Raw genomic sequence first — 144,179 nt, 5'->3', positions numbered from 1 at the left:
CGCACGGGCAGTTAGTTAGCTGTGCAGGGAGAGCTGGGAAATGTCTTCTAGGGAAGCCTATCTCTGCGTCCAAATCAAGTCAGGGTTCTGTTATTAAGGAAGAAAAATCTGAATAGTCCGTAGCCCTAGCAATATGGCCCCCAGCTGTCCATCAATATCATCTCCCAGGGAAAATGGGGAGATCTAGAGATACAACCCGGCTTTGTGTAAGGGAGGGGTTCAGTAAATAATGGGTGAATGAATGATTTGAATTCACGATGATGATTTTTTACATTCTGGTTGAATATAGACTACATCAAGCACTTATTAATAAGCTGCAGGGAAATGGCCAGACCCGAAGTGCCTCCATGTGTACTCAAAAGTTACCTTCTTAACATTTTGATGCTTGCTACTTAGAAAAGCAGAATCTGACTGAGGTCTAATCCAAATCTACTAAATTGGGCCCTACATTGTAAACACACCCAAGTAATTCCTACAGCACACTGAAATTTGGGAAGGCATACTTTACTGTGTTTTTGTTTTGTTTTTTACTTTACTGTGTTTTTAAAAATAATGCCGAACCACAGAAATATTCTTTAAAATGTTTTCTTGTACTGGCTTTGAGGGGGTGGATATGATGTGTGTGTGTGTGTGTGTGTGTGTGTTTTCCTAATACACATTCTTTCCACCAGCTGGTCAGCATAATGATTTCAACCTGTATGGGCCATTAAAAAAAAAAAGTCCATTAATTGCTGGTTCAAATAGTTAGCAGATAGCAGAGCCGAGGAAGGAAACATCAATTTGTGGTTTTTGTCTTAAGGTTTTAGTTATTACAAATGACTAATTATTGTAGGGAGTGGGATGGAAACTTCAGCTGGTCCCTCAAACACACCCTCCTTTCTGTCTCCGCTGCCTTCTGGCTGCCTTCCCTGGGGCCAGCAGTTGGGAGAAGGGGGCTAGCAGGATGAAAGCCAGCTCCTTACTTTGCAGAGTCCCTACCAGGTGACCCCTATGGACGCCTGCCCCAGCCACACCTTAACCCCATTGCAGTGAAAGTCAAGCCATTCATTGCCTAGCAGGAATTGTCACTAAGTGTGATTACTGTTCTCTGGCATCTGGGAGAGGTATTTGCAGGCAGGAGAGCGGGTAGTCCCCTGACCTGGAATTACTGATGCAGGAATAAAAACCGTGGAGAACCTGGTCTCATTTTGTCAAGTTTCTGGATAAATGGCGGGACAGGAGAGTTTTGCAGGTTTTGGCCTAGCTCAACAAAATCATTATTACTGGTACTGGCAAAGGTAAGCTGTTTTCTCCCTACTCTGACAATGAAGGCCATCCGTACTTTCTTACATGATGTTTGGCAATTTACAAACTATCACTTTGGAAATAGGTGTTTCTAAACAGTTAATGCGGAAATCATCCTTACTCTTACCCCTTAGCCCCTGGGAAAGAAGAAAGAGACCTGGGGTTCTGCATGAGTCTGCCTCGGTTGGTGATGTCATTCCTGTTGTTTCTCCTCCACTGTTAGGGGGAAGCCAATGCTCCAGCCCTGCCAGGCTTACCACTCCGGCAACTGGTTTGAGCAACAGCACAGCGGTTACTCCCTTTCTGTCTATGGCTATGGCTGTGCTGCGCAAGGAAATGGAGTTAACCTTTCTGTCCCAGAGACCTCTGGACCCCCAGCTGGAACTCTGATCACGCCTAAGGTATCCCTCCCTGAAATGATTCCTAGATCGTCCACGTACCCAACCTAGAAGCATCTTTTTCCTAACTTCACGCCCCCAGATGCTCTCCTTCTAATTCCCACAGACATGGCTTTTGCTCCCCATTTTAAAACCAGAGAGTAAAAGCTGATGACTAGAGAAATTTGGCAATTTAAGTCATGACTATCTTCCCAAAACAAAAATCCTAGGCTGGTGACATGTGTGCCCAAATTTTTACTACTAAATTTTAGTTTATCGTTCCATTTTACTCAAAATAGGAGTGTAGGTAGTTTTGTTTTGCAAGAGCAGAAAACATTAACATGCTTTTCAAAGATATTCTGATATTTTGGTTACTAAAGTAAGCAATTTCTAAAATCACACAGGAGTGCTAGAGTAAGGAAGGGAAAGCTGCCCTCTGGCTTCTCCCCATGCTTTCTCTCTTCGCCATCTCCTACCCACTTAGAAGAAAGTCTTGTTCAAGTGCATCTGTGTTCTCTATATTTTTCTCTTCTGTTCTTCTTAAATCAGCACAATTGGGCTTTATTTAGGGAGAGAGGGGAGACTTGAGCAAGAACAGACTGAGTAGTACATACTGGTATACTCTTTGCTTGCTTCTGCTTATAGGTTGCCTTAGGAGGGGTTCCCTCCCCATCCCCCAAAGATGGCCTTTTTAATAAAGAGCTTTCTTTAAAAGTTGCCCATTTGGATGTGCTGTGATATTAGCTCATCCCTTATTGACTAACACTTTGAATGTTCTCAGTGCTTTAACTAACTTCCACCTATCTGAGTATTTGAATGTTTTTTGGCTAAGAATAAATTTCTAGAGGGGCACCTGGGTGGTTCAGTTGGTTAAGGGTCCCAACTCTTGATTTTGGCTCAGTCATGATCTCAGGGTTGCGAGACCAAGCCCTGCATTGGGCTCTGGGCTCGGTGAGGAGTCTGCTTGAGGTTCTCTCTCTCTCTCTCTCCTCCCCCTACTTGTACATTTGCACATGTGCGCTCTCTCTCTCTCTCTCCCTCTCCCGAATAGATCTTTAAACAATTTTGTAAGTGGAAGGTCTGGATCAAAGATAGAACATTTCGAATTTCAGACAGCAAATTACACACAAAAAGCTTTCCTAAGTTTACACTTTTCATGGTTGCTGTGGGGATGCATGCCTCTCTGTTTCTGTGTGTGATTAACCAGTGTGACAGGTGCGGAAGCCATTTGCCTATTGAGAGCAAAGACCTTTTAAACTGTTTCTTGGTATCTGTGTTTGGTGACCTCCTCGATGTCTTTTGTGCATCTTTTTTTCCCTCATTGGTGGTGCCCCTTTCTTCTTCTTTTTTTTTTTTTTTTTAAGATTTTTATTATTTGACAGAGAGAGAGACCACAAATAGGCAGAGAGGCAGGCAGAGAGAGAGGAGGAAGCACACTCCCCGCCAAGCAGAGAGCCTGATGTAGAGCTCAATCCCAGGACCCTGAGATCATGACCCAAGCCGAAGACTTAACCCACTCTTAACCCACTGAGCCACCCAGGCGCGCCACCTTTCTTCTCACTGTTTAGATACTTAGATATTATGGAAATTAGCACATAGCAGTCGAGGTGTTAGCTTTGTCTCCAATCTGTTCGGTAATGTCCTCCTTGTGGGATGGCCTGTGCCTTAAACCCAGAGTTAAATTTAATAGTTAAGCCCTCAGTTTTTAACACTTGCATTTGTTTGTGGTTTGTTTTCTTCCAAACTTTTCATTTTCAGTTTTTCAAGCCTGTTTTAGGTGTGCCTTCTTCTATAGAAAATACCTTGTTAGATTTCTTGGCTTTTTTCTTTTTAAACCCAAATCAGGTTTTACCCTTTTAGCAGACATTTGATATTGCATCACTTACAAAACAAAACAAACAACAACAAAAAGAAACTTTTGCTACATTGCCTGAGGTTTTAGCACATTTTTTCTTTCCACGCCTTCAGTTCTTTTGACCTTTTGGCAAATGGTCTATGTGTCTTCTGGTGGTTAACTTTATCTTAAATAGAAAAGTGTAGGTTTGAGTAGATCAGCAACTTCAGAAACAAAAGTATTTCCTGATTTCTGTGAACTCTGAGAAAATGAAGAAATTAACACCAGACAGAGAAATAAAAGAGAGAAACAGCAACAAGAACAATGAAAGAACAAAGAAACATAAGTAACATTTTAAAAAGAAATTAACTCTTCTTTTTCTCTTCTTGTCCACCCCACCCCCCACTTTCTTCTCTCCATTTTTGTTGACACCTTCTGGGATTTTCAGCCCACTCTCCATGCAAATTACTACTATGACATGCAATTTCAAGAATTATAAATATATTCTCTTTGGTGGCTGTGGTGAGCACCCTTGTGCCACCTGCCTGCTTTCCTGGGCGGGTTTTGGTTAGGAGCAGATCGTCAAGATTCCAGGTGGTAAAGCTGTGTGGGTGGGTCTCTTTCAATTACATGCCCTTGCTTTAGTCTTGCCTAAGGAAGCGTGACCTCTGCCAGATGTCACAGTTTATTGCCTATTTCCCCTACTATATAGCACACCTGTGTTCTTAGCTCTTCTTTCTCCAAGAGCTCAGCCTCCCAAGAGCCCCCTGCCTTTTCACAGTGTGTTTTAAGATCAGAGGAAGTGGATGTCTTCAAAATGATTCTCAGGTCTTTGGGCTCCATCGGTGCATCTGTCCCAAACTCCCGCTAGCAGAGGAAGAAGGTTACTAGAAGTGCCCTTCTCCAAGTATACCGGGCAGTGCCCAGGTGCCCCTCACACAGAGAAACTGTCTCTAGAGAGCATCTGTTCCCCGCAGCCTGGTAGTGTAGGATCCACATTTACCAGAACACGTAGTGAAAAAGAGGAAATGTGAAGTTATTTGGAAATATTGTATCATAAGAAAGGCCTCATTCAAACACAGATTCTGGCTGTCTTTGTCCTTTCTACATAGGAAAAATATGCCAATGGTGAGATTAAACTTACAGTAACCATATAATTTATTTCCCAAACCGGGATCTATTTCTGAAGAGAAGGGAAGCATACTTTCGGATAGATTGAAAAGAAGAGCTAGGGGGTCTTTGGCTTTCAATATAATCTCACCAGTGTCAGCAAGGGAGGCTTAATTGAGTTTTTTTGGTGCCAGGAGCTACCAGGGCTCTTACTGGGTGGGCTGGGTTCCTTGAAACAGCTGTACATCCTTGACAAAGACAGTTCTCAACAGGTGCCTGTGGAGAGGAATCATAAAAACTTAACTGTCCCAGGAGGGTCAGTAGAATCTGGGTTAACCAACCAAGACTCATCTGGGGAGTGCTTCTGGAATTTACTTCTCTGATTGACTGGTTTGCTTTTCTATGGTCTCTTTATCTGCTTAAGCACGTACCGTCCTGGTCCTTAGCTGAGCTGTGGGCTTGGGGTGTGATTAGAAGGCTACAGAGAGAATATACCGATGAAGATTTTGTAGATTGTCACCTGGAAGGAAGGGCAGAGCCCCCAGGAGAGAGTTGGGCATTTAGTGCAGGGACTGTGGAGTCTGGATGCCTGGGTCCCTGGTGTCCAGTTCATGTGAGGCCCTGGAAGACCAATTAGTTCCCAGAAGCTTCAGAGATCCCTGAGGTCTTTGTCAGGCATGCTCCTCCTTGATGATTTTTTTTCTTCCTTTGACTTCATTCACCTATTTCATAAGTATAGTCCTTCATAATGTTTTTTGAAGATTTTATTTATTTGACAGAGAGAGAGACAGCAAGAGCAGAAACACAAGCAGAGAGATTAGGGGAGGGAAAGCAGGCTTCGTGCTGAGCAGGGAGCCCGATGCGGGACTGAATCCCAGGACCCTGGGATCATGACCTGAGCGAAAGGCAGATGCTTAATGACCGAGCCACCCAGGCGCCCCTAGTCCTTCATAATTTTGACAGCTAATGTTTTCTTTAAAAGCATATATTGATAGTAAACCTTTAAGAAAAAAATGATTTTTTTTTTTCTCAACATCCTGATTTCCTTGCAGGAAAGCACAGCACTGGCAGAGAAGCAAGATGAAGAGCCACTGGAAGGTAACAGAAACCCTGTGTGCCATGGTTGAAAAGAAAGCTAACCCATTTCCAGGTTACTCATTACTCAGCTGGCTAGGAGCTGAGAGATTCTACTGGAAAATTCCCACGTAGGTCCCGTAAGCTATTTTCTTCAGCATTTTGTCTGGTCTTGGGAAACTGCTTCTGTGGGAAGCTTGAGTAAAGCCACCTGTTTGGGTCTTTCTGAGGGACAAGGAAATGGGGGCATTTCCAAATGGGAAGATAAGAAGTTGTTTTTAAGATCCGTTTCCTCCATAAATGTAAACTTTGGGATTAATTCTGCTTTATTTTAAAAATTAAGTTATTTATTTATTTGTTTGAAACACACACACACAGAGGGCCAACACACAAGCAGGGGGAGCAGCAGACGAAGAGCGAGAAGCAGTCTCCACACTGAGCAGGGAGTCTGATGTGGGGCTCAATCCTAGAACCCTGAGCTGAAGGCAGAGCCTTAACTGACTGGGCCACCAGGTACCCCTTAATTTTTCTTTATTTTGATTGCTAAGGGGAGAGATCTGAGGTGATCACTGTGGCCTGGCTTCCTAGCTTCCCTCGGGGTTATTGGCTCCTGGAGGAGGTCTGTCACAGGCCCTGTCTGTGGTGTCAGGCAGTGCCCCTTGTGGTTCTTGATGTGTATGAACAAAGTGCATCTGTTCAGAGCAGAAGCTGTTTCTGACTGTGTCTTCCAGGAAGGGAAGAAAATGTCTGGCTTATTTTGCTTAAGTTATAGGAAAGGGAAGTGAAAAAGACAGGCAGAGATAAGACCTTTGGCTACTTCTTCACCCTTCTCCCATCCCCAGGACACCCCCACCAGACCAAACCCACCCATGGCCTTGTGACTTTGTAGCCACAGGTGAGCCGTGCTCAGTGTTCAAATGAAATGCAACTGTGTTCCAATCTTTCAATGCTATGGGGCAGTTCTGGTTTTATTAAGATATGTTTGACTGACACGTGAGCATAAGTCAAATCTCCCTGCTTGCATCAGTCCTGCAGACAGTGTAAAGATTAAAGAAAAACCTACAAAGAGTGTGCTTTTGGGGTGCAGACTTCCAGGGTTCAAATCTCTCTTACGAGCGCTGTAATTCCAGACAAACTCCTCTCCAGGGCGTCAGGATCCCCAACTGTAAAATGGGATGTTAAAATCGACCTCCTAGAAAGTGTGAGGACAGTAGCTCTGAAGTGCTTGGAAGTGCTTTAACAATATCTGGCAGGGAATAGCCCCTTCAGCGGTTAGTGTAAGCTCTTGGGAGAGCTGGAGAAGCTCTGTTCAGGGAAAATGACTTGATATACCAATCCACCCATGTAGACAGTTCTAAAATTTCCAATTTAAATAAAAAAACAAAAGCTAAAAAGAGACATACAGATTAAATTAATTTCAATACTTATAACCTAACATACCCCAAATATTTCATTAAACATGTAATGAATATAAAAATGAATGAGATATTTTTTTTAAAATCTTAATAGCAAGTTTTTAAAATGCAGTGTATATTACATCACATCTCCGTGAGGACTAGTCTCATTTCAAGAGCTCAGTAACCACAGGGGACGAGTGTCTGCTGTGGTGGACAGCTTGGTTTTGAGGGCTCCCGGGTTTAGGGAAGCTGTAATGAGCTTGTCTTTTGTATGTTTCTTTATCACTAGGGCCAACGTCACTGGAAGGGCCTAGATCATTCGTCTGGGGTTCTTAGCTGACCACACTACATCTGTTTTCTAGGCCACATAGACCATATAGTCACGAATGACTCCAGTGAAGAAAGTGGGAAGTGGCTCATGAAACGTACAAGATGCATTAGAGTTACTTGATGATCTTGGTTCTAAAATAAGTATAGAAGGACGTTAGTCAGCTGGGGCTGCTCTCACAAAATGCCACAGACTGGGCTTGAATAACAAAGTTATTTCTCATAGTTCTGGATACTAAGAAATCCGAGATTAAGGTGCCAGTTGATTCAGTGCCTGCCTGATGAGAGCTCTCTTCCTGGCTGGCAGATGGCTACCTTCTCATTATATCTCCACCAGGCAGGGGGAAAGAGAGTGCCCCAGCACTGGTGTCCTTTTTTATAAGGTGTCCTTTTTTATAAGGGCACTAATCCCATCAGACTAGGGCCCAACCCTCAGAGCTCAACGAACCCTAAGTATCTCCCAAAGGTCCCATCTCCAAACACCATCACGTTTGTGCGTTGGAAGTGTTTCAACATATGAATGTGAGGGGGACACAAACATTTAGCCCCTAACACATGTAAATACAAATGGGTATCATGATCCCATGTGAGTATTTGGAAGTAGAAGAATTACGGTCCCGAATGAGCTAAGGTTTGCAAAAATTAGAAAGGAATACAAGAGGGCTTCTTTGGTTATGTTCAAGTACAAGGAGAGAAAACAAGAGGTGGTATTAAAAACCTTGGAAACCCGGCAACTTGGGAGGAAGATTTAGGTCTGATGTTTTCACGATAACTTAACACCACCTGATCACAGAGTTCCAGGGTTTTTTTAAAATTTTTATTTATTTATTTTTTAAAAAGATTTTATTTATTTGAAAGACCGAGATCACAAGCAGGCAGAGAGGCAGGCAGAGAGAGAGGGGGGAGAAGCAGGCCTCCTGCCGAGCAGAAAGCCTGACATGGGGCTTGATCCAAGGACCTCGAGATCATGACCTGAGCCAAGGGCAGAGGCCCAACCCACTGAGCCACCCAGGCATCCTGAGTTCCAGGTTTTAAAGAAGGAAGTCCAGGCTTCCCTCTGTTTCTGAATTAATTGCTTTAGATAGTTTGTATCATTCACATCAATCTGTTAGTTAAGCAAATAAAGCAGCATGTTTATTGTTTCAAAGCCCCGTCCTATGGATTTGGTCTGGGCTCCCAGGCTCTGTGTCCCCCTGGGTGCTCATACTAGAAGCTCCGGGCTCATCCTTGACCCTCCTTTTCTCTTTGGCCCCAGTGTGAGTCCATTTCCAAATCCTGTCCACTCCTTTTCCAAACCTCGCTCGATTCCAGCCCTCGCCTCCATCTCTTCCACCACGCAGATCCCCTTTGAGTCTGGTAGTGGTGATTTTCCAGCTTTAATTTCTACTTTCAAATCTTATGGAAAGAAAGCATGCAATTTAAAAATTCTAACACATTGGGGCACCTGGATGGCTCAGTGGGTTAAGCCGCTGCCTTCGGCTCAGGTCATGATCTCAGGGTCCTGCGATGGAGCCCTACATTGGGCTCTCTGCTCAGCAGGGAGCCTACTTCCTCCTCTCTATCTCTGCCTGCCTCTCTGCCTACTTGTAATCTCTCTCTGTCAAATAAATAAATAAAATCTTTAAAAAAAATAAAAAATAAATAAAAATTCTAACACAAAATGTCTGCAATATTTTCCTGCTCCTTTTTTTGGGAAACTCTAATTTTTAAGCCATTGCCAATATGTGTTCTGTAAAACTTTTTTGTATTGCCTTCACAGATCCAAACCTTCATGTGAATATTGAGGAATTAAACAAGGAGTTTATGGTGAAAAGTGAGGAGCTCTACGACTCTCTCATGAGTTGCCACTGGCAGCCTTTGGATACAGTTCACTCCGAAATCCCCCATGAGCCCCCAGAGAAGCATGACGGTCAATAAGCTTACACCACTATTCTATTGATTGCCACCTGTTGTTTTTGGGAAAAAAAAAAAAAAAATTCTTCCGGGAAGGTACTGGATGCTATATGTAAATGCAGATTTCTGGGACTTGAATGTGACTGACTTGATAAAATGTGTTGTAAATAAACTTTACCAGCACATCCATTTCTGGAAGTGTGTTATATTAAGTAAGTGCCCAAAGACATCCCACAGCTATCCTGGTAGACCAAGCTGAACTAGAAGACATTTAAAAATAGGTCTAATAGGAAAATGGGCCTGACCCGAACTGGTTGGGGCATGAATGGATAGACATATAAATAAATAAAGAGTATGGTGTCACATCATCTGGTTTGATGGGAATTAATAGCAGTGATTAATAGTAATTAACTTAATTAAGTTAGCAAGTGAATGATGATGCTTTAAAGTTTGGGGCAGTTTTGTAATTGAAACTCAGTTTGGTGGGGCAGTATATATCCTGCCCCACGCAGAAATTGAGAATATTTGATTAAGGTCTAGATTTAGAATAAAAGAAGAACTAAGTGAAAGAATGAAAGCATCAGCATAAATGTATATGTTGGTAAGAATCCTGCCCTGTTGCTGGAATAGCCTGCGTTGCCTCTGATCTCCTTCTGCTTCTTGTTATTAGTCCTACAAAAGAGTAAACATCAGCTTAAGCATGAGAATGTCTTCACATTGTCTATTACCAGATGGGATGTGGGTAACATGGAGGTAGCAAATGCTGGGTTGTGGAGCACAGAAAGCAAGAATGACCAGCTATTTCTGTTGGAGATCAACGATTCTTCAGAATTTTCAGGTTAGTGATGATAGGGTCAAAGTCAAGTGCGAGCAGAGGACTCCTCTCCTGATAGTAACCAGATTGTGGAGACGCAGTATGAAAAGCAATGATTGCTGCCAACTGGAATGAGTGACAGCTGCAAAAGGGGTAGGAGCTCTCAATTCTAAACAGGGGAAAATGGACAAAAACACAGATGTTTACACTGTTGACATTGTTTATAAATATTAGGGGCTGGTGTGGTTGGATGCCTCTAGGAAAGTTCTGGGTAACAGTGGTCATCGGTCACTGGTTGGTGTGGCCCCAGGAAGGCCTCAGACCTATTCAAGTCCTTCTGTTGAGAGTTAACAGTGACTTAATTCGTTGTGATAACCCTCATTGGGACCCTATGTTGGGTCCTAGATAATCAACTTTGACTTTGCAGTTCTGCTTATGGTTCTTGTGTCCATGCAAATGAGTACCTAAGAGCAAGGACGGGCAGTGCTGCAAGCAGAGAACTAAGAAAACCAAAGATGGAACCTTGTGCTCACCTAGTAATGACCGGAATGCTTGGAAAAATGCTTTAATTTCTGGCGTAGCTATGTTTTACCAAAGAACAAGAAAACCGTTGTGCCAACGGGATGGCTCTCCAGTGTCTGATGAGGCAACTTTAGAATTGTGTGGACCTATGGACTCTTGCTTCTGATCAAGTAGCCATCTTGGAGATGGGGGCTAGGGGAATGGGACTCTTCCTTGTGACGGAAGAGGGAGGAAATGCTGCGAGCTGACCATGGTGTGGACCCGTGGTGTTGTCCATTGATTGTTCTAGGGTGTTTTAAGACCTCATGGTGAGCTTCAGTTTTCCCTGAGTGAAACCCCAGTGGGTTTAAACCCCAATGGAGTTTAAACAGGAGTCTGCATGCCAACAGGAGTCCTAGAGTCACTGAGATGTGACCTGTCAAGAGGGAGAGGGGACGTGGCTGACATCATTGTTTCCTTTACCCGCTGTACCTTTGGTAAGCAGGCCCCTGCCTCAACAGTCTGCATGTTGTATGGCGGACATTTAGTTTTATTTTCTAGGAAATGTTTTTCTGACTCAAATCTTGGGATTCTCCTTCTCCTCTTCCTTCCCCTTCTTCCTCCTCCTTCTCTTCCTCCTCCTCCTTCTTCTTTTAAGGTTTATTTAATTGAAAGAAAGAGAGTCAAAGAGAGAGAGCATGCATGAGTGGGAGGGGAAGAGAGAGAAGGAGAGAGAATCTCAAGCAAACTCCACACTGAGCTCAGAGTCCAATGTAGGGCCATCCCCACAACCCTGAGATCATGGCCTGAGCTGAAACCAAGAGTCAGGTGCTCCTCAATCTTGGATTCTGATGAGGTCTTTCCTATCCTCTTTTTTTAAGTTATTAACATATAATGTATTGTTTCAGGGGTATAGGCCTGTGATTCATCAGTCTCACACAATACACAGCACTTCCTACAACACATACCCTCTCCAAAGTCCATCTCTTAGCCACCCTATCCCTCTCATCCCCTTCCCCTCCAGCACCCCTTAGTTTGTTTCCTGAGATTAAGAGTCTTATGATTTGTCTCCCTCTCTGATTTCATCTTGTTTCATTTTTTTCCTCTCCTCCCCTATGAATCTCTGCCTGGTTTCTTAAATTCTACATATCAGTGAGATCATATGGTGATTGTCTTTCTCTGATTGACTTATTTCGCTTAGCATAATACTCTCTAGTTCTATCCATGTCATTGCAAATGGCAAGATTTCTCTTCTTGATGGCTGCATAATATTCCATTGTATTTATATACCACATCTTCTTTATCCATTCATCTGTCTGTGGACATCTGAGCTCTTTCTATGGTTGGGCTATTGTGGACCCTTCTTGATCACAGCTAAAGACTGTTCTATCCCTGGGCTCCAACACAGCCTAAGCCAGAGTGATCTCATAACCTAGTTGAACCCATCAAATCTTCACTCAAATATTTGAAGACACTCTGTCCTCTGATGGTAAAGCTGGGAGAGATGGGGTCCAGGAGCTACTGTAGCAATGTCTTCAATTCCACGATAAAGCTAATTTACAGAGAGAAGCAGGTAGTCATGCTAATGGGAGAGAGTCAGGTGGTGTGTACTCTCCAGTTTTTTATTTTTGTACCCTTTCCTTTTTAGGAAATCATTCAGTTTCTAATACAATTCCTTTCTTCCTTCACTTTCCCTCATTGCAACCCAAAGTGTCCAAATTTAGTCAGGTTCTTAATTTGGTGATCTCATGTGAGCAGGTTAGAAAGACTTGGATGGTAGTTTCCCTTTTAAGTCTTCTAGTTAACAACCTCCTAGCGCTGCAGGTTCTGTCTCTGCATTTTTCTCAAGGTGAGCTCATCCACTCCCACCCCACTCTATGTATTCTGGGCAAGAAGCCCACATTTATGTTTGCAGCACAGACCTTTCTTTGGAGCTCCACATTACGTGTTTCTTTATCTTACTGCTTACTTGATTATTCACCTTGCATGTCAAATAGGTGTTCCAAAATTACCAAAATTGTAATGGACTCTTCTTAGTCTTACCACTAATAATAAATGCCACATTCAGTCAAGCAACGTTTGAGCCCCACGCACTTCCGCTGGAGGGATTTAGACCTGGGAGAAGGGAAATGGACAACTTTATGAGTCTACTGCTATTACTGGAGGGTAAGTTTTTTGGGTCTTTGACTATAGAGAAAGGTAGAGATTGGGTTTGCAGGAGGGCAAAGCACCCCCACACTCTAGTGAAGCTCTGGCCCAGGTGGGGAGGTGGGAGTTGACCCCCGCTGCAGTGACTGTCCTCACGGATGCTGGAACAGAACACTTTTGCAGCAGGGTTTAAAAATATTATTATTATCTTTGCTGGTGAAATACACATAACATAAAATTGACTATCCATTTTTTTCTTTTTTTAAATTTGTTTATTTGACAGACAGAAATCACAAGTAGGCAGATAGGCAGGCAGATGGAGAGGGGGAAGCAGGCTCCCTGTTGAGCAGAGAGCCCGATGTGGGGCTAGATCCCAGGACCCTGGGATCATGACCTGAGCCGAAAGCAGAGGCTTTAACCCACTGAGCCACCCAGGCGCCCTGACTATCCAATTTAAGTGTACAGTCGAGTGGTACTAGATAATTCATACTGATGTGCCGCCATCACCACCATCTCTCTCCAGAACTCTTTTCGATCTGTAAAACTGACATTCTGTACCCAATGAACAATAGCTCCATATTTCCAACTCCTCCTAGACCCCAGCAACCACCATTCTACTTTCTGTCTCTATTTGCCTCTTCTGGGTATTTCCTAGAAAAGGAATCATATAAGATATGATCTTTTGTGTCTGGCTATTTCCCTTAGCAGAATGCCCTCAAGGTCCATCCCTGTTGTTGCAAATGACAAGATCTCATTCTTCTTTATGGCTGAGAAATAGTCCATTGTTACATATACACCAGAGTTTGCTTATCTCTTCATCCACCAATGGACACTTGGGTTGTTTCCATGTTTTTCCCACTGCAAATAATGCTGATATGAACGCAGCAGGTCCTGGGGGTTACATTCTGTTACTAGGGCATCTTGTACAAAGAGGCCTGAGCTCCAAGTAATAGGGCTTTTGGCCATCAGTGTTCTCAGCTCACTAGCCCATTCCCCAAGGTGCCATCTAGTCATGGAGGACATAGACCACGGCCACCTCAGAAGTCAGTTCCACTATCTTTCTTCTGGTGACCGATGCTTCCACTAAGAAGTAAGACCGATTTTTACAAATTTCTTGAAATTCAAGGGGTTTGGTTGTACCTTTCTCCTAGGATAACAATGCTCTTATTACTTCCATGCATGTTTAATCCTTTAATGATGTTTGGCACAACAAGAGGAATCTGCTTTGCTTTACAGTGACTTTCTATGTATGAAATAGTTGAGCCCTCCTCTCATGAAGATGGGGAAAGGCACCTAGTTTTATCTCCTTCTTTGGGGCAATCCATAAAATCGTAAGGACTTTGATTAAATGGGTTGGATTGGTGGTTAAACACTGGGGAACAGTCATTGATGACGAGGTGCCAAGTGCAGAAGACTGAACTTTCTTCCAATGTCATCTGCCTTCAGAGTGACCTGAGGATACACTTACTGCAAGTTCACGGATAGGCCACAGGTCTGCAATGGGTTCTAGGCAAGATCTATGATGAAAGTAGGGCATGTATTCCAAAATGAGAGTTATTGGTCTTCTTATTACACTATATTCATATATTGTAGTATATTCTTCTTTGTAGGATATTCCTTAAAGTAGCTCATAATTTAGGAGCAAATACTGATCTGGTTCCACTGGGACTTCAATATGATTTAGGGCTTTCTCGTCAATTCTCACTTCTAGGCATTCCTATAGCTATGACTCCAGCTCAAACTTGTTAACAAACATGCTAGAAGATTTATAGACCCTGTAAGTCACCAGGTCCACAGACACTCATATATTAACAATGGCCGTGAATGAATAAGACATCAAGAAACACAGAGGGGGCGCCTGGGTGGCTCAGTGGGTTAAAGCCTCTGCCTTTTGGTCAGGTCATGATCTCAGGGTCCTGGGATCGAGCTCCGCATCAGGCTCTCTGCTCAGCGGGGAGCCTGCTTCCTCCTCTCTCTCTCTCTCTCTGCCTGCCTCTCTGCCTTTGTGATCTCTGTCAAATAAATAAATCTTTTAAAAAAACAAACAAACACAGAGTAAGGGATCCCTGGGTGGCTCAGTTGGTTAAGCATCTGCCTTCAGCTTCCACACCAGGCTCTCAGCAGGGAGCCTGCTTCTCCCTCTACCTGCTGCTCCCCCTCCTTGTGCGATGACTCACTCTCTCTCTCTGACAAATAAATAAAATATTTTTAAAAAGAACAAAACATCTTACATCCTTGAGAAGGAAACCATTTTAGGTTCCTTGGACTCTCTAAAATGAGCACTTATGTAAGATATGCTTTTTCCTTACTTTGCAATGAACAGGTCATTCAAAGGAATCTATCAACTGCCTGTGTTTGCATGAGCAATAGAGGTGAATCTGAAATAGAATTTTGTGGGAAAGTGCAAGTTTCAAACTGAGAAGTTATAGCAGTAATCTCTTCAATAAACAAATATTAGACATCCCACTTCAGATTTGCAAGATGAATCAGGCATCTGGTCACACCTGGAGAGGCTCGTGAGCTTAAAGAAACTTCCCAAACTGCTGAAATACAAGATAAAATAGAACACATGCCCCAGGGATGTAGAGAGTACTGTGGAAGTTATGATGAGATCAGGAGGTAGAAATAATTCTGTATTGGAGGTGGTGGATTTTATTTAATTTTTTATGGTCTCAAATTGGACCTTAGTCTCACTTAATCATCTTTGTATAGTCAGGAAGCAAGGGTTTGGGTGACTCAGTTCACTGTGAGGGGATTTCCTTAAGGTCGTCCGTGGCTTCATAGCCGCCATGACCATGCTTCTTGACCTCACTGCGGTTCTGCTGTGTATGGCTGGAAGTTCTGGAAGGGAAGGATTTCCCTTCTCCTGGTGGATCTGTGGTCACTACATCCTTCCCAAGGAGCTGACTCCTCTTCTCATCCCTTCTTGCTGAGTTCCTCCTCTGTCCAAGCTAGAACTTTAGAAGCTGCACGTTCCCGTCTTCCTCCCCACAACCCTTCACCTTGACAGAAACCTAAGGTACCTTATGGGTCATGCTGCCAGTCCCTTGAGAAGCCTGATCTCACAATGTCCTGTTCTTCTCTAGCCTTTTTTCATCTCTCTTACTCTGTTCACTGCCATCCTACCCTGTGGGGAAACATGCTAGAAGGGCTCCGGTGTTCTGAGCACACGATGGCTGTGGGGCATGGTTCAGGGTTGGGAGGCCCAAGTCTGGGATGCTCTTGTCTCTTGTCACGGGACGCTACTGAGAAGGTAGGGAAGCGCTGTAAGCAGAGCTGTGGCATGCTTGGATTTGAAGCTCTCAAAGAAGGCTCTGGCAACAGCGTAAAGGAGGAATTTAAAGGATAAAGATGGCTTTACCTGACAACCAAGTGGTGAATTCATGGGCACAACAGGAAAGGATGAGGGAAAATGGCTAATGGTGGAACTAATTAGAAAAAGGCGAAAGGTAGCAAGGCTCAGGAGTCTCATTAGAGCAGCAGGTGGAGGGAATAGAAACGAGGTTCAGAAGTGGTATCAGTTGGCACAGGGAGAGGAAAACCCTGGATTGACTGTGCTTCGTAATGAGGTACGGTCATGGGAAGAAGTGTGGGCACACCAGCACAGCCACACATTTCTAGTATGGCTCGTTTCGAAGTTCCAAACAGAGAGTTAGCACGAGGAAGATGACATCAGTGGTTTCCTCCAAGTCACAGGCATATGCTGTGTTTCAGAGCACTGTTTCCCAGACTGTGATCTATAGACACCAGAGTTCAGAGAAGGACATTAAAAAGATAGCTGGGGGGGGGGGGGCACCTGGGTGGCTCAGTGGGTTAAAGCCTCTGCCTTCGGCTCAGGTCATGATCTCAGGGTCCTGGGTTCGAGTCCCGCATCGGGCTCTCTGTTCAGCGGGGAGCCTGCTTCTTCCTCTCTGTCTGCCTGCCTCTCTGCCTACTTGTGATCTCTCTGTCTCTGTCAAGTAAATAAATAAAATCTTTAAAAAAAAAAAAAAAAAAGATAGCTGGGGCACCTCAGTGGCTCAATTGGTTAAAGCTTCTGACTTCAGCTCGGGTGTGATCCCGGGGTCCTGGGATAGGGCCCTGCATCGGGCTCCCTGCTCAGCCAGGAGTCTGCTTCTCCCTCAGCCAGCTGCTCCCCCTGCTTGTGCTGTGAAAACCACTGACAGAGACGTTTGGGCACAGAGAGGAAGAGGGAGGGGGAGGGAGGAAGGGCTTTCCACGAACTGTTCCCTTGAAGCTGACTGAGAACAAAACCAGAGCGAACCTCTCTTGTGGTTCACACTTAGGAGGTCATTTTCATACCTGCACGTACCTTAAAGACGATACATGAGCCAGGAAAACAAAACATGCCCAAGAATTTTGTCAATGGTCCCACATAAAACAAATACATATGTGAGTGGGGAAAGCTGGTCAAATGTTAACACTTAGAGTGCTCTCCTAGAACTTCCAGAAATCTCTGGGTTCTATGTAGTTATTACTACAAAAAAAGATTTAAGGGAAAGCGGATGATAGGGACACAATCCTAGCCTCAAAGTTAGGATGGCTACATTCTGTTCCCACTTCTGCCTCTCGCTAGCTTGTCATTTAGTCTCTGTCTTTTCATATCTATGAAATGAGGGAGATCAGAGGATTTCCAAAGCTTCTTAGAGCCCTAAAACTCTAAATCTCTAAGACAAAATAATTACTGCAGATCTGCTGACATGTTTTCAGAGCATTAACTTTTGGCCACTTGCTCTGTGACCCAGACACAATTCTTTCTAGCTAGACACTCTCTTTCTCAATGCCATTCTATCTCCTCCTTTCATTCTAATGCTGAAAATGTAGTCTCAACGAGGGACCAAAAAAAAAATGAGAGAGAAAGTGTTCCCATGGCAACCCTTAGGAATATTTTCCTGGAAAATCCAACTCATGGCTCTAAGACTCATATCTGAGAATCCTTGGGCTAAGGGTCCAGGGGCCCATTGACCTGGAGAGTCAATGAAGAGAAAGACAGAAGGGTTGAAATAAGTCACTGGGACTTGTGGAGTTTCCCTGAACAAACCATGTTTTGGGGAACCGTTTATGAATTTGCATGTTTTCTTGCTTTGCTGTTTGTCCTTCCATGGGCTCTGTTCCTTAAAAAAAAAAAAAAAAAAAAAGACAAAGCGACCAACCCAGAACCACCCTCTCCTGGATCTACCTCTGTTCATCTTTTACTTAACAAGATACTGAAATTTAGTACATTAGAGAGTTCATTTTGTAGATGTAATATGTTATTAGCATTTTAATAAATATGACTTAACATATACAATATGGATTGAGACACATAAGCTGCTTATTTGAATTTCTCATGAAACAATAAAGGAACATGTTAGCAATGACGGCAGTTCTCAAAGGTCAGCACGCATCAGAATACTACCTGGCCAGCTAGGTAAACACACGTGGCTCTTCTCATACCCCTGGGGTTTCTGACTCTATAAATCTAGGCTGGAACCTGAGTATCTGCATTTCCAGCAAGTTCCCAGGTGGTACTGATGCTTCTCCAGGGACTGTATGTATTCTGAGAATTGCTGGGGTTCCAAAAAACCCTACATCTTGATGAATTCTTATAATGCCCATTGTACACACTTATTTTGTAGAGGAAGAGAGACGATCCCAACAATACCCTTCCCCCACTGGAAACACAGTCTTTCTTAGACAAAGAAAGTCCAAGGAGTTGGGGAGATTGGGTCCTGTCAAGTTCCCTTGTAACTAGGGACTTTCACATACAAATACTAAATCTGCCACTTCCCCATCTTCTTCTGTCCTGGTATTTCTATGGCAACAACTGTGAAGTGATCTGTCCTCAACTCCAACTCCCCCCACCCCATCCTCCTCTTCCTCTTTTAAACTTTTAAACTGAACGTAAACTGCCTCTCACGGATTTGTAATTGCCTTCTTCATATAAAAAGAGAATATTAAATCTTCATCCGTCACATAGGCTAAAATTATTTTTCCCATTTTGCCTTTTATCTTGAACATATCTCATTCAGATTATTATGTGTACTTCATGTTGGTGGGATCTTTCCCCATTATATTTCTTAGAGATACTCCAAGAGAGCAACTGAATTTCCTATGTTTTAGTTTGTCAATTTGGCCAGCTTCGCAAGCTCTTTTTTTTATTTCTGAGGCAGTTAACTTAGCCTGGTAAGATGTACCAATATCCATCTTTATGGGAAGTCACCATAAAGTGACTTCATCCATCCAAGATGAAGTCATCCATCTTGATGGGAAGAAATCAGTTGTCACCAGGGTTCCAGGTAACTCAGAGATCACCCAGCCCTCTGGCCAGTTCTAAGACAACCCTTTGGCCAACCTCTGCTCTCCTAAGAAAATGAGTGTTCAGTGGATGGTGTGCAAAGGGGTCCAAGGCCTTGAAGAAGAAGGAATTTGTGTCATAATATTCTGGTGTGTTGTGATAGCTTACTAATGTTCAGCTAAAAGGAAGGCTGTTGACGGCATATCTACATTTAGTCCCTGTATGTTACCACTATCTGTGAGTGAATTACTGATCTTTCTGAATGCTCCCTAGACTACATAGTCCCCAGGTTGAGGGAAAATGTAATTACTCTGTCTCTTATTGGCTTCTCCATTTGTGGTCACTGTGTCTGACCAACATCACCAGAATGGAAGGGCTCAGATCATTAATCTGGGGTTCATAGCTGACCACACTGTCTGTTTTCTAGGTCACAGGTTACACAAGAAAGAGTGCTTCTCAGCCTGGGGTCCTCACACCTTTCCTGTGACCAGAAACACACAGAGTCTGAGGCCTTTTAGCAAACAGATGCCCTAACAGTGAAGGAAAGGATCCTGGGGCATGATGTTAAGATAGAAAATTTCAAAAAGTGCAGGAAAAAAAAGAAGTCTAATTTTGTCACCAGAAGCTCTCAAAGGAAAGACGATTTAAAAGGGGATGGGGAGTTCTAAAGAACAAGAATTGGGGCACCTGGGTGGCTCAGTGGGTTGAGCCTCTGCCTTTGGCTCAGGTCATGATATCAGGGTCCTTGGATCAAGCCCTGCCTCAGGCTCTCTACTCCGTGGGAAGCCTGCTTCCTGCCCCCTACCCCCACCCCCGCCTGCCTCTCTGACTACTTGTGATCTCTGTCTGTCAAATAAATGGATAAAATCTAAAAAGAAAGAAAGAACAAGAATCAAACCACATGGCCACAAATGACTCCAGTGAAGAAAGGCCGCGAAGCAGCTCATGAAACTTGGATAAAGTCCATTTGACAATCCCGGTTTTAAAACAATAGGTATAGAAGGGCATAGAAGTAAAAATGAATTGTGGGAGCCCATGTAAACATTAGGCAAACAAATTTTGATCCTGAATGAGCTAAGGCTTGTAGAAATTTGAAGAAAAACAGAAAGGGCTTTTTAAATTTTCTTTAGTTCTAGGAGAGAAAGAAAGGACTAGATTAAGCTTACAAAACCGATGATTCCAAAATAGCCAAAACAATCTTTAAAAAGAAGAGCGATAAAATCAGAGGACTTATACTTCCTAATTTCAAAATTTACTGCAAAGTGATGATGTTGTACTGGCACAGAATAGACGTATAGATCAATGGAAAAAAATAACCACTCCAGAAAAACACCCTTATGATTATGGTCAATTAATTCTTAGTAATGTTGCCATGACAATTTGATGGAAGGAATAATCTTTTTTTACAAATGACACTAGAATTGGGGCCCCTGGGTGGCTCAGTTTGTTCAGTGTCAGCTCGGGTCATGGTCTCATGGTCATGAGATCGAACCCCTTGTCCAGGTTCCAATTCTCTCTCTCCCTCTACCCCTCTCCCACCTCTAAAAAAGAAGATACTAAAATAACCTAATAGCTACATGTAAAAGAATGAGTTCAGACTCCTACCTCACATCATTAATACAAATTAAGTCACTTCTCAATTAAATTTTATATCTTCACAGTCAAAGGCAAAATCCTAAGATTCTACATAGAGAGGAGAGAGAATAGATGTCATCGGTAAGAGATGCCTCACTAGTGACACTTGTTGCTAAAAGTTATCAAAATTATCTGTTCAACTAATCTATCATTCAAGAGTGAAATCAGTGCAGTAACTCAAATAGGGTATACCACTTTCAGAACATTTATTAAAAAATTGCCCAGAGGGGCACCTGGGTGGCTCAGTGGGTTAAAGCCTCTGCCTTCGGCTCGGGTTGTGGTCCCTGGGTCCTGGGATTGAGCCCCGCATCGGGTTCTCTGCTTGGAGGGGAGCCTGCTTCCTCCTCTCTCTCTACCTACCTCTCTGCCCACTTGTCTTTCTCTCTCTGTCAAATAAATAAATAAAATCTTTAAAAAAAATTGCCCAGTGATATAATCCAACTCCAATAAAATATTAATCTAAAATAAAATGGGGAGCCCCTGGCTGGCTCAGTTGGAGGAACATGGGACTCTTTTTTTTTTTTTTTAATTAATTTATTTATTTGAGAGAGAGAGAGAGAGAGAGAGAAAGCTCATGGAGGGAAGAGAGGGACAGACTCTGCTAAGAGCTCTATGCGGGACTCCATCTCATGGCCCAACCACCCAGGTGCCCCAGAGTGTGGGACTCTTGATCTCAGGGTTATAAAGTCAAGCCCCATGTTGGGTGTAGAGATTCCTAAAAGTAAATTAATTAATTAACTTTAAAAAAATAAGAGAAATGGCATAGAATAAAAAAGTAGCGGAGACATTAAACTCGTAGTTAAGTCTAAGTTGTTAGTGCATTGCTTTTAGGTTCAGGGCAATTCTGGAGAAAATTTTCCTAGGATGTAGTAGATATTGGGTAAACATTGTGGATCTTTCCCTCCTGCCCTAAAACTTACCCATAACAGCAAAGATTTCTTTCTTTCTTAGGAAAGATATATATATTTTAGATAGAATTAGCTGTTGACAGTACTGGAAAATAGTAAGAGTAACATCAGGATGTCCTTTGGAAGACAGAGAGCAATAAATCAAGTTCAAAGCTTATAGAAGGAGGTGTTCTGGTCGGAGTAAGACGGGCCCAGGGATGGCACCAGGCACAGAAACAGGAGGGCTCAAGAGGAACAAGGTAGGGCCCTGCACAAAAGTCAGAGTAATCGCTTGGAAAAATAAAATTAGGAGGTACGTGATAAGTAAGTCCTCTCTTTCATCTCCACTTATGTTAAGCAACAGGAAAGAAACATTCGTCTCAGGGTAGGAGGACGAGGGTAGAATTGGAGCAAAGGCCAGCAAAAACCAGAGTCCACAGGCCAAATCCACCTGTGGTCCCTTTTGTATTTTGTATATCATCTGCAAGCTAGCTATGGTTTTTCCGTTTTCCATTTTTCCATTTAAAATATTTTTAAAAAGGCAAAGAATACACGACAGAGACCTTGGTGGCCGGCAAAGCCTAAAATCTTTACTACTGGGAATTTTCCAGTTTGCTGGCCCTTGGTGTAGACGTCTGGGAAAAAGAAGTTGTACCATCTCTGAATGACTAGTGAGGCTCAGGAGGAGGAAGAGCCAAGATTTAAGTGAAGGGTACAATGTCGTCTAGCTGCAAGCTCGACCCGCTGGCTCCCCATCATCACAGGCCATGAGGGATATCAACCAATGTGCACAGACAGGAGGAATGAATCCTAAAAAATAAGAAAGGAGATATGCCAACAAATATCAAAACAACCGAAGAAAATGGAAACATAAAGAATCCCCAAGTTCAAAAAACAGAAGCATTAACACCTAAGAAAAACAGTTAATAAAGAAAAGATAGGGCGCCTGGGTGGCTCAGTCGTTAAGTGTCTGCCTTTGGTTAAGGTCATGATCCTGGGTTCTAGGATCAAGCCCAGCATCAGGCTCCCTGCTCAGCAGGGAGCCTGCTTCTCCCTCTCTCACTTACCCTGCTGTGTCTCTCTCTGCCAAATAAATACATAAACTCTTAAAAGGAAAAAAAAAAAAGAAAAGATGACTAAAATAAAACTAGAAAGACATTCAGTTTGGGGCTCTTTTACTTGCAGATTAGTACTAGGAACAGCTTACAAAGGTCTGTTACAAATCCTGCTGTGATTTTTATTGGAACTGCATGGAATTTGGAAATTAATTCGGGGGCATTGCCATCCTTAAAATATTGAGTCTTTCAATCCATGAAAATTGCATATCACTCCTTCTAAAATTTTTAGTAACATTTATAAATTTATCTGTTAAGGTCTAGGACATCTTCTGTTAGATTTCATTCCTTAGTGAGTTAGGGTCTTATCATTGCTCTGGATATTCTTGGCTGGTACCTATGAACACCATTCACCTACAAATAATGATCTTATATGCAGCAAACTACTAACCTTGCTTATGGATTCTAAAAAATTTTTGGAGGTTCTTAGGCTCTATATATTATAATTCTTTATTCGTTCATCAGTGGACAGTTGGGTTGTTTCCATATCTCGGCTATTATGAGTAATGCTACAATGAACATGGGAATGCAGGTATCCTATGATACCCTTTTCATTTCCTCTGAGTCTATGGACAGATGTGGAATTCCTGAGTCATATGGTAGATCTATTCTTAATTGTTTGAAGAACCTCCATTCCCGTGGAGGATGGGAATTTACATTCCCAGCTCCAGTATAAAAGGGTTTCCTTTTCTCCCTGTCCTCACGGGCATTAATCTCCTCTTCTTCCTAATAGTCGTTTTAATAGGTGTGAAGGGACAACCCATTGTGGTTTTGATTTGCATTGCTCTGATGATCAGGGGTGTTGAGTGTCTTTCAGTGTACCTGCTGACCATTAAACCTGGCTGATCTAGGTTATCTCTAGTTTCTCTCTGAATATGACCATGAACTCTGTGGACGTTAGAGTTAATTATACTGTAAGAGCCTGACATAAGCTTTTTGATTGGGAAGTAGGTGCCTGACAGTAAGCTTTTGGTTACTGAGGCATCCATTTCAAAAGGCGTCTGTATGGAATATTGCCAAATAGTGCCAGTTGTGTGACACAGCTGCTGGCAAAACAATCAAGTAAGGAAATTAGGTTGCCCCCATTCATGAAGGCTCTTCTTTCAGAAAGCCCCGGATAACCAAGATAACTGCTCTCTTGAGTGACTCTGCTTCTCCCTTCCTATGCCTTAATTCTTCATTTTATATTTTAAATTAGCTAATAAAGAGTGCACTCACAAAATCCTAGATACCCCACCCTTGGATCCTAATAAAGGCAGTGCCCGACATCCTGTGTGTGTGTGTGTGTGTGTGTGTCTGTGTCTGTGTCTTTTTCTCTCCCCTCGTGACCTTGCTGTGTGCCTCTTGGATATACCACGTACATCTTGTTCTTCACCGTTTGCAATGACATGGGTGGAACTAGACAATATAATGCTTAGAGAAGCACGTTAGTCAGAGTAAGGCACATAACAGAATATTTGACTCATATGTGGAATTTAAGAAACAAAACAGATGAGCATAAGGAAAAAGAGAGGGAGGCAAACCAAGAAAAAGACTCCTAGCTGTAGAGAACACACTGATGGTTACGGGGGGAGGGGATAGGCACTAAGGAGGTGACGGGATTAAGGCACACATTATGAGCCGTGGGTCATGTACAGAAGCGTTGAATGCCTGTACTGTACACCTGAAAATAATACAACCCCATCGCGGGGCTCCCTGATCATCAGGGAGCCTGCTTCTTCCTTTCCCTCTCTCCGTCTGCTGAACCCTGCTTGTATTCCCTCTCTCTCTCTGTCAAGTAAATACATAAAATTTAAAATTAAATTTAAAAGTTAAATTAAAATTTAAAAATTTAAAATTAAAATTAAAAAAAAAAAAAAAAAGGAATCACAAGGAGGGGGTCCAGCCACAACATTGGCCCTGTGAGTAATAGAGTTGGGCGAGTGGTTCAGGCATTGCTAACCCATAGCATCATTATCAGTAGACTGGGACCCACACCACATAAAAAATCCAAATGTGGTCTCACATCTTCCCACATGAGCATCCTTGTTCTAGCCTGTGAAATATTAGGTTGCAGATTTTTCCTACATCATACATCAGATTAAGATTACTCACGCAAAACTGGATTTAATATTTTAAACATTAAAACATAATTTAATAACTAATAAAAAGAACTAGAAAATATATTACTTATTCAAATGCTAGTATTGCCTGGAAGGGAAACATTCATTTAACAGTGAACATTTAATGTAACCAGGTATAAGGAATTTAGGGCATCGAATACAACTTAGTTTTCTCTAAAAGGATTTCCACCCTGGATAGGAAGAGCAATAGACATTAAATATGTAGTGGGATAAATCCAATCACAGAGGAATAACAAAAATAGAGAAAGATGGTGATTATTCTGTCTGGGAGAGTCAGAGGAATGAATCTGTGTCCTTCGTTCTACTTACTTCAAGCTCAAATATCTTCATTCTTACTCAAATATCTTACTCAAATATCTTCATTCTGGAACCTTCTGCGGCTAAGGCAGGGTGCTGTACATAGAGGAGAATCTGGTACAAGAAATGCTCCTTGTTTAGAAGCTAAGCTGGAATGTGGGAACGAGTGGAAAAGGAAGAACGCAGGATGTCTCAGGACATTTGCCTTGAAAATGAGTACAAGAGGAAGAGCATTCTGAGGGAGGGGGTGAATTCTCCCGGGGATATGTTTATGGGTCAGTTAAAGGAAGTGAATCTTCCTGAAGTCACTTGTGAATTTTTGCATCCCTACAAGGGAGACAACCAGACATTATATGTATCCTGATTCCATGCAAGAGGACCCCCTTGCCCTTCTGGCCAATCTAACCATAATCAAACTTTTAGATCTAACTTCTAGTCTGTAAGAAATGCGTGGGATAGAGAAACAAGTGAAAAACGAAAGAAGAAAGCAATCAGTCAAATCTAGAATGTGGGGTGTTCTACATGACTAAAGATCTGTTTTAGAAGAAAAGAAACTTAAAAGAGCTTTGAGAGGTCAGAAACAAATTCAATGGGTGAAACTTGTTCAGATCCTTATTTTGACAAACTAATAGTATGGACATTTTTAGACAATTAGGAAATCTGAATTTGAATTGGGTATTCAGTTACGTTGAAGAATTATTGCTAATTTTCTTCTATGTGTTTATGGCATTATGTTGAATAATAAAATGGTGGGTTTTTTTTTTCTTCTTCTTTTGAGATGCATCCTAAAGTTTTTAGAGACCAAAGGACAAAATGGCCTGGAATTTGTTTTCAAATATTGAAGTTAAGGAAAATATGGAGGACAATAACTGAATCAAGTATAGATATCATTATATGTATTATTTTTTAAGGATTTTATTTATTTGAGAGTGGATGTGCACCAGGGGAGGGGAGATGGAGGGAGGGGGCAAGCAGACTCCTCACTGACTGTAAAGCCATTGTCGGGCTCAATCTAAGGACCCTGAGATAATGACATGAACTGAAATCAAGAGTTAGACACTTGGGGCACCTGGATGGCTCAGTGGGTTAAAGCCTCTGCCTTCGGCTTGGGTCATGATCCCAGGGTCCTGGGATCGAGCCCTGCATTGGGCTCTCTGCTTGGCAGGGAGCCTGCTTTCTCCTCTCTCTCTCTCTCTCTCTGTCTGCCTCTCTGTCTACTTGTGATCTCTGTCAAATAAATAAATTAAAAATCTTAAAAAAAAAAAAAAGAGTTAGACATTTTAACTGACTGAGCCACCCAGGAACCCCTGGATCGTTCTTAAAGCTGATTGATAGGATTATGAGGTTCATCATCCTCTATATTTAAAGTATGTTTGGATACTTTTGTATTAAAACATTAAAAATAAATTGCACCAGAGAAAAAGCTGGACTTGAAGCTGAATAGGGAGGTTGGGCTGTAATAGAAATACAATGCATTGTTTTATCACTTAATATGAACAGCAGCAGGTTCATAGAGCCAGTTGAGGGTGACTCTGAAGGACAGTGCTAATGGGAAATCCTCCAACAGGCAAAACTTTGAGGACATTTGGTAGTTGGCTTTGTTTGGAGGGAGAGGTGACCGGAAATATGGATCTATACTCACTACATGGGCAGTTGCATAGTTGGGCTGGATGTTAGGGACTTGGGAGAAATGGGATTGGAAGACTGGTGACAAAGAAGTTTAGGGAAGAGGTATATGGATGGGTGTCTCACAACGGGAAAAGATTATGAAGATATTTGTGTCTAATGTGAATGCCTACCCAACGGCATATATTGCAGAGAAGGCTCTTAATTACCAGGTGAAGGAAATGACTCATTCTGGGTCTCTTAGCCAGCCACTTTCCCCTATCATCCAATCCTTCTTCTTGGGTCCATGAACAAAGTGGCTGTGGTGGCAGGAATGGGAGCTAAGCATGGGCTCAACAATATGGACTTTCCATTACCAAGGCCGACTTAGCCGGTGCTACTGCTGAATGCCTAATCTACTAACAGCAGAGACCAACACTGAGCCCTGAAATGGTACTTCTCTCTAGAGGGTCAGCCAGCTATCAGGCGTCAGGGTGATTACAGGGACCTCTTTCATCCCTGAAGGAGTAAAAATGTGCCCTCACCGGAACAGACATGGAATACGGATTTGCCTTCCCCATCCGTAATGCTTCTGCTAGCACCACAATCCATGGGCTCATAAGATGACTTATCTATCATCATATCATTTTGCATAAATAATCAAGGAACTCATTTAGAGTGAAGGAAGTTTGGCAATTCACTCACGTCCCTGGAACTAACTGGTCTCACCACATACCTTAACAGGTACAGGAGGTTGTCTTAATTTAAATTTGTAATGGCTTTCTGAAAATTCAGTTGTAGCTCCTGAAAGAATGGAATTCTCTTATACAGGATGCTACAAATATTTCGAACCAGGGACTGTTATATGGCAACCTTCTCCATAGCCAGAATACATGGGTCTGGGAATAAAGGATTAGATTGAATTCTGTGATTTGGTTTTTAAGTTGGAATGCTCCCTCTAAGGGGCACAACAATGGTTCCACTGAATGCAAAGATGAGATTTCCCCTTGGTCATTCTGGATTCCTTGTGCCACTAAACCAACAGAGGGGGAAAAAAAAAAAAACTACCACTCTAAGAGAGAGAAAAAAAGCACATCACTCTTCTGGCTGGAGTGATTACTATTTTCAAAGGTAATTTCATCACACTACCCAGTAGGGGCAAGGTGGACAGTTTGGGGAACCAAGGAAATTCTCTGGGCGTTTCCTCTTAATATTTCTATGCCCAATAGTAAAGGTTAACAGGAAACTAAAGCAACTAAAAAGAAGTAAGATGATAAAGGACTCATAACTTTCAGAATTGAAGATTTGGATCACCCCACCAGGTAAAGAACCCTGACCACCGGGAGTTCTAGCTGAGAACATGAGAAATATAGAATGGGTAGTGGAAGAAGAAAGTCATAGTTACAATATGCAAATTTGTGGCTGATGATAAAAGTGGGGACTATAGTTGGGAATGTAAAATGGTGTAGTCACTATGGAAAATGATATGGAGTTTCCTCAAAAAAATTAAAAATAGAATTATTGTATAATCCATAAACCCCAATTATGGGATCCAAAAGAATTAAAAGTAGGATCCTGAAGAGGTATTTCCATACCTTTTTTTTTTCAGCATTACTATTCTTAATAGCCAAGAGGTGGAAGCAATTCAAATTGTTCATCAAAGGATGAACGGATAAAGAGTATGAGGTCTATACGTACAATGGGATATTGTACAGTCTTTGGAAAGGAGATCCTATCCCGTGCTACAGCATGGAGGGACCTTGAGGACATTATGCTAAGTGAAATAAGCCAGTCACAAAAGGGAAAACACTGTATGACTCTACTTATATGAAGAATGTCTAAAGTAGTTAACTCATGGACACAGGAAATAGGATGTTGGTTGTCAGAGGCTAGCAGGAAGGGAAATACAGAATTATTGTTCAATGGGTATAGACTTTCGGTTTTACAAGATGAAAAATTTCTAGAGCGCTGTTTCACAATAATGTGAATATACTTAACACAGTAGAATTGTGCACTAAAAAAATGGTTATGATGGTAAATTTTATGTCATATAATTTTTTAAGACTCTATTTATTAGAGAGAGGGAGAGAAAGTGTACATATGGACAACCAGGGGTGTGGAGGGGCAAAGGGAGAGAGAGAGAATCTCAGGCGGACTTCATGTTCAATGCAGAACCCAACGTGGGGCTGGATCTCATGACCCTGAGACAATGACCTGAGCCGAAATCAAGAGTCAGTCACTCAATCCACTGAGCCACCCAGGTGCCCCAATGCAATGTAAATAAATGATAAAAACATCGAGGACTACGGTAGCTTTGCATCTTTTCTCATTGATTGTGTTTATTTGTACATACTAACAAGTTTTTCTCATTCTTTCCATTATGTTTTGATGTATACAAGTTATTGAAGGTTATCTTTGCAATGCTTTCCTTAGGTAATTCCCAATATTCAGTGGGACTGTGACTGCACTTGAGTAATTAATGTAGCCAGTGATGGATACAATAACTGTTTAGACTGTATCTTCCTGTTTTGGAGAAGTATGAGATCCTCTTACACAAAGGTTAGCCAGATCTTGTTGGATGGAAGCATAGAGTTATTTCAGTTGTTACAGGGAAGTTCAAATGTGTGTAGAAAAAATTACCTCTATGGTCCAAATGAATCCTTTGTGATACTAGAGCTGGACCCTCATGTTCTCTCATCATTTAGCTAATTTGGCTCTGAGGGAAGACTTGAGTAGCTCACATAAGAATATAAAGGAGAGGCAGGTGTTCCTTCAGAGATGTGTGTGTGTGCCTGTGTCTCTGTGTACATGTGAGCGTGTGTTCCAATTTCTTGACACTGGCTTGTGTAGCCCAAAAGACTAACTACATAGACTCCAGATTAGTGAGATGTTACTCTACATGGGTATTTAGTTTTTGAATAATCTTACCCCCAGGATATAAACACTAAACCTTTTCCTCCCAGCAATCACCGCTCCTAAGTCTACTGCTCTAAATCTCCCTTTCTTCTCATAGCAGATTCCTTAATAAATAGCACCTTGAGTGGATTCCAGAACTTTCAGGTTACCCTCGTGATGGAAAATCCATTCCCAAAAGCTACAACCTCATTCCAATCCAAGGCTTTCCTTCCCCTGCCACTGAAAAAGCTCCCAAATCGAGGGAAGCTGAAGTGTGGAGGAAAGCAAGGTGTGTTCTTTGAGGTCCCCTCACTCCTCCTCACCTCCGCATGTGTAGTTTGGTGGAGAAGAGAGGACATGTGCTCTTGCCCTTTCTCTTCTTGGGAACAGATGAGTGTCTCCTACTGATTCAGCTGCTGGTGTGGCTTTTTGTTGGCTGTGGCTTACTTCTCTTTTTCATGCCCACTGGCTGTGGATACCTACTTCATGGCAGGTCACTAGCCACTCTTTCTTTGTGGCATGGTGTGCATTCTTGGGAAAGCCTAGAAGCCTCCCTATTGAGCATGTTCTCTGACCTGGGAGGTCTGGTCCCGGCTCAAACTCTTTCACAACTGACGGGGGTCATCTTTGGGCCAGGATACAAGTCATGTTAGATAAAATTAGGGCAAAACCAATCACATGCAGTTTCCTTCCCTTGTGACCCCTGGAATTAAGGGAATCTTACACATATTTGTTACAGCATATGGGGTTGCTCCTTCCTCTTCTATAGCCTCTCTCTCTGTCTTGCCAACTCTCTCCAGTCTGTTCCTTTGTTTAGCTAGATGAAGTTCAAAGCTGTAAGTTCACTCCTTGGAAATAGATCTAACTAGAGTAGGAGATGCCAGTCTTCCCTTTGGACTTACTTTGTGTTTTCAAGCAATTCTCTTGTCTTCCTCATTTTGCTTTGAGGTGGGGGTAACCACAACATTTCCACTGGGCTGATAATTCACATTTGTGACTTTCTTTCTCCCTTATCAATCTTAGTTTGATATTAGGGAGGAGGGAATGTTTAGATCAGGAGTTGACAAACTACAGCTCATGGGACAAATCAGTCAGAGAACAAAGTCCTCTGAGTTAGAGAATCATGGTTGATTGTAGTAAGACTGGTTTTGGGGTTGTCTGAGTGGCTCAGTCTGTTAAGCATCTGCCTTCAGCTCGGGTCATAATTTCAGGGTCCTGGAATCTGACTGGCATCAGGCTCTCTGCTGGGGAGGAGTCTGCTTGCTCCTCCCCCTCTTCCTCTGTGATCTCGCTCACTTCCTCTATAATAAAAATAAAAATAAAATAAAAATACTTGTTTTGCCATGTCTTAAGAATCTCTGATAGGGATTTATGAGCCTAGTAATGTGGGACTTAATGCTCTTTTGACCTCCGTTCTGGCTCTTGTCACTAATTCCATGGACAAGAAGCTAAATCCTATTTAATATTTTGTTACAGTTGCTTACACACACACACACACACACACACAAACCCCATTTGAAGTTTGACTCTTTGCTTGATATTTTATCTTTTGGCTCATAGACTAAAGTGACCCATTTAAATATTAGTTGGATTTTTTTTTAAGATTTTATTTTTAAGTAACCACTACACCCAAACTGGGGTTCAAACTCACAACCCTGATGTCAGGGGTCGCATTCTCTAACAATTGAACCAGCCAAGTGCCCCTAGTTGAGTTATTCTTAGCCAAAATTCAATGTGAGTTTCAGAGACAGAGAGAAATATTATTTCTCACTCTATCCCTCTATCCACTGTATCTAAACTTATGTCTGAGATCTCTAAATAACAAAGAATTGGCCCGTGACTTTGTTGACTGTCTTTATTGTACATTGTTTCCTATTTCATTAATTTCAGCTACTTTTATAATTAAAATTTCAGGTACTTATCTTTTCTAATTAATGCATATATTCCTTATAAATTCCCCCTTAGCACACTTCAACTACACTCACATATATTTTATTTATATTCTCAAAATATTAAAAATATTTTCAAATTTTCATTTCGATATTGTCTTTGACCCATAGGTTATTTAAAAATGAATTGTTTAATTTCGGAACATATGAAGATCACCTAGTTACTTTTCAAACATTTCTTGCTTAATTGCTTCTTGGTCAGAATAGGTGCTCTGTATACTTCCAATTCTTTGAAATTTGGTGATTCTTATTATATGAGTGATGAATTATTGTAAATGTTTTATCTTATGTATATGTCACATTTTGCTCATCCACTTATCTGCCAATGGACATGTGAGTTGCTTTCATGTCTTGGCTGTTATGAGTAGTGCTACTGTTAACATGGGTATGTGCAATGTCTCTAATGTTTATTCTCTAATGGCTGAGTTGAATAACTATAACAGTGAACTAGAGACTCTGATCTACAACCCTAAGATATTTAACATCTGCACTTTTTAAGAAAAGATATCAACCTCCATCCCAGGTCAGACTATCAATGGTGCTGTTCAGCCTCCAGACTATTTCTCCCACATCAGAAATCTCTGGATTTCCATTTCTCTGGTCTCTTGACTTAGTCCTGCCTGACCATCTTGCTGCCTCTTTGATGCTGTTAGGAAGGACACATTTATTCCATCCAACTTTCTTGGTTGGTTTCTGCAGAAAGCTGGGTCTGAAGGAGGAGTGCATTAAATCTAAAAGTCAGGAGCGCCTGGGTGGCTCAGTTGGTTAAGTGTCCGATTAAGTGTCTGATTAAGTGTCTTGGTTTCAGCTCAGGTCATGATCTGAGGGTCCTGGGATCGAGCCACACCAGGCTCCAGTGCTCAGGGGATGTCTTCTTCCTCTTTCTCTCTCCCTCTGCCCCTCTCCCCATTCATGGATCTACACGTGAACACACACACACACACACACACACACACACACACACACAGAGTCTCTCACTAAAAGAAATAAATATGTCTTAAAAAAAAAAAAAAAAAGTAAGGGTGCCTGGGTGACTGAGTCAGTGAAGTGGCTGCCTTCAGCTCAGGTCATGGTCCCAGGGTCTTGGGATTGAGCCCACATTGGGCTCCCCGCTCAGCGGAGAGCCTGCTTCCCCCTCTCCCTCTGCTTGTCTCTGCCTACTTGTGATCTCTCTCTCTCTCTCTGTCAAATAAATAAATAAAATCTTTAAAAAAAATTTTTTTTAAAGTGTAAGTCAGCTCTAGTACTTTTTAATAAATTCCTTTTCTAATTAAATCAGCCAGAATCCATTTCTGTTGATTTCTGGTAAAAACCTTGTGTGATAAACATTTTTTCTGTTGGAGATATAAAAACAATTCCACGAGAAAAATACCCATCTATTTTGGATTTCTTTTCCCTAGGGGTTGTTTTTTAATTTAATGAATTTATTTATTTAAGTTTATTTTGTATTTTTAGTTTAAATTCAGTTAAGGAACATATAATGTATTATTGGTATCAGAGGTCGAGGTCAGTGATTCATCAGTCTTCTATAACACTCAGTGCTCATTATATCACATGCCCTCCCTAACCCATCACCCAGTTACCCCATTCCCCCAGCCTCTCCCTCCAGCAACCCTCAGTTTCCTGTGATTAATTGTCTCTTATGGTTGGTCTCCCTCTCTGGTTTTGTCTTGTTTTATGTTTTCCTCTCTTCCCCTATGATCCTCTGTTTCGCTTCTGAAATTCCACATATCAGCGAAATATATGATCATTGTCTTTCTCTGATTGACTTATTTCACTTATAATCCCCTCTAGTTCCATCTGTGTCATTGCAAATGGCAATACTTCTTTCTTTCTTTCTTTCTTTCTCTCTTTCTCTCTTTCTTTTTGATGGCTAATATTTTGGATGTTTTATACCCATGGGAAACCAGGCCAAAAAAAGAAAAAATTGTGGTTTTGGCTAGATTGATACACACTGATCACGAAGGATCAATAAGGTTTCTGGTGCATGTGAAAGACCGAAAAGATTATGCTCGGAACTTGGCTTCTGGTACTACCGTATGTATGTAGGGTAATGAGTCAATGGGTGTTCACTTCCACCTTACGGGGCTGTGCAGTTAAGGTCAGAATTCCTGCCAGAATGATAACTTCAATCCTACCACCAGATGAAGCAGGTTAAACAATTGAGGTTTAGGGTGTGTTTGGTTGGTTAGTTGGTTGGTTGGATTTTTGGCAACATTTCATAAGGATATATGTTCGTACTTAGAGGAAAACTGAAATAATGGTACAAGGAACTCCCTTACACCATTTACCAGACCCGCTCCGTGTTTTTGCATCCATCTCATTTATGGTTCTGTGTGTATACATTTTTTTGAAGCTTCAGAGACTACGTTGGAGACATTATGCTACCTTATACTCTAGACACTTTGGTACAAAGTTACAAAGAAAAACTTTTATAGAATCAGAACATTTAATACTGATACAATAACGTTATCTAACCCATAATCCACATACTATTTTTTCTCTATGGTCCCAGGAATGCCCTTCATTGCTTTTCTTTATACCTCCGGCTGACAATCAAATCCAGGATCGTACATTGCATTGATTTTCATTTCTCCTTAATTTCCTTTAGTCTAGAACAGTTCACCTGTTTTTCTTTACATCTTTGAAGAGTACAGGCAGTTATTTTGTACAGTGTTGATCGATTATGACTACAACCTCAGCTTATGCACTTGGGATAGGCGTCCCGTCACAGGGATATTATGCCCAAATCTGCTTTCTTTCAGTTTCAGTCGATTTGTCCCAGTGTTAGTGATGTAACTTCACTCCCCTATTACATGATATCTCCAGGTTTTTTTCGCTGCAAAGTTACAACTGTACCTTTACAGTTAATAAGTAATCTGGGGGAAGATATTTTGAAACCGTAAACATTCTGTTCCTTATCAAACATTTGCCCACCAGTTTGCAGCAACCATAAATGATGTCCTAACTCCATCATTCCTTCTGTGTTTGCTAGTTGGCCTTTTACTGTAAAAGCTTTCCCTTCTCCTTTGTTTATGTACATGTATATATACATGTATGGGTTCATGAACTCATTTTGTTTATTGCGTTACAATCTATTCCTTTCTAAATATTTATTTTGATGCTCAGAATGTCCCATGTTAGCCTGTAGGAGACCCTTCAGGGTGACACTGGTGCTTTTGATTTGTTCTCATCATTCTTTGCGTACTTTCTACTTACTGGTGCCACGTTATGGTGCAAACTCATACTTTCCCTGCTCAAGCTCCGGAACCAGACTTTTCTCCAAGGAGAACTTGACTGGCTGAAATTTTAGCAAAGCCAAGGAGTACATGGGTAAAAAGCAAGTCCCTAGCGTCCGGCCACTGCCTTGGTGAGCAACTGCAGATAGCAAATCTTTAATCTAAAAATGACCCCTCTGAGAAGAGGATTTGCCGGACAACCTAATATTGTTGTTGTTGTTTTATTAAAGGTTTTTTTTTTTTTTTTAAAGATTTTATTTATTTATTTGACAGAGCGAGATCACAGTACGCAGAGAGGCAGGCAGAGAGAGAGGGGGAAGCAGGCTCCCCACTGCGCAGAGAGCCCAGTGCGGGACTCGATCCCAGGATCCTGAGATCATGACCTGAGCTGAAGGCAGCGGCTTAGCCCACTGAGCCACCCAGGCGCCCAATTGTTGTTGTTGTTTTAAACAGGGTCTTTTTCTTACCAGAAATACACATTATGTACGATAGTATGTTAATTTCAGGTGTACAACAGAGTAATTCCACATTTCTATGCATGACGAAGTGACTACCATAATAAGTCTAGCTAGTCAGCATGCAAATTTATTACAATATTTTGACTATATTCCCTATGTTATACTTTATGTCCCTGTCATTTATTTATTTTATGACTGGAAGTTTGCACCTCTTAAACCCCCTTACCTGTTTTACCTATCCTCCTACCCCTCCTCCCTGGCAGCCACCCTCTTATTCTCTGAACTTATGACTTTGTTTCTGTTTTGTTTGTTCATTTATTTTACTTTTTGGACTTTACAGGCAAATGAAATCATACGGTATTTGTCTCTCAGTCTGACCTATTTCACTTATCAAATACTACCTCCTAGGTTCATCCATGTTGTCAAAAATGGGAAGATTTCATTCTTTTTTATTGCTGAGTAATATTTCATTGTATATCTATACATATACACCTTCTATATCCACCCGTCTATCAGTGAACACTTAGGTAGCTTCCATATATTGGCTATTATAAACAATGGTGCAATAAACATGGGGTGCGTGTATCCATTCGAATTAGTGTTTTTGTTTTCTTTGGATAAATACCCAGAGGTGGAATTGCTTGATCCTATGATATTCCTATTTTTAGTGTTTTGAGGAACCTCCATACTTGTTTCCTGTAGATCCTACGTCAATCCCACCAACAGTGCACAAAGTTTTACTTTACTCGCCATCCTCACTAACACTTGTTATTTCTTATCTTTTTTGATGCCAGCTGTTCTGACTGGTATGAGGTAATACTTCATTGTGCTTTAGATTTGCATTTCCCTGATGGATGCTGAGCACCTTTTCACACACATGTTGGCCACCTGTATTTCTTCTTTGAAAAATGTCTGCTCAGGTCCTCTGACCATTTTTGAACTAGATTGTGGTGGGATTTGGGCGGGGGAGGGGGAGGGGGCGGTGTTTAATTTGTTCGGTGTTGAGTTGTATGGGTACTTTATATATTTTGGATATTAACCCCATACCGGATACATCATTTGTAAATATCTTTTCCCCTTCAGTAGGTTGCTTATTTCGTTTTGTTGATGGTTTCCTTAGCTGTGCAAAAGTTTGATGGAGTCCCAACTCTTTGTTACTGCTTTTGTTGCCCTTGCCTGAGGAGATGATCCAAAAAAGAAATATAGCTCAGACTCATGTCCAAGAGTTTACTACATGTTTTCTTTTAGGACCGACAGCCTAATCTAAAGGAGCTCCTCTCCCTCTAGGTCTGTTGATCTCTATCACCTCCCGTTGTTTTGGTTTTTTTTTTCCCACAGAACTTAAACATTGTCTAAAATTATCTTGTTTGTTGATATCTTGTAAGTTTTCTATCTCTTCAACTTGAATATAAAAGCTCTATCAGTCTTAAGACATAGGTATATTACCAGAAAATGAACCTGGCACAATTTCTTTGTCAAATATATGTGAATAAATGGAATCTTCCTACTTGAAAATCCTGTGAAAACACAGCATATTTCTTTACCCTTATTTTACATAATGAAACTTTTTCAAACGACATTTGCCCTGATTCCCACCATCCCTCAGAAAAGTTTCCTGGTTACATACCCAGATAGGAAAATTTCGATGTATGGGAATGACTACCACATTAGTGTTTTAAATTTCCTAAATTTCCACATATTCGCCTGGCAGTCCAGAATGTATTTAAAGTCACTCTGTTGCTTTTTGTAACTGTATCCTCTAAGAATCTCACGCTATTACTGTGGTTACTCTTTAAACCATTCTTCCTCCCCTGGGTCATCTCTGATACACAGCCATGCAGGTGGAAAGTCTAATTTAAATACTTCTTGCTGAGTCCCCTGTAAAGGCCACCATATGAATGCTAATTGTGGAACTTCCATGCCTGGCACACTCAGAGGTATGCAGAAGGGGGTCACCAAAGGTGTTAAGTGTCAGAGTTTAAATGTGTAGACATGGCAGTAATCAGTACTTTTCTTCCTAGTTGTTCATGAGCCATTATATCTATATAGGGAAATCCTGAGAAAATTAACCTACATCAGAATTTTCCAACCAGTAATCTGTAAGATACAAGATACATTTCAACCACACCATTTTTTTCTCCACCATTTTCTTAGTGCGGTGACTATGGATCTGCTCTTCTATCTTCTTCTTTTATCTCACTTCCATATCTCACTTCCACATACTGAATGTACAGACTTTTCTTTTCCATTGTACTTTTCATCAGGAAATATCACTTGAGATCAGTCTAAGTCTCATTTGGTCTAAGATGATGGTACTACATGTTACATACCATCTGGTTTGTTCTGTGCGAAGGTAAAAGTCCATTGGCCACAATTCTCAACACACAGACAGCCCAGAGTTAAAAACCAAACAAACTGGTTTTGATCATTACACTTTGATTATGCAAGATGTTAACACTGGAAGTAGCACTTTGAAGGATATACAAGAACTCTTTGTCATTTTTGTAAGTTTTTCTTTAAGTTTAACATTATTTCCAAAGTAAAAAATTTTAAGGAAGTCTCTAAAAATCTACATTTTTGAGACACCTGGATGGCTCAGCCAGTTAAGCATCTGCCTTCCACTCAGGTCATGATCCCAGCGTCTTGGGATTGAGTCCCATATTGGGCTTCTTGTTCCATGGGGAGCCTGCCTCTCCCTCTGCCTGCCACCCACCTTGCTTGTTGTGCTCTCTCTTTTTCTCTCTCTGACAAATACATAAATAAAAACTTTAACAATAATAATAATAATAAATAAAATAAAATACAACCCTACATTTTTGCGTTGTGTACCTGGCCTCAAGCTCACTAATAATTCACTTTAACTGAAACAAATGGCCTGAAGTTCATAAATAATTCACTTTAATCTTGTAATAACTTCTTAACTGTTTCTCCTAATCTCCTCAGCTTGTGACAACAGGTAGCCCAAGATTCCCCTCTACAGTTCGACCCTCGATGCTGTCCATCATTTTCTGAATTTTGTCCTCTTAAGAACCTTTCTTTCTGGATCATTCAGCCCACTTATCTGGTAGAGCCCCTGGGATCCTTCCCAAGTTGTAGGTTAGGCTTCCTGGGCTCACAATAGGACTTGTCAAGTTAGTCTTCCAGATGGCTACAGTGGGTGCCTTTCTTTCTAAGTCTGTAGGTGTCCCTCATGGAAAAGTGAGCAGGGACAGCTTCACCTCTTACCCTCTTCCTCTCAGAGACATCAGTGTTAGTTCTCTTTTCAAGGTCGGAAGTTGGCTCTGAGAGGTTTGACCTCTGCTCTGTTTCCCATTGCTGCTTAAACCCTAAGCCATCTTGACCAGAAGAGGGAGTCGTGACAATAAGGAATCTTCCAGTCAGCCATTGGTTTTCTCAAACTTCAGTTGTTTGCCCGGTTGTTCAAAGGGATCCCTGCTCCAGATTCCCCTTTGACATCGACAACTATACTAAATTCTTACTGTTTAAAAAGTTTAGGAATAGTGACTTTTCCCTCTCATTTTTTGAAGTAATATATGCAAAGAAAAATTTTAAAAACCAGTCACCCATAATTGTATTACACAACAACAAAAAAAGGGAGAGAGCAACCAGGTTATATACATATTATATTTCAATGTATATTTATTTTCGGGTATTCTTTTCAATAAAGAGTATCTACCAGAAACCTATACCAAACCTCCGACATATCATGCACATGAACTAACATGCCATTTAATGTTGGGAACAACTCAAGGATAACTGCTATCACTGCTACCATTTAAAATTGTACCACAAATTTTTGCCAATGTAAGAAGACCAAAAAAAAAAAAAAAAGAAAGAAAGAAAGAATGAATGAATGAAAGAAAAAGAAACAAGATGACTTAATTTGGGGAAGGAAGAGGCAAAACTAGTATTTATAGATAATTACCAGAAAATGTGAGGTATAGTAGATTGAAACACTATTAGAGAACACACTGAGAGGGGCCTCTGGGTGGCTCATTTTGTTAGGTGTCCAACTCTTGATCTCAGCTCAGGTCTTGATCTCAGGGTGTGAGTTCAAGCCCCATGTTGGGCTCCATGCTGGGTGTGGGGCCTACTTAAAAAAAAAAAAAAAAAAGGAGAAGAAGAAAAAAAGAAAACACATTGAGAAACTATTAGGAATAATGAAAAAATTTAATAAAATCCACATACATGATCAAAATCAGTTGTTCTCCTTTATGCTACCTACAACATTTAAAATCCCATTCCCAGTAAGCACAAAGAACTGTTTAAAATACGGGCGATTAATATAACATGGCATGCACAAGACTTGCATAAGAAAACTATACTAAGGAAATACATAACAGGGGGCCTGAATAGACGTACTACAGATCGATGTTGTCAAGGTATAATTACCTCAAAACTAATCAATATGGATTCTGTGCAAATTCCATTAAAATCCCGATAGGATTTGATACTGTTTCTAACATTTGCCTGAAAGTAAATGAGCATGAAAATGTTGAAATGTTGAAAATGTTGAAAAAGACAACAGGGATTCTTTGTCTTGCCACAGAGCAGAGATCTACAGTTTGGCACACGGATAGACCAAAAAATCAGTGGAACAGAATAGATTCCATAAAAACACCCCCAATACATGAGAATTTAATATATAATCTTATTGACATATCAAAGGAATGGGGGGAAGAAGGGATTGGGATAACTGGTTTTCCTTAGCAGAATAAAAAGTTTAGGTGCCTACCTTAAATTGTAAGGGAAAATAAATTTTAGATGGCTGAAATTCTGAAGAGTTAAACATAGAGGGTGAAAAAAACAACTACGAAAGTTAAAAAAGAAAATATAGGTAAATTTTTTTTTTTAGATTTTATTTATTTATCTGACAGACAGAGATCACAAGTAGGCAGAGAAGCAGGCAGAGAGAGAGGAGGAAGCAGGCTCCCTGCTGAGCAGAGAGCCCGATGTGGGGCTCGATCCCAGAATCCTGAGTTCATGACCTGAGCCAAAGGCAGAGGCTTTAATCCACTGAACCGCCCAGGCGCCCCAAAATATAGGTGAATTTTTGTGTCATCGTTTGTGCAGGGAACATGTTACAAGTGAGGTTCTCCAAAAATCAGACTCTCAATTGATGAGTATGCAAGGGAGCTCTTCACATTCAGTATTTATGGAGGAAGAGAAGGGATCAGGATTACGTAAAGAAGCTGGTCTGTAATACAATCACAGTAAGGCCTTGTTCCCCCCGCAGAGAGCTCATCGGCTGCTATGGGCCCAAGTTAGGGTGAGGGCATTGGGCCTTCATAGCCCCACACCCTCCTGCCGTTGGGTGTAGGCTGACCTCAGATGGGATGTGACATAGGGTGGGGTCACTCCCCGAGGCTGAGAGTCATTTCCAGGGAAGGCTGACAGCTTCAGTCCGGAGAAGATCCCATTTGTCCACTGCACCATCCACACCAGGGCAGCTTGGATCAGTTTCTTCCGATAAACTGAGAGAGTAGCTCCTCCGAATCCCGTGTGTTTTCTTGGGGAAAACTTACAAAGGGAAGATTAGTGGAATGACCTACAGTTTCCACCACTGTAGTTGGTCTTGGAGCCATAACCGATGCCCTGTATCCCCTTCTTCTCTTTCCCATTCCAGATTCCCCATATCCTTCACTAGCCCCTCTGCTAGTCTGTATGCCTAGTTGGGGAGGTGACCCAGACCCTTGTCCGAGAGTCCGAGCCTCTGATCACCATGTACTTCTCATGCCATGGCTATTGTACTTGTCATTTTTCCTCAAAATGGAGTAAGGGACTAGTAAGAGTGGAGCACCTTGCCATGCCAGAAGACAACTAAGTGTTCAAGGAAAAACCCACAGTGATGGGGGTAGGCCAAAGACTTGCGGCCACGTGAAAGAACTACCTATGGCCCCAACTGGAACAATTAGAGAAAAAAAAACAGTGTTGGATTATTTATCTTTTGAATATTTTATTTATTTATTTGAGGGGGAGTGTAAGAGAGAGATCACAAGCAGGGGGGGAAGGGCAGAGTGAGAAGCAGACCCCACACCGAGCAGGGAGCCCAAGGCAGACACCATCCCAGGACCCCAGGACTGCAAGGTAGTCACTTCAACTGACTGAGCCACCCAGGTGCCCAAGGTAATACTGGATTATAACCTGAAGTTTAAAATAAACATCTATGAGCAACCCAATGATGTAAACAAATTTTTTAGTAAATAAGTAAATTGGGGGAAAGAGACAAATCTCCTTTATAGATGAATTCTAAATAATTTATGTAGGTATTTTACGTTAAAGAAGGTGGAACGTAACTCCGTATTCCTTATATACAGGTTGCCAATAGTGACTTCCCTCCAAAGAGTGAGGTATGGAAAGGGGAAAAAACAGTGGCTTTCCAGTGGAGTAAGTTAACAAACACCACTGAAGTCAGGTGATCAAGGCCAGCCTCAACTCCGGTTAGGTCCCGTCGATGGAATGTACCCTGGCACTTCACCTCTGTGGTCTTCCTCTTCCAAACCCAAAAGTCCAGTCTAATCATGAGCAAAACATGGGACAAAACCAGGGGGGCACTTTATGAAATAGCCGATTAGTATCCCTCAAAATCGTCAAGGTCATCGTAGCTAGAGAAGACTGAGAAACAGAGCCCAATGAAGCATGTCGACTGAAAGTCACATGATGAGGCATTCTAGATGGGGTCTTGCAGGTAAAAATTTAGGAAATCTAATTAAAACGCACCATACTACTCTAATATGGCAATAATGGAAAACTGAGTGGGGTGTACGCGTGAATTTTCAGGACTATCTGCATTTTTTTCCTGTAAAGTTTCTGTAAAACTAAAGCTATTCAAAAATTTTAAGTTTAATTATTTTTATTTATGATTTTATTTTTAAAAGAATACCTCCACACCCAACATGGGGCTCGCGCTGACAATCTTGAGACCAAGAGTTGAGTGCTCCACCGACTGAGCCAGCCAGGTGACCTTTTATTTGTGGTTTTTTTGTAAAAATGCTAGAATTACCTGGTTAAACATGACTTTTAGTGGCTATTAGCCAACCATCACATAAAAAGACACAATAGTCCCAAAGGTGAAAACAATATATTAATTTATTTCTAAGACGACAACGCGGAACATCATTGCAATCAAGGATGGATTTAGTAGTTTCAGCCGTCCCTATGGGCTAGCAGAAACCCACTGGCCCAAACACTACAATCTTCCAATATTAAAAAATGCAAGATACAGAGATGACCAGCAACAGACATGTAAACATCATCTACTCCAAAAAAGAGTCTCGTTCTATATGAGAAAGATCCAGTGTTAAACATTCCTTCTTCTCCAGTGGGGTCATTTAAAGTGGAGAAAAAAAAAAGATGGTTCTTAGACTCCATTAGCTCTGGGTGTGTTTCCTATGCTTCAAGCCTTTACCACTGCATAGCTACATTTTTTTCAGTAGCAGGAACAAAAGGCGGCTTTAGTTCAAAGACACTCCCTTAAATACAATTAACACTCAACAGGCACAGTCACAGGAAAAAATAATAAAATTTGTGAATTAAAGATATCATTAGTTGTAGTAACTTTTTTTTGTTAGAATAAATAAATATTAAGGAACTTAATGGATTTAGGAGGACAAGAGTAGACTTCACATTTTTCTGAGGTGACAGCACATTTTCTCACATTAACGCTGAGACCCTTCTTAAAACCTACCGTCTCTGGTATACTAAATATGGCTTTATTTCACCTTCTCTAAATACTCCATCTCAGGAAATCGAACGAAGGAGACCAGTAAGAACACCCCGATCCTCCGAGAATTTGTTTCCTAACGCTTATTAACAACGTCTCTAAGCCTCGCTTACTTCATCTGCAAAATGGTGGCAATCTTGTGAGACTCCCAGGTGTTGTAAGGTTTTAGCACAATGAGCCCTAAGGGAGCTCTCAGGATGCCTACAACGCAACAGGCTTTAGCTTGTCTATTCCTTCCCTTCTCCCTTTGCAATGATCTATGATATCTCTGATTTAGACCTTGATTTCTTTTTTTTTAAAGATTTTATTTATTTATTTGAGAGAGAGAACGAATGGGGGGTGGGGGTGGGGAAGGGCAGAGGGAGAGGGAGAAGCAGATTCCCCGTGGAGCAGGGAGCCCGATGTGGGGCTCGATCCCAGGTCTCTAGGATCATGACCTGAGCTGAGTGCAGACGCTTAACAGACTGAGCCACCCAGGAGCCCCTAGACTTCGATTTCTGATTACTCAGATTCTTGGCCTGATATCCCAAATCTATAACTTTGCACATGAAAATATTAAAATACAAGCAATCCGGGAGATTCTCTACAGCTGCCTTTTCGACCTCAATGCTGTTACCAAGAACTTTAGAGTGAAAAAGCTTCTGTCTCCCTTTTCTCCTGGTGTCCAAGATGGGTGTGGTGTACAACAGGCACTCAACAAGTATTTACGGACTGCAAGTATGTACGGAATGAGACCAGGGATCGGTGACATAGATGCTCACTCACAGCGGAGAGCTCTTAGAAACCTAGTCGCTCTTACTAGCACTAAGCACTGTAAACCTACTCAGAGAATACTCCGGAGTCCTTTGAAGCCTCACGGCGTAGAATCTGGACTCCATTTTGCAGGTAAGATCACTTCGGTGGGGATGGATGGTCGTGACCAAAGAGGAAAGTGACTCATTCTGAGGCTAGAGACTTGGACACGATTCATGCAACAGCACCTCTCTTCTAGAAATATCTTCATTCTTGGGAATGTTTCGGCGTTCTCCATGGAAAGCAACAGCAAGGGGACTAGCGCACATTCTAGACACACCCCAAGAAAAGTCCAGTTTCCCTGGGATCCCTTTGCTGAAGCAGGAAGCAGTGGCCACTGTCCGAAAAGCATATCCTGCCTCCTGTCAATGATTTTACTTTCTACACAGAACTCCAGACACAGTCAACTGGAAATGCTAGTGTTGGAACTTGGGAACAAGACCTAGTTCTCCCTTCCGGTAGCTCAAGTTCTAAAGGAGACAGCTGAGTTGCCCAGAAAGCTGTTTCTATACCTCAGTGCAGCTGAGCAAAGAGGACTTGTGTCCATGTATGCGTGGCTACAGACCTATCAGAGAAGCCTTCAAAGAGACACAATTCCTAGTTCCCTCAACAGTTCTCCTTTTCAGGAGAACGTTTCTCTCCAGTGAGCATCTGGTGCAAATGTCTGACGTCAGTTCAATTTATCACCGATCAGAGCATCAGCCCCACTGGTGAGGCCAAAAGGCTGGCCTCACCCCGGGCAGCCACCCTGATGGTAGAGTTCACAGTGTCCACAGATGTCATCACACAGAATGACACGGCCAGGTTCTGCAGCCCTAACCTCACTCCGGCACCTCCTCCCCTAAACGAGGCAGAGTTCTCCCACGAAGCAAGGCTCTTCTCCCCGGCCGCAGGCGCCCGCTGAGTCCGTGTTACAGGGGATCAGAAATACCAGCTGGGTTGAATTACGGTTTCACTCTGATTTAGGGTTCTTTCTCGAAGCCTCAGCTCCAGGCATTCCACGGTGAGGGGGTAGGTGGTAAGCTCAAACTTGTTAGCGAAGAGGCTGGGCGAATTAATCAACCACTTCAAGTCTCCGTTTCCGTAGATACAGATGCCGTGTACGTAGCGGCCTGCGGAGGGGAGAAGAAGAGACCGTCAGAACGTGCTGGGTTTCCCAAGCTGGGGGCAGTGAGGCTGCCCAGCAGTAGAGTCTTGTCTACCTGCGGAGCGGCTAAAAGGGTGCTGAGCACTATGGGCTTCTAATGAAGCAGGACTGTGGGGGCCCAGCCCACAAGGAAGTTCAGCTCTTTATGGGAAGACAAAGGGCACGCAGAAGTCCTTAAAGAACAGGACAGTGAGCGGTACAGTACAATGGTACACTTCCGTGTATTAGCAAATGAGAGTGATGGAGGAGAGGTTCTAGAAGCGTACAGAAGGGAGAGGTCCCTATGGGTTGTCCTGGTCAGGCCTGTTCTGTGAGCCTATCCAAGTGCTGACTTTTTATCTCCACTTAGATGAGAACGAATCTCCCTGAGAGGACATGTCAGGACTCAACTCCTCACCGGCTCCGAGCTCCCCTGGGTACATCTCCTTCTTTCTCTCACACCCCAGACCCAATCTGTCAGCCATTCTGACACCTCAACCTTCAAAATACTAATGGAATTGGACCCCTTTCCACCACCTCCGCTACCACCACTGGGGTCCACACCACCTCCACCGTCCTGTCCAAATTGTTACAGTAATAACCGGATTCCACTGTGACCACCTTGGTCTGTTAGTATGTTCTCAGCGCAAAAGCCAGAGCGACTGCTTTCAATGTCAGCACATCATGATGTCTCCTCTGCTCAAAACCCTCTAAGGGCTTCTCATCTCATCTGGAGTGTTAGGTCCGGGATCAAAGGAGCGAGACTGATACAAAGTGAAGGTCAAGCAAAGCTTCATTTCCTGCCAAGCATCGAGAATCAGACCGTTCGGGGCCGCCTCTTAAAGAGACAGTGATCCCTCCCAGCCTCACAGACTAACTTTTCTAGAGCAAAGGTCATGTGGTTGAGCCTGGCCACACACAGATGGCCAATGAGATTGCAACACGCAGAGAAAGCTGCACAGTCATGGTAGGTCCCACACGGGTGGCCAACTGAATTACAATTCACCCTATAGTAGCTATTCGAACTAGCCATCACCTTGGTCAGAATTGGTGCCTAAAAGGCGGGGCCCACACTCCTTGGTAGCTAGGGGACAGTATGCGCGCCCCACTGATTGCATGTCTCCACCTGGCCCGACTCATCCTGCATTCGGGCTCTGTTACTTCCACCTGACCTGACCCGCCCTTGCATTAGGGCTCTGTTATCAGGGACTGGTCGACCACATTCTACTAGTTTCCGGGACTTGCTTTTAAGTAAGTTCCCCTGGCGGGGTGGGGACAGGGTCAGGTTAAGTTTTACTGCATAAACAACAAAATCACTGTTTAACCCGATGGAATCGCTCTGGCTAAGTAGGCCCTTACACGGACTCCTCAGGGCCTGGCTTTTACCTCCCACCCCTTGCCCGTCGACTTCCAACCCTTAATAGCCCTTGCTTAGTCCCTTCCGTCACACTGGCCTCCTTGCCGGCCTCGAGCCCGCCACGCACGCTCTACCCGAGAATCCACGTTGCTCCTCTCCCCGCCGCCAGCCCCTTCCCACCACACATCCTGCAGGCTCGCTCTCACACCGCACCCCAGGCACCTGCTCCAAGGCCGTGTTCTCAGTGAGGCCTCCTCTGACCCCTCTTTCCTCCTTCCCTGATTCATTTTCCTCTTGGCTCTCATGAGCAACAGGTAGATATGTGTGTCAGTGCCAGGAAGGCAAAAATTTGTTTACTCTTTCTTTCCAGATGATCGTTTATTGTCTTTCTCCCTAGACTAGAACATAAGGTTCGAAAGGGCTGAACTTGAGACCATTTTGTTCCCCTCTATGTCCTCGGCATCTGGGACAGAACCTTGTAAACATTAGGTGTTACATTAATACTATTGAACAAACAGATAGAGAAGGATGGGTGGCGACTTTGTGGAAGGATAGAATAGGGGAAGCCATGGGGGGCACAGATGGTGGCTTCATTTGGGGACAATGCCTCTGGAAAAATGTGCAGGGGTGGGAATTTTCTACTAGAACTGGGAGTTTGGTTGGGAAGTGGGTCAGAAGAAGAATGGTAGGAAGTTGAACCTCTTTTCTAGAGGTTTCTTGGCATAGAGAGGAACGACTATGGTTGACTGACCTAAAACAAACTAAGGGCCTGGGCCTTTTTTTTTAATCCCATACACAAGGAGAGTCTCTGAAGATTTTTGAATGGAAGATTCAAATGGTGAAAAGAGCTTTAGCAAGATTAATTTTGCACAGCTTGGCAGGGTGCATTAGAAATCAATCATGAGGCCACACTAACAACTTAATGTAAACCAGAGAACCGGTTCAAAGTTAATGGTTGCCATGAGAGGGGAAGGAAAGGTATTAGAAACAGAGCAGAGAAGGGCTGACAGGACTTGTGATTAATTGAATGTGCCTGGGAGGAAGTACAAGAGAGACTGGAAATCACGGGGCACAGAAGCCAGAGTTGTGGGAAGTCCGAGAAGGACCCGGGGGAGGAGGCGGGGGTAAGAACTGAAGTCATAAGCAGCTCGTCCATGCTTAAGAGAGTGAAGTGAACAGAGGCAACTGTTTCAGTGTGGATGGAGTAGAGGCTACACAGACAACTTAGTCTTCAGGCCAGAGGCAATCCCTACACACTGATAGAGAAGAGAATCCCTACCCACCAACACAGAGGGGGCAACCCAGGAAGGCAGGAGAGCAAGGGGATGTCTAGGGAAGCCCACACAAAGCTGAGCCCCCCCCCCCCCCAATGGTGATGCCAGTTGTGAGGATGGGTAGCTTTCCTCTCAGAACAGGAAGGAACGATGAGTGTGTGTCCAAAGTACCCTGACATGGAGAAAAGGGGATGGCATGACAAACGGGTAAGGGGATGTCCATCAAATGTCTTGAAGGTTCTTCCTCAAGTTGAAGCTGTTACCTTCTGAGAGTAGAAAGGCCATTTTAGCCTAAGATGGAGAGTTTAAGGTGAGCAGGAAAGATGAAAAGGACACCAGGAAGATAATGAGGTAAATAAAAGAGTAAGTAGGCAGCCAGGAGGGTCTAGCCTCCTTGTTGCGGGGGGGACAGTCTCCAGCGATGGTCTGCTTAGGCAAATACAAATGGCATAAAGCGGATGGTGGTGACCCTTATGCATAGGAATGGACCTTGTAGGGTCAAACGGCAGGGGAATCTGGAATGTTGAGTGAGAACAGCATGGGACAGCTGACCCCGTTACACAGGCTGGTCAGGGAGTTGTCAGAAGGAAGCTAGTAGGAGGAAGCAGCTGGGACAGTTGAAACCTTGGCAATCCCAATTTTTTAAAAAGCTGCCACGTTTTAAACAACAACAACAACAACAACAACATATTTTAGATGTGGGGATATAGCAATGAACAAATTGGTCAAAAATCCTAGCCTTCTTGGAGCTTCTATTCTGCTCTGGGGAGAAAGACGGGAAGATACAAAGCACGTAAGCTGGTGAAGAAAACTAGCAGAGTGACAAAGAGATTGTAATCAAAGGCAGAAGCTCCAAGTTCAAGACCACGGAGCTAGAGCGGTCGGGTGATTCTAAGTGCTGGCAGGGTCCAGAGTGGGTACACATCCACAGGTTTGGAACGATTCCTATTACTCGCCAGCAAGGGGAAAGGTCCAGATCGTACTCCTGACTTGCTGGTCTGGCATGCACTGTTCTGCCTTCTCTGGGTTCTTTTTCTTTTCCCTCTTGAGTGGTTTGGGGGACAAACTATTTTTATGCTCTGTACCGTACAAGGCTTTCAGATCTTGACTGGTGTAACAGGTGCTAAAAGAAGAAAAATGAGACATTTCTCTGAGAGACTTGGGCTGCCCAAGCTTTGTATGCTAGGTAGGTCCCTGGCGCAGGGCTCCTCTCATGGGCCCACTTGTCATGTGGTAAGTAAAAATCCCTCTAAAATTGTAAACCTGACTAGCCTATACCTTCTCTATGGGGTAGGGCTTGGGCACAGGTGAGGACGAGGAGGTGGAAGGTAAGGCTCTATGGAGGGGTAGAGGTTGTGACGGAGGCACAGGGGGACAGGAGCCTCTGCGGTGGAGGCTAGAGCCACAAAGTCATGACGTCCCATGGGTCCCTGCCATGGAGGCTGAAGTCCTCCCGAGTTACAGCTGGAGAGAAGCAGCAGATCAGAGGATGACCACGGCGGTCCCCGAAGGAGGGTGACAGGGTTACAGGAGGACTTTGGGGAACTTAAATACTGGGCCCCCCAACTGATGGTGATGATGGTGTCTTTTCTAAAGAAGACCCAGGAGACCCAAAAGCAAATGTCTTCTCCACCCTCCTCCTTCCACCAGCAGGATGGGCCGTGATGAAATGCAGGCACGTGGCACGGGCGTCCTCTGGGGACAATATGTTGGCTGATTAAGGTAAAGACATGAATATGCCTGCTGAGGGGCAGACTGTACAGTGACATGAGGATTTGCCATCTGCAGCGGAAGCGGACGCTCAGAGAGACAGGAGAAGGGGGTGGGGAGGAACGGAGAGCTGCCAAGAGGCAGCCATTTGGAGTTTTCCTCTGAAACGTGAGGTGTCGAGATGTCCCCGAGAGGGAAGCCAGAGACTGCATGTAACGGACTGATGGACGAGTAGAGGTGGCAAAGCTTTGTCAGCATAGGGAGCAAAGGCCACCTCCCCTTATGGGCTGAGTTGTCCCCCTCCCCAAATCCATCCATTGAAGTCCTAGCCCCCTGCCTCTGTACCTCAGACTGTGACTGTGTCTGAGACAGAGCTATTCAACCTAAAATGAGGTCGTACAGGATGGGCCCTAGTGCAGTAGGAATGCTGTGGGGTTAAAAAGAGGAGATGAGGACCCAGACGCACACAGAAGAAGAAGAAGGTGGCCACCTGTGAGCCTCTCAGGAGAAACCAAATCTGTCACCACCTCAATCTCCAGCTTCCAGCCTGCAGGAGGGTGAGGAAACAAATTTCTGTTGTTGAAGTCACCCGGTCTCTCATACTTGGTTATGTGAGCCCTAGTTAATGAATACCATGCTCGCTACATACCAGGCAACAGTTTAAATGGAATGTTGACCAGGGCGGATGAAAGCCCTTCTTTATAAAGTCCTACAGAAATGAAAACTACTGGGGCGCCTGGGTGGCTCCGTTGGGTAAGTGTGTGCCTGAGGCTCAGGTCATGAGTCCGGGTCCCGGGATAGAGTCCCTCTCGGTGGGGAGCCTGCTTCTCCCTCTGCCCACTATTCCCCCTACTTGTGCTCTCTCTCTTTGTCAAATGAATGAATAAAATCTTTTAAAAAAAGAAAGAGAGAAATGAAAACTACTTAAACTTTCTCATTCTTGTCCATTTGGAGGAAAGACATCTCTTGTTAGTGCTGCCCGTCATCACGCCTGAGCAGCCTTGAGTACCTCCAAGCCAGCTGGAAGCCCATCTGCATGGGTAGCAGAAGCTGGTGTAAAGGGTAGGGGTGGCGGTCCAGCTTGCTTGGTGGTGAGAACATGACATCACTTCTCATCTTGACCACCGGCCCCTCCTAACTGCTGCACTCCCAAAAGGAACAGAAAGAGGAATAAATAAGAAGAAAGCAGAAACTAGCAAGAAAGTATCCTTAAAGTCGAGGCCACTTCTACCCCCTCTTGATAATCATGAGCTAGAGAACATCGGTGAGATCTATCCACCTTTCTTTCTTTCTTTCTTTCTTTCTTTCTTTCTTTCTTTCTTTCCCTCCTTCTTTCTTTCCTTCCTTCCTTTCTTTTTTAAATGCAGCCTCCACGTCCCGCATGGAACCCAATGTGGGGCTTGAACTCATGACCGTGAGATCAAGACCTGAGCTAGGATCAAGAGTCGGATGCTTAACCAACTGAGCCACTCAGGAAATCACCTAAATTGACCATGTCTTGAAGCCTCTAGCTACTCTAAGAACACATACATTGTTCTCCGTGAGAACCCCTGTATTTCACAACAATATTCACGCCAACACCAACAAACTGCGTGGCCTCAAAGTGTGGAATGAAGAGCTCACCATGGCAGCCTCCGTGTTTATCTTCCATGTCGATCCACTTTATAGCCCTGAGGTTACCGGTCCATGATGCATTTGGCATGGAGCCAGGGACACCTGCAATGTTGATAAAGAAGAAAAGCAGAAATGAGAACCAAGAGAGATGGGTGCCATTTCATCAACGAAGGCTACAAGTTATGCTTATGTTTTCAGTAGATTATCTTTCACATTAAATTTTCCTTCCTGGGTGCAAAAACTTCAAAAGCTTACGGCATTAATAGTTGGTGGTTATGACCTCACCTTGCCACCAGTGAAAAAAAGAAAAAGAAAAAAAATATATATATGAATAATTTTTTTGGTTACAATGTGTGCCCAAGCCTGCAAAATAGAGTTTAAGAAATACCATAGCTTGAAATCGTAATGAAGACGGAAAAGTTGGGAGATTTGGGGGTTATCTCTTAGTGGCCCTCAACTGACTTTACATTCAGTCCTAACATTACAGCTTTTTAAGACTTTTCAGATGACTTGTATCTTAAAATGAAAGCTCAGAAAACAGGCTACTTTATGTGCTAAGCACTAATAAGTGAAAGCCCTTTACATGAGGTTGCAATGTTAGGCATATAGAAGGGAAATATCTTGTTCACTACTTATTTTTTTTTATATTTTTATTTATTTATTTGACAGAGAGAGAGATCACAAGCAGGCAGAAAGACAGGCAGAGAGAGGGGGGGAAGCAGGCTCCCTGCTGAGCAGAGAGCCCGATGTGGGACTCGATCCCAGGACCCTGGGATCATGACCTGAGCCGAAGGCAGCGGCTTAACCCATTGAACCACCCAAGCGTCCTTGTTCACCACTTATAAACTCATACACATCCCTTATCATGCTACCTTTTTAAAATTATTATTTTTATTTTTTTATAAGCAATCTCTATACCCAACATGGGGCTCGAACTTAGGACCTCAAGATCAAGCATCCCACGCTCCACGACTGACTGATCCTGCCAGGCCCCCTGACACATTCTTCTTCTTATTCCTTAGAGTGCTTCTTGAGCATTTGGTGTTGCCAAGCACTGTACAGGGCCCTGGGGAGAAAGAGAGGAAACAAGACCCAGTGAAGATGAATGTTGACCCCAAGCCATAGGTTTGAGCTTTGAGATCCCCCCTATGAGGAAAACTGACGTTCACTGACCCACCCATCTTCTCTATTTCTTTCCCCTGTTCTTTGGCCCAAAGTTTAGTGGCAGACCAATTAACTAATCAGGAATCAATGCACTTTCTTGAAATGTAAAGAGTCTTTAAAAAAGAGAAGAGGGCTTTGGGTCCCCACTAAGCCAGGGCTTTTTCACCTTGGCAATACTGACACTTTTTCTATTTATTTATTTTTGCATATTTTTATATTTATTTATATTTAATTTTATTTTAAAGAAATTTATTTTATTTGCATTCAATGAATGAACACACAGAGCATTACTGACACTTTAGCCAGGATGATTCCCTGTGATCAGGCCTGTCCTGGGTGTTGCAGAATTACTCAGCAGCATGCCTGCCTTCCCCCCCACCGGATGTCAGCAGTACACAACCCTCTGTCGTGACAATCAAAAACATCTTCCAGTGTGGCCACATGTCCCCCAGGAGGGACGGTGGGTACACAAAACTACCCCATTTAAGAAATGCTCTGTTAAACCATTTTTTAAAAGATCTACTTATTTATTTTAGAGAGAGTGAGAGAGAGAGTGCACACACACGAGCAGGAGGGGCAGAGAGAATTTCAAGCAGGCTCCCTGCAGAGTGTAGAGCCCGATGTGGGGCTTGATCCCGGGACCCTGAGATCACGACCTGAGCTGAAATCGAGAGTCAGACGCTCAACCAACTGAGCCACCCAAGACTCCCTGCGCTAAACCATTTCGTATAACCCTGTCCATCTCAATAAATTTTGAACAGTTCACAGAGATTAAAGGGTCCATTTTAATCCTATAGAGTAGTTTTACTCCAAGATTCCCATTACTGGAAAGTGGGTAGATGGGAATCAAAGGTAAATGCAACAAAAGAAGAAATACTTTGTTTTCTAAGAGCTCCAGCAATTTTCACTGGTGAGCAATGCAAATCTGAACGTAATTCTGATGTTAATAGTACCACTGTCATGACATCTGTACCCAGATTCTAACAGTCCTTTCTCAGAAGACCCAGTAGGCAGAATAATGCCCCTCCGCACGACATGCATTCCAAGAAGTCTGGATCCTAATCTCTGGAACCTGAAATTATGCTATGTTACAGGGAAAAATGGAATTTAGTTTGCAAATCAGCTGACCTTAAAATAGGGAAATTATCCTGAATTATCCAGGCTGGACCAATGCAACCACAACGGTCTTTTAACAGTGGAAGAGGCAGGTGAATAGCTGGTACATGGGTGGCCATTAGAAAAGGCTCAGACCTAGCCAACACTTTGGTTTTAGTCTGGTGAGACGTGTGTCAGATTTCTTTCCTAATAAGATAATACATTTGCGTTGGTTCAGCTGCTAAGTCTGCGGTAGTTTGTTACAATGGCAAACAAAAAACTAATATGCATACTAATGAGAAAAAAATGATCCAGGATGATAGATATTTTTTAATAAGAAAAAAAACTAGACAAGACCAATACTTTTCAGAAAGTTTAATTGGATTAGGCACATGAACACGTTTCCTTTTTAAGAACATTAATAAAAATGTGCATGTTCAGAAGAAAAAAAGCTCTGTTCTTTTGCCCTGGTGTCACATGGTAATTATATGATGACCTAAATCAAGAATTGTACCCAGGTCTCCCAACTAAAATTAAATTTTGCACAGCCCTTCCTGTAAATGGCATGATCCCTACTCCTAAGGGCTTGCTATAAGACAGATCCTTTTTTTTCTCTCTGCCAAACTTGAAAAGTTTGCTTATAAATACTGAGTAGTCCCCAAGAAAAATACCATTTATTTAGTAACATTTCTTCCTGTTGCTCTGATTTGCATTTATTACTTTAAAAATTACATTAGCACATGCCTTTCCCAAGAGAAGCTTCTTTATTTTGTTCTTAATACACATTTTAAAAGAATTTAGAATAAAACTTGCCTTGGTTAAGTTGGGGGGTGAGGGGCGGACACCCCAGAAAACATAGAGATAATCTGGTATATTTACTTGTTATCAACAAGATTAGCGGACATGAATGTAATTTCTACAAGTCTATTTTGGTGAAAAGCTACAGCAGAAAAGTGCGAACACATCGCCGTAACAAAAAGTCCCTACCCTCCTTTACGCGATTATGCCTTTTAAAGGATACGATTTTTTTTCCTCTTTCATTCTCATGAATATTGATCATCACAAACTGACTCTTCCTCAGAAACACACTCCCATTATTCTAGAAATAAGATGGTGACATTTATAATTAATGACTGCCGTCTTTACAATAAACACAGAACAGGGGCGCCTGGGTGGCTCAGTCGGTTAAGTTCCTGCCTTGGGCTCAGGTCATGAACCCAGGGCCCTGGGATCGAGCCCGTGTTAGGCTCCCTGCTCAGCGGGGAGTCTGCTGTGTGCCTCCCTCTGTGCCTCCCACCCCCACTCATATACACATGCTCTCTCCCTCTTTCTCTCAAATAAATAAAAATCTTTAAAAAATAAAAAAACTAAAACACAACACATGTGAACTTCCTGCTCATGGAATTACAAACCTCAATTTTTTTTTTTTAAGATTTTATTTATTTATTTGAGAGAGAGCGAGAGAAAGAGAGCAAGCCCAAGCTAGGGGGAGAAGCAAGCGCCCGGCTGAAGTGGGGCTCCATCCCAGGACCCTGGGATCCTGACCTGAGCCGAAGGCAGACTACATTAGTCCGCTAAACTGACGGGGCCACCCAGGTACCCCAGGCCTCAACTTCCATACTTTGTTTACCGACAAGTCTCAAACATGTCTGTTTAAATATTACTCATATGTGTGCAGACAAAAATTACATTTTTCCAAGTGGAATCAGAGAGAGGGACAAAGTCGAACTCTACTCTGTCTTTTCTTGCAAAGAATTCCGAGGCCCAGAAATACCTGGCAGGAGTGGGCAGCGCCCCTGGCTTTGTTGGACTGGGAACTTGGGCGTCCCCTGGGAGCTTGTTAGAGATGCCAAATCAGCCATCCTGCCCGAGAATCTGCACCCTCACAAGATCCCCAGAGCATCCCAGCACGCGACTGAGCCTGAGCAGCCCTGGGCCATAACCAGCTTGCAAAGAGGACGGAGCTTCTGTCTCCTCTCTCCTTGAAGTCTTTCCCTCAGCCTTCACCAAGTTTCTGGTTACCTTTTCTTTCTCCTTTTCCCCATTATTTTGCCCTGGTGAAGAAATCTGGTACTATGTACCTTCCATCCTTTGGTTAAGTTTGCAAACCTGTCTGCACCGCAGGGAACACAGGCAGGCATTTGAGTAGACCACTTAAATCACTTTCCTGAAGACCATCAGCCCCCCTCGTGTGGGGGAGAGCTACGTTGAGCAGAAGACCGGTCCTCAGGGAGCCTTGACCTCACAGCATGGGGCCCACGGGGGATTCTCAGTCAATGTTAAAGGACTGAATGGGTGAGGCACGCAAGGATTGCCCCCAGCAACTCAGTCTCCAGGGCTGCCCATACGGTGTGGCTAAGACAGGCCTCTTGCCACCTTGGTTTCCCAACAGGTCACTGTACAATGAAGGTACAATCATGCTCTACCTCTCGGTATCAAAGAGTATTTATTGTCCTCTCATGGCGGAGGCCAACCTGTTTCGGTTCGCCCTACAGCAACTGCTTAAGAGGCCATCAGTCACCTATTTGCCACGTGGGTACTGCCTGGTACAACTCGCTTGATAACCCTCCACAGGGCTTCTGGCGACAGCTCAAATGTCAACTCAGTGTGAATACTCTGCAGGTGTCGCTTGATTATTTTTGTCAGGGAATGATGGCAAGCGAGAGACTGAGTGGTCTGAATGCACCATGTGCCTACTACCCAGTGACTTAATGCGGCCTGGGTTAAAACATACGTGGAGACCCCAAAGCTGCTGGTCGCATCACTTGCGCTGACATCCGATGCTCCTTCTACTTCCTGAAATTATCTACTAAGCATAATTTTCTCCCAGGGACGACCCACAGCAGATGCTCCAGCACCCGTGGAACACAATTTCCCACTGCGATTGGGGAAATTCATTCTCACCCCAGCTTTGTCAGCTTTGTCGCTAACCGGCTGTGTACCCTGGAACCATCACTTAAGACTGTAGACTCACCTGTCAAATGAAGCCTAGAACAGATCGGAGGATTTTTAAACATTCAGACTGCAATCCACAGAAAAACAATTTATACCACCGCAGGCACACACTCGTACATATGTGTCATGCACCTGTTTATTTGGTGTTATTTTTTCATATTCTGGTCAAAGCCTACTGAAGTGATTTCTGGATCCACTCATGGGGAAAAGTGCTATTTTAAAAATACTGGACTAGGGTGCGCCTAGGTGGCTCAGTGGGTTAAAGCTTCTGCTTTTGGCTCAGGTCATGATCTCAGGGTCCGCGGAGGGCTCTCGGCTCAGCTGGGAGCCTGCGTCCCTTCCTCTCTCTCTGCCTGCCTCTCTGCCTACGTGTGATCTCTGTCTGTCAAACAAATAAATAAAAATCTTAAAAAAAAAAAAATGCTGGACTAGGGGCACCTGGGTGGCTCAGTGGGTTAAGCCTCCGCCTTCAGCTCAGGGTGCTGGGATCGAGCCCCGCATCAGGATCTCTGCTCTTCCGGGAGCCTGCTTCCCCCTCTCTCTCCGCCTACTTGTGATCTCTCTCTCTGTGTCAAATAAATAAATAAAATCTTAAAAAAAAATACTGGACTAGATGACTGTGTTGTTATTATTGCGGATATGATTATGATTATTCTCACTTGTCAGGATTCTAGGAGCGCAGTTTTGGGGTATACGGATAAAGTCTACGTTCAATTCACCCGTGTCCTAGGAAGGGTCTCTTTTGCATTATTTCTAGGTTGGGGCAAAAAGACAACACTAGTATTATCCGAAAAAACCATTCTAAACGATCAACTCCAATTCTCTCATTTGCTCTTCATAGGCTTATTTAAACAAAAGATTTGAGATACGTTTACAGAGTAACCAAGAATGTTTTTCTTGGAGCTCAGCCATTATTAGTCAAATAACTGCATTTGTTGAATAAATGAATACGGTTCTTTGAAATGCAAGCTTTATTTATGTTGACTTGACTTTCTCCTTATTGTTCTTACACAGCGTGGTCCTCATTTTGGGAGACCAACTCCTGCTAACAAATTCCAGCAATTGCTTATTTTTGAAGCTCAGATGTATACTTTTTAACTTACTGAATAAACAAGGGCTTTTGGTTTTAAATGTCAAAAGTCAACCCCAAGTCTCCCAATGCTCACCCATTAAGGTCATGCTGTAAACTGGTCTAACTCTGGAAAATCTGGAAATATGCAAAGAAAGCCACGAGAACGCCCAATTCCCTCTGGCCCTTTAAACCAATAGCTTCAACGTGAGCTAGGAACCTAATTTCTTAAGTGTAAGTATCTTTATGTGAAGATGGTCCTTTAAGCATTATTTATACATAATGATTAACAGCACAGGCTTTAAGGTCAGAGTCCACATCTCAAATCCTTATCTCTGGTACTACTGGTTGTGACCTTGAACAATTACGTAATCTCTTTAAGAGATCACAGACTAACCTTCAAAACCTAACAGGGTTTTGTTCACGTTAAATAAGATAACGTATGTCTTGTGCTTAGCACCGTGCTTGGCATAGTTCCCTAAATTGCAAACAAAATCCATCTATTAAAGTCACCGGGACCATTGTAGCTGTGGAAGAGACTGCTTCTTTACTATAACCAGAAGCAAGTTTACCAGCCTCGGCGCTACTGACATTTGGACTGCAGTGACGTCATTGCTGTGGGGGCTGACCTGCCCACCGGAGAATGTGGAGCCTTTATCCATTAGAAGCTGGTAACAGTCCCCACACCTGTCCCATCCTCTTACCTCCTGCCCCCACCCATGACGACCCAAAATGTTTTCGGATGCAGCCCAATGTCCCCTGAGGAGCAAAACTGCCCCGACTTGAGAACATGAAAGTATGCATTATTAATAACATCATGTGCAAATATTTGCATGTAAAATGAACATTTTTTAGTTTATAAAACCTTTAATGTTATTGCTTTTATATTTTCCATACATTTATTTATGAACCTCTGAGGCTTACTGGCTTTGCTGACTTAGTCATGGTACTTGTGACTGTTCTAAGAATAATTCAACAAAAGACAAATGCACAATGTTCAGTGGTGATTCGCTTTATCAACAACAAAAAAAGGAAAATTACCTAATAAGTGGGAAATGTAGCGTGAAGTAACTTGTAACCCTTTTATCTCATTGTCAATTGGGGTCATGTTTAGCAATAAAACGGTATGTTTATACTTATACCTACAAAGTTGTTCATTAATCACTTAGTATTTTTGACACATGAAATTTCCTAAAAGAGATGCTGTCTGGTTTCTTAATGGATGCTTCTAGAGTTCTGCAGCTTTGAGATCATAGCATAATATCTTTAAAATGACACCCCGGCATTCAACTCCAGTGATCGTAAATGAACTGATTCCTCTTTTGTTGTAAAAAGAAAAGACGAAATGAGTAGAAGGAAGAAAAACCCAGAATTTGAGACTCGAAGCGATTTTAGAAATTTTAAAATGCTTTACTATTTTAATATATTCCTTCTCATTGGCATGCTGTATAAGCCAGAGCCTAGGAGATGTAAATGAATTGCCCAGGAATATGGGCATGCTAGGTGACTTACGGAGTTTGTTTCAAGACAATTTACTCAGTTATTCAATCAGTTTTCTTGAACGTTTCCTATGTTCTAGAGTAGATGTTGAGGATAAAGCTATGAATGAGGCGTTCTTGGAGCTTTTGGCCTAGCGTATCCAGAAGGGTTTATACTTATTAATATTTCTACTAGCAGCCCAGATACCTCTACTCAGGTCTTTCCTGGACAGTCTTCTGGGGAAGAGCAGGGAAGGTCAGGGACAGGTTTAGAAAGATGGAGAATCTTTGACCCAGAGCAGCTCAGATTTCAATACAACCCTAACCTAAAGGCTGACCTTGACCCACTGACCCTCTGTCTACAGTTCTCTTTGGCTGCTTATTACCTTTAACTCTTCTCAAACACTCCTTTTAATCACGGACCATTTTTCTGAGATGGAAAGACCTCCAGGTTCACCAGTGCCAGGCTTGGAGGCTGTCAACTTGGCCTTTCTTTCCTCCCCTAAACCACGACAGCTTTCAAAATCCTTCATCTTCGCAATGAACCCCAATCCACTATTACTCCCTTCCAGCTGAGACTTTGCCATTTTGTGCAGTAGGGGAGCTCCCAACTGATTTCCATCCTGCCCGTGGTTCCTGGTACAAACCCTCCCTGGCTTTATAATGGTGCTGTTGCCCTTTGTGGGCACTGTCCTAACTCAGGGGCTTCCCCTCTCTCACCTAGACTATTTTGAGTGCCTCCAATCTGTCCACTTTACTGACAATACCACTAGATGGCTTTTTCCATAATCACCGTTGACCCTGTTTACCTCCTGTTTTGGGGGGGGGGGTGCAGGATTACTTTGACCTGTCTGCCCATGTCTGTTTCTTCAAGCCACATTGAGATGCTTACCCGCCAACCACTCAGCCCCCAACACATGAAAGCAAAGGCAGACTTGCCGACATCCCCAACCTCTCCCACAGGTGCCCATTCTGCCTCTTACCAGAATTCCCACTCCTCACACCACTGCTCATTTTACACGGCTGCTTCTGCTTCCCCTGGACCCAGTTTAAAACATTTATCTCCTCCCTCCAAAGCTTGACCCTCAACTGCCATTTTTAATATTTGGCCTCAGACTGTCACTAATCAAGCAGCTGGGCCCAGCGAGCCCCTCAGACCCGAAACCCTCATTCACATCTCGAGTTCATATTCTGGCCAGGAAGATACCAAGATACTGACCATGACAACATAAGGATCCTTGTGATCTTGTCCCCAGGTTGTGAACAGCAGACGGGCAGCTCATAAGCCACATCTGATCACAGGCCTATTTGTTTCAACCCTCAGAGAAGTGGGGGCTGAACACTGAAAAGGAACCAGAGATTCCCCATGGAGGTTAGGACTGCCAGCGTCCCTTGACAACAACTTATTGGACTTTAAGAAGCCAGGAACTGTCCAGCTCCTATGACCCCTACATACTTCACTCATTTATCTTGTCTACCTGGCCTGGATCAACGTGTAGCGTGTAGTACTTGGTTTCCAGACCCTTCCTCCATACATCACTGCCCACACACACCGGGCTGTCCTGCCACCCTTTGGGGAATTCTTGAATTGGTTTTCCATTTTCACTACTCAGCAGTGAGGCCCAGATACTGCTGTTTTTCAAAATGCGCGTATATTATATTATTGCATAATCAGGGTTGAGAACACCTGTTCTTACAGAATATTCTATGAAACATCCCTTCCCAGGGATAATACTTTTTAACTTCTCAGACAACAGGCCCTGTGCCTCCTAAGGAGAGATTTTATTTTTTCACCAAATAAAGCAATTTTCAGTTTTAGAGACTTTAAAAGCACAGGAAAAGTACAGAGAGACCAGTTGTTTATTTTCCAACTCCTCAAAATTAAGCATTGTCAAGCAAGGTGGCCCATTTGCCTTGTGACTCTTTCCTTTTTCTCTTCCTAATATATCAGTCTATAATTTGTGAAAAATTGAACTCTGGTTATCGGAATGGATTCAAATAATGCATAGTAGTACAAAGAACAAAAACGAAAGCTGAATGCAAACTGGTGTAGCTACTGTGGAGAACAGTATGGAGGTTCCTCAAAAATTAAAAAAAAATAGAACTACTCTACAATCCAGTAATTGTGTTACTGGGTATTTACCCCAAACGCATCAAAATGCTAATTTATGCACCCTGATGTTTCTAGCAGCATTATTCATGATAGCCAAATTACAGAAGCACCCCAAGTACCCATCAATAGAAGATGGATAAAGAAGATATGGCATACATCTACAATGGAATATTACTCAGCCATAAAAAAGAATAAAATCCTGTCATTGGCAACAATGTGGATGGAGCTAGAGGGTATTATGCTAAGAGAAATATGTCAATCAGAGAAAGACAAATACCGTATTATTTCACTCATATGTGGAATTTAAGAAACCAAAAAAATGGCCAAAAAAAGAGAGAGAGAGAAACCAAGAAACAGACATCTTAACTATAGAGAACAAACTAATGGTTACCAGAGGGGACGTGGGGGGTGGGTGGGTGAAAGAGATGATGGGGACTGAGACGGGCACCTGTCATGATAGGCTGATATACAGAAGTGTTGAGTTACTATACTGGACACCTGAAGTTAAGATAGCACAAATGTTAACTATACCATAAAAATTAGGAAAAAAACACATTATTTCATAAAGCATCTTCTTATACAAATAAATACTTCCATGGCCCCTTAAGACTTCCACATAGCTATTAACTAGGTGACTAACCTATACTGGATATAGATTGCAAATAACCTCTCACAGGTGGCTCTTACCGTTGAGATGTATGGGTTGTTGGGGCACCTAGTGGCTCAGTTCGTTAAGTGTCCGACTCTCTTTCAGCTCAGGCTATGATCTCAAGGTCATGAGGTCAAGCCCTGTGACGGGCTCTGTGCTGCTGAGTGTGGAGCTTGCTTAAGATTCTCTCTCTCTCTGCAACCCCCTCCTCCCCTGCTCATGCGTATGCTTGTTCTCTCTCCAAAAACAGAGAGAGAGAGAGAGATGGGTTGTGTTCTCTAAATGTGTCTGGGCATTCCTTACTTTCAAGTTTACCAACGTTCATAAGTGTATCAATTCAAAAACAGTTTCCTTAGGACTTAAGTTTTTACAGATTCTAGAAATGGGAGATTCTGTTGTTATTTGCAGCATGTGAACATGACATACTCTAATTTCCTGTGATCTATTTGTTTTGATGTGTTTGTTTCCAGCTTCAATGGAGTATTTGCCTTTCAACAGGGCATTTCCTAGATTTTACATGACTGTTTCAAATAAAAGCATGTACCAGACTGATTCCCCTTCTCATTCCATTACACGGTAAAGGATTTCATGTCAGGATCATTCCCTGTTGGAGCAAACAGAACACTGCATGCCCTGTGCTACCTCGTTGGTTGTCTGGGAGAAGGTTCTTACCAAATCCATTAGACAAATTTTCATCTTGCCCAGTACACAGTGCCTTCTTCATCATCAAAACAAGGCACGAGGCTACACCCAGTTGGAAGTAAATCAAGAACTCATCTGCAAGGTTAAAACATTCCCTCCAATTCCATGGAAAAGCAGCCAGACAAAAAACTTAGAGGACTTAGGACTTTTGTCTAATTTTAATCCTATTTTCAATTCAAGACAGGTCCGAAGAGTTAAAGGTCAGTGGTAAGTTCCATTGGTTGCTACATGTACTGGGGTATGTAAAAGGTTGCTAATTCTGGGAACTAAGTACTTATATATAGCAAGCAATCTTTGATATAGAATCGGAGAGAAGGAGTTCTTCTGTTTACAATTTTCTTCTACAAATATGAGAAACATCCAAACTTTCAAAAGAGAAGAAACACGGGAGAAAGAGTCTTGGGATGTGCCCCTGGTATGTGGGCATCCCTCACCCATCATCCTCTATCTACGCACCCCCCAACCCTTAACCCTGTGGAGTTTGTAGCAGTTTTTAAAGAAATACACAAAGCCACGGGGTAGGCCTAGCATTTCTTCTGGAAACATCTCTTGAACCTAAACATTTGGATGAAAAGCACTGGGCTACAATTACAAGTCACACAGCAACACAAAGACACACATAAATAATTTGGGGGATTGGGAATGCTTGTCACTCTTGGAAGCAACTAGAGTGGTTTCCTGGAGTATTAGCAGTAACTATTTTCTTGTGCAGGTCAAGTAAGATCAGTTGAAAATTCAGTGATCGAGTCTAAGATTTATGCTTACGTTTAGGGAGTATTTTCAGTGTACAGTTAATAAAGTTACAGATGTGTAAGAATGTGATATTTTTTATAAATTTGTAAAATAAAACTTGAGACTTCAAAGAAACGTTGTGCCCATCGGTTTTTTGCCCTGGTCCCTCTGCCCCTGCCCTGGGTCATCCTTGGGATCACGGGGCTAGTTCTGAGTCTCCAGCTCTTGGGTTTCGAGGCCCTCACTCTGAAGTACTTGACACTGGTGTTCTAATTTGTATGATAGTTATTTCAGTATGTTAGAAACTCTGAATTATGGACTAAATACAAGACCAATGACTAATGCATTTCATTTGTAGTAAAGGATAAACTCTCAAGGCACCCAAAAATCTAGACAAATCCTCTTCTGTATGAGTTTTGGTTTGTTTGTTTTTTAAGTAGGCTCCACGCCCAATGTGGGGCTTGAACGTCCAACCCTGAGGTTAAGAGTCACGCTGTCTACAGACTGAACTGGCTAGGTGCCCCCCAGATGAGTTCTTTTAATAAGAGATAATACCGGGATGTTGTGAGGTGCTCATTAATGATGCTTTCCTATGACTGACTAAAAAGACTCACAATGGAAGTTTTGTGAATCTGTCACATGTTACTGGAAGAAAAGTGAAATACAGTTTTGTTACTCTTATTCTTCCAATGAAGCCCGTGATGTTCCTATGATTTACAGATCTTCCTTGACTTACAATGGGGTTAAGTCCCAATAAATTCATTGTAAACTGAAAATATCAAACTGAAAATACATTTAAGACACCTGAACTACTGCACATCAATGCTTAAGTCTAGCCCACCTTAAATATGCTCAGAACACCCCTTTTGCCTCTGGCTGGGCAATACCATCTACCACAAAACCTATCTGATAACACAGTGTTGACTATCTCCCGTAATTGATTGAACACTACTGAAAGTGAAAACCAGAACCGTTGTCTGTATACAGAATTTGTCGGTCCATCAGCTGCGGACCCTTGCCATCAGATGGGGACTGACCCAGAGCTGCAGCTTGCCGCTGATGCCCACGAGAGGGGACAGAGTAGCACCAGCCCGGGAAAAGATTAAAATTCAAAATTCAAAGTGCAGTTTCTACCTGATGAGAATTAACATTCACGCCACCCTAACGCTGAAAAAGAGTAAGTAGAACCAGAACCATCCTAAGTCGGGGACTGTCGGTATTCTGAATCACAGATACTGTCAAGTCAAAGCTAACAGAACCTTACCAAATGGAAGCTTAGTAATGATATAACTACATACCGAATTTACTTTTAGTTTATTTACCCCAGGGAATAATATTACTAAAAAATGATCATGCTTTTTTTTAATAATAAGAGATCCAGCTGATTCTATTATTCATGGCAAACAATAAATAAATAATATGGGGAAAGTCTGCCAAATGGAACCAGTTATCAACAGCTGTTATGAGGCCATAACGTCTGTAAGAAACCATTCACCATTGTCGCAGTTTGCACTCCAAACTATTCACCCTGGAACACACAAAATTTATTAAGATTTTTTAAAAGGCTGAATAAGAAGCTTCTTTTCCAGACCCTACAGGTGGCATATTCTAGGATTTCATTTTTATGACATTCTGGAAGAGGCAAAACCACAGGGCAGAGAACAGGTCAGACTCTGCCAATGTGGTAATGGACCCATGACGTGATGTAACTATCAGAACACATGGGACTGGACACCAAAAGGTGCCTAAAATTTAAAATAAATTTAAAAATAAATTTAAATAAATTTAAAAATAAAAAAGGAAGCTTCTTCAAATTCAACAGTATTGTGTAACAGAACGGGTCTCCTTCATGGTAAATGGATACATGGAAAAGTTCCCTTTTGTAGTAGACCAATAGAGATTTTCATTTGACAAATACTATTCATTACCTTTTTTGATAAATTTGGAACACATTTATAGAGTCGCATCATTAAGACTAAACTTTCAGTATTAGATAACATACATAACAAAATGTTACTGCTCTTTTGCTCCAAAATCTAGAGTATTTCAGAAAGAAATGGTGAGAAGTACTAAATATACAGACTACTGTATTATGACTTAGAAGTCCCATCTTTGGGGCGCCTGGGTGGCTCAGTTAGTTAAATGTCTGCCTTCAGCTCAGGTCATGATCTCAGGGTCCTGGGATGGAGCCCTACATTGGGCTCTCTGCTCAGTAGAGAGTCTGCTTCTCCCTCTCCCTCTCCCTTTGTGCTCTCTCTCTCAAACAAATAAATAAAATCTTAAAAAAAAAAAAATAAAAGAAAGAAAGAAGAGCAAGAAAGAAATCCCATCTTCATGTCGCAGACAATCAATTCTCCTTCCTGGGCTTGGTTTCTCTAAACTTAAGTGAAGGGAACATATTGCCAGCTCCAGAAGGAAATTACCCGTTCCGCTTCACAGTCATTTTGTTCTTGAAGTAGCCCGTTCCAAGTTTTCACTGTTTCTAGTATGGTCCACTTAAAACAAAAACAGAATTTACCCCCAAATCCACATTCAGGGAGCACCTTCTGTGCATCAGTGGCATTACGGGCTTCAGAGTTCTGGCTGGAGTTAAGTTACCAGTTACAAAGTCACGGTACAGTTAAGAGTGACCACATGATTCACTTCTCACGACACGTGCCTCCTTTCCCATCACTGCTGTGAGATTGGCCGTACCATTCCTCAGTTGGAAGTTTGAAGAATGGAAGGGATGTTCCCAATCACAAGCTAGAAAAAGACATGATTTGGGCCCCCCTTCCCCTTTGAGGGAAGGGGGCCCCCACTCCTTCTCACACAATTCTTTTTATTTTTCTTTTATTTAAAAAATTTTTTTTTATTTTTTATTTATTTTCAGCATAACAGTATTATTTTTTCACCACACCCAGTGTTCCATGCAATCCGTGCCCTCTATAATACCCACCACCTGGTACCCCAACCTCCCACCCCCTGACCCTTCAAAACCCTCAGATTGTTTAAGATTTTATTTATTTGACAGACAGAAGTCACAAGTAGGCAGATAAGCAGGCAGAGAGAGGGGGGGAAGCAGGCTCCCCGCTGAGCAGAGAGCCCATGCGGGGCTCGATCCCAGGACCCTGGGAACATGACCCAAGCCAAAGGCAGAGGCTTTAACCCACTGAGCCACCCAGGCACCCCAAACTTCTACCACAGTTCTCAATTCCATGTGGCCCACTGGAGGACTCTGAGGGTAAATGAGGCCATGTCTGTCTCATCTGACACACTCCTCACTCCCCATGTCCTTCTTGGGACACAGTGGATGGAAGCGGACAGGGAGATGGACCAGATGCCCCTTCCTGAGGCACCCTGTTTCATCCTGGTGAGGATGCCTGATGCCTCCTCATTCTGCTGGAAACAATACCGCATTTTTTTTTTTTCCCAGCTGGGGCAGAGAGAGGAGATTCAGATGATCTGGAAACTGCAGGTATCCTCAAGAGTCAAGATGTCAACACTGAGGTAGGACTGCTGTTGGTCATCTGTGTTTCCTCATACCTAAGCATGAGCTTGCGCACCCACAAATGATGCCCATGCGATAAATACTCTCACTAACCAGTGCTTTACGATCAGTTACTCTGTTCCTCTCATGTTCCCACACAGGTGAGTAGTACTGGAAGCTGGGGGGAGGGAGAAACTCAAACTGATTTTGTCGGAGTTCTAGAACATCTTCCAGATCCTTTGTGGTAATCTCAGAAGCCTTCGCGTCATGGAAAAATTGTGTTTTTTCAGTACCTGTTGTCTCTTAGTGAGGACAATTGGGTGGAATAAAACAACAAAAACAAAAAGCTAATAGTTATTACTAATAAGCTAATAGTTATTACTACTTACCAGGCACCAGACACCACTTTTGGCATTTGAAAATGACTTGCTACATGTAATTCACTTACAAGGGTTGGTACTATTATCGTCCCCGCTCTACAAGTACTGAAACCAAGATTCAGAGTGATTACATCATTTGCCTCAAATTGTAAACACTAGGAATCTGAAAAACTGCATTTGAAGCCAAGGAGTCTGGCTCCAGAAGGCCTCTTTCCCTCCCCCACGGTGACGTATTACACTGGCCTCCCTCGAGCTCAGTATTTATGGGCGTGCCCAGAAAATACGCTCCCGAACAAGGAGAAATGTGCTATATTAAGACAGCCAGGCAAATGGAGATAACGTGTTAGTACTCAGCAACTAACATCCTCATTTGGTTAGAAATTTTACAGCACAAAAATCACTTCCATCCACTGCCTACGATGACTGGCCCGAATTTTAAGAAGTCATGGCAGGAGTAGCGGTTGGCATCTAAACACAGACATAGTGACCGTAACAAGGAGAGAAGAGAAATTCATTGCCCAGAGGTCGCTGTTCCAGTAATTCTATACTGGGAAAGGGGGCAGAACAGAAATGGTCCCAGAATCAACAAAGGCTGAGCCGGGAGGACCCTCTTGATCATCTTATAAGTTGCTAGTATTGTCTCCATTTTACAGATGAGTCAACAGAAGCCCACACAGGACAAGTTAACTGCACAAGGTCAGCCAGCAGATTTGTAAATGAATGAGTAAAGTTTCTGCCCACTGCATGCGCCAGAGCTAAAGCAAAATAATGCAGGAGAACTTTTTTGAGCTCACCCAGCCCAATTCTTTCCTTTTACTGAGGAGGAACCCAAGGCCCAAAGAAGTTATGTGACTTACCTAGGGTCATACAGCTAATCAAAGACAGAGGCTAGAGTAGAGGTTAGAAGATAATTTTGCAGTGCGTATATCTAGGTCATTGGCCCTTCTTATATGGTCCAGTGGCTAGAGTTTGAAGAACTTATAAAAAGGAAAATAAAACATTCACATCATGCTCGTAGCACTTACGGTCCATTTATTTAGTATTAGATGTGCAGCGTGTAGTGTTTAAAAAACTCCAAGTCCAAGGGGCACCGGGGTGGGTCAGTGGGTTAAGCCTCTGCCTTTGGCTCACTTGCATCCAGCTCCCTGCTCAGTAGGGAGCCTGCTTCCCCTTGTCTCTCAGACAGGCTGAACTGCCTATCTCTCTGCCTGCTTGTGATATCATTCTCTCTCTCTCTCTTTCTCTCTGTCAAATAAATAAATAAAATCTAAAAAAAAAAAAAAAACAACAAAAGACTCAAGTCCAAAAACGTGCTCTAATTTTTTTTTTTTTAAGATTTACTTATTTTTTTTAGAGAGCAAAGGTGAGAGAGAGCAAGGGGCCGAGGGAGAGGGAGAGAGAGAATCTCAAGCTGACTCCCCACCGCGCTGGGAGCCTGACCTAGGGCTCGATCCCACGCCCCCAAGATGATGACCTGAGCCAAAATCAAGAGTGAGGTACTCAATCAACTGATCCAGCCAGGCGTCCCTGCTGTTCTAATTCTGGGGTGTCCTCTGGGGTCATCCAAAACAGTCATCCACAAAGGCATCCCAAGATTCTTCTGGCTCTTTCACAAACATCTTGGAAAAGAAATACTAGCCAGTCAGGGCCACTGCTGTGAAATGCATTACTCTACCTATTTGGTAATTAGGAAGTGAAACTGAACCAGAACCGCCCAATACACAAATCTCACTTTTTAATAAATTCCCAAATACCTTCCACACTTTCTCTAATGTCCCAAAACCAAAGACGAACTGAGGCCCCGGTCGGTAAAAGTAAACTCCCCCAGGGTCAGACCAGCTGCTAACTGGGGAGGCTGGGGTGCCAATGTCGAAACTGGTCCCTCCGCACAGTCCTGCAAGATGACAGGCGCTTCACGCCAAGCTCAGAAGCTTGAAACCCGGGGAATCTCAGATGAAATCACACATGTGAAAAATTAAGTCGACTGAAGCCACCAGAGGCGGCCCTGGGAGAACCAGTGGTCATGGTAAACACATTTACATGTAGCTGATAGCGAAGTATCTTTGTGTCAATTCCACAAACACACAGCGGGCGCCCCCCCCCCCCCCCCCCCCACTAAATCGAGGAAGTGGATATTTGGTAGCAACAAGAGATGAACAAAAGTTATCTCTAAAACATTGCAGGTGTTAAGGGTCTACCTCACTAAATCGGTTTTACCACTCCTAGTAACATACTCTTCCCATTTTCCCAGCATGAAGAGGAAGGCCAAGAGAAGGGAAATCTTAACAAGCATTATTCTGACTCTTGCTTTCTAAGGCCTAAAGAGTTTGTAGACTCGGCTTTGTCCACTGGGGAAAAAAAGGGTGGGTGGGGGGAAACATAGTCTGGTTGATGTAATATATCCTGAAAGTTTAGGTTGGATAAAAAGATTTTCACTTTTCAGCAAATCATTATCATGGAATACACAGAAAGCCCCAGCCTGGACTATTGGAATTTTAGATTTCCTTTGATAAGAGGAAGCAACTCATGTCTGAGAATTGTATCTATTCAATGATTTTTCGTAAATTTTGCTTTCTGGCTTTGAGTGTGTGTAGTATGTTGGTAGCTGCAGAAACTGGCTGGTGGGCACAAGAGGGTTATGATGCTGCCTGCCGGTGAATTTTGCATTAGGGTTTATAAATTATCCTGTGTTAAGTATCTAGGAGGGGCTGCGTTTGTTTTAACTTTGAGGAAGTTGAACACCCAAAATGGGAAGGATGTGGCTACGCCAGCAAAAACCTGTATAGAATGCTTGTGAAAAAGCTCTCGCTTCTTTTGGGTCCTGGCTGTGCTAATTTCCCTTTGTGAGAAATTATATTATGTTCTAAACAAATACCACCGAAGTCCCTTCTGGTACATGGTGGGATTTCAGAAAACAATCTATGAATCCCAATTCCTGTTCCTTTCACCTGAAGTGACCACAAAAATAAAGTCCTGAAGACACTATTGACATCCTTTGGATTTTTAAGGAAACTCTTCTTAAGGATAATACACACTTAGCAATATTCATATGAGGACTGTAAGGACCTACTTAGCAAGAGGCTTTCATTCAAGTTAAACTATCCTGGCTCCCCCTCCCTCAGGGGATTCACTTAAAACAAGTCCTGGAAACCAGCTCCAGGTAACAAAGCCCAGATACAAGGGTGGGTGAGGCCAGGTGGAGAGATCAATGGGGGTGGTGCATACTTTCTCCCTGGTTACCAAGGAGTATGGGCCCCGCCCTTTGGGAGCCTTTTGGGCCCCAATCCCAACCAAGGTGATAAGCTGGTTCAAATGTCTACTAGGGTAAATTGTAACTCAGTTGGTCACCTAGCATCACTGTGGAGTTTCCTCTGTGTGTTACAATCTCACTGGTCACCTGTGCGTGGCCAGGCCCCACCGCAAGGCATTTGCCTTTAAAAGCTAGTCTGTGAAACCGAGAAGGGTCGCCCTCTCTTGTAAGAGGTGCGTCCTCAAACGTTCGGTTAGATTCTTGATGCTAGGAGCGAAATAAGCTTTTGCTTGAACCTTCGCTTTTGTATCAGTCTCGCTCCTTTAATCCACAGACCCATTATTGGGCCATAACAAGGACAATGGGAGCTATTTTAGTGGTTTCAAAAATTCACATTAAGGGAAATTAAAATGACAAAGTGCCCATCCCAACATGTGCACCTGCTTACATTTTCCTATACTTCCTCCCGGTTTTCTTTCTTTCTTTTTAAGATTTTATTTATTTGACAGAGACACAGCTGAGAGAGGGAACACAAGCAGAGGGAGTGGAAGAAGGAAAAGGAGGCTTCCCACCCAGCAGGCAGCCCCATGTGGGGCTCAATCCCAGGACCCTTGGGATCATGACCTGAGCCAAAGGCAGACGCTTAACCACTGAGCCACCCAGGTACCCCTCCTCCTGGTTCTCTTTGGGTATATATCTATATCCAGTTGTACATGGTGGTGGAGTCATAGAGTAGATATTCTTTTGTAAAAAGATACTTAAATTAATTTTATTTAACACCTTGAGGATCTCCTTAGTTTAAGAATTCGAGGTCACATTAAGGTTTTCTTTATGTATATTCGTATTACTAAGTAGATGAACACTTATCCTGTCACTTTACACTCAACGTTTTCCTTTAATTCTCAGAACTTGATTTTTTTTAAAAAATTTGGGTAAGCTTTAAGTAATCTCTACACCCAGCATGGGGCTTGAACCATGACCCTGAGATCAGGAGTCCCATACTCGACCAACCTGGCCAGCCAGGTGCCCTCCTCAGAACAACTTATTAAGTAGCTGTGTTAATCCGGATGGTACAGATGAGGAGTCTGAGGTCAGAGTTACCTACGATCACCAAGCTAAAAGGGACAAAGCTAAAATTCATCAGCAGGTTTGTCTCATTCCTGAGCCCTGGAGGTATTTGCTCAACAGCACTTTCCCATTAGCTCTTTGTACACCACCTCTAAAACATCCTCTACATGTAATCAACACCGTCCAGTTTTTCCTTATACACTCTTACTTCCCTTTGTCCTGGTGGCTGTCTTTTTTCCTCAGTCAAGGAGAGTGTCTGGAGGAAATCAACACAACCAACATTTGCTACAGATCTATAAATGGGCCAGTCTCCATAAAAGAGGGTCTAGAGCAGCGGTACTCAAAAGTGTGCTTCCTAGACAAGAAGCATCAGGATCCCCTGGGAACTTGTTATAAATACAGATTCTAGGGCTTGCTCCAGACCTGCTCCATCAGAAACTCGGGGCGGGGGTGGGGGCAGTATTCTGCTTCACCAGGCCTTCCAGCAGATTTTGGGACTCTGTCCGAGAACAGCATTGCACTATACACATGATCTTCCTTAATACTTTTAGCTTCTGTGGGAACTAAGTGTTATTTATTATTCCCACCATTGCAGATGGGTAAACTGAGGGTCAGCACACACTAAGGCCAATATCACATAATTAGCAAATAATGGGAGTCAGGACTTCAACTTTTTTGGTCTGACTCGCAAGTCCTTTTCGTTAAGTATCATGTGGACTCACTCAAAGGCAGATGGAAGGAGATGCTGTTGTAATGGTTCAGAGAGCTGGTGTAGAGATACTCATGTTACAGAGACAATTTTGACATCAATTATACATCTACTAGGGCTTTGACATGCAAAATAATTTATGGTGTTGCTTAAAGAGTCATTGAAATGCACTATTATGTTTTTGCTTTAAAAAAGGCAACTATGGCTTCTAGAAAATACTTGTCTTATGCAGTCGGTAGACAGTGATGGCAGGTTGAAAGAATGTTGGACAAATGGTCTTGCCAGTTCTGAAATCATAGCTACATTAATCCTTTCCGCCAGAATTCAAGCCATGTTAAGCTCAGTGAATATTTACCAATCATAATGGTATTTATATTTAATTACATCTTCATATATACTTTAATCCAATATCTTCTGTCTTGCATAATGTTGTTCTAGAGATTAGGAATTAAAAGTTAATTAACAGCAGTGTTTCCGGACCATCTCCTTCACAGGGGTGGGGGCAAAGAATGTTTGGGCACAGATTCTCCAGTAAAGATGTTCCAAACATTACAGCACAACCAATGGCTTCCAGCAACATAAATGAGCCCTCAAACTGCCTACGGCTTCAGCAGATCTTAATTATGCAAATAGTAGGCAACCTGCCTAAGGTTTCTCTACCAGGAACTCACCATTTTATGATATAAACTCATCAGTCGGGGTACTTGAGAGCTATGATGAATTGTAAACTATAAATCTTCCCCAAATTCCTGGCCTGAGAAGAGCCTCAAGCCCTTTTGTAATGGAAGAAAAATAGGTCCAAAGGCCCAAACCACTGATATAATATTTTAAAAATCACGTCCAAACTCATTATGTGTATTTTGTATTATCTGGCTATACAAAAGTGGTATCATTTTATTTTTTATTTAATTTTTAAAAAGATTTTATTTATTTATTTGACAGAGATCACAAGTAGGCAGAGAGGGAGGCAGAGAGAGAGGAGGAAGCAGGCTCCCTGCTGAGCAGAGAGCCTGGTGTGGGGCACGATCCCAGGACCCTGAGATCATGACCTGAGCTGAAGGCAGAGGCTTAACCCAGTGAGGCACCCAGGCGCCCCTTTATTTAATTATTTTGAGAGAGAAAGAAAGAGCGCGCATTCATGGTGGGGAGGAGTGGGGTGCAGAGAAGGAGAGGGAGAGAATCGTAAGCAGACTCTATGCCCAGCCTGACATGGGGCTCAATCTCATGACCCTAAGATCATGACCTGAGCCAAAACCAAGAGCTGGATGCTTAGCTACCCAGGTGCCCCCAAAGTGATATCATTTTAAAGTTCTGTTAAATGGATAAACCCATGGAAGTTTCGGTGGGTTGTCCTCTGGCCACACACACACACACACACACACACACACACACACACTCAGCTTTCTGGTAGACCTGACTATTCTATGACATTCATGAAGACAGGACTACTTACACCAGGCCATCAATGTTTCTAATTCCCGGTCACTGGTACAATCAGCATGACTGAATGCATCCTTTGTGGTTCTAGAAACTAACTTCTAAATTAGGCTGATGTACAGAGCACACAATGCATACTTTGAAAAGGACTGGGACCGATCCAGCTCTGCCCAGATTTAAGGGCCCGGTAACCTTTCCTAGAGAACACATACCTCCTCAATGGCTCACTGTTTACATTTGCCGGGAGCTACACCTGGAGAAATGTTTCAAGTTTCTTTCTATTGTTGTCTTTCCTAACCTTTCATTTCCTTATACTCAGGTGTTTTTTTTTTCTTTCTTTCTTTCTTTTTTTTCCCCTCCTAATCCCATTGCTGAGCAGCAGCCTAGATCAAATTAAAGACAGCAGAGTAGGCCAGGAAGAGGTCCTACCAGCAGGACTGGATGGGCAGCAGTGCTCTCTCTTGGAACCAGATGAGACTGCATGAACGGCCCAGGGTGACTACCTGGAAACCAGGGTTTTGCTTTTTGTTCCTTTTTTTTTTTTTTTTTGAGGAACTCTGCCCTACTAACTTTCCAGCCGGAACTCTGGGGCTTGTCAATTCTACAAGGTCTTTCTGATACTGTTATCTTTCCCCTTACTGATACCATTCACAGGACTTGTGGTGGAATGATACCTCCAAGCAGTATCTTTACTTCCTGTTTCTCTAATCCCTCCTATCGAAAATTCACCTCGCCCCACCCCACCCGGAGACAACAGTTGTGTCCTTTGAAGCTTCGGGTAACTATCTAGCCCCTCCCACAATCTGCCCCACAAGCTACAAACCCTCGAGTCAGGCACCGACGGAGGTGGTGGGGTAGTTAGTGATGGGGAAGACACGGATGGTGGTCCTATTTCGAAGACAATCATCCAATTCCGTACCCTTCAGGAACCCAAACACTGAGGGGGTAGGGCAGAGGAGATGTGCGTTTAGCGGGAAATGATAATCCAATGCTTGCAGGAGGGGCCTCCGGGAGAGGAGAACCCAGAGCTTAAGTACCACCCATCTGGGAGGTGAGTGACTGGAGATGGCTTCAAGAGGTGCCATCCCAGGTTGATTAGAGAAGATGAACTGGATTTAGACAGAGATGGTCAGAGGGATATCCAAGAGAGGACATCGCAGAAAGCCCCTCACTTCCCCCAGATTAAGTGAAAATTGCCAAAGCGTAGAGGGTCAAGCAGTTGCTGAAACATCAAGTCTGAGGCATCAAGTAAAAAAAAATCAAAATAGAGAGATAGGTTAGGGATGCGGAAGGGGGAGGAGTCAGGTCATGGAGGTCACGTCCCAGTAAGAACTTCAACCTGATCTCAAGATAATGAAAAGCCAAGGGAAAGCTCCAAGCAAGGAAACAGCAGGTGTTGTACTAACCTACCTGAGAGCTCCGTGCACCTGCCATTGCTGCGTTCTGGGAAGCAAAGATCCCTGCAGACTTTTGTTCCACCGAATTGTTTGCGTCCAGGTTATGAAATGCTTCCAAATTAAGAAAAACTTAAGCATTTAAATGAAAAATTAGCTTCCTAAATATCTGCATATGACCTATGTAAATACGGAACAGAGCCAGGAGTCCTTTGTTTCTCATTTACAGACGACAGGGTGCCTAAAATGAAGATCATTTTTTTCTGTTTATTTTGTGGTAAGCTTAAAAACAGTATATGTGGGGTGCCTGGTGGCTCAGTGGGTTAAAGCCTCTGCCTTTGGCTCAGTTCATGATCCCAGGGTCCTGGGATGGAGCTCCACATCAGGCTCTCTGCTCGGCAGGGAGCCTGCTTCCTCCTCTCTCTCTCTCTGCCTGCCTTTCTGCCTACTTGTGATCTCTGTCAAATAAATAAAAAATAAAAAATCTTAAAAACAAAACAAAACTATAGGTAAAAGGAAAGAGAGGCGACTGGCTGGCTCAGTCGGTAGAGCATGTGACTCTTGATATCAGGGTTGTAAGTTTGAGCCCCACCTTGGGTGTAGAGATTACTAAAAAAAAAAAAAAATCTTGGGGTGCCTGGGCGGCTCAGCCGTTGGGCGTCTGCCTTTGGCTTAGCTCAGGATCTGGCCAAGGTCCTGGGACCGAGCTCAGCCTGGGGCTCCCTGCTTCTCTCTCTCCCACTCCCCCTGCTTGTGTTTCTGCTCTCCCTAGCTCTCTGTCAAATAAATAAATATAATCTTTTTTTAAAAAAATCTTTTAAAAAAGGAAAGAAAACTTCTACTCATTGTAAAGACAAAGTCCTCAAGACACTTCACGGTCATTAGGCTCAAAAGACACTTCACAGTCATTAGGTTCAAAGTCTCAGCGTGTTTGTTTCCTCCCCTCACCGGCCTTTAGTAAGAACACCTCCCATTTCCACCGGCTCACAGAGGGAAGAGCTAGACCAAAGCCCATTCCAGATAGGGACGGAGGAAGCTGGCACAGAAGGGTGTGTGGGGTTGGCAATCCGTTCAGCAACTTCCTGTGACTCCAGCCAGCACAGTGGCCCTGCTAAGCCTCAGCAAGTTCATTGTGCTCACACACACACACACACACACACACACACACACACCCCTAGCACTCCATATTCCTGCTTACCTTATTCCAGCTTAAAGTGGTCTAGTAGAACTTACTTTACACTGTTCTTCCCTGCTCCCCACCCCCCTTACCTTACCCCCATTCTGAGATTCTGCAAGAAATTTGCTTATTTGTTTTTTAAAAGATTTTATTTATTACTCTAGGAGAGCACACCTGAGTGCGTGCGAACAAGCGGCGGGGAGGGAGAGGGGCAGAAAGACGCCACACTGAGCTTGGAACCTGACCCAGGGCTCTGAGATCAGGACCTGGGCTGAAATCGAGAGTTGGACACTTAATTGACCGAACCCTCCGCCCCTCACCCCAGACACCTAGAGAATTTGCTTTAGATACAGGAAAGGAGAAATGATTATTCCCTCCTTTTCTGGTGCAAGCTCAAACTTCAGGTCATACGGATCCAGGATTAGACCCCGGCTTTGCTTGGACAAGCTGAGGAGCAAGTCACTTCCATCTCTCTAAGCCTCTTTTTCTTCCTCTGTGCATGAGGGTAACAGTGATTATTTCTTATAGTTTAACAAAATGATGTAGAACACACATCTGGAGCAAACTCCATCAACCAAAACAGTATTAGAGATGCCACCAACAGCATACTGCCGTGTGTTTAAACTTTGTAAACAGTAAGAATGAATACTCCCTACACTCAGATAAAGTGTTTACTCCCCTCCTAAAAGTCTTTGTGATCTGACAATTTCGTAGCCCACGGGATAGAAAAGGTCTCTGTCCCCAGTCACCTTGCCTGTCCTCTTTCTGCCCTGAGTAGACTTTTGTGGCCACCACTCCAGTGTGGCTCTAAGGAATGCCGGGTCACTGAGGAAAGAGTCACTGCTACGAATCTACTTTCAACTATGAAGCTAGCTTCAAACCGCTCTTAGATGTGTCCAGGATACCAAGACTCCATGTAGAAGCAGGGAGTTTTTTCACATATGGCAGGCATTAGGGTCTCGTTCACACAGGGCTGACAGCCACAGCTCTGCTGTCACAACAATGGAAACTGGTTTATTGGGACATCACCAGGAACAGGTGCTACAGGTCACACAGGTGTTCTCAGACAACAGACAGAAAACAGAATTTTGAGAAGAAACTCAGTCCCGAATCAAAGAGGAAAGCCGGTGCTGTTTTCTGCCTTCAGTGGCCTGGCAGACCTCAGACCCCTTTCCAAGTGATCATAAACAATGGAAAAGACTTCGCAGTCTACGAAATCAAGAGACTGCAAAGTGGAATTTCCAATAATCTGTGACTTTGAAATTGAGAATTAATTTTGGATCAACTCCCACTGTTGATCCCCTCTGTGTTCATTTTACCCATTCTCCTTGACAACAAAAGATCAGATGGTTCTTGTTGAACCAAGTCGGTTGACACCTGGATACTTGGTCAGGTCTTAAGTTAGAGACATTTAATTGAAGAGCTAATTTATCAACTTCTAAAGAAGATTCACAGATTCCAAAAACAGTCCGGGCGGCTTGGAGCGATGCCTTTGAGGATGAATGGGATACAGTGTGACACGGTCTGAAAGGATGCTTATTAAAAATCGATTTCAATACGCTGTAGCTGTGCTTATCAAGGACGATGAAAAGCATCCATTCACGAGATTGAGCTAGTATATGTCAATTATGTCTCAATTTAAAACACACACACACACACACACACACACACACACACGACTGAGCTACAGGATACACGATCAAAGACAGCTCTGCCAGAGCTCCGGCAGCTTCTCATGCTTCTTAGATCACTATACTGCACACAGTTATAAGACAACACAGTGGGCACTAAGCTGGTCACTAAAAACAACCAGACTGAGGCACCTGGGTGGCTCAGTCATTAAGCGTCTGCCTTCAGCTCAGGTTATAATCCCAGAGTCCTGGCATCGAGCCCCTCATTGGGCTCCGGGCTTGGCGGGGAGCCTACTTCTCCCTCTCCTACTTCCGCTTGTGTTCCCTCTCTCGCTGTCTCTGTCAAATAAATAAAAAAAAAAAAAAAAAAAAAAAAAAAAAGCAACCAGACTAATAGTTTTCTACGTTTTAAAGTTCTGGGGTTTTTTTTTGTTTTTTTTTTTTTTTTTTCCAAATAATCTCCAGTGAGTCTGTTCTCTAGAAGCGTTGGTTATTAGTGAACTCAGTCTATGAATACGAAAAAATTGGAATGCACATCGGCACATACCTGGAATCCTATTAAGTGTCACCCAGAAATGTTCATCGGGGCTGTAAGTATCTTTCGACCAGTGTAGAAGATCAATGGCCCTTTTGTCGTGGAAGACAAAGTTGACAAACTCTCTGGTCAGGGCCACATAGGCAGTGCCAAAGTAGATCGTCAGCTGATGCGGAGGTGAGCTTTTCAAAATATTAGTATTTTTCACAAAAGAGCCATCTTTGCCTATGTGCTCCTGGTGCACGAACTTAGTCCGTCCAATGGCGTGATCGGGGGGCAGCACCCCCGGGGTGATGTTTTTCCCTTTAAAGCTTTTCAGATACTGAACGATCTCCTTGTTGGTCTTCAGGGGGAAGTCTTGCCCACACGTGTTGATGGCGTACTTCCAGGGCACCTCGGACGCCGCGAGGTCTTTGAGGCAGTTCAGGTCAGCCTGGAGTCTGGAGATCCCCCCATAGACAACCGGCTCCATCTTGGAGGCCAGGAAAGCATTTGGGAAGCAGCTCAGCAACTGCTCTACTGACTTCTTGAATTCAACGGTGGCCTTTTCATCCACGTGAACGCAGTAGACATTCTGGGGCATGTAAACAGCTCGGAAGAGCCTCTGGAAAGTATCAAAGTCCTTATGGATGACCATGACATAGGCCAACGGGAAAGCAGCTTCCTCTTCCGACAGGGGGCTGGTGATGTAGTGATTCTGGGTCAGGTAGTCCTTGCACGGGACGCTCCCCAAAGGTGAGGGCAAGGTCCTCCCCCACAAAAAAGGAGCCTGATCTCCTAAGGCGTAATCACAGGCATGAATCCCCAAGTACTTGTGACGGGAGCCATTCAGCGACCCGAACCTCCCCGGCAGGTGTAACTCGCTGTTATAAAGTATCACAAACAGAAGGGCACTGAAGACCGCGAAAGCAAAAAGGCAGTACCTCCAAAAGTTCATTATTTTCACTTCCCTGGGGAAGGACGCGCTCTCCAGGGACTGAGAAATGACCAGTCCCCGAAACCGCGAATGGGGAGAGGTTGGACTGACCGCTCTTCCCGGTCTTCCGACCGGCTTCTCCCGAGGGCTGGAGTCCTTCAGTCCTGATGCACGGTCTGCCCCAGCGCGGCGTCCATCCTCCGCGGCGGCGCCGGCGGGAGGAGATGCTGCCGCAGCGCGCCCGGCTCTTCCGACCCGGAGGTGCTGAATCCGGAGCCGCGCTCTGCGCCGCGCTCAGCCGAGCCCCGCGCTCGCCCAGCCCAGCCCAGCCCCGCCTCTGGGAAGCCCTCCTCATTTGCATGCGAAATGCAAGTGGCGGATATAGCAAATTGCGTTCTGGAATGGACTTTCCACGGGGGCTGAGTTTCCCTCGCTGCGCCCCGCCCGCCTTCCGTGCCCGGTACTCCGCTCCCACCTCCCTGCTCTTCGCCCGCTCTCTCCTCGCCTTTTCGAGTGAAGAGCGTCTTTTTCTGCTTCGCCCCGGCAACCTGCTAGCAGCCCTTGCAAAAGCACAACATTTAGGACTTCTGCCCCCTCGGCTTTATTCGTCTTCCCTCTTTTGCATTTCAGTGTTATTTCTACCTCTGGGCACACAGACACAGGTAAGAAAAAACATGCACTTGTACTAGGCATTAGCAGAAGACTGTCAACGGCGACAAGAGCCTGTGGCCAGGTGGGTGTTCCTGGGTTAAATCAGACAGTCCGATCGTGTTACGTAGCATATACAGGTGTGTGTAGGCTATGGGAAGGGGGAAAAAAAGAATTACACTCTTGGAGTATGGGATGAGGGCAGAAGGAAACTAGCAGTGACTTGTAACGTTAAAGGGTCAGTGTGGCTGACATAAATGAAATAAACACACCTTTCAGTTTGCACCACCCAAGGGAAAGGTGATAGTCATTGTTCCCAGAAAGTTGGTTCCCCTTTCACACAGAGCTTCAGATAACGTGAACTCTTGACACAGTGGCTATCTCCAGTGTGTGGAGTCACTCGCCAGTAGTCTTTCAAAAAGTCTGACATCTTCAGATCTGAGGTCATTTCATACAAACCAAAGAAGTCTCCTTCCCACCCAGCCCCCTCTTCTCCTACTTCCTCACTCTGAAGAAAAAACAAAGGCTTCGGGGTTGCTGCAAAATTCCTGGAAGTACCAGTCAGTGTAATTCAGGGGAGGCAGGAAGGGAAGCCCAGCAGGTCTGGTCACATTACAGAGGGCTTGTTTGTCATAGCTCACCTGTGAGGGTGGCTGGAGCACTTGGCAAATGTGGAGGGCGCTGGAGACATAGGAGGGTGGTAAGACGCTCCTGGGGGAAGCAACTCCAGCAGCTACAAAAGAAAATCAATGGTGGCAGCCACAGGGGTAGCTAAAAGTGGCCTGGTCCCTTCTCAGCCCGCAGTCACCTAACCATCCTAACTGTCTGGGCACCAGGTGGCTGTTGGAGCAGGTGTCGGGCAGGTACCCCGCCCGAAAGCGGGGTATAATGCAGCACTCCCTGCCCCCTTCCTATCCCACACCGCTCTTACTCTATGAGCACTTGGAAAGGAGTCCGGCCGGGATTCCTCCCCTGCCCCTGTAACCACCGCACCAGCATTCGCGGTTACCTCTCAGGGCCCAGCTGGGGTGGACACAGAGTTCCTAGAATGTTCATGAGAACTACGGGACTGTAAGCGGGGGGGGGGGGGGGGGGGGGGGGGGGGAGTTTCCACCATGTTCTCAGAAAGCCCCAGAGAGCCCCGCCTTTCTCTTTCACGTAAAAGTGGATTACTCTAATCCACAGAGCTAATGAATGACAACAGCGGCCTGGAGATGATGGATATCGATTTAGAAACAGACTCAAAGATCATCTAACATGACCCTTTCTTTTACAGATGAGGAAATGGGAGCCAAGAAGAATATTTTTTCCCAAGGCCATTCAGCTGGACAGAAGCCAGAAACCTTCACTCTGCAGCGCCCTTGTCTAGATGCTGAAGCCAGTCTATTTGGCTTCTAATCCCTGCTGGTCAGTGACCAGCTGCAAGACCAGGGTAAAGTTACTTAACCTCTCTTAGCTCTGGGTTCTTCATCTGTGAGATGGAAAAAAAAATAAAATAAAATCATAGCGATTCCCGTTTCTCGCGTAACCGAGATGACTTCTGTTTGGGGTTTGGGCGTATGATCCTGTGTGTTCAATACGCATTACTAATTACTATTGTCACTTCTCTTTTGAAAAACAGCCAACATTTCTCACCAGGTGAATGACCTGATATTTTGACTTCCGTTCATAATAATAGAAAAGAGATACATTTATCCTGTTAAGGCTTTCTACCGGGTTGACTTTGTTCCCACTCTTTTCCTTCCCCATCCCTAGCCCCCTTTGGCCCAGACAAAAAGCAGAAATACTGCTTGAGGAAGGGAAGAATGGAATGGTCCATTTGGATGCCTTCACTTCCCCTCATTCTAGTTAGAACTACACCCTTTTCTGCAAAATACATCCTTGGCCAGACTTGTGGAGAGCAGGAGGGGAAGTGCCAAAGGGGAGAGAGGGGAGGCCCAGGGCTCTCTCTCCTCACAGGTTCTGTGGGTTCTTCCCTCTTTGTGCCCCGAGCCTTGGCCCCACAAGCGGGAGCGCCGCTGGAATGCCCACCCAAAACAAACCCAACCAATCTTTAATCAGGATTTAGTCAAAGCAGATTGCACATGGGGTGGGGAGTGGTGCAAGGTGATTTACAGTTCAAAACACCAGTTCCCCCAGAAACCCTTCTGTGGTCTGTCCTGCCTTGCTTACAGTTGTGTAGATGAACAACCAGACATGAAAATGGGATGCCTGCTAAGCGCTTAGCCCAGCGGGTAGGTTTGTTTTGCTTGGTATCTGTGGCAGCCGAACAGGCATTTTCTTCTAGCAGATCGCTGGCTGGCTGAGCTAGTAACTTCCAACCAGTACGTTATATCTGCTCTGTTCATTCTAGCTGGCTTCACATACTGAAAACTGTCACCACGTGTCATCATTTGGTATCCCAATCCCTGCCTCTCCTGGTCCCGGGATCATCTTTAACATCACCAACAAGGGGACAGCACTGGACAGCCACTTGCCACACACCATCAGCTTAGCTCAATGTAAGAGCAAAAGGTGGTGCTCTCTGGGGCTTTCTGAGAACACGGTGGGAACTCCCCCCCCCCCTTACAGTCCTTTAGTTCTCATGAACATTCTAGGAGCTCTGTGTCCACTCCAGCTGGGCCCTGAGAGGTAACTGCAAATGCTGGTGCAGTGGTCACAGGGGCAGGGGAGGAATTTGGGCTGGACTCCTTTCCAAGTGCTCATAGTTCTCCTTGACCACAGATCACTCCTCCTAGCTTAACTTTTGCTACCGAATCAAGGCAATGCTTTCTGATGGATCGATCCCTTCATCTCCGCCAAGGGTACACCTATCGCTGTCAGTCTGGCAACCTGAAACACTTGGGCTGCACGGGAGACCCAGAAAGCAAACAAGATCTCCCAGCAACCAGAACAACGACCACAAGGCTGTGGACTGGACTCACACACTGGAACATGTTGAGGATGGCAAATGTAAGAAGGAAGTGAAACTGGTGGAGGAAGGGAAAGATCGGGCTGGTATGTTCATGAGTGGCAGCAAACACTTGGCCAAGGGGTCATGGACATAGAGGAAGAGTGGCGACCACAGGGAAGAGCCTGGGTCCTACTTAAAGAAAGCAGCTCCCTCTCAGCACCGGCTATTAACACCATGCTGGTCACAGGGCCAGGATGCCAGCTCCTCAGGTATTTTAAGAGAAGTGAGAAAGCTGAGTTTTATATATATAAAAAAATCCCAAACCCTTTAAATGTTACCGAGTCACTATCACATTTGTAAGACACAAGTGTATGCATACATTTACGCCCCCAGAGATTGCATTTGGCCCTAAGAATGCCAGTGTATCATCTTTGCTTTAAGCATTGAAGGTCATGTACTTTGAATCTCTCTTGAGACTTAGCCTATTGGACTCTTAGTTTCCACGACACAATCGTAACATGACTCAGAACTGAACAGATAAGAAGTCACGGATTAAAAGAGGGAGGTGGCCCTGGGGGATTGGGACACCCTATTGTCAGCAAGAGGTGATGGGCAGAGGATGAAGTGGAAGGTTCCAGAAAAACTACGGGAGCAGAGCAGTGCACGATCATTCAATGGAAGGATGGCTGGCTTTCATACAGCTGGGTGACCATTTTATTACTGTCGGTAAGGACCTCCAGCATTTTTAAATTATCAACTAAGTCCATGTCACTGTGAAAGGGCTTGACAACTGTAAAGATCACTGCAAACATTGGGCCAACCAGACCTGGAAAACAAGCAGAGTGCTAACATTTAGGAATAACATAACAAGAATATAAATGTACTTGTCTTATGCATACACGCTTCAGATGCTATTTAAAAAGTCATCTATTGGGGGCGCCTGGGTGGCTCAGTGGGTTAAGTGTCTGCCTTCAGCTCAGGTCATGATCTCAGGGTCCTGGAATCAAGTCCCATGTCGGGCTCCTTGCTCAGTGGGGGTCTGCTTCTCCCTCTCCCTCTGTCTCCCTCTGCTTGAGCTCCCTCTCGCTCTCTCTCAAATAAATAAATAATATCTTTAAAAAAATAAAAAGTCACTTGTGAAATGTTTATTCAGAATCCTTTTCTTTTTTTAAGATTTTATTTATTTACTTGACAGAGATCACAAGTAGGCAGAGAGGCAGGCAGAGAGAGAGAAAGGAGGAAATAGGCTCCCCATGGAGCAGAGAGCCTGATGTGGGGCTGGATCCCAGGACCCTGGGATCATGACCTGAGCCGAAGGCAGAGGCTTTAACCCACTGAGCCACCCAGGCGCCCTCAGAATCTTTTTTTAAATTTACCATTTCCTGTACAAAGTGGGAGGCTTTTGGTTACTTAATAAACTCCCCATTATGACAAAAATGTTTCTCTGAAAGTATTAGACAATTGCGCTGACCACACGATCCTATATCAGGTATCAGCATTTTTTTCTATAAAGCGCCACATAGTAAATACTTTAGGCATGTGGGACTTTTGGTCTCTGATGCAACCACTGAGTGCTGCTTCCCCAGCATGACAACAGCCATAACAATACCGGCCTGTGTCTTTTTTTTTTTTTTTTTTAAGATTTTATTTTTATTTATTTGACAGAGACAGAGATCACAAGTAGGCAGAGGCAGGCGGAGAGAGCAGGGGAAGCAGACTCCCTGCTGAGCAGAGAGCCCGATATGGGGCTCCATCCCAGGATCCCAAGATCAGGACCTGAGCCAAAGGCAGAGGCTTAACCCACTGAGCCACCCAAATGCCCGGGCCTGTGTCTTACTAAATTTTCATCTATGGACACTGATATCTGAAGTTCATATAATTTCCATGTCACCAAGTCGTCTTCTTTTGATTTTTTTTCCCAATCATTTAGAAATGTAAAGTCACTCTTAGTTCGTGGAAGGTAGAGAAATGGGTCAGATTTAGCCCAGGGGTTGTAGGTAGTTTGCTGATCTCTCTTCTAGACGGCAACTGGGATCCTCATTTTGCATTACTGGAGTCTTTGCAATCACCTAGAGTTTCTGTATCTTTGCAGATAAAGAAACGTGAAATGAGGGCAAACAGTGATGTTGGTCATCCTTTTACTTGCATGAAACTGCTTACATACACCATCCGGGTTAGAGCGCGGGGCACTGGATTACATGCCTCAGTATCCCTCTTTCTTCTAGAAAATGGAGATGCTAAGAAAAGACTGACCCCATAGGGTTCTAGACAGATTTATCTATTTATCTATTTTAAGATTTTATTTATTTATTCAACAGAGAGAGAGAGTACCTATGCACAAGCAGGCAGAGCCATAAAGGGGGTAGGAGAAGCAGGTTCCCAGCTCGGCGAGGAGCCTGATGCCCGGCTCCATCCCAGGATCTTGGAATCATGACCTGAGCCAAAGGCAGAGGCTTAACTGACTGAACCATCAAGGTGCCCTAGGTTCTAAAGAGTTTTAAACAGGTCAGGACATAAAAAGAGCTTAGAACAATGCACATTGAATGACTCAACATAAGAATAAGAATGCACGTAAGAATGACTCAACACATCTAAGTCCTCTCTCTGTTGGCAAACTTGTCTCACCTAGGAAACTACCAGTCCCATCCACGGCCCAGGTACGTTTAGTGAAGCAGAACATCTGTGCTTGAGGGGTCATTCTGCCACCTAAAAGAGCCTGAGACAGGCAGGAGCCCTCAAGGCCACTATTACCATGGGCGGCATGGGCCTCTTCTGCCCTGTTCTCCTGACTCAGGGTGGGGCAGCGACCCTTCATTCCCAACTGCAGCCTCTTTAGCCTGTTTTTCCAAACCACATCCAAGTGGTTACCTCTTAGAGTGCCAGCCTGCTGGGGCATCCCACAGAAAGGTTATGATGGAGACAAACACACAGCATGGTGGGGAAGACTAAGGCTCTGGAGCAGGGTTTGAGAAAGGGTGGCACCTGCATGGCCCAGTCCATTAAGCAACAACTCTTGGTTTAGCTCACATCCTGATCTCAGCGTCATGAGATCGAGCCGCACATCTGGCACCACGCTCAGTGTGGCACCTGCTTGTGATTCTCTCTCCCTTTCCCTCTGCCCCTTCCACTTGTGCTCTCTCTCTCTCTCTCTAATACACAAATAAATCTTTTTTTTTTTTAAAGATTATTTATTTATTTATTTGTAAGAGACGGAGAGAGAGCAAGCGAGCACAGGCAGATCAAGAGGCAGGCAGAGGCAGAGGGAGAAGCAGGCTCCCTGCCAAGCAAGGAGCCCGATGTGGGACTCGATCCCAGGACCCTGGGATCATGACCTGAGCCGAAGGCAGCTGCTTAACCAACTGAGCCACCCAGGCGTCCCAATACACAAATAAATCTTAAAAAAAAAAAAAAAAAATCAAGGCTCTGTTGCTTACTACGTGACCCTGAAAAGGTCTCTTGAGATCACTTTGTCTTAGTTTCCCAATTTTTAAAAAAGGAGTAATCTTTTTTTATCCAAGTGGTGGAAAGTAAATCTGGCTAAAAAGACTTCTTCTGCATGTTCTCCCACTATGCCACACACCACCACCACATTCTTCTGGGGTCACAAGCCTTTTCCTACTTCCCTAGAAGTAGTATTCTTCGGAAAGCAAAGTTCTCTCCCTTCTGAGGTGAACTGCCCAGATTTAATTCTAATTGCCCAAACAGAAACAAAAGTGAAAGCCAAATACAAAACAGAAACAGAAATTTTTATCTTTGGTTGTATTCTGTTAAATTTCAAGGAACAGAATAGGTGACTGTTTTTCTGTGCAAGGTCTCCTTTGAGAAGAAAAGATTGAAGATTCATGATGAGAACTTCCATGTCCAAGGTCTATCCAGATCTGAGACAGTCTTCTGACACCCTTCTGACACCAACCACCTCCCAACTCCTCCACCTCCACAGTTTTGAACATGCAACTGACATTGCAAGGGGATGGTACTTCCATCAAGAAACAGTATTTTATCTTTCAGCAGCTGCCACAGAACTCTATCTTGAAGATATTCCTTATCTGTTGAACATTTTCAATAAGTGGAAACAAAACAGTCTTAAAATAGAGATAGGCTAAAATAGAGTGGCTCCCTCCAACTTCTACTTTTAATAGCCCTATTAAATTCTTGACTCTTGTTCAGTTTATTCAATCCACTGTCCTACTAGCTTCTTTCCCACAGAACCTGTCATTAACTTGAGTTTAGACAGTTTATTAGGGCAGAGGGCTTGGATCCATCCCAAAAAGCAGACACTTCTTTGCTAGACATTAAAATGCTGGAACAAGTTTGTCTCCAAGATATGTCCTGTGTTTGCATTTCTTCGAAGATCTTTGCATTTGATTCTCCCACTGGTTAAGGCGGGTTCAGATTCCAATTTTACATGTACCAATGTATCCTTTTAAATGACTTCCTTCAGCTTTATCCTTTCTCCTCAAAAACAATGGAAAAATTGTTATAAATAGAGTAGGCTTGGTCCCAGTCTGCTTTGGTTAGGGCCCTCGTGACCAGTAGTAAGTTTCAATGACTACCCTTCAACAAGTCTTCAGTATGATGGAACCTGCCTTACTAAGTGGTTTGATTGTAACTTGTTTCCAGTTTATTGATCAGTGTTGTTCTACGGAACAGGAATACCTAGGGTGCTCATTCTTGACCCTGAGATGACCCACCTGGGCTTTGGGGAGTGAGCAGGAATGTGTTGGGACAGTGCTTAGGGTAACCATCTGTCCCAGTTTGCCCAGGATGGAGGGATTTCTGGGGATGTGGGATTTTCAGAACCAAAACTGGGGAAGTCCTGAGCACACCAGGATGAACTGGTGACCCCAGACAACAGCAGTCCTGCCCACTCACAGCTGAGAGATATTTGTTGGAAGAGTATTCAGTAACTGATCAGTGTGTGGGGCATCTGGGTGGTCCAGTTGGTTAAGGGTCTGACTTTTGATTTCAGCTCAGGTCATAATCTCAGGGTTGTGAGATCAAGGCCCCCTCCACCCCCCACCCCCCACCCTGCCCTGTGCAGGGCGTGGGGCCTGATGGAGATTCTCTTCCCCTCTGCCCCTCCTCTCTCTTTCTTTCTTTCTCTCGCTCCCTAAAGGTGGGGGTGGGGAAGAGGAAAGCAAGAAAAAAGAAAGGTTAAAGAAAAAATACCAGGGGCACCTGGGTGTCTCAGTTGATTTCAGCTCAGGTCATGATCTCAGGGTGGTGAGACTGAGTCTCGCATTGGGTTCCTCCCTTCAGTGGGGAGTCTGCTGGAGATTCTTTCCCTCTGCCCCTCCCCCTTCTTGTGAGCTTGCATGTGCCCTGTCCCTCAAAAATAACTGATCAGCATGGAAGGGAAAGAAATGTTTAAGCCATTTATCTGTGTAGGAGAGCACGCAGACCATCAAAAATCTCCAAACTGTAATCCATAAAAACTACATAACCCTTCCCAACATATCCCTTAACACTGAGGAATGGTAACAAAACGATTAGTGTCTGTGGGACAGCTTCACAGTGAACCAAAAAGAACACACATAAATTGTTCTGTCTACACGGATGTTCCCCAGTGGATATAAGAATGTCTTAATAACAACCTACATAATGAAGGGAGAACCCAAAAAGAAAATAACTGTTATTATAGTGTTAACGGATTCTGAAGTCCCGCACCCCTCCACATCCCGTGTGACTTGAGAGGTCTTCTGTTACGATGAGACTAACAGAAAAACAGGGGGTCTTAAGAATGGAAACACTTATTTTAACGTTTGCAATAAATGGGCAATAAAGCCAGAAAATGTTCACTTATTTGCAGAGCAGCAGAATCAGCCAGCCATTTGAGCTCTCTGACTCTCAATTTCCAAATTTGTACAAACTTAGGACTGTACAAGTAGAAGCTCCCTCAGGCTTCCTTCGGCTCTAAATGCTGTGATTATTCTAAATTCTGCCCAGAATAAAGAGGAGGCTGTTTTTACAGGAAAACTGCACTGGGAAATTTTGTTTAGATTCAGTAAGTGTCGGGGGAAAGTCCAAAATGTGGTAGGATAACTGACCCGTGATATAATCAAGAAGTCTTGGAGGTGGGTGGAGGGCAGTTAGCTCAGACAGACCAAAGTCCTGGGAGAGGAGGAAACCAGAAGGGGGTGTGCAACCCCTCCAGGAGGCCACCAGAGACCTAACCAGGATTTCAGGGTCTAAGCTAGGCAGTTTTCAGGTCAGATGGGGGAGAGCATTTGGAGACCTGAGCAGGAGGGCCTTCCTTTTGCAGACCCCCAAGGAGCTCTGACTTGAAGACAGAATTAGAGATTTTCATGAAGACGGAATCCTGTGAGGACTGGGCTAAGGAAATGGGTGGGGGGGAAAGGAAGTGTCTAGAAGAGGGGACTTAGGATGGCAGGAAGCTAACTGCATTGGGATGATCTGAGTATCTTTAGCTTACTTAATTTTTTTAAAAAAGGAAGTTTTGGGGTGCCTGTGTGGCTCAGTCCATTGAGTGTCCAACTCTTTGTTTTGGCTCAGGTCATGATCTTGGGATGGTGGGATCAAGCCCTGCACTGGGCTCCATGCTCAGTGAGGAGTCTGTTAGAGATTCTCTCTCTCTCTCCCTCCTGCCCCTCCCCTGCACATGCACACACGTGCGCTCTCTCTCTTAAATAAATAAATAGATCTATATAAAAAATGACAGCTTTATTCTGAAAAATGTTCACAATTATGTTCTTATCTTTCAAATCTGGCTGAAAAGAAAGATTATGGGGGAATAAGTATCATCCATCTGTTCTCTGAAAACATGGCACTGATATAGATACGGGATAAATATATTCTGGGGGACACTAATATAGATATGGGATAAATATGGGGGAAAAGCTGCTACTCATGGCTTTGTCCAAAAGCGTCTCGAGAAAGAATGTCATATACTCTGCAGGTCAGAGCATGAGAGAAAGACAGGCTGGTATGTAGTTCAGGCATTGAGAAATCACATCAAGAAATAGTTAAGTTGGGAAAGTAACTAATACATGTACTGTTTTGGATGTAACTTTCTAAGATTGCAAACAGTCTACTCTGAGTCTCAGAGGAAAAAAAAAAAATCACCCAAAGTCTTAGCAAGATCACTTTCTTGATGAGTTTTTTCCATGAAAGAAGCAGCCTTATGGGGTGCGCGGGTGGCACAGTCCATTGATTGTTCAACCCTTGGTTTTGGCTCAGGTTTTGATCTCAGGGTCTAGGGATTGAGCCCTGCATTGGGCTCCACATTTAGCCAGGACTCTGCTTAAGACTCTCTCTGCCCCTCCCCACTGTGTGCTCTCTCGCTCTCTCTCAAATAAATAAATCTTTTTTTAATTTTTTTAAAGCAGCTTTATGAAAGCCCAGATCTGGTCTTTGAGGCAGGGGCCTCTACTGTTGGGCTGTTCTTTTTACTTCTTTGGTGCAGAATAAGGCACCAGTTTGGTAAACTCAGAGCTGGCAGAGCTAGCTCTGAGTGAAACACAGTCTGGCTTGAGCCCATGCTGTTCCCAAAATAAGCTTGGCATTTCAAAGCATTCCCAAGGTGAGCAAGATGCTTTGGAAAAACTGAAGGAGAGAGAACAGTCCCACTGCTGTTGACCGGGAGCAGAAAGGACTTCAGGAAGTGTCCCAGAGAGGCTGAGCATGGCTAGAAAATGCTATCTTAAGTTGATCTCTCAGAATGTGACAAAGGAATCTAGGGTGTGTGTGTGTGTGTGTGTGTGTGTGTGAGATGATGATGATGATGGGGGTGGAGGGTGAGGCAATGATGATTTGCAGCTGACCGAGTGGCAGGGAGGAGCGGTGTATTAAAAATTATTTCCATTTAGGAAGAACAATACTGGAGGTATCACAATCCTGGATTTTAAGATATACTACAAAGCTGTAGTAAACAACACGGTATGGTACTGGCACAAAACAGACACATAGATCAATGGAACAGAATAGAGAGCCCAGAAATAAGCCCACACTTATATGGTCAATTAATCCATGGCTAAGAAGGCAATAATATACAATGGGGGGAAAGGCAGTCTCTTCAACAAGCAGTGAGGAATACTGGATAGCTGCACGCAAAAGAAAGAAACTGGCTTTCTTACACCAGATACAAAAATAAACTCAAAATGCGTTATCGACCTAAATGTGAGACCTGAAATGGTAACATTCCTAGAATAAAAGATATAGAGTAACTTCTTTGACATCAGCTGTAGAAACATTTTTTTTTTTCCTCTAGCTACATCTCCTCCAACAAGGGAAGCAAGCAAACTTGATCGAATGGGACAGCACCAAAATAATCTGGCACAGCGCAGGAAAGCAGCAAAAGACAGCCTACTGAGTGGGAGAAGATATTTGCAAATGATCTGTTAAGAGTTAATATCCCAAGTAAACAAAGAACATGTAAACTGAACACCAAAAATACCCTAATCCAATTAAAAAATGGGCAGAGGAAATGAATAGACATTTATCCAAAGAAAAAAATACAGATGAACAACAGACACATGAGAAGAAGCCCAACATCACTCATCATCAGGGAAATACAAATCAAAACCACAATGGGATAGCTAGCACCTCACACCTATCACTATGGCTAAAATAAAAAACACCAGAAATAAGTGTTGGCAAGGCTGTGGAGAAAGGGAACCCTCGTGCACTGTTGGTGGGAATGCAAGCTGGTGCAGCCACTGTGGAAAACAGTATGGAGGTTCCTCAAAAGAATTAAATTAGAATTATCATATTATCCAGTAATTCCACACTGGGTATTTACTCAAAGAAAACAAAAACAGTAATTCAAAAAGACAAATGCACCCTTATGTTTATTCCAGCATTATTTACAATAACCAACATACAGATGTAACCCAAGTGTCCATCTATAGATGAATGGATAAAGATGTGGTATATATACACAATGGGATATTCTCAGCCAACTGAATGAATGAAATCTTGCCATTTGTGACAGTATGGGTGGACCTTCAGGGTATAATGCTAAGGGAAATGAGTGAGCTAGAGAAACACAGATACCATAAGCTTTCACACACAAGTGGAAATTAAGAAAAAAAAATACAAAGAAAAAAGAGACAAATAAAAACTCAGACTCTTAATTAAATACAGAGAAAAAACTGGGAATGTTTGGTGGGGGTGTTATTAGATAAAGGGGATTAAGAGTACACTTACCTTGATGAGCACTGAGCAATGGATAGAATTGTTTTTGCTTGTTTATTTGTTTAAAGATTTTATTTATTTGACAGAGATCACAAGTAGGCAGAGAGGCAGGCAGAGAGAGAGGAGGAAGCAGTCTTCCTGCTGAGCAGAGAGTCCGATGTGGGGCTCGATCCCAGGACCCTGAGATCATGACCTGAGCGGAAGGCAGAGGCTTAACCCACTGAGCCACCCAGGTGGTGCCCCTGGATAGAATTGTTAAATTGTTATATTGTACACATGAAACTAATATGACACTGGATGTTAATTATACTTGAATAAAAAAATTATTTCCATTTAAATCAATTCAGTAACTATTCTTTTTTTTTTTTTTTTAAGATTTTATTTATTTGACAGAGAAAGTGAGAGAACACAAGCAGGTAGAGGCGCAGTGGGAGAGGGAGAAGAAGGCTCCCCACTGAGCAGGGAGCCCCATGTGGGGCTCGATCCCAGGACCCTGGGATCATGACTTGAGCTAAAGGCAGTGGCTTAACCGACTGAGCCATCCAGGGGCCCCAATTCAGTAACTATTCTTTTTTTTTCCCAGTAACTATTCTTATCCCTCTGGATGCTCACTATGTCTGGCTGCCCAAAATATAAAAGACCCCAAGAGAGATTATACAGTTCAGTCAGAGTAATATGAGATTCACATTCATGATTATAATGTAGAGAAGATTATAGAATGACATAAAAGAGTTACGAAAAGGTTTACAAAGTGTATGGTTGAAAAAAAAAAATCAGGGAAGGCTTCCTAAATGACAAGTCATTGGATACGGACATATTAAAACCATTATTTAAACGTGAGAGGTGGAGGAGAATGGCCCATGTAGAGAGAATGACCTGAACAAGAAAAGTGCCAAAGGCAGGAACACGAGGCACACTGTTTTTTTTTCTGGGAAAGCATCCGTGGGGATTGACAGTGAGGTGGTATTGTGATAATGAGGTGATATTTACCAGGAATATGCTGATACCCAACATGCCATGTTGAGATGTTTATACAGAGTAATTCAATAAGCTCTCGGAACTCCTTAAAGCATTTGGGATTGAGAAGCTATTCTTAGAGGCATGCCTTCATTAAAAAAATATGTCAAGAGTGTTAGAATGGTCTGAAGAGAGAGACCTGGGCTGGAGAGTGCACTTGGGCGGGTTTAACAATCTGTTAGAGTGGTAGGATGGGCTGGAGTTAGAGCGGTAGTGATGGGAACAGGGAGGGTGATAACTCACTAGAAACCATCCCAGACAGAATGTACAGAATGTGCTGATTAGATAGGGGGGCAGGAAGCCATTGGCTAACTGGAGAGAAAAGTAGTGGCAGTCACGGAGATTCTGAGAAGTGGGTCTGTGGGGAGTAGGGAGGTAGAAGGCGGAGCATGTCCCTGGGAGCCTCAGGAAAAGATATCCAAGAGATAGGGAGAAGTGTGTGAGAGGACCTGGGGAACACGAAGCAGGGTAATGACTCATCAGTACCCAAGCAGTGATGAGCTGTAGACATAAATTAGAATCACCAAGGGAAAGAGAACATTAAGAGCCAAAAAAGCAAGACTCCAGGGGGATGCTGACTGAAAATTCCAAGGTCCCTAATTCTGAATTTCTCTGAGAAGAGTGACTATAAAATCAACCATTAACCAACTCTCAACTCAATAGTCAATAACCAGGAGTAAGACCAGAACAAAATTATCCCTCTAAATATGAGTTTTTTACAGAGGGATTCTAAAAGCAATGACCTTTAACCCATTTGGCAACATGACAGCCTTGACATAATGTTGGAATCATAGCTGAAAAAGTTAAAAATAGAACTGCCCTCTGACCCAGCAATTGCACTGCTAGGTCTTTACCCAAAGAATACAAAAATACTATTTCAGTGTGGGTACATGCACCCTGATATTTATAGCAGCATAATCTACAAGTGCCAGATCATGCAAATAGCCCAAGTGTCCACTGACTGATGCATGGACAGAGAAGATGTAGTACCTATATATGATGGAATATTAGTCAGCCATAAAAAGAATAAAATCTTGCCATTTGCAATGGCATGGATGGAGTTAGAGAGTATTATGTTAGGAGAATAAATCAGAGGAAGACAAATACCATATGATTTCTCTCATAGGTAGAATTTAAGAAACAAAACAAATGAGCAAAGTGGAAAAAGACAGACAGAGAGAGAGAGGGAGAGGCAAAACCAAGAAACAGACTCTTAACTCTAGAGAACAAACAGATGGTTACCAGAGGGAAGTTGGGGGGGGGGGGTGGATGAAACAGGGGAAGGGGATTAAGGAGGGCACTTGTGATGAGAACCGGGTGGTGTACGGAAGTGTTGAATCACTATATTGTACACCTGAAACTAACGTAACACTGTAGGCTAACCCACTAGAATTTAAATAAAACTTAAAAAGATAATGTACCTCCTCAAATATGTAATTTGTAACTGTAATTAAAAATAAATCAATAGATTTGTAATATGGAATTAAAAATAAATCAATAAATAAAACTAGATAGTCCTCAAGAAAAAAAATTTCCACAACAAAGTACTGTTCAAAGACCACCGGCTTTAGTCTTTGATAATGATCTCTTTGTGGCTCTTACTCTATTGCTTTTCTAAGTAAAAATGACTTTTATTATTTACTTATTTTATTTATTTGAGAGAGAGAGAGAGAGAGCATGGTGGGAGAAGCAGGGGGAAGGAGAGAGGGAGTGGGAGAAGCAGACTCCCCACTGAGCAGGGAGCCTGACATTTTACTCCATCCTAGCACCCTGGGATCATGACCTGAGCTGAAGGCAGACGCTAACCGACTGAGCCACCCAGGTGCCCCTAAAAATGACTTCCAGAGAAGAATGATTCTGTACATTCACTCCAGCGGGGAGAGAGAACACTAGCTTAGCCCTGAAACAATCTGAATTCCTGTTCAGAGTTTCCTGATTGCTGGCCAGTCAATAAACTCAAGACACACTGAGAGAAAGATATGCATCCTACAGGGAGTGTAGGTTGCAAAGTCAGTTTATAAAGGGGAAACAACATACAGTCAAAATTCCTCTGGAGAAATCCCTTGGGAATGTGCCACATTAAGATGACAGGGAGTCTCCGCGATTCCAGCATGACCGATTTTCCCTTCAATCTCAGTGCAGATGGCGGTTTCTTCTAACAAGCACCAGATGAGGAAGTTGGCTGGATCTGAGGAGCTCTCTTATGAGATACACATGGTATCTTTAACACTTGGGAGTCATGGGAACCAAGACCCACCATGGGAATAAGCAGAATCCAGCTTAAGCTCACTCTAAACCCCAAACTGGGTGGAACAGAGGGCAGGGTGGCATGGGCAAAATCATTTAAATTTACACACGCATGCATGCGTATAGGTGTGAGTTTGTGCAAGTTAAATGAATAGAAATTGAGACTCCATTGTATTGAGCGCTGCTCAGATACCAGGGGTTGCACTAGGTATTAAAAAACAAAACAAAACAAAAACAAAATTAGCAGGTGCAGGTTCTACGTTTGACGCTCAGTCTAGAAGACCACTGGGAACACAGACACGGCATTCCAAGGCTATTAATAGTACAGTATGGTACAGGAGGAGTGAGTCCATGGGAGTGAGAATCACAAAAGTCTTTTTAGAGTGACTGTAAGCTGAATCTTAAAAGAAAAGCACATGTCAGTCAAATGAGGGAGAGGGAGGAAAAGTCCAGAGGATCCTGGAAATATACATCCTGGAAAATACAGTTCCTGTGCATCCCATTCGCACGAAAATGCCTGAGTTCCAGGAAAATGGGCTAACTATCCAGATGACGTAAGTAATAAGAGAGAACACTCTTACAGTCCGGAGGGTCCAGCCATCTAACCATCCCACAGACTTCACAAGACCTACAATGAGCTAAGTTCCATCTTCGGACCACTTGCAGGTTTTGCAATAGAGTAGGAATGGCACATTTGGGACTCACAAGTCATCTCGAAGAGCTGGGGACTACACCCCTTGGGATGGGGTACATAGCAAGAGAAGGTGCCAGAAAGGCTAAGAGTGCCCTGTGCCCAGTGAAGGGCTGGGATGTTATGTTGGAGGTTATGGGGATCTGCTGAAGGTCCTCAAGGGAGAGAAATGATTGCATGATCAATTTTTGCAAAGGTCATCCTGTCACTATGGAGAATAGGTTGGAGCTGGTGGAAAATGGAGTCAGGGAAAATACAATTGACCCCTGAACAATGCAGGGGTTAAGGGTGCCCACCCCTTGTGCAGGAGAAAATCCACATCTAACTTTAGACTCTCCCAAAACTTAACTCCTTATAACTTGGTGACTGGAAGCCTTACCAATGGCAACCAGTCAACACATATCTTGCATCTGAGATGCATCATACCCTCTATCCCAACACTAAAGTCACCCAGACAAAAGAAAATGTCATCAAGAAAATCATAAGGAAGAGAAAAGATGTTTACAGCACTGGATTGTAAAAAGTCCATGTGTCAGTGGGCCCACATGGTTCAAACCTGTGTCGTTCGTGGGTCAGCTGTAGTTAGAAAGAAACGAGACTGTTGTAGGAGAGAGACGAGGGGACACAGATAGCAGCCCCAGAGGCGGAGAGGGGGCAGGCAGCCAGATTCCATTTACTGACTGTTTAGTCTGTATCCAGCGCCATGCCAAGAACTTGTACTCATCATCTCGCTTTTTCTGCCAGTAACCCTAGGAAGGTGGTGCCAGGTCGTGTCATCCCCGTGGCCGTCACACGAGGGCTTGGCCCATCTCATGCCAACTCCAGCCCTCACCGTGACTCATGTGGCTGCTTTTCTGGCTCACAAACACCCAGATCCCCTGCTCCCCCCAGGACCTTTGCAAGCCCGGGCTGCTCTGCCTGGCACCTTTTTCCCAAGAGCATGGCTGGCTCGTTCTCATTTAGGAGAAGCAGCTCATGGACTCCTTTCCCCAGGAAGGCTTCCCCGCCCTGCCCCATTTTAAGCAGGTCCCTTTCTGGATCAGCTTGTCCTTCCTTCATAGCACTCGCTATAAATCTGTAATGATCTTATCTGTCTGCTTATTCTTGTCTATGTTCCATGAATAGAACATATACTCCACGAGGCTAGGGGGCTTCTCTGTCTCACTCGCTACAATATCCTAATACCCAGCATAGTATCTAGGTGACCAACAAATATTTATTAAGTGAATATAAATTTTATAGGTGAAGACATAACAATAATAAAAAATTAGTACTTAAAATAGATGCTGGGCACTAGTCCAGTTCATTTAAGCCTCATATACTTTCCCCATTTTATAGATGGGAAAACTGAGGCCTCCAAATTCAGTAACTGGCAAAGCGGGGATTCAGATCCAGGCCATTTGGCTACAGGTTGCATGCTTTCAATACTTTGCTCTACTACTCAAAGCTGACCCATTTTTATAAATATCATGCCATGTGGCTGGAGGTGGGGAAGTTAGGATTCCAACCTGGGTCCCTGTATGTCTTGGAACCCAAGCTCCAGGGAAAACTAGATCCACAGGGATGGGACAGTGAGAACTGCCCAGAGAAGGGGAATCCAGCCCATGGGGCGGAGGTAAGAGAGGACAGTGTGGGATTCAAGGGCACAGCAAGGTGAGAGGGTGTGGGCTGAGGTCTGAGTGGGCAGGATTTGAGGTTCTCATTGTAGCCACTCCCTCTTTTGCTGTGCCTTCTACTTGCTCCCAAGACGCCTTACTCAACCTTTCTGATTCCATCTTCTTGTTGGTAAAATGTGGGCTTAAGGGCTGACCAGACAAGATTCTTGAGAAGATTAAACTAAGATAAGGCGATGTTCAGTAAATAGTCCCCTCATTTTTCCTGTGCATCCCACTCACACAAAAAAGCCGAGAAAATGGGCTAACTATCCAGATGACATAAGTAACAAGAGAGAACACTTTTACGGTCTGGCGGGTCCAACCATCTAACCATCCCGCAGACTTCACAAGACCTACAATGAGCTAAGTTCCATCTTCGGACCACTTGCAGGTTTTGCAATAATTAAGGGAAGAATTCATCGAAGTAGGTACAATTTAATCTAAATACATAACAAGTCTACTTCTCCTTCTTTTTATTCTTACTTCTTGCTAGGTATAGGAAATATTTGTCTTTGGACAAGTCACATATTTTAGTCTGCACGTTTCTTATCTGCAAAATGGAAATGGTAGTCCTTTTATAGGGGTCTTATAAGGATTAAAAATCATGCGTAAGTACTTTTGCAAAATAAGTACTCTCTCAACATAACAAAGGAACATTATTAAAAATGTTTTTATGGAAGGTGCCTGGCTGGCTCAAGTCAGTTGAGCATGTGACCCTTTTATTATTTTTTAAACATTTTATTTTATATTAATTTTATATTCATATATAACATATTATTTTATTTTTATTTTTTGGGGGGGAGCACAAGCAGGGTGGGGAGGGGCAGAGGGAGAAGCAGACCCCCTGCTGAGCAAGGGTTGGGGGGCATGCAGGACTCGATCCCAGGAGCCCGAGGTCATGACCTGAGCTGAAGGCAGACACTTAACCGACTGAGCCAGACAGGTGCTTCGAGCATGTGACTCTTGATCTTGGGGTTGTGGGTTCAAGCCCCACGTTCGAGCCCCAAAATAAAATCGTAAAAAAATATGCTTTTATGAGGCAGAAGGGATATGCTTATTGAGCTCACTCCACTCCCACAAAAGTAACTTAATTCATATTCTCCTAATTACAATTGCTCAAGGGCTTAAAGTTTTGTATCTCGGCTAAGTCTTGTCCTTCCGGTACCAGGTGGAGATGCTCATAAACTCTTTGCCCTTAGGACAAGGAGCCATTTTGCTGTGGTCTGACCAGTGTCACCCTAAGGAACCACCTTCCACCGTAGCCTGCCCCTTGGGAAAGAGACCCAAGAAAGGCTGTCAACATTCTTCACCGCCCCCCACCCCCCCACCTCTGCCCCAGTTTGGTTAGGCACAGGGATTTGAACCAAGCAGGACCAATCTGAGGACTCCCTTACACTGCTTCTGGGACTCTCAGCAAAAAGATCTTCTTGTCCCCTAGGGCGGCCAGCTGTCAGAACTGTGTACCTGGCGTCTTCTCTGACGCCCTGTGGGGAGAACCTGTCTGAACGGCGCCAACATAGATAGAGAGAAGGAAAGAGACAAGGTCACCAGCTCCTCCCAGTTCACTGGGACTTTCCTGATGGTAGCACTGAGAGTCCCATACCTAGGACCTCCCTTTAGCTCTGGGCAAACACAAAAAGTTTTTTATCCCCAGAGACCATCTGGCAAGGAGTCCTGAATATATGTTTCCACTCTCAATCCAGCTTTATTTGAAGCCCTTTGAGCATCTCAATTCTGTGACCCAGTGGGTTCTGGTTTCTATTTCAGCAACTGAGTTGTGTTTCTGCCATTTACCACTTCAGGAGTCAGAGCACACTCCCAAAGAATGCGCACATATAAATACAACTCGAAGTTAAAGAAGCAAAATAAATCAAAGTAGGAAACACGCTATTTTTAGATTTGAAAAATGCGGAAATGTGATCATGTGGTCACTTCTGAGGTTGAGATTATTTATTTGAAGAAGGGGCTCTGAGAAAAAAAATGTATACAAAATGGAAAAAAGGAAGAGAGGCAAATGAAAACATTCTTATGGAAGAAAAACCTCATAGCATGAGAAAGGTCAGAGTCATGCAAGAGCAAAAATTCAAAAGAACAAACTTACACAGTCTGTGGGGGATTAAAAAAAAAAAAGCAGCTGGGGGAAAAAAAAGTAACAGCTTTGCCTTTCCATTGGAGATGGACCGCTCCTGAAGCAGGATCAGAATACAATTCAGGGCGCCTGGGTGGCTCAGTGGGTTGGGCCTTTGCCTTCGGCTCTGGTTGTGGTCTCGGGGTCCTGGCATCGAGCCCCTCATTGGGCTCTCTGCTCGGTGGGGAGCCTGCTTCCCTCTCTCTCTCTGCCTACCTCTGCCTACTTGTGATCTCTATCAGATAAATAAATAAAATCTTTAAAAAAAAAAGAAGAAGAAGAAGAAAATTCAGCCACAGGAAGGGACTTGCAAAAAACAAGCACAACAGCTGTTTCTGCAGATCCTAATCAATTTCACTAGATTTAAAGCAAAAATCTAAATGACCTCTGGCTTTCCACCCTGGGGCAGGTAGGCCAAACACAGTGCTATAAGAATGACCAGAACCTGGTGTTTTGTAGTGTCGGTCAGAGAAGTGTTGAAATCTGTGCTCCTGGAGGCTTTCCTTTGGGAATGTGGCCAGAAGGGAGAGGTCTAGACAGTCTCTCTGTAAAAGAGCCGCACAGAGTGGAACGAAAGCCCCTCTGCCGGGCCTCCCCTGAAGGATTCGAGACTGGGGTCTCTTTCCCCAAGGGACTCTTTCAGGCCCGTTTCGATACCATTTCTAATTCTAATGCAGAATGGAAAAGCCGAAGCGTTGAAAACCAAGAGAGAAATCATTTTCTCACTAGAAAGAGAACATGGAAAATAATTAAAAAAGCCATGAAGCTATGTAATTCGGGGACACCTCTATGATACTTTCCATTGAATCTCACCAACTTCAAACAATTTTCACTTAGTTTTCTGATGTCACCTCATTAGAGGGAATTAGTCATTTTCTTGGTCCTATTACTTTGATGGGTGATTTGGGGAAACTGGGGCACCCTTGCATGGTCTTTCTAACAACCACATTAATTTAGGATGGTAGGGGGAAGAAAGGAAGGAACTTCTGAGCGAAGAAAGGAACAACACTATCTGTACTTGCACGTTTTGCAAAATTGATGTCAAAATTGTACTTGCTTAAGGATGATTCCTCTTTGCACGTGACATTGAAAACCAAAAGAGCTGCTATCATTGCAAGTTGTCTGATAACAAAGAACCAGATCCACACACTAAAGCTTAAGTCATAAGGAATGCTCACTCTTAAAACCTGGGAGTTAATTGACTGTGTGACTGGATTTTACATTGCCTTTGAAGACGGAGACATCAAACATCGGCCAGAGTATTTGGTGATTTGGTTTTTTTTAAAAATAACTTGTAATTCAGGAAGACCCCACCTACAAGCAGGATATCCTTCTGCTTTCTCCCTGAACCAGGATGCCATCCAGCATCCAAGAAAGGAAGGAGGCAAAGCCGCAGGAGACGTCATGTTATCCTGAAACGCATCCCTTGCAGAATCAGACCTGAAGGATTACTGATCCTGGGATGCGCTCGACTTTCTCATGAAGGATGCTCGTGGTGGAGCTCTTGCCTCCAAAGGAAATGCAGTGCATTCGCCAAGGCTAATGGGCAACCGAGAATCCAGACTCACCAGCACTTCTACCTTCCTACAAATTCCTCACAGTCACGTGCCAGGTGTTTATGGGGTGCTGGGCATTGTGTTTTCTGCGAGGAAAGGCACAGGTAGAACCAAAGGGGGTCTTCTTATCTGGGCCCTCATTTGGTAGTTGGGGAGATTAGAGGTCCCAAGAGGTTATGTGATTTACATGGAGTGATACAGTGACTCCGAGAGGGCGGAAGCCAGCGAGCCTACCACACTACAAATCTATAGCAAAAATGGTTTCCTCTCCTGGGTTTATCTGCATAACCACCTTGGTCTCCCATCTTGTCTATTTGACTATGGCTGGAAAGGAGAAGAAGGGGACTAAAGGGAAGAAGAAAAAAAGGGTGTGTGTGTGTGTGAAAGATTCTTTTTTCCCTTGGTTTTCTTCTATTGATTTGACATTGAGAAGACTGATTGTACACCTGCCACAGTAACCACGGACATTTAACACCAGCCCAAATGCACGTTTTTCTTCTTTAAAAAGTTATGATTACAGCTTTTGTTAAGCGAATAAAATGCCCTCATCTCAAACCATATGTAGGGAACCCCATATGTAGTACCAACTTTTTATAAATCGAAAGGGAATAGTGAGAAGAGAAAGGGGCTACATATTTATTTGTGAAAATCAGCCTCGACATATCTAATGCTCCCAAATTACATGCCAATGATTGAACAGCAGACAAGAGATGAAAAGATGGGGGCCAGACTGAGAGGGAGGTCAGGAGAGCCTGAGCTCCCAGTACAAGAGCAAACCTTATTCACCAGGCCAGTCGCCCTGGGATTCGGAGACCAAACATGGTATTTTCCAGAGAATGCTGGCATGTTTATCGCCCAGCAGGCCCTGCCCTGCAGCCTGAGTGCACCTACCAGTGTTTCCAAGTTGGCAGTCCCCCAAAACTAGAACAATGATTGCTTTTCTCTTGCTATAATAATGCTGTTGAGTTCATCAGAGATCCATTTTGTATTTTTCATTGAGTCCAAAGCATGCGATTTCCTTCAGAAGAAATTCTATCGTGGTTTATGTAGTTTTTAAAAATAATTGATCTGGTCCATTAGTAAAGGTAGAAATGTTTTGATGAGAGAAGAAGGAGCTGCTCCTAGAATCTCATTACTGATCTGAAGTAAAATGTTAAAAAACAAAACAAAACAAAAAAGCTCTACACATGTGATATAGTCTATGCGTGAGTCCAAATACTGCTCAACTCACTGGGTCTAAGGGAGGCAACTATGGTATAAAGCCTTATGCTGGGTCATTCATTCATTCTTTTCATCACACAATCATTTATCAAATTTATTGACCATTTACTGTGTGTTCTAAGCATTGACGATGTTGCAGTTAACAAGATAGAAAATGACCCCAGCGTCATGGAGCTAATGATACAGAGAAGGCCAAGAACAAACCCATGCAAATAAGTAAATATGATCATTCCAAATTTAAAAAAAAAAAAAAAGAATAAAGATTATTCCAAATTCCTTTGAAAGAAGAACAGGATGGGGAGGTCAACCCAGCCTCTGGGAGCTGTGACTTCCGGTTGACCAGGAGCCTGTGCAGGTCTGGGGGTAGGAAGGAGAACGGCTGAGGCAAAGACTCCAGGTTAAGAATGAGTCTGACAAATCTGGAGGAAAGCAAGAACACCACAGCGGTCCGAGAACAGGAATACCTATCGCGGTAAAAGTTTACTAAAATGACCACAAAAGCACATGACATAGCCCGGAAAGGTCTTACTGGACCATGCTAGGCCATGGTTCTGCACATGGGAAAGATTAGAGGGAGAGCTATGGATTTCACTTTTCATCTTCTACGTGTACAAAAAAGGAGCCGGCTCTTGAGAAGCCTTTCCAAGTACAACACGCTGCCGGCACGAGAAACACACATACCTGGGATCCGATTCAGCGTCACCCAGAAATGCTCATCGGGGCTGAAAGTGTCTTTGGACCAGTGAAGCAAGTCAACAGCCCGCGGGTCACGGAGGACAAAGTCGGTGAATTCTCTTGACAGAGCGACATAGGCAGACCCAAAGTAAATGGTGAGGTTATGGGGAGGAGGGGGCTTGAGCGCTGTGGTTCTGATCACATAGGAAAGTTCTTTGCCCAGGTGCTCCCGGTGGACGAACTTAGTCCGTCCAATGGCGTGAGCTGGGGGCAGCACCCCCGGGGTGATGTTTTTCCCTTTAAAGCCTTTCAGATACTGAACGATCTCCTTGTTGGTCTTCAGGGGGAAGTCTTGCCCACACGTGTTGATGGCGTACTTCCAGGGCACCTTGGACAACGCGAGGTCTTTGAGGCAGTTCAGGTCAGCCTGGAGCCTGGAGATCCCCCCATAGACAACCGGCTCCATCTTGGAGGCCAGGAAAGCATTTGGGAAGCAGCTCAGTAATTGCTCTACTGACTCTTTGAATTCAATGGTCGCCTTTTCATCCACATGAACGCAGTAGACATTCTGGGGCATGTAAATAGCTCTGAAGAGCCTTGCAAAGGTATTGAAATGGTGATGGATGACCATAATATATGCCAAAGGAAATTCAGCTTCTTCCTTGGATAAAGGGGCCGTGATGTAGTGGCTTTGGATCAGGTAGTCCTTGCAAGAAGACATCTCGTACATTATCAGTTTGTTTCTCCACAGGAAGGGCGTTTTGCCTTTGATGAAGGATGTGCAAACCTGAGTCAGGATCAAAGTGTCTGAATTATTCGGTCTCTGGAAGTTTTGCTCTCCCCCAAAACTGAACACGTAGAACACAATAAAAATGATCACGCAAGAAACAGAAACTATAAAGAGGTAACGCATCGGAGGCATGCCTCACAGGGGAGCAAGATTGCAAAGACGGGCAGAATCTGGAAGTCCTTCCCCAAACTTACTTTTTCCTCTGAGTTCTTAGTTTGGTACATACTCCAGTCATTCCCAGCCCAAAGGAGACGCTGGGAATTGAGTCCGTTTCCTGCCGGGAGTCCAGCTGGCTGGCTCCGTCCCGTGCTGATATTAGCAACTGGTCCCGCCTCGTTCTCTGCCTCTCAAACCGCCTTTGTCTAAAGCCCAGCAGCAGGTTCCCGAAGCCCAGCCTTTTCCCCTCCTCTGCCTCCCTGCCTGCATCTGCTCGCCCCCAAAACTCCTGGCAACTCCTTTCCCCCTCAGATTTAGCTTCTCAAATATCTTTTCTTTCCGTTCCCACGTGTTTCTCCCTCCCGCCCCCTTGTTATTGCCATTCAGGGAATTAGCGCCCTGAAAGCCAAAGTTGAAATAATGCGTTCTGGCAGGCGGGCTGTTTCCTGCTAGTCATTGGCGGGCTGCGGCGCGATCCCCTCTGGCTACCCCTGGCTATCACCTGGCTCCTCTGCTCTTCCAGTACAATCCACAGCATGTAATGCGGCCTCCATGCTCAAATACTTTCATGAAAAACATGCTCTAATGACAAAAGGGACTGAAGAGATAAGATCTAAAAGAACAAAACAACAGCATCCATCCAGGCTCCTTTGTAATGCTTTCGGCCCCGCCCTAGCCTTTACAAAAACAAGAGATTACAGGGCACCCAGTCCTAGGGGACCTGACAATGCAGGCTCCCTGTGACTTTGAGATCAGGTGCGAGCTCCTCTCTTCCCTTTATGGCATCTATGAAGGTGCTCGTCACAGAATGCTAGGGTCACATGAGCTAGTCTCAAGCTACATCCCCTGATTTACATAAGGATTTAAAGTTTCCCTGGAAAAAACTTGAATTCTGGCCACAAGCGATGGTCTGATTGAGGGAAGGGGGAGTACACAGGTCTTAAACACCAAGAGAACATCATCAATACTTAGAGAAGTGCGATGAACCTTCGCAGTCAGGCTTATTGACCTTCTAGGAAAGGAACCATGTTTCCCCTCACCGACCTGTAAAGGGTATCAAGCCCTTTGACTTCAGAGCTTCTTATCTTCAACCCCTCACTTTTCTGCCAGCTGCTTTTTTTTTTTAAATATAGATTAATGTATTTTATTTAAGATGACTTTTTTTTTTTTAAAGATTTTATTTATCTATTTGACAGACATAGATCACAAGTAGGCAGAGAGGCAGGCAGAGAGAGAGGAGGAAGCCGGCTCCCCACCAAGCAGAGAGCCCAATGTGGGGCTCCATCTCAGGACCTTCAGATCATGACCTGAGCCGAAAGCAGAGGCTTTAACCCACTGAGCCACCCAGGCACCCCTATTTACAGTGACTTCTAAACTGCCAGGTCAACAATTTTTCCCATTTTCCCTCATGCTCTGAATGTCAACCTCACACCCTCCGCCCTATGGAATCAACTCAAAGCACAGACTGAGCCCCCAACCACCCCATGAAGAAATAATGTCCTTCAACGGGCTTTCTCTCCCTCCTTTTCAAAAGTCTCTACCCTGCTATTAATGGAATTAAGATGACAATATGCTGATTTCCTGCTTTGGCAAGGATAGGAAAATCAATGTGAGTGAGCCTTCCACAGTCTGAGGCACTGTGCTCCAAGTGGTGGACCTTTTGAGCACAGTATATTGTTTAAGCAAACTTTATGCCCAACATGGGGCTCGAACTAGCAAAGATCCCCCCAGCCCCCCAGATCAGCTGTCCCACGCTCCACTGACCTAGCCAGCCAGGCCCTCTGTAGCTTTTCCTTCTGCTAGTTTTCATTGTTCCTACTTTTCACCCTTCCAACTCGTACCTTCTCTTCCTCTCCCCTTCACTAAATCCTCTTCATTCTTTAAGACCTGCCACAAGTACACTCCATGTGGAGCCCATCTTCAGATTTTTAAGCAAAGTAGAAGAAAAAAATGTAGCCATTATGTGGGTAAAAACAGATAAATCTAATTCTTAGCGTCTTCCACGGGATAAAGCAAAGAAAACGACAGCAAAGTGCATGATCATGGAAAAGTCAACCCCAATTTTCTCTTTTTCCAAATAATACCTTTAAGTATTGGGTTATCGTATATTTTATTTCAAAACAGAGTCATTCCAGAATCTAGTTTGGCAAAGCCTTTTGGCTTAGAATATTAATATATTTGCAGCCTGGAAGTGTTCAGGGTTAACCTAATTAGTCCAACAGAAGCTGTTTACATTATTGTTTCCAACCGGCCATTAACACAGGGGTTCAGATCCACACAGGCTTGGGGACAGACATTAAAATGCCCCTATATTGGGCGCCTGGGTGGCTCAGTGGGTTAAGCCGCTGCCTTCAGCTCAGGTCATGATCTCAGGGTCCTGGGATCGAGTCCCGATTCGGGCTCTCTGCTCAGCAGGGAGCCTGCTTCCTCCTCTCTCTCTCTCTCTGCCTACTTGTAATCTCTCTGTGTCAAATAAATAAATAAAATCTTAAAAAAAAAAATGCCCCTATATTAAGACATACACACCAGCCAATCTAGGAGCTATCCTAATGCTTCTGTATTCAATCTATTACTCCCAATGGCATTGTTTGTGTGTTGAAAATACAGCTGTTTTCCCACTGTCCTTGAGCTAGCTAACTTTCCCCATCCCCAGGTTCTGGTCTTAAACAAACCAAAACAACAAACAAACAAACAAACAAACCCACCCACAGGAGAACTTTTTTAAGAAACTGCGTGTGGAAGCAGAGAAAGGCTGTACTTGCTACCTGTCCTTCCTAACAGGCCACAAGACCCGCTAACTCAGAACGGACCCCATGTGTTTTTCTGCTGCCGAGGCTCAACTGCTCAGCCTTCCCTTCCCTCTCCGCCTCTGACAGCAGGCAAGGACCGGGCTGGCACCTGTAGGCCTGGCAACTGAGCCTGGTGCTCACTTTGGAAGCAATTATTCCCCAACTAGCCAATTAATCAGGCGAGACGGGTTTCCCCTCCCCTGCGGCCGCCTTCAACACTTGCCCTTCATTCCCTCGTTTTAATTTTTTGTCCATTGGTAAAGCATTCTTCCAGCTCTGGGGCTATCTTAGAACACACCTCCCACATGAAGAGCGTATCCTCTCTTGGAAATGACAGAAGACTCAGAATCTCCACGAAATTAAGAAATCATCCTGGGGACGAAAGAAGAGGCCCCGACACCTCAGCACCATTAGGCTTTCCGCATGAAGGGACAAGATGGCGGAGGACCCAGAGAGGACAGCGCTGAAGGGGGCTGCGGCACGACAGAAATCGTGGCGCACCAGACTGTCGTAAAAGACTGTGCAGAAAAGACTGGGCCTCCATATTGCCGTAAAGGAGGTCGACCAAGGACATGGTTAGATGGGGGAGCGCTCCCAGGCAACCTGTGCCAGCTGAGGGAGGAACAAGAGCAAGATAAGTCACAGTGAGGAAGGATACGTCAGTATATTGCATCCACTGATAATAATAATAATAAAAATAAATTCATTATTTATGTACTCATTAACCATGTTTTAGAAGCAACCCTGAGGCTTTAATGAGGCTTTCGTCGTGTAAATACTCACAGAACATCAGCTGCTGCACCTTTTGAGTTTTTTCCTTAAAAGAATATAGGTAAGAGAAGGATTTAAAGTTCCGGGTCACTAAGGAATTCATGGGCTGAGAATTATCAGGAAGTCTAGACTTACTTTTCCACTTGCTCAACCTTGTAATGTAGAAATATGTATGTTACCATATTTATACTATTTTTTTTACCTGTTTGTATGGGTTGAATGAATGAATGAATAAATGAGGGGAGTCTACATCCCCCATGTTCCAGTTAAGCATGGTAATTGCCCTCTTAACTGGAATTGAGAACAGAGCAACTGGTATCTTTTATTTTGACAAACAAAAACTCTCATCAGACTGATTTTATTTTTTTTCTCATTTTTAAAATAATTAATTAACATGTATTATATTAATGGTTTCAGAGGTCCAGGCCTGTGATTCATCAGTCTTCTAGAAAACCCAGTGCTCATTACATCACATGCCCTCCTTAATGCCCATCACCCAGATACCCCATCCCCCTGCCCCCTTCCCCTACAACAACCCTCAGTTCTTTCCTATGATTAAGAGTCTGGCCAGAATGATTGATCAGTTAGATTAAATGACATTAAAAAACCCACAACTTTCAATCAAGTTTCTGTGAGAAACCATGCAAAATGTGTTTTCATTTGTGCGTCAAGATGGTTGCCCAGGGGTGCCTGGGTGGCTCAGTTGGCCCAGCGTCAAACTTTGGTTCAGGTCATGATCCCAGGGTACTGGGATCCAGCCCAGAGCCTGGTTCCCTTCTCAGCAGGGAGTCTGCTTCTCCCTCCCTCTCTAACCCTCCCTTCTGCTCATGCTCTCACTCACTCTCTTTCTCTCTCTGTCAAATGAATAAAAGATCTTTAAAAAAAAAGGTGGGGTGTCTATTAACCCTCACAATATTACTAACAGGGCATGGTGCAAAATCAGGACACTGGATCCTAGTCCCTTTTCTAACTTCAACCAAGTATATGGTCTTTGGCTCCCTACTTGCTTCATCTTTAAAAAAGATGTTCTCTGTAGTCTCTTTTAGCTAAAATGAGTGGTAATTCAGTATGTGTATGGTGAATCCGCTAAGCAGCAGTGACGAAATCCAGGAAGTGTGAGGAATGGCCCCTGTCCTTTAGGAAATTCCATCTTCACTAGGATTCGAAATACATACAGCTGAAAATACCCGACCAGCAAAAAACAGAAGACTGTGGATCGGTTCAAAACAAGAGGATATCCAATAAATGCGATGGGAGCTCAGAGGGGAAAAGTTCCCTAGGAACTGGAAGGATGAGAAAGGGCTTCCAGTGGTTGGATTCTGCCCCTCAGAACATGGAGATTGCAAGAGCAAACAAGAACAGAAGAACAAGAAAGCCCAATGTGGAGAAATTTCCCTGGCAGAGTTGTGATTCTGGAGTTTCTCCAGCATAGCAGCAGATTAAAAACCCTCCTATCAGCGAACCATGACCTCAGAGTACCAGTCAAGGTTAGAAGGTGAGCTGCAGGAGAGCCAGGGACATTTTCCCTCTGTTCTTACCATCATCCAGCAACTCAAACAGCCTTCCCTTGTGTTCTGGAAGGTGGGCCATCTGACACACGCTGCATTTAATGCTAGTTGAATGGTTCCAGGATCATCTGGTATTTGAAAAGTACTGTTTTCAGCAATGAAAAAAGGAATGTTAAAATCTATAGTTGCCCTTTGTTCTAATTTGTGTATTAGAATAGCAGAGGCTAGGAGAACCCTCCATGATTTATGACTTTCCTGGTCCAGTATTCCTTTTTTTTTTTTTTTTGCTCTTCTGTTTCAGCACACACCTGCAGAGACCTAACCATGAACATACCATATCAGGCTTGAACTCTCTTGCATTTCCTCACACACCTTTTCTTTGTTTAATTGCATGTACTTATGCAAACTTCATTATGGTTTCATAATTGTTCTGGGACTGGTTTTTCCATTCTCAATTAACCGCTGTCCTTTGGTTGGGAAAGAAATTGAGGGGACACAGGCTTGAGCAGGCATACAACATTTCAAATGTTAAATAGTAGCAGAAAGGGCCCCACAAGAACAGGGTCTGATCAAGTTTATCAAAGTGACATTGAGAGCCTAAGTCCCATGGCAGAAAAATTTGAGTGAATGAGGTGAGATATTATCATTTCTTGGGCTCACTGATGGCTGTTCTTTGGAAGGTCATTTTTGTGTGGTTTTCTTTGTTATTGAAGCAGGCCAAATGACTCAGGGATTTATTCTTAATTATAACACGTAGGAAATTATGTTTTCCCCTTGAGCTAAGGGTAATTCACAGGGAAGTAGAGAATGGTGACAGTCCAATTCACTTCAGACAGCCAACTACATAATTCTGTTCTGGTGGCCAGATAATTTGTAAATGGAGGTTTTTGGTTTTCTCTTTCATGATGATGATCACGATGTTAAAGAAAGAAGACATTTCCAAAACACATCTTCAACTGAAACAACTCTGATAACTGAAGAGTCCTCTGATGGGGCTCTCTGGGGAAAAATCCACCTTCTCCCGAGACCCAATCATTTTGCTTTCTATACCATTCTTCTAATTAGCAATAGAAGAAGTTGTTGTCTAGATCATGGAAGCCAAAGCATTATTTCAAACTCTTCTCTCAGCGGAGGGAAGAAGTTTAATATGTAGAATTTTAAGACCTAGAGAGCAAGTCCAGAGGACGGTCATGCTATACCATATCGTGGTGGTATACACTGAACGGCTCTGCATCTGATTTTGATGGAGCAAAGGTATCATGGAAATGCTTCCTGGATGTTAAGGGAGGCTATGGAAATACTTGCAAAAGATAGCATATACATATTCAAATAGGCAAATGCCCAAGCATGCGCAGATAGGTTGCAACGTTCTGGTAGCATAAATACACCAATTGGAAATAGCAAGAGCCTGAAATTTGTAGGCTTAGAAAATGAAATTTCCCAAATAAATCACAGCAAATTAACTTTCCAAGAGGAAACTTATTACTGAATTTACGTGTGGAAGTGAATTTCTAACCCTGGCAGAACCACAACCTTTGTTTCTAAAAGTATTCAGCCAGACTAGGTGTGTCTGGGGCTTGGGGAGAAGGATGGTTCTGATCAAGAGTATGCAAACCTCTGTGAAGCATCCAGTCCCTGGAAGGGCTGTGAAAATACAGGTTGTAGGGCCCACATCCCAAGTGGTCAATAAGTTTCAGGTGAAACTTAATAATCTGCATTTCTTTTTTTTTTCTTTTTTAAAGATTGATTTATTAATTTGAGAGAGGTGGGGAAGGGTAGAGGGAAGAGAGAAAACTCAAGCAGACCCTGCACTGAGTGTGGAGCCTGATACAGGGCTTGATCTCATGACCCTGAGATCACAACCTGACCTGAAACCAAGAGTTGGATGCTGAACTGACTGAGTCACCCGGGAGCCCCAACAATCTGTGTTTCTTTTTCTTTCTTTTTTTTTTTTTTTTAAATATTTTATTTATTTATTTATTTGACAGAGAGAGAGAGAGATCACAGGTAGGCAGAGAGACAGGCAGACAGAGAGGAGGAAGCAGGTTCCCTGCTGACCAGATAGCCTGATGCAGGGCTCAATCCCAGGACCCTGAGATTGTGACCTGAGCCGAAGACAGAGGCTTAACCCTCTGAGCCACCCAGATGCCCACAGTCTGGGTTTCTAAAAAGCTCTTGGGACCAACTGTCTGAGAACCAATAGAACAGATACCAAAATTCTTTGATTTTGTTTTTCCCCAATGACTCTACCTGACCTATTTTTCTGTGACTAACCATTTTACCATAAAAGAAAAAAAATAATTGTACAATTTGAGAATACTTAATAAACATGAACTCAAATGGTGGATAATCCGATCCCTGTAAAATTTACTATGGAAATCTATCAGCACCCTCAGGAAGAATGGAAGAAAATGGACATACAGAAAAGTGTTAATACAGGTATTTAACTGAGAAAAGTCCAGGGGCACTTGGGCGGCTCAGTCAGTTAAGTGGCTGACTCTTGATTTCAGCTCAGCTCACTGTCTCAGAGTCACGAGATAGGGCCCTGCCTCAGGTTCCTTCTGTCCCTGCTCATCAGGGAGTCTGCTTGAGATTCTCTCTCCTTCTTTGTCCCCACCCTACCTCCCTTTCTAAAAAAGAGAGGAGGGGCGGGGGGGGGGGAGAAGGCCTAGTTGCCAGGGTTTTGCCACAAATGCCTTCTCTAACTTACTGTATACAGCAAGTACACCTCTGCATAATCCCAGTCTCCTGCAAAATATGGAACAGGATTATTTAATGACAAACACTGATGTTTTGGGTATCTGATATGCCATAAATTGACTTAGAGGCAGGGTATAGGAGAGAGATTAAAAAAAAGATAGCCGAAAGTAGCAGGCTGAGACAATACCAGGTAGCAGGAGATCAGCTAGATAGCTTATCTAACCATTGCGAACACCTACAAATCCAATGGGAAATTGAAGAGAAGAGGAGCAACAATTCTATAAACAGAAAATCGATCACTTTCTGAAAGGTAGGACCTGCAGAGAAGTGAATCCAAAGTGACGGGAAGATAGACCGCGGGGGGAGGGGCCGGCTCCCAGCAAGTGGCCAAGCAATGGAGCACAAAATCAGGACTTTTAAAAGTCTGCTCCACGGAGGGACATCGCTCCAGAGGCTAAACCGGGGGGGGGGGGGGTGTGTGTGCCCATGCAGGGTCAGTGTAACCCCAGGTTCCACAGGGTCACAGAAGGACTGGGGGTGTCTGAGTGTCACAGAGCTCACAGGTATTAGAGCGTGGAAGCCGGCTACAGCAACAAAGCCAAGGAGTGAGCTCTCTGCTTGGGGTTACCTTGAACCGGTCGCAGTCTGCCTGAGCTCGGAGCATAGCCAGAGGCCACGGAGATGGAAGCGACCAGGCACTTTTCTCCAAGTGCAAGTGATTGAGCACTTTCCTCCAAACGCTACCAGAGGCCAGAGATATGGGGGCGGTTAGGTGCTTTTCTCTGAGGGCGCACTGAGGAGTGGGACCCCGAGCTCTTGGCTCCTCTGGGCTGGAGACTGGGCAGCCGCCATCTTCATTCCTGCCCTCCAGAGCTCTAGGGAAAGTGCTCAGTGAACAAAAGCTCCCAAAAGCAAACCCGAGTAGATGACTTAGCCCGGTCCCTGGTAAGGGCGGTGCAATTCCACCTGGGGCAAAGACACTTGAGAATCACTACAACAGGCGCCTCCCCCAGAAGATCAACAAGAAACCCAGCCAAGACCAACTTCACTCACCAAGGAGAACAGCGGAATTCCAGAGGAGGAGAAAGGAAATCTTATCTGGACAAAACAACAAGGCAGAAAAACTCATCACAAAAAAAAAGAACAAGAGGCAGTACCGAAGGCTGGGGACCTAATCAATACAGACATTGGTAATATAACAGATCTAGAGTTCAGAATGACGATTCTCAAGGTTCTAGCCGGGCTCGAAAAAGGCATAGAAGATATTAGACAAACCCTCTCTGGAGAGATAAAAGCCCTTTCTGGAGAAATAAAAGAACTAAAATCTAACCAAGTTGAAATAAAAAAAGCTATTAATGAGGTGCAATAAAAAATGGAAGCTCTTACTGCTAGGATAAATGAGACAGAAGAAAGAATTAGTGACATAGAAGACCAAATGACAGAGAATAAAGAAGCTGAGCAAAAGAGAGACAAACACTGGACCACCAGGAGAGAATTTGAGAGATAAGTGACACCATAAGATGACACAAAATTAGAATAATTGGGATTCCAGAAGAAGAAGAAAGAGAGAGGGGAGCAGAAGGTATCTTGGAGAGAATTATTGTAGAGAATTTCCCTAATATGGCAAAGGGAACAAATATCAAAATCCAGAAGATGCTAAAAACGCCCCTCAAAATCAATAAAAATGGGTCCACACCTGGTCACCTGATAGTAAAATTTACAAGTCTTAGCAACAAAGAGAAAATCCTGAAAGCAGCCCGGGAAAAGAAGTCTGCAACGTACAAGGGTAAAAATATTAGATTGGCAACAGACCTATCCACAGAGACCTGGCAGGCCAGAAAGAACTGGCATGATATATTCAGAGCACTAACTGAGAAAAACATGCAGCCAAGAATACTATATCCAGCTAGGCTATCACTGAAAATAGAAGGAGAGATAAAAAGCTTCCAGGACAAAAAAAAAAAAAAACTGAAAGAATTTGCAAACACCAAACCAGCTCTACAGGAAATATTGAAAAGGGTCCTCTAAGCAAAGAGAGACCCTAAAAGTAGCAGATCAGAAAGAAACAGAGACAATATACAGTAACAGCCACCTTACAAACAATACAATGGCACTTACTCTGAAACAGTTACCCTGAATGTTAATGGGCTAAATGCCCCTGTCAAAAGACACAGGGTATCCAAATGGATAAAAAAACAAAATCCATCAATATGCTGCCTACAAGAAACCCATTTTAGACCTGAAGACACCTCCAGATTTAAAGTGAGGGGGTGGAAAACAATGTACCATGCTAATGGACATCAGAAGAAAGCTGGGGTGGCAATCCTTATATCAGGTCAATTAGATTTTAAGCCAAAGACTATAATAGGAGATGAGGAAGGACACTATATCATACTCAAAGGGTCTGTCCAACAAGAAGACCTAACAATTTTAAATATCTATGCCCCTAACATGGGAGCAGCCAACTATATAAACCAATTAATAACAAAATCAAAGAAATAAATCAATAATAATACAATAATAGCAGGGGACTTTAACACTCCCCTCACTGAAATGGACAGATCATATAAGCAAAAGATCAACAAGGAAATAAAGGCCTTAAATGACACACTGGACCAGATGGACATCACAGATATATTCAGAACATTCCATCCTAAAGCAACAGAATATACATTCTTCTCTAGTGCACATGGAATATTCTCCAGAATAGACCACATCCTGGGTCATAAATCAGGTCTCAACTGGTATCAAAAGATTGGAATCATTCCCTGCATTTTCAGACCACAATGCTCTGAAGCCAGAACTCAATCACAGGAGGAAATTTGGAAAGAACCCAAATACATGGGGACTAAACAGCATCCTTCTAAAAAATGAATGGGTCAACCAGGAAATTAAAGAAGAATTGAAAAAATTCATGGAAACAAATGATAATGAAAATACAATGGTTCAAAATCTGTGGGACCCAACAAAGGCTGTTCTGAGAAGAAAATATGTAGCGGTACCAGCCTTTCTCAAGAAACAAGAAAGATCTCAAATACACAACCTAACCCTACACCTAAAGGAGCTGGAGAAGGAACAACAAAGAAAGCCTAAACCCAGTAGGAGAAGAGAAATCCTAAAGATCAGAGCAGAAATCAATGAAATAGAAACAAACAAACAAACAAACAAAAAAAGAACAAATCAACGAAACTAGGAGCTGGTTCTTTGAAAGAATTAATAAGATTGACAAACCCCTGGCCAGACTTATCAAAAAGAAAAGAGAAAGGACCCAAATAAATAAAATCATGAATGAAAGAGGAGAGATCACAACCAACACCAAAGAAATACAAACAATTACAAGAACATATTATGAGCAACTCTATGCCAACAAATTCTGGAAGAAATGGATACATTTCTAGAGACACATAAACTACCACAACTGAACCAGGAAGAAATAGAAAACCTGAACAGACCCATAACCAGTAAGGAGATTGAAACAGTCATCAAAAATCTCCAAACAAACAAAAGTCTAGGGCCAGATGGCTTCCCAGGGGAATTCTACCAAACATTTAAAGAAGAATTAATTCCTATTCTCCTGAAACTGTTCCAAAAAATAGAAATGGAAGGAGAACTTCCAAACTCATTTTATGAAGCCAGCATCACCTTGATCCCAAAACCAGACAAGGATTCCATCAAAAAAGAGAATTAAAGACGAATATCCTTGATGAACACAGATGTGAAAATTCTCACCAATATACTGGCCAACAGGATCCAATAGTACATTAAAAGGATTATTCACCACGACCAAGTGGGATTTATTCCAGGGCTGCAAGGTTGGTTCAACATCTGTAAATCAATCAATGTGATGCAATACATGAATGAAAGAAAGAACAAGAACCATATGATACTCTCAATAGATGCTGAAAAAGCATTTGACAAAGTGCAGCATCCCTTCCTGATTAAAACTCTTCAAAGTGCAGGGATAGAGGGCACATACCTCAATATCATCAAAGCCATCTATGAAAAGCCCACAGCAAATATCATTCTCAATGGAGTTCTGCCAAGGTCAGGAACACAGCAGGGATGTCCATTATCACCATTGTTATTCAACATAGTCCTAGAAGTCCTAGTCTCAGAAATCAAATAACAAAAAGAAATTAAAGGCATCCAAATCAGCAAAGAAGAAGTCAAACTATCACTCTTCGCAGATGATATGATAGTATCTGTGGAAAACCCAAAAGGCTCCACTCCAAAACTGCTAGAACTTGTTCAGGAATTCAGTAAAGTGTCAGGATACAAAGTCAATGCACAGAAATCAGTTGCCTTTCTTTACACTAACAACAAGACAGAAGAAAGAGAAATTAAGGAGTCAGTCCCATTTATAATTGCACCCAAAACCACAAGATACATAGGAATAAACCTAACCAAAGAGGCAAAGAATCTATACTCAGAAAACTATAAAGTAATCATGAAAGATATTGAGGAAGACACAAAGAAATGGAAAAATGTTCCATGCTCATGGATTGGAAGAACAAATATTGTGAAAATGTCTATGCTACCTAAAGCAATCTACACATTTAAGGCAATCCCTATCAAAATCCCATCCATTTTTTTTCAAGAAATAGAACAAACAATCCTAAAATTTATATGGAACCAGAAAAGACCTCGAATAGCCAAAGAAATATTGAAAAAGAAAGCCAAAGTTGGTGGCATCACAATTCCAGACTTCAGGCTCTATTGCAAAGCTGACATCATCAAGACAGTATGGTACTGGCACAAAAACAGACACATAGATCAATGGAACAAAATAGAGAGCCCAGAAATAGACCCTCAACTCTATGGTCAACTAATCTTTGACAAAGCAGGAAGGAATGTCCAATGGAAAAAAGACAGTCTCTTCAACAAATGGTGCTGGGAAAATTGGACAGTCACATGCAGAAAAATGAAATTGGACTATTTCCTTATACCACACACAAAAATAGACTCAAAATGGATGAAGGACCTCAGTGTGAGAAAGGAATCCATCAAAATCCTTGAGGAGAACACAGGCAGCAACCTCTTTGACCTCAACCATAGCAAATTCTTCCTAGGAACATCACCAAAGACAACAGAAGCAAGAGCAAAAGTGAACTATTGGGATTTCATCAAGATCAAAAGCTTTTGCAAAGCAAAGGAAACAGTTAACAAAACCAAAAGACAACTGACAGAATGGGAGAAGATATTTGCAAACGACATATCAGATAAAGGGCTAGTTTCCAAAATCTATAAAGAGCTTAGAAAACTCAATACCCAAAGAACAAATAATCCAATCAAGAAATGGGCAGAGGACATGAACAGACATTTCTGCAAAGAGGACATCCAGATGGCCAACAGACACATGAAAAATTGCTCCACATCACTCGGCATCAGGGAAATACAAATCAAAACCACAATGAGATACCACCTCACACCAGTCAGAATGGCTAAAATTAACAAGTCAAGAAATGACAGATGCTGGTGAGGATGTGGAGAGAGGGGAACTTTCCTACACTGTTGGTGGGAATGCAAGATGGTGCAACTCCTACACTGTTGATGGAAAACAGTGTGGAGGTTCCTCAAAAAACTGAAAATAGAGCTACCCTATGGCCCAGCGATTGCACTACTGGGTATATATCCTAAAGATACAAACGTGGTACTCCGAAGGGGCACGTGCACCCAAATGTTTATAGCAGCAATGTCCACAATAGCCAAACTATGGAAAGAACCTAGATGTCCATCAATAGATGAATGGATAAAGAAGATGTGGTATATATACACAATGAAATACTATGAAGCCATCAAAAGAAATGAAATCTTGCCATTTGTGATGACGTGGATGGAACTAGAGGGTATTATGCTTAGCGAAATAAGTCAATCGGAGAAAGACAGCTATCATATGATCTCCCTGATATGAGGAAGTGGAGATGCAATGTTGGGGGGTTGGGGGTGGAGAAGAAAAAATGAACAAAGATGGGATTGGGAGGGAGACAAATCATAAAAGACTCAATCTCAAAAAACAGACTGAGGGTTGCTGGAGGGAGAGGGGACGGGAGAGGGTGGTGGGGTTACGGACATTGGGGAGGGTATGTGCTATGATGAGTGCTGTGAAATGTGTAAACCTGGCGATTCATAGACCTATACCCCTGGGGATAAAAATACATTATAAGTTTATTTTTAAAAATAAATAAATAAATAAATGTTTTTAAAAAAGACAGTCGATTAAGACTCCTGCTTATAGTACAAGGTTCAAGTCGCATTCTCAGGTCACAAAATCCTACCCCACGTCTGGTTCTATGCTTAGCATGGAGTCTGCTTGTCCCTCTCCCCCTAGCTCTTCTCCCTGCTCTCAGGCTCTCTCTCTCTCTCTAAAATAAGTAAATAAAATCTTTTTTAAAATAAATAAAAATAAAAAAACAACCTCAAAAAAGAGAGAAAGAAGCAGAAAATACACAATTATTGGGGGCAGATGTGGGAGGACCTGAACCTCATGTGTAGCTGGTCAAAGTGTGAAGGGACACAACTCTGGGAACCATGCGGAGTCTCCCAAGGGTGAACACAGGCAGGTACACTGACCTAGTAATGCCATTCCCGGGGATTTACTCAACAGAAAGGCATCCATGTTTATCAAAGGACATATAGCTCAGTATTCACTGCTGCCATATTCACAACACACCCAAATGCCCATCAGCTTTCCTCAACCTTGGCATTTACTGGCATTTGGGGTTGAATATGCCTATTGTGAGGGCTGCCCTGTGCATTGTAGGATGTCCAGCAGCCTCTCTGGCCTCGACCCACTAAGTGCCATGCCGGCAGCATCCCTTGCTCCCAACTATGAATTGTGACTTCCAAAAGTATTTTCAGATATCTCTAAATGTTCCTGGTAGGGGTGGGGGGGAGGGGAAATCATCCCTCCTCACCTCCCACACCTCCTTCTCTCTACACCGTGATGGGAATGAAAAAATGTAACTGCTTGCGACACAAAAAGCGAATCTTACAGATATAACACTGAGCAAAAAAAAGCCAGACAGTAAAAGAGTACATGCTGTTTATTTCCATGTATTTTAAAGGACAAAAACAGGTAAAAGTAATTTATGGTCTTAGACATAAATTAGACATAAATTACACATAAATAAATTAGACATAAATTAGACATAAATAAGACATTATGGTCTTAGACATTGGGGTAATGATGGGGAGATGGGTCATGTTCTTTGTCTTGATGGTTGTTATTTGGGTATGTTCAGTGGGTGAACATTCTTGATCTGTGCATTTTCCCATGTTATTCAATTCTTCACCAAAAACAAATGAATGAATGAACGAAGAATGAATGAATGAAATGAGTCATGGTCCTTCTCCTGGGTAAACTCTGCGAGGTGAGTTTTCTAGGTAAGTTAAGATCAGGCATCCTGGAATGACTAATATTTATGGGATTTTATCCAGAGTGATCAAATACTCTGCAGACACATTCAAGAGTGCACTCACTTCTTCCTCAAACCATCAGACTGCTAAGAAAGACTCCAGTCTGGTTCCTGACACCAAGCCACCTTGGGCCACGACCCAACCGGCCACCTCTCTTGCCTGCCAGTGAGTAATGTCCAGAAGAAAAGGAGTCAAGAGAAAACAGAACAGGAGGTCAAACATTCAAAAACCCTCTGTGCTCATCAGCACAGATCTGAGTGCCTGCCCTTATGGCACTTGTCACCAGGAGCTGATGTGGTTGGAGAAGGTGCCGCATGGACAAGCAGCAGGTGTGAATGACAAAGCTGATAGCTGGCATCCGGGGCGATCACCCCTGTCTGCTCAATGAGGCATTGAGACTCCAGGACCTCCCAGCCCAGGGTCACTCAGCATGACCTAGGACTGGAATGGGAGTCACCGTGCCATCCTGGGCCCCATCAGGCAGGCCCAGGAATGGCACAGAACCCAGATGGGCTCCATGGAGAGACCATGAGAAGGAAAGGGGGTCTGGCTTCACTTCCAATGAGACACAGGCATTCCTTCTCTCCAGCATTTCTTTTTTCTGTGTCAAGTTCAATCAGTCATCGGTGTTCAGAAAGCACCTAAGACAGAAACACTATGAAATTTCTTTTCCTTTCCTTCCAGCTTCTTTTTTTTCTACAGCTCAGAAAAATTGTCAGGACAAATCTTTTCCTTATGGCTCAGATTATGATTGATTTCTAAATCAATCCCTTCCATGGAAATCCCTTGATTTCCACCTCTCCCTTCCCTCTTCAGGTGGCCACAGTTCTGTATGTTCTGAATGGTCACAAGCAGAAAGGATCTAGGGAATTCCTGGTACAGGCTGAACTAGGTTCCTGAGGTCCGGCTCTTGAACTCATTACCAGGTGCTTGGTAATCATCTGGAGTAACAGAGGCCCCGTGCACCCTTCCTCTCTCTCTTCTCTTTCTGCAGAGAACAATTCCCCACGCCCAAAGTACTTCTTCCTCTGTTCTGATCTGACTTGGGGATGCCAGGGGCACAGACCCTGCCTCGTGCTTCCTGGATTCCCAGTCCTTCCCCATCCACAGATACTTGCTGTCCTGGTGATTTCTGCTAAGGTTCTTTTTTGTTAAGCATTGATTTTCAGGAAGACTAGGTCTGAGGCCATCCTCATGACTGATATATTTGAAGGGGGTTTGATACACTACTGTAAGAATTCCATCAGAATCAGTGACCAGTGTGACCAAAACATACCCCTGCCCCCAACGTTGAAAAATGGAGCTGAATAGCTTCCATTCGGCCTTTTTACTTTTTTTAAAGATTTTATTTTTGGGGTGCCTGGGTGGCTCGGTTGACTGGATGTCTGGCTCTTGATCTCAGGTCTGGTCTTGACCTTGGGGTTGTGAGTTCGAGCTTTGCATTGGACTCCACACTGGTCATGGAGCCTACTTAAAAAATAATAATAGTAATTTAAAAATAAATAAATAAAGATTTTAATTTTAAGTGATCCTTATGCCCAAGATGGAGCTTAAACTCACAGGCCTGAGATCAAGAGTCAGGTGCTCTACTCACTGAGCTAGCCAGGCATCCCTTTGTCTGACCCTTTTAGATCCCTCCCTCTGGTCTCCACCCTTCAGGAGGGCTGACTTATAGGGAGTGTATCAGGCAGCTCTGACTCTGGTTGGGTTTGCCAGTGAGGGCACAAGAGAAGGCTCAAGGTGTTTGCTTCGGTCAAAGGAGGCAGCTCCTTTCTTGTCAGTCACATCACAAGAGCTGCCTCCTTTGACCGAAGTTGTTCTCATAGGGGCCCTTTGAGAAGGGCCAACCACTCCTTCTTTCAGGTCTCAAAATGGTAATAATAGTTCCACTATTACCGGCCCTGGGTATTACCATACTCTTTAATAAAGGTTTCCCTCCACTCTACCCACACCTTCCAAAACAGTCCTCTTGGTAAATCTTTCTTGATTAGCCTATTTAAAAAATTTTATTTATTTATTTGAGAGAGAGAGCGTGAGAGAACATATGCATGCATGGGATGGGGAGGGGCAGAGGAAGAGGGAGAGAGAATCTTAAGCAGACTCTGTGCTGAGCATGGAGCCCAATGAGGGTTCAGTCTCATGACCTGAGATCATGACCTGAGCCAAAACCAAGAGTCCGAGGCTCAACCCACTGAGTCACCCAGGTGCCCCTTGATTAGCCTAATTTTTTAAAAAAAATCTTATTTATTTATTTGACAGAGATCACAAGTAGGCAGAGAGTCAGGCAGGGATGGGGGGAAGTAGGCTTCCCTCTGAGTGGAAAACTGGATGCGGGGCTCCATCCCAGGACCCTGAGATCATGACCTGAGCCAAAGGCAGAGGCTTAAGCCACGGAGCCACCCAGGTGCCCCTTGATTAGCCTAGTTTAAGCACTCTGTTTCCTGCTGAGGCTCTGACTCATTCACCAGTAATAAAAGATAACATTGAGATAATACTTATCAGGTACCAAGTATTGGGTCACTAGTTCAGGCAGGACATTGTTAATGCTCACCGCAACACTGTAAAGTAAGACCTATTATCCCCATTTTACAGATGAGCAAGTAGGATCAGAGGGGCCCAACAGATCACCCAAGTTCATGAAGTCAGGTAGAGCTGGAGTCTAACTTTGTATTTTATACATTTACATATTTACCTGTCTTCCAATACAAATACATTTATGACAATCTCAAAATTCATTCGGAACTCCTTCTCTCTTCCCGGGAGCCAAAGCTACAGCTCGTGGAAGGTGGATCCTGGGAGCAGGATTTTAGCTGAGCATGGTGAAGGGGAAGGACTGGATTCACAGAGTGGAGGCAAGCACGTAAGTGAATCCAGGGAAGTGAGCGGGGGCTGGGTCCCTCACTGCTAGGGAAAGAAGTGGAGGGAATCAACCCTGTGTTGATGGAGATATCAGTGTGCACTTGTGGTTTTAGTATCTATTTGAAAAGCTAAGATATAGATGGGCATGTGTGTGAATGTGCAAGTGACTTGGACTGCGTGTTTGAGAACGCACACGTGTGTGTGTGTCATGGGTACATACAGACATTATGTGTACACATATATATATTTTTTCTAGATCTAATCCCCGAGAAGGCATAGAAGTAATAACGCCCTTGAGTGCCCAGGCCTTGGTTTCTAAATATCATTCTCCATGAAATGGAACCAAGGTTCCTTGAAGAAAATGGCTGATTCCTAGCTAGGAGGCGGGTTAAGTACAAGGAAGGCCGTGCTCAAAGAATAATGGGGGCCGTTGAAGGGATTCCAGAGCCACCGTGAAGGGGGCCCCACTGGCTGAGTCTGAGGCAGTTTCAGCAGCAAAATCAGTAAAAATTGTAATGGATTGTAACCCTTTATTGAGTAAAATAGGAATCTGTGTCCACAGGGGTATAAATAAACAAACACATGGGAAGAAGAGAAGGCTCAGCCTTATAGATGATTGTCAACTAATAAACATAAAAGGAGGGAGTCGGAAAAAAATCACAATTTGGCAACCACATGGTAATAACTGAGCCAGGCAAGAACCATCGGTGGACAGTAGAACCCGGGAGTGACCATTTGATGCAGAACAGTATATCTAAAAAGCCTCAAACTGTCTCCACACAAAATACTCATTAATGACTTAGTAATAAATATAAAATTGTACTGATTAGCTTTACAGTGGAGCAATTGGCAGGGTCTACCTGACCCCAGGGACTGCTAGAAGAAATACACCGTGCAGGGTTCCCCGCGGGGGCATCTTATCTCTGGTATCTTTGCCCAGAACGCAGAACTTGAATCTAATCACAAGGAAACACTCACACGGTACTCTTCAAAAATGATAAGAGCTTGGAGGACACAGACAGGCTGAGAGGTGGTTCCAAATCAAGGGGATGAAAGAGGGATGGTGGCTGAGTGCAGCTTGAGATCGTTAAGCAGATCCTAATTTACGAAGGAAGTTTTTAGTACAATGAGTAAGACTGGAATAGGGTCTGTGGGCAGTAATGTGTCTTTCGATGGTGGTGCTAGTCATATAGGAAAGTATCTCTGTGGTTAGGAAGCCTGTTTGAACCAGCAAGGAGGAATTGACAAATGACGTAGGAAAATTTTATAAAAGAGAGAGGGAGACTAAGATAAGGCGAAGGCAAATGTGGTCACATGTTATGGATGGGGGGATGTGCGCATGAAGGGTAGAGCTCTATGCTATTCTTGTAAGTATAACAATTTTGAAATGAGTTTAAAAATAAAAGGTTAAAAACTCACTGAGAGGGGCGCCTGGGTGGCTCAGTGGCTTAAAGCCTCTGCCTTCGGCTCAGGTCATGATCCCAGGGTCCTGGGATCAAGCCCCGCATGGGGCTCTCTGCTCCGCAGGGAGCCTGCTTCCTCCTCTCTCTCTGTCTGCCTCTCTGCCTACTTGTGATCTCTCTCTGTCAAATAAATGAATAAAATCTTAAAAAAAAAAAAAACTCACTGAGATCAGAGTCATGTTTTCTTCTTTTTTAAAAAATTTTAACGTTTTAAATTTTAATTGCAGTATAGTTCGTGTCCAGTGTTGTATTAGCTTCAGGGACACAATGTAGCGATACAACAATTCCATCTGTTACTCAGGGCTCATCAGGACCAGTGCCCACTTAATCCCCTTTACCCATTCCACCCATCCCCTGCCCCCCTGGGAACCATCAGTTTGCTCTCTAGAGTTAAGAGGAGTTAAGAGTCTGTTTTGGGGTTTCTCTCTCTCTCTTTTTTTCCCCCAGAGTCATGTTTCTATTATATGCACTGCTTAAGCTGTGGGAACTTCTGCAGGGCAGCCTGGAGGATTAGACAGACAATGAAGCAGAGATCACACAAACCTAGAGTTTTAGGGTTTTTCTTATAGACTTTATTTATTTGACAGTGAGAGAGGGAACACAAACAGGGGGAGTGGGAGAGGGAGAAGCAGGCTTCCGGCTGAGCAGGGAGCCCCATGCAGGGCTCCATTCCAGGACCTGGGATCATGTCTGGAGCCAAAGGCAGATGCTTCCCTGACTGAGCCACCCAGGCATCCCCAAACCTAGAAATTAAGTCATTTTACCTTCTGGAGTCTCAGTTTCTGCACCTGCAAATTGAAGGTGATAATATCTACCCCCTTCAGAGGTTTACCTTTTTTTAAAAAAAGATTTAGTTATTTAAGAGAGAGAGAATAACTGAGGGTTGCTGGGGGTTGAGGGGTAGGGTTAGGGTGGCTGGGTCATGGACATTGGGGAGGGTATGTGCTATGGCGGGTGTTGTGAACTGTGTAAGACTGATGATTCACAGACCTGTACCCCTGAAGCAAATAATACATTATATGTTAATAAAGAGAGAGAGAAACACACAAGAGTGGGGGAAGGGGCAGAGAATCCCAAGCAGACTCCGCTGAGTGCGGGACCCTGATGCGAGGCTCCATTCCAGGACCCTGTGATCATGACCTGAGCCAAAACCAAGAGTCAGATGCTTAACTGACTGCACCACCTGGGTGCCCTTCAGTCAGAGGATTTCTGTGAGGCTTAAATGACTCAATCCATGAAGCATCAGTGTTAAGTGGAGAAAGCATTTGTTCTGGAGTATTCCATCTTTGAGAAAAGGTACATTATCGACATCCACAAAACTGCCAATGTAGGGGCCGTCTAGAATGTGGAAATATCCCCCATTTTATAGAATGAACATAGGACAATGATGCTGCCTCAAGATCTGTGCCTTGTTACCAGATTCAGCTCTTCCTGGCATTTTACAGCAAATGGAAAGTTGGCTCCCTGAGATTCTGAAATCTAGGGTCTCACGTGGGATGGTATATTAAGGGAATACTTTCCCACTGTTTTTTACCCTGTGACATCTACTGAAAACAATCATTCGTCTGGTACTTGCAAAAAATATGAGCAACAACCAATATATACAGACAAAGCTCTTTAAGCCAGAGGCGTACGGTCCAGAACACCGACTGATCTTCCGCCTGCCAGCCGGTCAGCACACACAGACGCCGCTGGGAAAGCTCAGCAGTGAGCACTGAGCACAAGGAAGAGGCTGCTCTAAGGGGAGAAAGTTCAGGAACAAGCTAAAAGCACTGCACCCGCATTGGAAAAAGACCGAGCTGCTTCTAGCTGTACTACACATTCGGCTGTGCTGGGCCCTGTGACCTTCAGACCAAGTCAAGGTCTCCACTCTTAGGACACACATTTTATGCATGGTGACCTATCATTGTCCGTCTGTTCCTGCCCAGTCCTGCCGTGTCCTTGATGTCATTTCCCCTCCTGTCCTAAACTTCCCTTTTATGGCTTCAGAGCAGAAAACAAGGAGAGCCTTAAATCCCATCCTTTGCCTCGTTTTTTTGCCTGATTCATGGGACTGAAGACACTGGAGTCTCACAGAGCAGGGAGGTTGCCAGAGCGGCTAAAAACAGCTGTGCACGGCTCGGCACTCGAGTGGAAAATTCTACCAGGGTGACTTTACCTTCTGTAAAAATTGTTACGATTTTTCACCAAGGCTCGAAGGAGGTTAGTCAGGAATGAGGAGATTATAGGAATTTGAGGCTCACTTCATTCCTAATAAGGAGAAAACATGGAGACACATTTATGAATCCTCTGAGGTGAAAAAAAAAAAAGAAAGAAAGAAATGGTTGCGAAACCCTGTGAGACACTGCCCTGAATTTCTCAAGCTCAGTAACCCAAGACTTAGCATTTGGAGCAGCACACTGAGGTGCACTGAAACAGCCTCCCTCCTTAAGGCCCAGCTGTCCTAACGCAGCTAGCACAGACCAGTGCATAGCCCCCCCAAATGGAGACCACAGCCATGGGGCACCTCTCGAGAAAGGGAAGGAACAAAAAGTAAAAGCTGCAGAAACACCAACGAGGACTCCAGCACAAACCCTTCCTTATAAAGAACAGGGACAATAAGGATGAGGGCTAAAATATTTTTTATTTTATTTTATCGGAAAGGAGGGAACCGGAGCCATTTGCTTCTTAAAAAGAGGAGGAATCATGGTTTGCATAAACCCAGAGAAAAATGGTTCTGTCACAGTAATTGCGTCTTGTTTACGTGGGCTGCTTTATTTATTTTTAAAAGATTTTCTTTAAAGCTTATTTACTTAAGCAATCTCTACACCCAACATGGGGCTGGAACTCACCACCCAGACAGAGATCAAGAGTCGCGTGCTACAGCGACTGAGCCAGCCAGATGCCCCATCTTATTTATTTTTTAAATAAGTCTTAGCCAGTTGCTTAGTCAGAGGATTCAAGAGGCAAAAACCTTAACATTTGGGCCATGCAGTGGGTTCTTAATTCAGTGTTCGACAATCTCATCTCTCAATCCACTCCACGTTCAAAAGAAATTTAATCATCTTGACTGGGGCGCCTATGAACTGGGTGTCCTTGGGTAAGTACTCCAAATTCTCCATACCTAGGTGTTCTCATCTATAAACTCATCTATAAACAGGGTTGCAAGAATACTAAGGTTCAAAGAAACAGGGTAAAATAGGCAGTTTGTCCTCTCGGAAGAAGAGAATACCAAAGCTAGCAAGTATGTGAAAAGATGGTAACATCGTTGTTCATTAGAGAAATGCAAATCTAAAGCACAGCTATACTTTTACAGCTGCTACCATGGTGTAAATAAAACAGCAGGCAGTAACAAGGCTTGGGGAGGATAGGGAGTAATGGGACCCTCACAGACGGCTGGTGGGAATGTACAATGTAGCACCTGCTTTGGAAACCAGCTGGGCAGATCTTCAAAATGTGAAATATGGAGTTACCACATGGACCAGCGATTTCACTTCTGGGATCTCCCCCAGGAGAAAAGAGAACATGTGTCTATACAAAGACTTGCTCAGGAATGTTCACAGGAGCATTTTTAATGGCCAAAAAGCAGAAATAACCCAGAAGTCTATCAACGGATCAATAAACAAGATGTTAACAGCTATTCGATGGAAGAGGAGGTCGGCCATGTAAAGGAGTGAAGTACTGATTCATGCTAGAATGTGAATAATCCGCAAGAATATCACACAAAGCAAAAGCACCAGATGTGAAAATATATATATATAATTTGATTTATATATAATGTCCAGAAAAGGCATATCCATACAGATAGGAAGGTGAGGTTTGGGTGTGGAAATAAAAAGTGGCTGTAAAGGACAGGAGGTTTCTTTTGGAGGTGATAAACATATCCTAAATTTGTCGGCACCTGGGTGGCTCAGTTGGTTAAGTGTTTGTCTTCAGGGAATGAGCCCCATATTGGGTTCCCTGCTCAGTGGGGAGTCTGCTTCTCCCTCGGCCCCTCCCCCTGCTTGTGTGTGTGCACGTGTGTGCACGCGTGTGCTCTCTCACTCTCACTCTCTCTCTCGTGCGTGTGTTGTCAAATTAATAAATAAGTAATCTTAAAAAAATATTCTAAATTAGATGGGGGTCATAGTTGCACAACTCTACAGACATACTAAAAATCAATGAATTGTACGTTCAGAATGGGTGAATTTGGTGTTGTATGGTGTGTGAACTAGACACCTGAATCACATGCTTCACTTTTGAGGTACGTAAATTATACCTCAGCAAAGTTGTTAATTTAGGAGAGAAGAAAGAAAGGAAGGAAAGGAAGAAAGCCGGCTGCTTCTGTGGAAGAGGAAAGGAGTAGTCTTCTCCAGTCTTCACCTGAGGAGGTGACATTTCAGCTGGATCTTAACAAATGTCCAGAATGGGCAATGTGAGTAAAGAACATTCCAGAACAAGGGGACAGCCAGCAAGGGTAGGGAGACTATTTGTCTTTGGGCCAATCTAGAGCAACAGAAGCTTGGCAGAGTGGGAGGCTTTCAACTAGTCACAGAACACTACTTCCTAATAACAGGAAAGAGAAACCAACCACTTAAGGCTCTACCCATGTGACATGGCCACGAAAAGCTACCGCTAGGGGTAACCTCGTGGGCCTCATACCCATTTCTAGTGAAATATTATCCCTACACCTTCATAACCAAATGGGCATGAGTTCTTCTAGTCACACATGGAAATTCTAGAATAGTAACACCAAAACCTCAAAAATCAACATCAAGGAAGTTGGTCTGTTCCCCTCTTTCTGGACATTGAATGCCTACAACATACCAGATCCTTCCAACAGGCCCACAAGAGATATGTTATCTTCAAGAAAAGACAAAGAATCCGTCTCAGAGAAATTAGGCACCTTGCCCAAAGTTATTAAGTGTAGGTGGCAAAGCCAAGACAGTCTGCTTTCAAATCGCACCAGCAGAGGAGGGCACCCACTGACTCCAGAGTAAACAGATATTTAGATCATTTATATTCAACACACTCACTCCACAGACTACTGAGTCTAAAAGCATTCTAATTGATCACTGACTCTAGTTCAGTTAGGTCTACCACTTCCTTTGTCTTTCTCTTCAATCTACTTTGTATCTTGCTCCCTCTCACCACAGGAAGAAATGTTGTCTCTGAATATTAATTATTAATAATATCTTCATTAGGTTAATTAAATATAAATATTAATATCTTAACTTAATTAATCTAGGGTCATGTCTCCCATTGTTCCTCAGAAATCAGGAATATGCTCTAAGTAACAAAGCAAGTTTGTTTGTATATGTCGGCACTAATGATGCAAACCCTTTTTGGTAGTAATATATGTGGATATGTAAAATGCATATAAATTAACTAAACGGCATCTTAGGGCAATTTCTGATTTGCAGAAATTATCATTATCTTGAGTTTAAAGACTCAAAAAAGTGTCAAGATCTCTAGTGGTCCTTGGCTCTGCTGAGTCATCCTAAGCAAGTAAGCATGTCATTCCAAAACTTAAACCATAAAAGACACTGAACTTCTAGGTGACCTCAGTCTTACGAGGGTATAACTGTCAAGATAACACAGGTCATCCTCTTGATGAAAAGGACCAGGAAAAGAACCAGGAAAGAAGAGTCTTAGGGAGGAAGGATAAAGAAGAAAGTAAGGATAAAGTATGAGCCACAGAAAGCTCCAAGAACAAATTCAGTGACCAGAGGAAAGCAGACAAAAGTATAGCACAGATAAGATCATTCAAAGTTACAAACCACTTCCCCCCTGCCCTGCCCTGCCCCCATTTCTTCCAGAGAAACAAAACTAATCCCACTATTTCCTTGCTAATCTAGCTGCATAAAGATGAAGTGTGTCACACCATTTATCACCTTCTCAAGAGACCATATTTCCTTGAAAAGAACTCATAGGGGCCCCACTCATGGATTCCCTTTCCTGTAAGTTGAAAAACTGGTATTTTCTAGCAGACATAAAAAGATACTGTTCAAGCTAATAGTACGACTTACACCACTCCCCCACTGCAAGTCTGTCCATACACCCAGGGGCTCTTGGAAGCATAAAGTGTTTGAGGAACATGAACATGAATTCCCTCTGGGCATAGCAAGATCCCAGCAAAATCACTGGGGCCACAAGCATGGGTTCCCAGGACCCTCATGATTCAGATCTACTGTTCTTTGACTCCTATAGTTGCTTCTCTCAAGAGCTTGGCACCTCTGCTTCGCATTTCTACAAACATGGCAATTAAAGAGATTAGCCAATTGCCAATAATGGTAGACTCACGCTAGTGTGGCCTCGTCCGCAGCAGGCCTCCCCCATCAAGGGCACAGGGGTTCATGGACGACACAGAAGACCATCGGGGCTGATCTGTCGGCTGGCTCCAGGGGAAGAGAAAAATGGGATGCAGGGAGTCTGCCCTTCCAGGTCCACTATGTCCAGCTCTCTTCCTTCTTCTGCTCCTTCCCCTTAGGCACCTTTGCATTCCTTTCTCCTCTCGTCTCCACCAAAACCTGTGGTCAGGTTTCTTTTTCTCACTCATTCAGATTTTAATATGAATTTCAAATAAACCCTCACGGAATCATATTCCAAATATTCCTTTGGAGCAAGTGAGACAGAAATCATCGGTCAGTTATTAAATCTTTAAACCCGAGGAACACTCAATGAATATAACTGCCGCTGGTGTTACCCTAACCCCGGGCAGAGCCCTGAAAGCCAGATGCACACAAGAGGAGCAACTCAGAAGGAAAGTGGGAGGACAAGAACTTGCACCTGGGGACCTCAGATGGTGCTTTTCCCTAATGGGAAATCACGGCCAGCTGAGTCAGAGGATTAAGAGGCCGCCATCTTGTTGCAGACTGGACGAAGGGAGAGAGGTAGGAGGAGAGAGCGTAGAGAAAAGTGGGGCAAAGTTGGAGGCACAAAGGGGAAGCAGGGAGGTCAGGAAGTCCTAGTTTTACAACAGGTAGTGAAGTTTATTGGGCAACCTCTTTATTTGTTTGAATTTTTATTTATTTGGGGAGGGAGCAATTTCTTTAAGAACATAAGTGGGGGGGGGGGCATCTGGGTGACTCCGTGGGTTAGGGCCTCTGCCTTTGGCTCAGGTCATGATCCCACGGCTCAACGGGAAGCCTGCTTCCCTTCCTCTTTCTCTGTCAATCTGCCTACTTGTGATCTCTGTCAAGTAAGTAAATAAATAAAATCTTAAAAAAAAAAAAAAAAAAGAAAGAAAGAAAGAACATAAGTGGGGGCACCTGCCTGGCTCAGTAGGTAAAGCATCTGACTTTGGCTCAGGTTGTGATCTCAGGGTCCTGGGATGGGGCCCCAGTCAGAGTCAAGCTCCTTGCTCAGCTGCGAGCCTGCTTCTCCTGTTTTCTCTGCCCCTCCCCCTGCTCGTGTGCACCTGCTCTCTCTCTCTCTCGCTCTCTCTCCCAAACAAAGAAATAAAATCTTAAATTAAGAAAGAAAAGACCCTAGGTGAACTTCTTTTCTGTGATTCTTCTGTCCTCATGGGCACCTCCCCCTTGTGTATGCTGTGCACAAATTCTTAGTTTCAAGGCTTCCAGAGGACCTGCCACTTCTTAAGGCATTTATTATGGACATGGATGGGGTGAGGAGTGGATGTTTTCCTTTGTGCTTTAACCCACAGCTGATTGGAACAGCTCAAGACCTAAATGAAGGGCAGCCACGCACAGAGCAGGCGGCAGCACCCTATGCAGTGATGTGACATGAGAACAGGGACTCGTCCTGCAGTTCCTACGTGACCCAAAGCAAGACTCTGCGCATACTGGAAGGGGGCGCCCTGAGAAACCGCGGTCTGCAGAACAGCTCAGCATCTGGCTATGGAGTGGGGACCCGCAGAGGGCATGAGCCATGGGTCAGCGTGCAGCCCCAGCAAGGGAAGCTCTGAAGCAGGATAAGAATCTCAGAAAAGGAAAAGGAAGCAGGCAAAGCCAAAGCAGCAGAGGTGACAGACTCCGTCACGCTGCTGGGACGGCATCGCTGACGTCTGCCCATTTACCCACACTTACCTGTGACGGCGACATCAGCCACATATGCAAATGGGATATGGGGTATACTGGGCTAGATACAATATATTACTTAAATTAATTTCCCCTCTTTGTTTTTATTTTTTATATATTTTTTAAAATTTTTTATTTAAATTCAATGAGCCAGCATATCATTAGTTTCAGATGTAGTGTTCGGTAATTTATCAGTTGCGTATAACACCCAGTTTGTTTTTATTTCTTTTAATGTGGCTGCTAGAAAATCCAAAACTACATATATGGCTCACATTATGCTTCTTTTGGGTGGTGCTGTTCTAGCACCCCATGAGGCCATTTTGTCTGGGAGATTTTTTAATAAACCCCCAATCACTGCAGTCAACTAGAACAGTCTTCAAACGTCCCAAATAACAAACCAGCCAATTAATACATCAGCTAGAAGTGCCCTCAAAACAGAACTGACTCAGATTTCCACACAGCAGGAGTGATAGTTGGACGAGACAGATGTTTAGGTTTCAGTTCCTTTCCCTCCTCATGACCAAGCCCTCTACACAGGCTCACCCAGGCCCTGCATGAGACAGCTGCTGGGTGAGGGGGCACCGACTTCCTAAAAGGATCCTTCAGGGGGCGTTTGCATGGCTCAGTCAGTTAAGCCTCTGCCTTAGGCTCAGGTCATAATCCCAGGGTCCTGGGATCAAGCCTGGTATCAGGGCTCAGCAGGAAACCCTTCTTCTCCCTCTCCTTCTGCCTGCTGCTCCCCCAGCTTGTGCTCTCTCTACCAAATAAATAAATACAAAATCTAAACAAAAAAAAAAAAAAGAAAGAAAGAAAGGAACTTTCATACATATAAGATAGAAACTCCTTCAAGGGCTCACTCTTCTAAGTTTTGGAGTAGTACAATAGTTTTCCATTGTTTCACTGATCTGTAACTGCTAACCAGAGATATAAAAGTCCATTTCCAATAGATAAACCAGCTTGAGAAGTCAGGGTGTTACCCTTAAGTTTCTATTCAACAAGCTGACTAGAATCATCCTCTAGAATCACAGACTTTCAGGATGGAAGAGAATCACAGGCCATCTTGTCCAATACCTGGTAAGTAAGCTGCCTTTACTGCACTTCTTCTCTGTTTCTACAGATCCCTTTCGCTTGCCTACCACTGAGGAAGCTACCCGTTCTAATCCCAGATTGACAGATTTTTAAATCTCCCACCACTGACCCTAGATTCTTCTTCCAAATGAGCAAATCTTTCAATCATGTGAAGACAATGACACTTCTTCAAATCTTTTTCATATTGAATAACCTTTTTGTTTGTCTTGGTCCTTGCTAGAAAAAAAATGGGGTTTGGTCCTTTATCCTTTTTGACCTATCTTTGGAACCTGCATTGTCAATGTCTTTGCTTAAAGTCTGGGGCTCCTACCTAAAAAATCTCCATCATGCTTGATCCAAGCAACATGTCAGAAGTGGGGTTATTCCTCCCTCATTCTGTACATTGTAATTCCATAGAAACAACTATATGGTCATGACTACCGCCCCCCAACTTTCTTGAGACCTGATTTCTTTTATCACTACAACCTTACCCCTTCCAGCTTTTGGAAAACCACAAATTTAAATAGATTTCTATGCGATATCACCTCACATCTCTTAGAATGACTATTATCAAAAAGACAAGAAATATCAAGTCTTGGTGAGAATGTGGAAAAAAGGGAACCCTCTTGCACTGTTTGTGGGAATGTAAACTGGTGCAGCCACTCTAGAAAACAGTACGGAGGTTCCTCAGAAAGTTAAAACTAGAACTGCCCTATGATCCCATAATCCTACTTCTGGGTATTTACCTAAAAAAAATAAAAACATAAGATGAAAAAGTTATGGTGCCCCCTTGTTCACTGCAGCACTATTTCCAATAGCCAAGACATGGAAACAACCTAAGTGTCCATAAGTGGATGAATGGATAAAGAAGGTGTGATATATATATATATATATATATATATATATATATATAATGGAATGTTACTGAGCATAAAAAAGAATGACATCTTGCCGTTTGTGACCACATGAATGGACCTCGAAGACATCATGCTAAGTGAAATTAAGTCAGACAAAGAAAGACAGATACTGCATGATCTCCCTTATATGTGGAATCTGGGGGGGAAAAAAAACAACACTCACAATACAGAGAATAAATTGATGGTTTCCAGAGACGGGAGGTGGGGAGGGGGGCAAATGGGTCAAGGTCAAGGTCAAAAGTTACAAACTTCCAGTTTTAAAGTAAACAAGTCCTAGAGATGTAATGTACAACATATGACTATAGTCAATAGTACTGTATTATGTTGTGGGGGCTAAGGGTAGCCCACCCCAGAAATGTGCCTCTTTGGCATATTTTGAATTAAAGTTACTTAAGAAAGAGCCAGCACATTACTCAAAGAATACAAAAATACAGACTTGAAGGGGTACATGACCCCAATGTTTACAATAGCCTTATTAACAATAACCAAACTATGGAGAGAGCTCAAATGTCCACCAACTAATGAATGGATAACGATGTGAGATATATATACACATATATATACACACATATATATACAACATATATATACATACACATATATATATACATATATGTATATATCATCAATATGCATATATTAAAAATCTCATATGCATATATAATGGAATATTACTCAGCCATCAAAAATAATGAAATCCTGCCACTTGCAACAATGTGGGTGGAGCTAGAGTGTATTATGCTAAGTAAAATAAGTCAGAGAAAGTCAAATATCATATGATCTCACTTATCTGTAGAGTTTAGGAAGGAAAACAGAGGAAAATTCAGGATAGGGAGGAAAAAAGAGAGAGGGAGGCAAGGCATAAGAGACTCTTTTTTTTTTTTTTAAGATTTTATTTATTTATTTGACAGACAATGATCACAAGTAGGCAGAGAGGCAGACAGAGAGAGAGGGGGTGGAGAAGCAGGCTCCCCAAGGAGCAGAGAGCCGGATGTGGGGCTTAATCCCAGGACCCTGAGATCATGACCTGAGCCAAAGAAGAGGCTTTAACCCACTGAGCCACCCAGGCACCCCAGCATAAGAGACTCTTAACCACAGGTAACAAACTGAGGGTTGATGGAGGGAAGGTGGGCGGGGGATGGGCATTAAGTAGGGCACTCGTTGTGATGAGCACTGTGTGTCGCACAGAAGTGATGAATCACTGATTTCCACTCCGGAAACCAATATTGCACTGTATGTTAATTAAGTAAAATTTAAATTAAGAAAAAAGAAAAGAAAAAGGCTGCTTAAGAGCAACATCCTGACCCTCCCTCCATCCTTTGTCTCCAGAAAGCAGGAACAAGACCTCCCACATGAAAGCTACCCTCCCTGTATCAGGAGATTAAGGGACCTTCTTCTCACCAGAGGTAGGAAATTCAGAGCTGAGAAGAAGGTAGAAACAAACCTCGGTACTTTTACTTAATCATTACCCCTGCCCAAATCCTTTTTAGAATTTCTTAGTAATTGAGTCTCCCAAACATAAGTTTTCTTTGTCCTGTCAATTTCTCACAGATTTATGTCTCTTTTTCTAAAATGTATACAAGCTGGATGCTACCATCCAGCTTTGGGTTGTACTTTCAATATTGGTTCTCTGCACACACATACTTAAACTTTGGGTTTTTTCCCTTCTGTTAATTCGTCTCAGGCTGATTGAATTCTTAGACCAGCCAGAAGAACATTAAAAAGAAGAGGTAAATTTTTTCCTCTCTGACAGTATATTGAAAATTGCTTAAAAAAGCAGTTCTTTATTATTACTATTATTATTGTTGTTATTACGTTCAAGAAAGCCGTTCTTAAATGTTCTCGTCACACATACAAAAAATTCTTGTCACAAGAAAAATAAAGTTGCTAAGTTCTAATCAGATTTGTGGGGTGATCATTTTGCAATATCTATGGATAGCAGGTCATGTTGCATGTACACTTGGAAATAATACAACGTTATATGCTAATTATACCTAACTTAAAAATAAATCCTAAAAATTAATAAGAGGTTATTTTCCTGTGGTTTAAAAAAAGCACTCTAAGTCTATGAAATTTTGTATAACAACTTCTAAAGCAAGCAACTGCAGTGGTTCACAGCCCTGGCTGTCCCTGAGAATCACCTGGAGACAGAACAAATACCTAAGAAAGGTCCATTCCAGAAGTCAGGCCCTGTGGGAAATGGGGCCTGGCCTTATGTATTTTTAAAAGCTCCAGGTGAATGTAGTATGCATCCAGGGTTGAGCCGCTAATCTCGAGAAACCATGAATCTTATGGTCATATGGATTCAAGTTACTTCTTGCTTGAACTGTGAATCTGAATTTTTATTTTTGAATTTCACTAGCAGGACTGTATTGGTTCACAATAAACAACTTGAGATCATTCAAATCGTTTAGAACTTGGGTCAAAGGGAAGGTGCAGTTAATTTAGTAACGACTGAAATCTAACTGAAATCAAAAGAGCATGAGGCTTAGAAGACCTGGTTTGTATCATTGGCATCATCACTCACTAGCTGGGCAGCTTGAGGCCATCACGTTGATCCCATGGAAGTTTCTTTGTCTATAAAATGAAGGCACTGGGGTGCCTGGGTGGCTCAGTGGGTTAGGCCTCTGCCTTCGGCTCCGGTCATGATCTCAAGATCCTGGGATCGAGCCCCGCATCGGGCTCTCTGCTCAGCGGGGAGCCTGCTTCTCCCTCTCTCTCTCTGCCTGCCTCTCTGCCTACTTGTGTTCTCTCTTTGTCAAATAAATTCATAAATAAATAAATAAATAAACAAAATGAAGGCACTTCTCTAGAAATCTTTAAGGTGCTCTAAATTTATGACTCAATTCCAGGAAAAGAACTTGCAAATAAAAAGTTTTAAAGTTATACACTGCTCCCATTTTGAAAGCAAGTGCATTTAGCTATTGGAGCTTTGACAGGAGCCAACGTATTATTAAAATGTTCAAACTGCCATTCAAATGTACTTTTTTTTTTTTTAAGATTTTATTTGTTTATTTGACAGAGATCACAAGTAGGCAGAGAGGCAGGCAGAGAGAGGAGGAAGAGTCTCGATCCCAGGACCCTGGGATCATGACCAGAGCCGAAGGCAGAGGTTTTAACCCACTGAGCCACCCAGGAGCCCCTCAAATGTACTTTTTAATATTTATTCCTGATTGTACATGACATCACACTTAAAGGAGAATTGGGTTTAGTCTTTCATTGTCACAGCCGGCTTTCCCTCAATCCTATGCCCTGTCTCAAGGCTGCAGCACATATCTGAATTGGGTCTGTGGGTCCTGAAAGGCAGTTTGGCATGTCAGCAAAATTGAGTCAGAGGGTTGAGCTCTACCTCGGCCCTGCTAATCCCTATGCCTCAGTTTCCTCACCTGTAAATGGACATGAGTGACATCTGTGAACAGAACTGTTACAAAGATTTTTTAAATTAACATTTAAAACTGTAAAGAGTTTTGAAATGTTAACTTTTTTAAACTAGTTTTTAAAGCAGTTCATTCAGTTTTGGCCATGCAATGTTCGCCCATGAGAACAGAAGTTAAGAGACACACATACCTGGGATCCTATTGAGCGTCACCCAGAAATGCTCATCAGGGCTGTAAGTGTCCTTGGACCAGGAGAGCAAGTCAAGCGCACGCTGGTCTTGGAGGACAAAGTTGGCAAATTCCCTTGTGAGGGCCACATAGGCAGTACCAAAGTAAATGGTCATGTTGTGAGGAGGTGGAGTTTTCAATTTTCTTGTTTTAAGCATGTAGGAATTTTTTTTACTTAATAGCTCCTGGTGGACATATTTAGTCCGTCCAATGGCATGATTGGGGGGCAGCACCCCTGGGGTGATGTTTTTCCCCTTAAAGCTTTTCAGATACTGAACGATCTCCTTGTTGGTCTTCAGGGGGATGTCTTGCCCACACGTGTTGATGGCGTACTTCCAGGGCACCTCGGACGCCACGAGGTCTTTGAGGCAGTTCAGGTCAGCCTGGAGCCTGGAGATCCCCCCATAGACAACCGGCTCCATCTTGGAGGCCAGGAAAGCATTTGGGAAGCAGCTCAATAATCGCTTCACTGAATCTTTAAATGTATCTGTTGCCTTCTCATCCATGTGAACACAGTAGACATTTTGGGGCATGTAAATTGCCCTGAAGAGTCTCTCAAAAGTGCCAAAGTCTTTGTGGATGGTCACTGTATAAGCCAAAGGGAACTCCGCTTCCTCTTCTGATAGTGTTTCTGTTATATAGTGACTTTGAGCCACGTACTCGTAACAGCTAGATTCGCTGAGGGTAGTTTTCAGTGCATTCTCTCTTGGGTAAAAAACCTTCCCCTTAAAAATCTGGTGACAGACTTGTGCTAACAGGGAAGCATTGGACAGAGATACCTTCAGAAAATGCTTCTCCTCCCATAACTCGTTATTGTAAACAAACACAAAAATCAGGGCAGTGATAAGAGACACAGTAAAAAGACAATGCTTCCAAGAGACCATCATTCAAGACCAGAAAGGGAGGGAAATGTTTTTCAAGAGCTGATCAGAGTATAGATATATTTAACTTACATTTTCTCCAGAATCCATAAATCATCCTCTCGGTAGACGCGACTCTGATCAGCTGCTCCGTGCCCTTGCAGTTGACCGTTTTGTCCTTTCGCTGTCTTCCTTCCCTTCTCATTCTCCGCTGTGTTTCATTTCCACCTTTTTTCGACACATTTCTGAAGTAGCTTCTTTGGATTTGCTTGGCTCCGGCTCCCGTTAACCTGCAACCTGCAACCTGTTACCACACAAAAACAAGCTGCCTCAGGGAGATGCCGATTCTAACGCAGCCACCTATCTCTACCGTAAAAGCACCAAGGGCTGAGTTCACCATTCTGCAAGTCATCCTTCTACCCCAGCCTCTTCTCCCGGCCAAGGGTTGGCAACTGTGTCCGCTCCCCAACTTCCTGTTAATCATTGCATTCAACTGACTGGCTTTGTTTGCTTAAACAGCACTGCCAATTTCTAAAGCTTCAGTTCTAAGCATGTGAACACTGCCTGGAGAGATATTCTGTCAATAAATATTTAGTGCTTAAAAATTAATCTCGTAACCTATCTTTTTCCACACATACTCACCCTCCTTCCTGTCTTGGCTGAGTATGTTGTAAAGTAAGGCATATGACTGGCTCTGGAGCCAAATTCTTTCCAAGGCTTAATTTTCCCTGCTGCTGGGTGAGGTCCTTAAAAAAGGCACATTTGCAAACTTACCTCACCACCTACCTTATTACACAAAGTGACTGGGACACTTCATGAATAAAGGCTAATTAAAAAACAAAAAACAAAACAAAAAAAAAAACCAAAAAACCCCAAACAGCTGTCCTTACCCAAAAATTGTGTAAAGGCTAGAACTGTAAAGGCCAAGCTGATTTCACCCTTGCCCCAACTGGGTATCTGGAGAGGTATGAGAGGGGAGCTGTCTCAGTCTGGGAAGTTCCAGAACTCAAGGAGAGAGGTATCACAAATGTACCCTTTCAAAAAAGGTTACCCTTTCAAAGGGGTTTCCCCCTATGTAAAAAGCTAAAATAATTTTATCGCCTTCCTAGGTCAGTCGTGAAAATAAAACAAGATAATATGTGTAAGAGTTCATGGCCATGGCCAACCTAAAGAAGGGCTGAGAGAGAAGAGTGAACAAAAGCCCCTCCCCCACCATGTGTCAAGGAAAAGACACAATCACCACCTGTCCTTTGAAGGCTTTTTACACTTCCCTATTCTCTCTTCCATGAGCCCATGCTAGTTAGATGATGTATCAAAGATAGCATAGATCAGTTTTACTTTATTTGGTGGTTGGCTGCATGTGGGTGTGAACGTCCGCCATCCACACTTGGGGGAGTGGTGTGTTAGCACTGAGTTCACACATCCCTCATCTGTTTTTAGCTCCCAGCCCTGTCTGCACATGCTAGACAATCAAATATGTATTGATCGAGTGCTCTAGTTTTCATTTCCCTGTTTCCCTGATCACATTAGTGTGAGATTCCAAGTACTGAGGACTTTGAATCTTTATTTGTGTCTGTGGATGTGGGTACATTCAACATACCTATGTTCCCAACACGTCTTCGTTATAAAGATAACATAATATTACAGACTGTTTGTAAACACAGTGTTTTCATCTCTGGTAGTAAATAGACTACTTGCCCATAGACATTCACGTTTTGATTTTTACAAAGAACACAGGGGATACGCAAGTTTGCATCCTGTGTTTTGCATTTAATGTCACAGCCTCTCATTTCCATGGTGTTATTCAGTCTTCATTGGGCTTTGTCTTCACAATCGTTACCTTAGAACACAAGACCAGAGTTGTTTTTCCCACCCCAGCTGAAAGTTTTCTGTTTCAATGAGGGGATCTTGGAGAACGCAGAAAATGATGCTTAGAATGGAACCAGGGAAATTCTCCAGAACTAGGTGAGTCAATCTTACTTGTTTCTGGAATCCGATTTTATAGCACGATTCAGACACATCTTGTCTATATGACCCCAAATAGAATTCAAACAACCCAAATATCTGTTTATACAACCATCTTTCATGCGTGTACCTAGAATTCTTTAGAACAAATCATTTCTTTAATAGAGTAGTCATCTAAGAATAGTCTTTTCTGAAATGATGAGTAAAATTTCTCTCACTTAAAAAAAAAAAAAATTGTTCATTTCCCTCTAGGCAGCCTCTGTCCGCATCAGATGAAAGAGACAAGGGATGATTAAAGGAAGCCATCGATAACTAATTATGCTTACCGAAACTAGTCCGATTTTTACAGCTTCTTCTCCTAACATATCCAGATAACTTCCTGTTTATTTTGGCCATCACCTTCATTCCTGGCACAGTCCCATCCTTCCAGACATTTCATGCGGAAATGCATCTCCAACAGTTTCCTGGCTCTTCTCGAAACCTACAGCTCCCTGAATATAGAGTCGTGGGGCAAAGAACATTTAAAGTTAGTCCTTCGCTGCAATGGAGTCCTTAATTGTGCTTCACCTGAACCGTGCCAAGGGTCCTTCGATGGTAAGCTCTAGAAACTTCCACAGTTATTTAAAATAAATTCTTCAACAATGCTAAACATTTTCAATTTTATTTCTTTTAAAGATTTGATTTATTTATTTGTCAGAGAGAGAGAGACAGTGCACACAAGTAAGAGGAGTGGCAGAGGGGGAGGGAGAAGCAGGCTCACCAGTGAGCAGGGAGCCCAACAGGACCCTGGGATCATGACCTCAGCTGAAGGCAGCTGGGCCACCCAGATCCCCCTCAACGATGCTAAACATATTTTAAAGAATTAGTACCAATCTTCCCTTCCCCCATCTACCTAGTCTATCTGATGCTTCCCTTCTTGGTTCTCATGTAAGAAATATGGGAAATGCTCGTTCTGATCCTCCTGGCTTTCCCGAGGCCCCGTGTGGCAAATCACTAGTTATCCTCCTAAATCCCAAGCTCTGGGCTCTTGCATTTGTGTGAAGTAATAGAAGGGGATGGTAATGGGTAACCAAAAGGAACAGAGCGATTCTTCATCCCAGCTGGAGCCTTCGATCAAAATGAATACCCCCGATTCTAAGTTGGAGGCCGTGATCAGGCAGGATGGAGTGCTGAAGAAACTGGGAACCCATTCAGACTTGTGGCCTGGTCCTTCCATAAACAGCAGTGTTTAAATTTATGTCCCAGCATTCACCCGGTGCTTGCCTACTAGTATTTTTTTTTAGTTTATTTATCTATTTATTTATCTATCTCTTCCTCTGCTTATTGATGTACTTATTACTGTTAAATTCAGTATCCTGTCCTATCCTCATCAATGCTTTTAATAACCACAAGAAGCAACAGGGTTTCAAGTAGATGAGAAGAGCCCTGGGTTGGGGGTCAGAAATGTTCCAGTTGGACCAATGCCACTGTGGACAGCTGGATCTCAGCCATCCACAAGACAGTGGATCTCACCCCTCACCCTTTTGGGTAAATTTGAGGAGACACCTTTTATAGTTACCCCGGGGTCTCCAACCCCCAGTGGCTGATTCCTTCCTTGCCAGGTCATCCACACCTCTGAGTCTTGGGTTTTCAATTCCAGTCTGGGTGCCATCATCAGTCTCCTGGTGGAGCTGGGAGGATCCCAGCGGGAGTCCAGCAGCCAGCTCAGGGCTGGCCGGATCCGTCAGACCTTGAGGGAAAGGCTTGGGAAAGCACAGATCACAGGAAGAACATGGGGAGGATTGTAGGAATTTAACACAGGATAACTGGACGTAGGAGAGTGTGGAAATGCGTGGAAAGGCTGGTTCTTTGCAAGCAGTCGGTTTAATAGCATTGGAACAAGGCAGAGCTGAGGAAAAGAGCTGAACGATGAACCATCTCAGCGGCATTAAGTCAAGTCTGTGGCACTGGAGCACCTCCCTTTGCACATGAAGGGATAACTGGTCACCCTCACTGTAAATGCCACCCACTAAGGGAGTCTGAGCCTGGACCTCCGATGCTTGGATAGTTTAACCTCCCCGTTCAGAAAATCCTCATGTATGAGATTTGGCTGGATTTTCAAGGTTGGGTGTCAGGGGAGAAACAGCAGGGGTCCAGTTTGGCCTGTTTACCTTTCTAGATTTTCATTCTTCCCTTTCTCCATTCTATTCCTCAAGAAGTCCTTGATTTGATTGGGAAGGTTTAGGACCTTAAGATCACGGCTGCAGCAAGTGTTCCTACCACAGGGGAGGCCTCGAGCTTCTGATCCTGGAGAATAACGTGCTCAAAGAACAGAGTCCCTTCTTCCAATGGCAACAGGCTGTTCAATCAGAACAGACTGTAAAGAAGGGATCCCCTAATCTGTAAGGTCTCCAGGTGCTGGAATTGCAATGTCCCCATTTTTTCCTCTCAGAGCCCACAGTCTACTGAAACTCTTGGATACCTACTGCCTATTCGGCCAATTCACCCCTGGATGGGGGAGGGGGACACTCTTTACAAGAGGTGACCACCAAAGGCCCTGCAGAGTGCAAGATGGCATCACTCATGTCAAGTAGTGATATAATCAGGAAAGTAACCAAAGGCTCTGCCTGGTTGATCACTGAGCATGACAGAGACCCTTCATGGCTTGAACATAATTCATGTGCTCGCAAATTGACTTCGCCTTTGGTTCATTATTTTCTTACTCCTTATTGTATCTTTCTTTCGTGACTTTGTATTGTGCTTTATTTTGGGTGCCATGCTTGAAGCCAAGTTAAATGCTCTGTGAGACGCCACTGAATCTGGAATCCTGAACCTGCTTTACAGCTGTGTTTACCTGGCTTTATGACTGTGTAAAGCTGACCTTGTGGAAAGATACAACCCCATGACCCGCCCTCAGAGCAGGCTCGAGACAGGCCCAGATTGAAAAAAATAGGGAAACCAGAAAAGTAGCTCTGCGTTTGGCAAAACCTGATTCTAAGTCATCAATGTGTCTTTACCTCTGGGAGATGGGTTTTCACAGCAATCACTTGCAAACCTACATCATTGCTTTTCTAGTTGGTCCAGTTTTACCTATTCTCAACAGGAATGTTGTGGGGACTCGTGAAATAAAAGTATGTTTTAACCCACTACACAGTGCCAAGAACTTTTTCCCTTTGCCTGAAGGAAACTGAAGTACATAATGTCAACCATTAAGTTAGAAATGAACATTGTCCTTCAATAAAAGCTTAATTGTAATTAAATATATATGGCTACTAATGACTTAACAAGACAAATGCAAGAAATCATAGTCTCCAGCAAGTCCATGGCCTAAGGAGAGCCCCCACTACCCTGAACTACCCTTTGAAAAACCTTTAGAAATGGAAATCCCGTGTACCACGATCAAATGATTCACTCATTCATTCAACAAGCATTTTTTGTGTGCTTACTTTATGCCAGGCACTGTGCTAGGTTCTGGAAATAGAAAAAATAAAGGCGGGCCACTGGGTGGGTACTGCTTGGGATTAAACAGAGCTAAGTGCTGTGCCTCTCTTCCTCCAATCTGTTCTCTTCTGTCTCTGTCTGTCTCTGTCTCTCTCATTCCTAGAAGGATGAAGTTGCCCAGATGAATCCCACAGCAAATCCCTCCTTCTCTTTAAGGTAAAGGCAGGTTAACCAAATTAACCTTACTGATTAGACGTGGGATAACAAAAGCTGGAATGTGGACACAAAAAGATCTGTTTGCCTTTTAATTCCACCCCCAAAGGGCTGGCCTGGGAGTCTAAGAAGGATCAGGCCTGGAGTCTTCATGTCTCGAGTTACTGTTATCTGTGACCACCGGTATGTAACCCTTCCCTCCAGGATCCAGAAGGGCTTTGAATCTAACACTTCCAACCCCAGAGAGGTTACACAGGGAAGCAGCTGTCATTGCCATAAGGACCTCCCGCTAGGATGCTCTAATGCATGAGGCAGGAGAATTATTCTCTGGTATTTTTCTGACACTACCCTCCATCTTCCCCACTCAAAGGTTGCTTTGCTCAGAGAAGGGATTTTTGGATTCTCCTTACAGATCATTGGAGCTTGAGGTTCATCCTTCAATTTAGTTCCAGATGGGAAATCCTATAGTCCCAGAGCCAGAGTGAGTTATAATGGATTAAGATCAGTGGTCCTCACACAGATCTGCCCCACTAAGGAAGGGAAATCACAAGGCAACTGGATTTAGTAGAAAATGCACTGGGTTGGGAGTTAGGAGACCAGATTCTACGGTCCATAACACAAGTTGTATTCCTTGAATGAGTTACTGCACCATGAGCCTCAGGCCAGGCAAACATAATTCCAGGAATGAACTATGATTCATGTTCCAGGGAATAAGCTAGGTGCTATACTTTTACCCAGCATTCTCTCTTCCCATAAATGGTTTGAAGCAACTGATAATAACCGATGGGTTTTAAAAAGCAAAATTGGTAGGGGCACCGGGTGGCTCAGTCGGTTAAGGTCTGACTTTGGCTCAGGTCATGATCTCAGGGTCCTGGGATTGAGCCCCACACCTGGCTCCCTGCTCAGCGGGGAGTCTGCTTCTCCTTCTCCTTCTGCCTGCTGCTTCCCTCTGCTCACACTCTCTTTCTTGCTCTGTCAAATAAATAAATAAAATCTTGGGGGGAAAAAAAAGGGCCAAAACAAAATTTGCAGTAGAGACA

The 144,179-nt window shown here is 43.4% G+C and overlaps 3 protein-coding genes and 1 long non-coding RNA gene across 5 annotated transcripts; 1 reads left to right on the top strand and 3 right to left on the bottom strand.

The window, feature by feature from the left end:
- Nucleotides 1-1,206: 1,206 nt before the first annotated feature.
- Nucleotides 1,207-9,482, top strand: C6H6orf52 (chromosome 6 C6orf52 homolog). Its single transcript, XM_059179360.1, has 4 exons — nucleotides 1,207-1,277; nucleotides 1,508-1,685; nucleotides 5,658-5,703; nucleotides 9,163-9,482. The coding sequence occupies exons 1-4, from the start codon at nucleotides 1,207-1,209 to the stop codon at nucleotides 9,318-9,320; spliced, it is 453 nt and encodes a 150-aa protein (XP_059035343.1). The 3' UTR covers nucleotides 9,321-9,482.
- A 32,824-nt stretch (nucleotides 9,483-42,306) lies between these two features.
- Nucleotides 42,307-138,032, bottom strand: GCNT2 (glucosaminyl (N-acetyl) transferase 2 (I blood group)). Of its 2 annotated transcripts, none has more exons than XM_059179237.1 (3): nucleotides 136,644-138,032; nucleotides 50,845-50,937; nucleotides 42,307-44,866 (listed from the first exon to the last, which is right to left on the bottom strand). In XM_059179237.1, the coding sequence occupies exons 1-3, from the start codon at nucleotides 137,566-137,568 to the stop codon at nucleotides 44,676-44,678; spliced, it is 1,209 nt and encodes a 402-aa protein (XP_059035220.1). In that variant the 5' UTR covers nucleotides 137,569-138,032; the 3' UTR covers nucleotides 42,307-44,675. The 2 variants fall into 2 exon arrangements, with proteins under 2 accessions (XP_059035220.1, XP_059035219.1); XM_059179236.1 differs by lacking the exon at nucleotides 136,644-138,032 and adding an exon at nucleotides 77,855-79,036.
- On the bottom strand, nucleotides 79,419-104,221 carry LOC131834516 (N-acetyllactosaminide beta-1,6-N-acetylglucosaminyl-transferase-like). Its single transcript, XM_059179238.1, has 2 exons — nucleotides 102,649-104,221; nucleotides 79,419-80,139 (listed from the first exon to the last, which is right to left on the bottom strand). Exons 1-2 carry the CDS (start codon nucleotides 103,562-103,564, stop codon nucleotides 79,910-79,912), a joined length of 1,146 nt encoding a protein of 381 aa, XP_059035221.1. The 5' UTR covers nucleotides 103,565-104,221; the 3' UTR covers nucleotides 79,419-79,909.
- LOC131834517 (uncharacterized) lies at nucleotides 118,382-129,349 on the bottom strand. The gene is made up of 2 exons (XR_009354922.1): nucleotides 123,051-129,349; nucleotides 118,382-119,413 (listed from the first exon to the last, which is right to left on the bottom strand). It is a non-coding gene; the product is annotated as an uncharacterized LOC131834517 (long non-coding RNA).
- Nucleotides 138,033-144,179: the final 6,147 nt, after the last annotated feature.

Source organism: Mustela lutreola, chromosome 6 (genome assembly GCF_030435805.1).
Source record: "Mustela lutreola isolate mMusLut2 chromosome 6, mMusLut2.pri, whole genome shotgun sequence".
NCBI lineage: Eukaryota > Metazoa > Chordata > Mammalia > Carnivora > Mustelidae > Mustela > Mustela lutreola.
The sequence above is the reverse complement of the archived record's forward strand: the minus strand, read 5'-3'. Positions and strand labels throughout refer to the sequence as shown.

What these genes read in the sequence shown, in the direction of transcription:
- GCNT2 (XM_059179237.1), bottom strand. Translation starts at nt 137,568, where the DNA reads ATGATGGTCTCTTGGAAGCATTGTCTTTTTACTGTGTCTCTTATCACT. An exon ending in GACGCTCAATAGGATCCCAG is followed by an intron (nt 50,938 to 136,643) that starts GTATGTGTGTCT and finishes TCAACATTGCAG; the next exon opens with GTGTCCCTGGCTCCATGCCA. An exon ending in TAAACACGGAGGCTGCCATG is followed by an intron (nt 44,867 to 50,844) that starts GTGAGCTCTTCA and finishes TCCCCTCCGCAG; the next exon opens with GCCGCTACGTACACGGCATC.
- LOC131834516 (XM_059179238.1), bottom strand. Translation starts at nt 103,564, where the DNA reads ATGCCTCCGATGCGTTACCTCTTTATAGTTTCTGTTTCTTGCGTGATC. An exon ending in GACGCTGAATCGGATCCCAG is followed by an intron (nt 80,140 to 102,648) that starts GTATGTGTGTTT and finishes TTTCTTTTGTAG; the next exon opens with CTGCTGGAGTTGCTTCCCCC.
- C6H6orf52 (XM_059179360.1), top strand. Translation starts at nt 1,207, where the DNA reads ATGGCGGGACAGGAGAGTTTTGCAGGTTTTGGCCTAGCTCAACAAAAT. An exon ending in GAACTCTGATCACGCCTAAG is followed by an intron (nt 1,686 to 5,657) that starts GTATCCCTCCCT and finishes ATTTCCTTGCAG; the next exon opens with GAAAGCACAGCACTGGCAGA. An exon ending in AGATGAAGAGCCACTGGAAG is followed by an intron (nt 5,704 to 9,162) that starts GTAACAGAAACC and finishes TTGCCTTCACAG; the next exon opens with ATCCAAACCTTCATGTGAAT.